This window comes from Cydia pomonella, chromosome 15, assembly GCF_033807575.1.
Source record: "Cydia pomonella isolate Wapato2018A chromosome 15, ilCydPomo1, whole genome shotgun sequence".
In the NCBI taxonomy this organism is placed as follows: Eukaryota; Metazoa; Arthropoda; class Insecta; order Lepidoptera; family Tortricidae; genus Cydia; species Cydia pomonella.
The window spans coordinates 2,258,235-2,402,413 of NC_084717.1; the positions used below are offsets into that span (position 1 = coordinate 2,258,235).

Here is a 144,179-nt window from a genome sequence, read left to right on the forward strand (position 1 = left end):
CAACCTTTTATGTTAGTGTGCCCTGTATGTTAGTGTGGGTCAAAACTTGGAATCAAAATTTAACCCACTTCCCGATGGAGCTGAAATTTTGCATGCATCATTCGATGCGAGATGCAGATGTATATAATGCCGATGCCTAGAGCGTATAATTTATGATCAACTTTATGTATGTTACATCCACTTAGGTATGTCGTCTGTAACCTTAACTAAACTTTTCCAAGTATCTCACAGGGATCAAAGGAATCCCAAAAAAATACCTACCTTTTTCAGTACACGTGCTATTTCAGTGAAGAAATAAACCCCGAATTCTTTTTTCCAAGCATTCCTATGCTACAAACATACACATTTGCGTTATGGGGCGTTTCTCTTCTTAAAATATTTTGTACTGGGGAAAGCTTATCATATTTTTAAAAGACTGCATACCTACTTTGCTATCCGGTTTTTCCTGTAACATTTTGTTACGAAAACTTAAAACCTTGCAAGGAAATATACTGTTTATTTAAATTGTTATTAACTATACACTCTATACAGTGAGTAAATTGAAACGGTGGTTACTAACCAGTAACTTAAGAAGTAAATAGAATAAACTGTCGACCGGGATATATTTCATGCTAAAAGGGGGGAGGATTGCGCCAGGGGAAGGGGAGGGGACGCTAGTGTGCGTAAAGCGCCATACCTAAATGTATCACTCTGGATTTGTTTCAATTTGGATATTACCGAATCATAGTTTTCATTTCAAAAAATCTGCAGTTTGATAACGTTTTGCCACGGTATTGTAGCGCATCAGGGATGTTTGCGGCGTGTTTTAAAGCTACCATGCGCCTGCGAGCCGCGTCCCTAGTGACACGCGTGCGCGCCAGCTCCAACAGCACTGCGTCCTGGCAATGATTGCGGACAAGTTTTGCCCGTATATTATTACATTTTGCTGCGGACTTCATACGCCCACTACAGCACTGTGGTTAACAAATTGAGCAATAGATGACGTTTGTCAATGTGTTAACCACGGTTGCATGTATGTTTTAATGTTATTTGTTTAATGTTTGTGTGTCTTTAAAGCAAATACTAGATTATGTAATTATGAGTCATAATGGTACTTGAAATAGACTTTTTTTAAATAACTTAACGAAATAACCCTCATCTCTTGACTTTTCATTGGATTCTCAATAAACGTATTACATAATACTAAGCCGTACTCGTGCACAAAACCCGTGGTTTGTGGTCCGAAGACCCGCAAGACAAATATTTGTCTTATTTATCCTGGGCTCACTCGTGTCGTGTGCGTGTTGTTTACGATGTCGTAAGTTTTAGAACGTTAGTGAAGATCTGATTGGAACTAAAGAAAGATTAAGACGGAATAAGTAAATAGTATAAAACTGAGGATTTTTGTGTTGTTTATTTTATCATTACTACAAAGATTAAATCTACCTCTCGTGATATCCCAATGCTTCGTTTTAAGGATAGCGCAAAGCGTGATATATTGTCCTTCCGGATCAATCCCACCGACTGGGAAAGGGAGGCTGAAGACCGCGAGCACTGTAGGAAGGCACTGGGAGATGGAGTAGTTGCACACGATGAAGCATGGCTTAAACTCCTTCACACTAGGCGAGAACTGAGACACCAGCGCGCTGTTTTCCCACCTTCGTCACCGGGCATGACATTCTCCTGCCCGCCATGCGGTCGCGGCTGCCGCTCTCGAATTGGACTTACTAGTCATTTACGTAAGTGCCGCAATGTTATGGGCGCTGTTTAAGCCATTAAACAATTGATGTTAAAGGCCAATGATGATGATGATGATATCCCAGAATTCCCAGAAACCAGAGAATGAATCAAAGTATTCTATTAAGTATATCGATTCGTGTCGAGTACTTTAAAATATAAATTTTAAACTGACCAAAATGGTGTTGTTGTTGGTCCTAGGGCACCCTGGAGGTGCATAGAGCCTCCACAAGATCCTTCTACGCCTTTCTATTTTGAGCAACCGTCTTGGCCTCGTTCCAGCTCAGTCCTACGGCTCGCAGCTCGTTTTCTACGCTCCGCCTCTTGGTGTGTACGGGTGACAAAAATGACATATAAAAATAATTTTGTGTCAAGCAGAAACGTCTGCAAATTATGTTTATCACAATCCTTAAAAAAAAACAGAAAAGTGAAATAATCTCACTGTCGCGGGTGAGATTCGAACTCCCAGAGTAGCAATTTCGAATCTCGTTACTCGAGATTTTTTTCATATTTTTTGGACCCATGGTTCAAAAATTAAGCCCCCCCCCCACCCCTTAATTTTTGAACCATGGGTCCATATTTTTGTCTTTCGGAGCGATTATAATCCGAAAATAATCACTTTATGAGAAAATTTTTTTTGGAGACCTGTATTCGTTTTGAAATAGCTTTCCAACGATACCCCACTCTATTTTGTATGAGAGGTACCCTTAAAAATTTGTTTTTGTAGTTTTTATTTTACCGTTCTGTTGCCATGCATGATTTATGTATCCATGCTAAATTGCAACTGTCTAGCACTAAATATCACGGAGCAAAGCCGCGGACGGACGGACAGACGGACATGGCGAACCTATAAGGGTTTCTAGGTGACTACGAAACCCTAATAAAAAAGATGCCAAAAACCCCCCAGTGCCCGAGACCTAATTTGTGCCGAAATTTTCAGCTTTCTCGACTAACATAACAAGAAATAATTCATTATTTACAATCACTATCCCACGGTGTTTCACAACATCTCACGGGCCGGCCAAAAGCATCTCAATTTCTAATTTATATAAAAAAAAATTAAGGAAACATGTCTCTGTCTATAATCTGCTTCCACAATTGATTATTCGTGAGAATATCATGTAATTTTCGATTACTGTTTTACCAATACCGACTACGTTTAATAATCAAAAACCTGCTCTTTGTAAAATGTATTTTCAAATTTATGATGCCTAATTGTAGCAGACGATACTAAACTATGTTAGAAAAACAAATGTTTCATTATTTATGACAGTGGACACATGCAAACGCTTTATTTGTTGTTGGGGTTCCGCAAAACCGATATTGGAATAGCTGACGCGAACATACACAACAACGCATCACGATGTCGCACGATTGATTCTTATATTTGTTTTTTGTAAATAATGCGAAAATGTTTATTAGACGACCGGTCTGGCCTCGTGGGTAGTGACCCTGCCTATGAAGCAGATGGTCCCGGGTTCAAATCCTGGTAAGGGCATTTATTCGTGTGATGAGCATGGATATTTGTTCATGAGTCATGGGTGTTTTCTATGTATTTAAGTATTTATAAAATATTTATATATTATATATATATCGTTGTCTAAGTACCCTCAACACAAGCCTTATTGAGCTTACTGTGGGACTTAGTCAATTTGTGTAATAATGTCCTATTTTTTTTACAATAACAATATACATAATGGATATACAGAGGATTACTACAACTAGCTTAAATCTAAAATAGGCCCTTGAGGCATTGTACCAAGGATGTTGGCGGCATTTTCCTCGTTGTATCGCAATACTGGTACGTTGTGCGAGGAAGCCGCCAGCTCTTCGGTCACCAAGATCAACCAGACGCTTCACGATTTTTGCGCGCGGGGTCCCACCATGGACCTAGAGTTTCAGCGCCAAATGGTACAAAATGGTACTCTCTCTCTCTCTCTCTCTCTTATATTGTGTCTCACAGATCACAAATATATATCTTGAGTCACAGATTTCGCAATACCACATTACGAGTATAAAGAGAAGTATTTTCAGACAAGTAAGCATAAGTTTTTTTAATATACGTTCGAGACTCATACCTTCGTACATTTTATAATTGCTTGCGCAACGAGAGCCAAGTCGCTCCTTTAAAATCACGGCTTTTGGCAACTCCCTCCCTCTTAATATGACGTCATATATTTGGCTATTAGATTTTAATATTAGAAATTTTATAACACAAAACCGTTTGCATGGTAATTACAAGCTTTCTTATTTCTTCCCTTTGACTCCATCCAACGGCGGGTAGTTCGAATGGTCGGCGATCTCGATCTTACTGACAGCTTAGAACCTCTTAGCCTTCGGAGAGACGTTGGCTCTCTTTGCATGTTCTACCGTCTGTACAATGGTGAAACTCCGAACTTTTTGAATTGGTGCCATCGTCACGTTTTTATCACCGCACCTCCCGCCAAAGGACCTCTTCCTCACTTTTTAGATACATGGCACACCAAGAATAAGCGGGCATCTAGCTAGTTTCTTTCTAGAACGAGGTGAATGTGGAATGAGTTGCCTCCCGAGGCCTCCTTTGCGCCACGACATGGGATTCTTCAAGAAGCGGGTATTTAGGGTTCTCAAGGGTCGGCAACGCTTTATTGGCTCCTATGATGTTGCTTATGTCCATGGGAGACAATGACCGCTTCCCATCAGGCGGCTCGTCTGCTCGTTTGCTGACTAACCTATAACAATAAACAAAAATTGCGCGCGTGCACGCGCAGTATAACAACCGACGTAGCAGACAAGTATTATAATGTAAAATTATTCATTCGTTCTATTTGGTCTACATCGCGAGAACGATACAATTCCGCTAGAACCCTGTGAAGTGAACAAGTTTCGTTCGCCGCATATTTACAGGTTATTGCCGCTCGTAAATATATATTTACGACCACTAATACTGGTGTAGTCAGTGTACTATAGATACCATCTCTCAATTCTGTATACTGTATGCATTGTGCTTAGTGTATTGCTTAGGTGCCGTAGTAAAGTTTTATTAAGACGAAAGTCTGCCCGATTCAAAGAATGAGATGCGATAACGATAAGTTCAGGTTTAGATAAGTTCTCATTTAGATATCGTTTGTATGTCGTATGATTGGCAGCAGCTCGATTCGGGCAACCAATACTTTGACGTTAGAAATACCGCAGATAGATCTTATTGGTATCACAGAGGAATCGAAATAAACGCCATTTTTGACATGTCGTTTAGTTATCGATCTTTTAAAGATCTTTCCAAGATCTTAAACGTGTCTTAATCATTCTCCGAATCGGGCCGAGTGTAGGGGTACCGTAGGGGTATACCCGCGCGAAATTGCCTTTTCATACAAACTTAGTCCTCATTTTGCTCTCTGGATATTAACATTATTACAAATATTTTGACACGATTTGTTGTATATCAACCACCACAGCTACGTAGGTACGTTTAAAATTTTATGGAATCGTTAATTATTATGAGAGTACGGAGCAATTAAAAAATTGTATTAAATCTGTTTTTCTTTCCTTATTTTTACAATAATCAAAAATCGAAAAAAGTCTAACGTAGGGGCGTATCTATGGTTAATATACATCAAATTATGTAAAAATATTTTCCTTAATGCCAATATCCACAGAGGAAAATGGGGACTACGTTTGTATGGAGAACCGGCCGTCCCCTTTCTTCTTAAGGATTATTTAATTATTAATTATGAGGGCGTAAAGCTAAGAAATTAGACCGAAACAAAAGATATGGAGCACCGCACGAAACTTCGAATTATTATATTTATAACCACAGATCAGACTTTATGGCGCAATTAAAAACAAATTGTCTTTCTATTAAAAACAAAAATATTTACATATTTCGACACTTCTGAGTAGAACAAAAAGAAAATTTACAAGGTATACTCGAATGAAATCATTTTTAGTAACGTTCGTTGTTTCTGATATTACAAAATGTTATATTTATATAGTTTTAAAAGATCGGTAACTTAACGACATGTCAAAAATTCTAAATGAGAACTTATCTAAACCAGAACTTATCGTTATCGTATTTTATTCTTCGAATCGGGGCGTAATTTTTCTTTATACTTATCGGCATGTTAAAATATTCATTTCTCAAAATTTGTATGTAGAAAGTCTTAGAAAACGGATCCCTTTGTTTGACATAATTATTGAAAGTCATAATGTAATGATTGTCAGATTATTATTAGTCATAATTCTGAAACCGTTATCTTTTCAGGAGATTCGTAAGGTTATCCTGTAGATAGGTTAGGTTAGGTTTGTTTTATGGCAATCCTGAAAAGTTACGCGTTTCGGAGAAAAACCAAATTATGACTTAAAACTTTATGAGAAACAATAGAGACCCCTTAGAAATATGTACCCAAATAATAATAATAATCTCTCTGCTTAGCCTTAAGGTTGACTGGTAGAGAATGCCTCGTGGCATTAAATCCGCCTTTTGTACTATAAGATTGTTTTTATTTTGTGCAATAAAGATTAAATAAATAATGCTAACAAATTGTCAGTTTATATACCAATAACCTAACAATGTTATTTATATGTATTGGATTTTAAAATAAATATTACGGGTATTTTATTAAAATCCCGTAGGCGAGATACTCGATATGGACATGGAGTGCACTAAAACGAATTCCGTGAAACGAAGCGTGCGTATTTTTATTGGAGTTCTAAAAAAATACTTTGTCAGATCCGTGTTCGACGTTTACTTCCATTGTTCCATTTTTTCAGAAATGGATAGACTTTTGAGAACATGCAAATAACTTGCTACCCTAAACAACTGTGGATTTCGCCACCACCCTTCCTCGCACAGCTAAATTGTGGAATGAACTGTCACCTGCGGTATTTCTGGCCTCTTACGACCTTCGATTCTTCAAGCAAAGAGCGTACTCCGATCTTAGAGGCATGGCATGGACAGACAAAGGCAAGGCAAAGGCAGGACATCGATGGTCGCTGGTGTTGCAGGTCTCCATGGGCGACGGTAATTGGTTATCATCAGGCAATTCATCAACTCGTTGCCTCCTTTTGATATCATAAAAAAATACTAACTAAACCCGGGACAATATCGGTACCGCAGGTTTACAGACAATGAGAAAATACACTTTAATCCACTTTTTCTCAAAAAGTAAGCATGAAGGCTGCGGTAATAGGTATGGCAAAGCTTGTTCGCTTTCCATATGGCTTTCAACGTAAGTACGTGCTTATAACATTTATATTAAAAAACAAACGATATTGCAAATTAAATTATCATTTTCTGTAGAAAACTATTGTTTAACAAGGCACGTAAGGACATAATTTCGTACCTGCCTACATTTTACTATAATGCCGCTGTGTAGAACTAAATAATAGAGCTGCGAATCGGAACAATGTATTTATTGACCAAGTTTTAGTGCAGCGACTGAGAGTATGGCAGCCTCAGTCACACGTCACACCGTATCGATATGTTTAAACATATATATTTAATTTATAACAAAATAACAAAGTAATTTTTTTTTCTCATATTAGTCGAACCGTGCGCTCGGCGGGAGCAGCAGCTGAGCTGGCGTCGGTTCAAAAGCGGGAGAAGTAGGCGGCCTGGCGAACTACATATTTGTCCTTCTTGCCGTGAAAACCACTGGCTGTTGGTGTGATGAGGCCAAGACATTTATTGGGGAAGTTGGCAGACGCATGCGGGAGTGTGGTCATGACCCTCGCTCCAGGTCGTTTTTGATGCAGAGGTTGACAATTGCCGTTCAACGTGCATGGCAACGCGGGGAGCGTGATGGGCTCCTTTGCATCTGGAGGGGCGCGGGGCGAGTTGTGTGGATAGTTTTTGTGTGTTGGTTAGATTTAAAATAAAATAAATAGTTTAGGTTAAGATTTTTGTGTTTGTATAATTTTATATCTATAATAATTATATGATTATTTGTTTTAGTTAAATAATTATAGTATTAAGTTTTTATGACACCTTGTAATAATTTAATTGATTTAAGTATACATTTTTTGAGAAATATAAGTTTCTGTAAGAGTTCAAAACTCGAAGTTAATACTTGTACACCGTTGTACAGGGGCCCATTTCTCGAATGGTATTAGACTAATATTATTAGTCCACGAACTGTCAAGTCGTACGGGTTACCATGGCAACCACGCTAATAATATTAGACTATTAGACGTTCGAGAAATGGGCCACAGGTACGCGGGCACTTACGGTGTTAAATCAATGTTTTATAGTCATAATGCACATTGGAAACCAAATAGGGATTGTATGCCGATTTTACTAGCCATCTCCCCTCTGCAACCCTTATCGATAAATATGCGGTCTTATAGAGGTAAACCCATTTGAAAGGTTGCCCATAAGATGAGATCATAACGACAATGGATTTGAGAATCTGGTTAAAATATTCCATAACGAAGAAAAATGAATGTAAATGGAAGGGGAAAATTTGAGACTTAAGGCCCAATTCGGACAATGCTTATACGAGTAAGTTGTCATACCGATACGATACTGATCCGTTAATATCAAAACTAGCATTTCTTAAACCAAAAACGTCACTTTTGACACTGTCAGATTGGATATCGGTGTGATATCTTATAAGCATTGTTCGAATTGTACCGTGTGTTTGAAATACGTGAAATAAATGGGGTCCATATTGGGTTGCATACAAGTTTAAGTCATATTTTTGATACGCATAACAACTTGTGTCATAATCATCATTGCGCATACACATGAAAAGTCATATAATATTATGTCATACATTAAAAGTCATATAATATTATGTCATACATTTTTAGCCATAATATTTGACATAACAACTTTTGTCATATTTTTAATTGTCATAACACTTTAAGCGTAAAATTGTGAGTCATAAAAATCTTTCGTCAGAATTATTCCTGAGCATAACTGGGTTTTTGTCATAAACAAGCTATGTCATAGTTTTTATAGTCATCAATTTCATTCGCATAAAATTATAGGTCAGGTTCGTTAGGTATGCACAAAAAATATATGACAACTGCCATGTATGTCATCAAATATTATGGCTAAAAATGTATGACACAATACAATATGACTTTTCATTTGTAAGTGCAATGATGATTATGACACAAGTTGTTATGCGTATCAAAGATATGACTTAAACTTTTATGCAATCCAATATGGACCCAAATAATAGTGTTCTAACCACCCAACTACTCGTACAGTTCAGTACTATGATTCACAAGTTCAATATGAAATTAAGTACCTATCAGTACTTATTAGGTAATTTATATTAAGAATTAAAGAATAAATAAATATAAATAAAATAAATAAATATTATAGGATATTATTACACAAATTGACTAAGTCCCACAGTAAGCTCAATAAGGCTTGTGTTGAGGGTACTTAGACAACGATATATATAATATATAAATAATAAATAAATAAAAATAAAAATAAATAAAATAAAAAAATAGTTATTTGTTGTTTTTTAATATTATCTATATAAATATGTTACCTTAGAACTATGAAATTTTAATAATAATCTTTTGGATCTTTTAAACCATAGTAGGGTATGACGGTACATATCCTGTGGTTACTTTAGGGTGCAAGTACACAAAACAAGGTTTTGTTATTATTCATAACGAAGTACATGATTGCTCATTGAGCTGATTTACTCTCAAGGGCTAAAATAAACGGTTTTATGTATTGCATTGTCTTCGATACGGTGTGACTGTTACCCCGAAGTCTTAGGGAAGATACAGGTGCACCAACTAATGGCATATTTATGAGTTTATTTATTACATGACACTGCAACACTCGCTCTTATTTGCGGTAGAGGTGGCGTTTTATAGCCTGTGTTCTAGTATATACACAGTGGGCCAATTAAACCCGACAGATTTTAACCACGCATTCCTGAGCTCATAAGGAGCAAAAAAATGTTATAAGTGTTTTGGCCCAATTCGCCTGAAAAAAAATTTTTTTTTGCCGAAAAAAAAATTCCTTTTGCGTTTTCTGCACACGAATAAGTAAAGTTTTTTTATTTAATTTACAGACGATAATTGCGAGTTTACTTTAAAACTTTAATATCTGTCAGTAGGTATGTCTAAACCAAGTCACATAGTGGCAGCGTCACAGCTAAAAAGGCGTTTTTGACTAAGTTATAAAAGAAACAAATTTTCACAGAAATTGTCATTATCTCTAAAACAAGACCGATTTCAGAAAACATTGTATGACATTTTAGTCTCTAAATGCGGTCAAGAATACACCTTTGAAATCTGTCGGGTTTAATTGGCCCACGGTGTATAGAACAATGGCGCACGGTGGGTACCAGAATATCTGACGAGATGATCATACACGCTATCATGGTAATTCGAACGTACACAGACATTACAATAATATCTTAATGATGTCATATTTCATCATTCATCATTTTTAGCCTCCATTCGCCCACTGCTGAGTATAGGCCTCTCTTCATGTACGCCACTTATCCCGGTCCTGGGCAAGTCGCATCCAGAAGTGTCCCGCAATTTTTCGAATGTCATCCACCCAACGAGCCAACGGACGCCAGGCGCTTCTTTCATCCGAAAGCGGCCACCAATCTGTCAAGATTTTGGTCCATCTGCCATCACTCTGCCTGGCAACATGTCCTGCCCAATTCCATTTTAGCTTGGTAATGACGTCACCCACGTCTCGCACCTTGGTGCGGCGTCGGATCTCGACATTCCTCCAAACTTCCAAACGGTGTATGCAGTTGCATTACTTGCAGTTTTTTTTTATATATAATAAATACATGCCTCGTAGAGAGGCGAAACACGTGTCTAGTTTTGTACTTTTGGGGGTGGGTATTATATTTATTTGCGTATTTATTTTTGCGATGGGAGGGTGGGAACATTAATTAGACGACCGGTTTGGCCTAGTGGGCAGTGAACCTGCCTACGAAGCTGATGGTCCCGGGTTCAAATCCTGGTAAGGGCATTTATTCGTGTGATGAGCATGGATATTTGTTCCTGAGTCATGGGTGTTTTCTATGTATTTAAGTATTTATAAATATTTATATATTATATATATCGTTGTCTAAGTACCCTCAACACAAGCCTTATTGAGCTTACTGTGGGACTTAGTCAATTTGTGTAATAATGTCCTATAATATAAAAAAAAAAATTGTATGAAAAAATACGCAAGTGAGTATAACGGGTTGGCACTGATTGACTAGCACGTTATATTTTTGTGGATTGGCAAAGTAATATTTTTGTTTTAATTTTTGATTTAATCATTAGACATTAAAGTACTCGTGTGATGGTTTTATGAAACTCTCTTTCATCTCGTTTTGTAATGCCTTTCATTATGCAGCAGTTACATAAACTACTATTCACTTCAACCATTTTTTAATTAATTCTGAACAAAAAAAAACATCTATAATAGTTACATTTTACAGTTCGTCGATAACTTGGTCGTATTTTACTTAAATTCGTAACATAGATGTCATGAACCATACAAGTCGAATACCTGCAGTTCACAGTTTCCTCGTAACTGGCCACTAACATGCAAATAAAGAATGCCCCGTCGCTGTTATTATTAAGGTCTTAGTGTGAAAAGGTTACAGTTATTTTGGAGAACAATAGAATGTACACCCTTTTTGTCATTAGTGTATTTTTATTTTTTACTAGCTCTATTAGTTCCGTGTTCTTTGATATAAAACTAGGTAGTTAAATAAATAGGAGTGGATTTATAGATATTGTGTAAAACTTTTCTTTTTTTCTTTTACCAGCCTATTATGGTGTCCCATTGGTGGGCAAAGGTCGTTCCCCTAGTCTTCCAGAACCCCCGATTTAGTGCCTCTTCCGGACAGTTGTTGAGAAAGATGTCAAGGTCGTCGCGCCATCTCCGTATTTGAGAAAGATGTCTAGATTGTTCCGCCTTTGCTGTCTTTGAGAAAGATGTCTACGTCGTCCCGTCATTTCTGTCTTTGAGAAAGATGTCTAGGTCGTCCCGCCATTTCTCTCTTTGAGAAAGATGTCTAGGTCGTCCCGCCATTTCTCTCTTTGAGAAAGATGTCTAGGTCGTCCCGCCATTTCTGTCTTTGAGAAAGATGTCTAGGTCGTCCCGCCATTTCTCTCTTTGAGAAAGATGTCTACGTCGTCCCGCCATTTCTGTCTTTGAGATAGATGTCTAGGTCGTCCCGCCATTTCTGTCTTTGAGAAAGATGTCTACGTCGTCCCGTCATTTCTGTCTTTGAGAAAGATGTCTACATTGTTCCGCCATTCCTGTCTTTGAGAAAGATGTCTAGACCGTCGCGCCATTTTTGTCTTTGAGAAAGATGTCTAGGTTAATCCGCCATCTCCGGGCCCTGCAGGCCCAGACGGAGATGGCGGCGGTATAAAACTATTTAAAGAATATTTTATGATAATATGCTTTGCGATGAAACATTTTTTTTTTTACAACAGACACAACATAAAGTTGCTTTTAATAAGAAATAATATGTCGAAAAATAATTTTCGTCGATAAAAAGGATCTGTTGTTGCTGAGTTGAGTCTACACTAAGTCGCTCATTAAGAGGCTACACAAAGGGTAGTGACCCTGCCTATGAAGCCAATGGTCCTGGGTTCGAATCCCGGTAAGGGCATGTATTTGTGTGATGAGACTAATGAGCAACAGGTTGTTCCTGAGTCATGAATGTTTTCTATGTATTTAAGTATTTGTATAATATTATTTTGGTATACCCATAACATAAACCTCCTTGAGCTTGGTAAGTTTGTGTAAGAATGTCCCTATAATATTTATTTATTTTAAAGGTGCAGAAGGTACAGCCAGCAGAGTTTTTGATAAACCGTAGTGCTTTTTCTTGAGATATTCAGCGCTTCGGTCAGGAGCGAGGCCGAATATTCGGTATTCGGCCAAAACCACTATTCGGGGCATCTCAACTTTTTAGCCTCAGATAACCGGGGCGGCGTCTAGACGAGTTTTGATCCTAAAATTTCAATTTCATATCCGTTCCTCAATATTAAAAAGCGTTAATTTTATTCGCTGACTGTCGGGCTGTCGCGGATATTGCGATCTCAGAACCTCTGCATTATATATCGTCTGGATGAAATTACCTTACGATTTATAAAATGTCATGCCGAGTTTGAGTAAGAGAATAATAAATAAATAATTAATTAAATTATAGGTCATTCTTACACAAATTGCCTAATTTAATTTATTTTTTTATTTCAGGCCAATTTACCCATAGATTGTTAGTTATATACAGACTTACAATACTAGTGTTAGTACATCTTAACCTAGGTCCCACGGCTTCATTTGGGGTCTTGGTACACTGGACGATGAGCTGACGCCCAGTGACAAAAAAATGGACAGTCCCATCTTTCCGCTATATCTACCAGCAAGCTGGTAAACCTAAGCCCTATGCTTATAAGTAAGCTCAATGTTGTGGGTACTTAGACAACGTTATATATAAAACATAAATATTTATAAATACTTAAATACATGTATATGAAACACGCACGAATGAAGAACAAATATTCGTGCTTATCAAACAAATAAATGCCTTTACCAGAATTTGAACCGAAACCATAGGCTTCATAAACACTACCCACAAAGCCAGACAGGTTGTCTATAGGTTGTGTAAGTTATGTATGTGTAATATGATAAAAATATCGGTTTGATGTCAGGTACAGGTACAGGTACAGGTTTTGGACATGTACGACAAAACTAAAGCGTTTCCGAAATTTACGACACTCAAACGACCTACTTAGCTAAACTAACATAAACCTTGGCCAAAACACGTAATGTTTAAACAAGAATTTTATGTATTTATTACGAGAACCGTTTCCCCTTTCAGAACGGCCTTGTAAAGCTGGTAACATGTTGGTACGTGGTTTTATGGCTTAAATCACGCACTATAGCCACGCGTACTATAAACAAATTAAAAAAGTCAAATTCTCATCTAACTTTGTAGTACATACGACGTTTCTTAATCAGCTCGCGACGCTTAAAAGGAAAGTGGAAGACCGCTTCGAAACCGCCTTTTCATATAAACGTAGTCTCCATTTTCCCTCTGGATATTAACATTATTGAAATTGAAATTGAAAATATTTATTTCAGATTTATGACTACGGAACCCTAAAAATCACGGCGAATGGAAAATATTAAGAAGTAGAAAAACGTTTTCTCTTTTTGTATCAAAGATCACGTGGGTGCGTCCCATGAGATATAACTACATAATATATAATTTCATTTTAATAACTTTCACAAGATATAATGAACGTTTCCTATAATAACAAAATCGATATTTTTATTAGGAATAACGTTCAATTAACATAATACTCATTTTGTATAATGATATCATGTATAACACTCAAATACTCTAGGTATATAACGTATATCGATCATAGTATATACTATCTTTTAGTATAATGATTGTAAAATATAATAGCGTATGATATACTAAATAGGTTATAACTGCTACCCCTATACTAAACAAGCTGTTGCCAGAAAAGTAGGTTAGGTTAGGCTAGAATTGCGACTTCTACAGAAAACCAACTGCTGGCAGAAAAGTGGGTTAGGTTAGAACTGCGACCCCTACAGAAAACCAACTGCTGCCAGAAAAGTAGGTTAGGTTAGGTTAGAACTGCGACCTCTACAGAAAAAAACTGCTACCAGAAAAGTAGGTTAGGTTAGGTTAGAACCGCGACCTCTACAGAAAACCAACTGCTGGCAGGAAAGTGGGTTAGGTTAGGTTAGAACCGCGATCTCTACAGAAAACCAACTGCTGGCAGGAAAGTGAGTTAGGTTAGGTTAGAACTGCGACCTCTACAGAAAACAAACTGCTGCCAGAAAAGTAGGTTAGGTTAGGTTAGAACTGCGACACTGGTTAAAACAATTTCAGGCGCTATTATTCTATATAAGCATTATGCATTTTGGTGTTAGATGCATTGAGTAATATACATTATAAATCTTAGATATTATGGACGTTATACATAATGATATTATACTTAAATAACGTTATACTTAACAAAAATAGATATTTTGATGTTATACCAAACGTTCGTTATACAACTTGAACGGTATACAAATCAAGTTTATACCATGTGAGCGTATACGACATGAATATTATCGTATATGTTCATATATCTTGTATTACTTACCCAGATCACGTGGTATACTTCCCTCTTAAAGAGTTAGAAGCATTTAATAATATATAAGTACCCATGGAAATTAATTTTTGTACCTAACGTTTATAATAATCAAAAAATGGAAAAATGTCAAACGATGGGGCATAGCTATAGTCAACATACATCAAATTATGTTAACATACATTTTATAATGTTTATATCCTGGGAGGAAAATAGGGATTACGTTTGTATGGAGGCACCTTTACTTACTTAAGGTCGTCACCTTTTACACCGCGAAAAACAGCACAAATCCTTTACAAACCGTACAGTGTTAAAGCCGTTTTTCGCGTCGCTAACTCGTTTCCTATTCACGTTGAAACTAAATAGCGATTTATTATTATTGAGGACTTGAAAAATGTCCTGTGAAGAAGTTTTTCCAAGTAACATGGCTCAGTATCACGATCGTTGACGTGATGGGGTTGCTAGATTACCGTTTTATGTTTTTTAGGGTTTTAGGATTCCGTAGTCAAAATGGCAAATAGGTTTTTTTTTTTTGTCATATTCAGATATTGTGTCTATACGTATATGTTCTTCCAGTTTATTGAAAATTTAGAGAAAAATTTAGTGCTCATCTAGATATATAGATAGATAGATAATACCAAAGTAAGTAAGTAAGTAGAAGCGCTGGTGGCCTAGCGGTAAGAGCGTGCGACTTGCAATCCGGAGGTCGCGGGTTCAAACCCCGGCTCGTACCAATAAGTTTTTCAGAACTTATGTACGAAATATCATTTGATATTTACCAGTCGCTTTTCGGTGAAGGAAAACATCGTGAGGAAACCGGACTAATCCCAACAAGGCCTAGTTTATCCTCTGGGTTGGAAGGTCAGATGGCAGTCGCTTTAGTAAAAACTAGTGCCTACGCCAAATCTTGGGATTAGTTGCCAAGCGGACCCCAGGCTCCCATGCCGGGACAACGCGACGAAGAAGAAGATAGATAATACAAAAGTGTTTTAACCATAATGCTTTTATTATTAGAAGTATTAGAACAAATTAAATTATTTTCAGAAAATATTTAGGGGGCGCCGTTAGCCTTCAGTAAGAAATGCATATACTTGAAAAATTCGATCAATGCTGCCGTGACCCCGGTGGCCGAGTGGCTCAGGCACCTGCCGCGATAGCAGAGGCCGCTGGTTCGATTCCAGCCTGGGGCACTGGAGGCCTTGGTCACTTTTTCTTAATATATGACATTTATTTCAGTTCAGAATGCTTTTGTTGGGCAGACATGACCTGCCATATAAAAAAAAACATGCACTAAATAAATGATTTTATAACGCATACATTTATATAAGATAACAAACTTAATTTTTTGTACCAGTCAGTGCCATACGTAACTTTATAGATCATCTGACAGGTAGAAAGTCCTGTACCCCTAGTGTAAATTTATTCGATGACGTGACGTACGCGTTTGCGTTAAGTCTCAATTTTTATGGGATTTTGAGTTTCCAAGACGTACCGCTTGGCGCGCTATTTCTAAATCCCATACAAAACTTGAGACTTAACGCAAACGCGTACGTAACGACTTGCTATTCAATAAATGTACACTAGGGGTTTTGACCAAAGGTTTAATAATCTTGTATGCTAGTCCAGGCCAATGAAAGCATGTTATACAATACACTCTATAGTTAGAACTTACTCGTGTTTATAAGCTTGTAAATGAATTCACAAAGTCGTCAGATATACAAAGATTTGAAGTCGAAAGTCACATAATATCTATATACTACATGACTTGTACCTGTAATGTCACCATACCTTTTTTACAAATAATAATAGTATTTTATGCAACAGTTGTATAAGAAGGGTCAAAAAAGGCGAGTGGCGTGAGTTACAATGTGAGCCGGAGCCGAAGGCGTAGGCGAACATTGTAAAGGAATACGCCACGAGAATTTTTTGACCTACTTATACAACGTTGCATACAATATTTTTCCTACGAGTCAACAAAAATAAATCTTAATTTAGGTAAACAATTTACAGCAAAAGTATATAGCCAAGACGCGCGAGCATACCTTGTTACGCGCCCGGCCCGCCCCGGGCCGCGGCCGGCCGGTCGGCGACACCTCCTCGTAACTCATGAGGCCCTGGTACTTGCTACTTGCTAAATTAATTTTTTGGACAGTTTTTTCTCAATTTTGGCCACCGTAGCCTACGGAGACTAACAAGCAACGCTAAGCGGTCTTCGTAGTCTATGGGTGTTGCTATATTACGGGTGTCATATGCGTGTTTCTGACTTATGAAGTAATTATTTTTACTATGCAACCAAATGAATATTTTGTAAGTTGGCATCAATGCACTTAGTTTAAAACTGTATTCGTTTTGGTTTTGTTAGGTTGGTAGCCATTAATCGCAGTAACGTTATAGCGTATAAAAGCACAAGAGCTTTTATGAGGAATAGACAATATAGACTTTTCTTGAAATCTTTTATGTATGTTCTTATATTCGTGTTAATGAATGCATAAATGACAGATAACAGTAGAGGAGTAGGAAAAATATTAAAAACACACCTGTAAGTCACCCATTATAGGCTAGCATTATTAATACGCCCTAATGCCCTAAACACCACACTGCCCTGACTTTGTCACTCAGCAATACATCAGGAGCAATTATTGATGGTGACGACCCTTATCTTTTTAACTAATGATTCTGAACACGCGATGGGTATTTTTCACTTTTGCTTTCGGTAGCTTGCATTAGTATGCTAATGTGTGTGGGTTTTCATTACGTTAATATAATTTGAATTAAGGTACTATAATTTGTAAATGCCGAGGTTTTCTCCAGAGAATAAGTGCGTGCTTCCGTATTCATAAAACTTAAAAAATCTTTGTTATATTATGGCTCCTCTACACGATGGCCCAGCGTAGGCCAGTCCAAAGGACGCATTTATGCGTTAGAGGGAGCAAGTGAAATTGAAATTGAAATTGAAATCTTTATTGTCAAATTGTGAGTTACAATGATCTTAAAATTATGTTAGGGTAGAATCATCACAATCAACCGCGATGCGGCGTACAATGTTAATACTAAAACTAATCTTACAGCTAAATAATTATACAAATATTACATGTGATGCGAATAAAATTATTGGTAACAAATAATACATATGTCATACTAACTCGACGGCATAAAGTGGTCACTTATCTTATAGTAAGCTTTGTCTAAGCACCATTTATAAAGTTTACGTCCGAATTCAGGTATCTAGTTCAAGTATTTTAATTTCATTAGGCAAGTGGTTAAATGTGTGAATAGACATATAAAATACACTCTTTCTAAAGTAAGCTGTTTTGTGATCAATGGGATAGCACAAATTAAAACCATGGAGTTTGGACGTTATTCTCGGATTGCTTTTTTGTATTTTAAACTTGTGTAGATTTTTTTTCACATAAAGACAGATTTCATATACATATAAAGAAGGGACCGTTAGTATTTGTAATATATCGCTATCTCATTCCACCGCATAGCTGCGTCCCTTAGACTGGCCTACCCTGGGCCATCGTGTAGAGGAGCCCTTATGCGTATGTCCCTTTCTAACAAACATCAATGTTAAAATGATGGATAAGAAAAAAATATTATGGAGGGCTTGTTACAATTGGGTACTGTACACATGTTGAATATTATAACAAAATTTAGCTAAATGGATGGAAATTATATAAAAGTGGAATTTAGAAATACATATTGAGATTATAAAAGAATACAAGGGTCTAAACTGTCAAAAAAAGGTACCATTCGATTCCTTACATTCTATTGAAAAATTAATTCTATGACAACTACATACATGAACGCAATATTTCAGGGTCAAAAAGCAATTTTCTTGTTCTTCCATTTATTTTGGACAGACTAATATAATGTCACGTCACATAAAGTTAAGGTGCGACCACACCGCAGCTTAAAAAACGGTCACGATACGGAATCGCAGTGACGCGTCGTATGCGTACCGTTTTTGACGCATGCTCCCCACAGTTAGCTGCTGCTGAGCACAGGAGTTAACACCACACAGGTTTTTAAGGGTTGATAACGCACATTACATATGCCACCTCCGAAGTTGCAAGCATCCATAATCTAAGGTAGTCGCTTACCATCAAACGAGCTGTATGTATGCTTATTTTTATTACTGTGTTAACAGGTGTATACTGCTCATTAAATAAATAAATATTTGGGGACAATCTTACACAGGTCGACCTGACCCCAAACTAAGCAAAGCTTGTACTATGGGTACTACGACGATATAGGTACATAGATAAATACAAACTTATTCACATAGAAAACACCCATGACTCAGGAACAAATATAAGTGTTCATCACACGAATAAATGCCCTTACCGGGATTCGAACCTGGGACCATTGGCTTCATAGGCAGGGTCACTACCCACTAGGCTAATTGCAGCCATAAATGACGTGTATAATGATATTTTTTGTAGTGTATAATACCAGAGAGAAATAAATTGATAATTAATCTTATCTTTTGTTAAGACACAGCCGCCATTTAATATTAATAATAGTGCATATGAAACCTATAATCGTGGTCTTCCCGGCATTTTGCCACGGCTCATGGGAGCCTGGGGTCCGCTTAACAACTAATCCCGAGATTTGGCGTAGGCACTAGTTTTTACGAAAGCGACTGCCATCTGACCTTCCAACCCAGAGGGTAAACTAGGCCTTGTTGGGATTAGTCCGGTTTCCTCACGATGTTTTCCTTCACCGAAAAGTAACTGGTAACTATCAAATGATATTACGTACATAAGTTCCGAAAATCTCATTGGTACGAGCCGGGGTGTGAACCCGCGACCTCCGGATTGCAAGTTGCACGCTCTTACCGCTAGGCCACCAGCGCTTGTCTCTATCATCGTAGTGCCATTAAAAATGTTACTGTGTAACGGCCCGATTCTAAGAATGATTAAGACACGTTTAAGATCTTGGAAAGATCTTTAAAAAATCGATAGCTAAAGTACATGTCAAAATTGATGTTTATTTCGATTCCGCTGTGATCCCAATAAGATCTATCTACAATATTTCTAACGTGCAAGTCCATTGCCCGAATCGAGATGCTTCTGTCAATTATATGACATACAAACGATTTTTTTTAATATTACGTCGGTGGCAAACAAGTATACGGCCCGCCTGATGGTGCAGCAGCAGCCGTAGCCTATGTACGCTTGCAACTCCAGAGTTACATGCGCGTTGCCGACCCCCCCCCCCTCGTTGAGCTCTGGCAACCTTACTCACCGGCAGGAACACAACACTAAACGATATCGAAATGAGAACTTTTCTACACTTGAACTTATTGTTATCGTATTTCATTCTTCGAATAGTAAGTTTGTGCTGTTTATGTGTTTTTTTTTCCAGTGTGCGTTTTAGTTAGTTTTTGTTTAAATTAACGCACACTCCCGTCACACGACTGGTGATCGACAACAAGGTCATGCTCATCAATTTTACCTATGCTCTAGAGTAACAGTAGTATCGTCACGAGAAAATTTAAATTATTTCGTATAACACGTGTGTTACTAGGTCGTTCGAGGGGTTAAAAGCCTCATGCACCGTACAAAATACTCAACAAACATATTTATCTGATGTAAAAACAAGCCAAACTTTATTCATTAAGTAGCTATTCGAGCCACTAAATTATAGCGGGTAACGAAAACAAATGGTAAATTAAGTTTTGTATGTTTCTGTAGTCAATCAAATATTCATCGAGATTTGTGAGGATTGTTTTTGTTTCCCTTAAACTTAGAAGCGTATTCATAAACAACAATTAGATAAGCTAATAAAATGGTTTAACTAACATATTTTAGTGACCAGCGCATGTTTCGGAGAGCCTAGGCGGGAGTGACTAAAAATTTAAACCGTTAAACCGTAGTGTAAGTTCGTACCTACGACAGTTAAAATTCGAACAAATAATTACATCGAGAATTGCAGGCGTATCATACTAGACAGAACATATTAGATCCATCAACCATCAATCGAAGATGACGAGGGCATTCAATAATATAGGTACGATATCCAATCTCAGTGTTTGCTGGACAAGACTGATTCCAAATCATATCACACATTTTATTTAAACTGAGCAAACCAGTAGATTAGATCCAGGAACTGCCACCGACGTCACCATCTCCCATTTCTAATTTACATAGCTAATTTTACACAGCATAGCAAATTTTTCTCGGTTTCATCTTTTTTCTGTCTTAACAGCGCACTCTGTGATGCCTTGGCGGCATTGCTTACCAACGCTACTCGGGTGTTACAGAATAGGTAACACCTTAGCTTCCTCTATTTATGAAAGATGGTGACTAACGGATCATTTGACGTTATTAGTAGTCCTTAAATGCGATAGATGGCATGACACAGCCGTTCTCAGATAAATATAAAAATACGACGGCTGCTGGATCAAGCTCCTTATGTACTCGTATACTACTGGCTGTGGATGCCGCCTTTCAATATTCTACTTTTCCTAGTCAGTAGTGACTCTGCTTGCGAAGCAGTAGGTCACGGCCTCACGGGTTTCTGGTAAGAGCATTTATTTGTATGTATATCACAAATATTTAAATATTTAAATAATCAAACACTTGTGACATAGGGAACAAATATTTGTGATTTTAAAAACAAAACATCCATGAGACGCAGGGTCACTCACGTATTTTAAGTCGAAAACGCTCGATATGTTTCACTCCGTACCGAGAAACGTGTCGAGCATATTTCGACTTAAAATACGTGAGTGACCCTGCGTCTCATGGATGTTTTGTTTTTAAAATCACAAATATTTGTTCCCTATGTCACAAGTGTTTGATTATTTGTGTGTTTATTGTATATTATTGTATATCGTCTTCTACTCACAGTACCCATAACACAATTCTTATTGAGCTGACTGTGGGACACGGTCGATCTATGTAAAAATGTCCTATGATATTTATTGTTTATTTATGAATTTAATGGATTCCAGGAGTTTTGATAAGATCTGTTCTAGATACCTGGTTGTAGACATGAAAAGGAGTGACGCCGCAACAGTAATTCTGCTGCAGGTTGCAGTCGTCTTTAGAATGTCACCTGTTTTTTTGTAGGCTAACTTTAGTGCCTATTTTCGTCAAACTTAATAATACCTATATGATACACACGTCAATCTTCTGACGTTTGAACACCATCATTTAACGTCAGAAGATAAACAATATTTTAACACAATTGACCAACTTCAATCTTACTCAGTTATACAGGTCAATTCGAACGTACACCTGACATAAAACTGATATTTGAATCGTATCAGTTAGCTGTCTTTCGCGCGTTTATTTCGCTATGTATTATTTGCCTTATTAGTTCGAGCAAGACGCCCGCGTGTCAGGTATGACGCTACGGCATACTACGTCAGACCTCCGTGCTACGTCAGCCCTTCACGTCGGGCTACGTCACACCACGTTACCGCCAGCATACGTAGTTGGCCGATGCACCGTTGCATTTAGTGATTGTGAAATCGATATATCGAATATTTGTGGTCAATAAAAGCGGAGCGCCGCCTTGACTCGTGGCCAATCATTACTCCTAAATCGTTTAGGTTGGACACCTAATTAAGGTTTTATTGTAATTTTGCACCCAATATATTCTATTCTGTAGTACAGACCTCTTATCATTTACCTCCTCCGCTGCTCTCTCTACATAGGTATATAATTGGCGCAGTCATTGAGTTGATTCGGTCTAGTCGCGAACTGATATGATTCTAATATCAATTTGATGTCAGATGCATATTCGAATTGGCCTGTTAGTCTTGTTAAAACTCGATTAAATTAATAAACGTTTAATATCATGAACCAATTAAGAAATACATTTATTACCCCTCACATTATTCTATACAATTTATTTACATAGAAACGGGTTCTATAGAATCATTGTAATGTTATGACAGATTTAATCTATCGTCTGAGCCCATCAATCATTATAAAGGTTCTCGTTTAATATCCTGTCATTATGGACTTTGGAATAGAGCCTTATACACGTCAGTTAATAGATTGTAAGTAAGCGAAATGGGGCGGAATTCATTAAAGTGAATCTCTACTTCAATAGACTAGTTGGTAGTAAAAATGATTGCTTGTAAATAGCAGTATTATTATTAAACCGTTTCTTGGTAAGTTGTTATTACAGCAGATTATTTACGTAAGGTGGTGGTAAAATCTATTGCGGGATAATTTTGAAAAATCGTTAGTATGTAATTAAGTAGAAGCACTTTCTACTGTATCAAAAGTAAGCATGAAGTGCTTCTGGTTTACAATAAAATACAATGCGATGCGATGCTATACAATACAATACAATAAAATACGATACAATACTACAATACAATACAATACAATACAACACAACAAAACACAACACAACACAACACAATACAATACAATACAAATCCACTTCATTGCACGACCTCAAAATAAATATACAAGGAAGGAGTTAGTATATATTAACGATTTTATAAATTATCCCGTTGACAAAAATCCCAATCAATACGTCTTATTACTTAGCCCGTGTTTTCATTCCCATAACAAACATAATGTATTTAACTTATCTATAATCTCTTCAGTAATAATTATATTCCTCAATTCCCCCTCTAAAGAAATTATATCCGAGATGAAATTGATGATTAAAATTTAATAAAATTCGTCAAAGTTGCTTATGGGTGATTAAGGAAAAACGTTTAATTACATATTTATATAAAATGATAACACGCGTAGGAATATTATTTAATAACTGCGTTGGGCCGTATATATAAAGGTTGATACATTGCGAACATACACATTATAATACATTCACAAAAAACACTTGGTATATAGATAGCTAGACTAGTGTATATTCTTTAAATTAGTCTTGTCTGTAGACCAACAACCTTTCAAATTGACAGAACCATTTATAACACCTGAAATTCTTAACTAGAAATACCCCGTGACACTAACCGATGGAAAAAGGGTACAAGAGTCTATGAAATCCATAAATTCTTGAGGTTCTACGGTTTCGAGAAGCAGCATTGATTGCCAGGCGTGAACTTGTGGTGGAAAACGTCCAACTTGCCCGTTTAGGTAGGGTTACCATATTGGTGTATAGAATACCGTCTTTGCCATAAGGGCATATGGGGCCCCATCTTCAAGGGGCCTCGAAGGACAGACAGGAACAGTATATTTGATTACTCATAATAAATAGAAGATCATAGTGGATTTTTTTAGTTTAATTTGCTTTCTTTACTTTCCAAAATGGCCCCAAAGACTTATGTGTCCAAGAGCTCCAGCATAGTTTAAGACGACCATGTGTGAATTTTGAATACTTTGATGCTAGGTACGATCCGTAATGGTTATTTTATTGAACTTAGATTATTGATTCAAAATAAGATACTTTAAATCATCTCAACGCTTAGTCTATAAATATCATTCAAGTACAATTAAATAAATGTGTGTACAGCAATATAATAACAGTATATACTAAGCAACGATTTACAGGCCCTAACCATACAATAGCGTCTCCCTAGAGGGTTGGCGTCTAGTTAACTCTATGGGCCCGATTCGAAGAATGATTAAGAGATGCTTAAGATCTTGGAAAGAGATTGAAAAGATCGATAGCTAAACGATATGTCAAATATTAATATTTTATTGATTTGATATTAAAATTAATTTATTGATTTGATATTAAAATTAATTTATTGATTTGATATTAAAATTAATTTATTGATTTGATATTAAAATTAATTTATTGATTTAGAAATGTAACATTTTTTTATGTCAAAATTGACGTTTATTTCGATTCTGCTGTGATCTCAATACGATCTATTTACGATATTTCTAACGTCAAAGTGACATTGGTTGCCCGAATCGTGCTGCTTCTGTCTATTATACGACATACAAACGATATCTAATTAAGAACTTATCTAAACCAGAACTTATCGTTATCTTATCTTTTCTGTATTTCATTCTTCGAATGGCGGCTCCATAGCTGCTGCTCGACGTAACGCTGGCAAAACTGCGTAGCGACACCATTTTCCATAGCGCTGAAAAACACTGGCGCTAAGAACCATTCCACACTAGCGTCTCCGGAGCATCGGCGTCAAGTCAACTCTATGGCTGCTGCTCGACGCAACTGCGCAGCGACGTTATTTTCCATAGCGCTGCGCTGACTAGACGCCGATGCTCAGAAGACGCTAGTATGGGGTGACTTTAAAACGATGGATCTGACTAGGACTCCCTGCCGAGGTTTTCCCGAAGGGTCTACAGTATGGTGTTCTTCAAAAAGTACCCCCCGTGTTGTACCACAAGTGACTCAACTGTGTATCGTCTATTTTGACAACGTCAAATATTGCTATGCCACGCAAGAGGATCGACTATAAAATTTTATACTATTAGTCAATCAAAACTTTTATTGACATACGTTTTATGGATACGATAAGTAAAGGACTTCGTTTCGCAGTGAGGTACTAAGTAGGCTAAAAAAATCAACAAGACTTACCAATTTTGAAAAAAAACTAAAATTCGAATATTTCTAACGCATGGTGACCCTATCGTTAGAAGTCTAGGCAGAAGTTTGAAGGTACTTCAACACGCTAAGAACGAAATTAACAAAAATACTTTGTAGTTAGTACCACTGTAGTGATAGCGTGAGCTTTCACCATCATTTTGAGACGAGATTAGACTCATCGTAGTAGTTCATTGAAATACTTGTTTGTAATAAAACTGCAATAGCACTACATAATATGATTTTCAACTATTATGAAAATACTAGCGTTTGCCCGCGTGTATCTGCGTGGAATTAGTAATTTGGGTAGCTTATTATTCAGTCTACTTTTTGGGGTTTCGTGTAAAACGGGACCCTATTACTAATACTCCGCTCTCTGTCCGTCCGTCTGTCTGTCTGTCTGTCTGTCTGTCTGTCTGTCTGTCTGGTTGTCTGTCTGTCGTCTGTCCGTCTGTCACCAGACTGTATATCATAAACCATGATAGCTAGACAGTTTAAATTTTCACAGATGATGTATTTCTGTTGCCGCTATAACAAAAAATACTAAAAACGATAAAATATTTAAGGGGGCTTCCATACAACAAACGTGTTTTTTTGCCGTTTTTATAGATACCGAAGCTCGAGTCCGACTCGCACTTAACTGGTTTTTTTATTCATTCCCCATTCAGCGTCAAATTGCTATTATTCAATTTGAGCATATGCTTACATTACTTATTAATCAATTATCTTCAGACGATTCTTGACCAATCAGCGTGACGAACTCACTCTGACAGAAGCAGCGGCGTATATTGTGCCGGTAGTGTCAAAATAACATAAAAACATATTAAATGTTTACAACAGAATAGGCCTCAAGCCATCTTCGTAGAATTAGTTCTGACCAGCTGTCAAATTTCATTCAGAGGAAACCGTCGCCGTGAGTGACATCTACAATTAGCGTTTACCCTCCCAAGGCATAAGGAGATTAAAGAGCCATGCAAATTGACTTTGATGTAGCCCGGTTCAATCTTCTTGTGCCATTTCTTGGCCAGACGTCAAATAATCAACGGAAGGAAACGGCCTTTGTAGAGGTACATAAAATTGTAGAAATTTATTGAGGGCGCAATTGAGCTTCAACAGGCAACACATCCATCATGATGCGAACATCCATACATTCACCTCCTTTTGCCGAATGCGTCCTTGCTATATATATATATATATAATGATGGATATTTTTATCTAACTTCAAAAAAATTGCCCAGATTACTACGTATTTCATCAATAATTGTACAAGTATGAGAATACCACACAAACCTCGGCGAGAAACGTGGTTGCCATCCACGTATCATTTTGCCTGTCTAAGTGTCTATATCTACTTGCCCTGCAACCCTTCATTTTCCGGTTTCTATAACAATGTACTAATTAATCAATATAAAGTTATATTTTAAGAAATTACCCCTCAAATATAACAAAGATACATATTTACATTATGCAGTAACTGTATTCGTACTGTTGCCGTTGCCGCACTGAGAGATATGTCAGAGCGGACACTTCACGAATATCTGAACAGATCCTCTATTATCAAAACTTTTAAGTTCATGTTCAGATATTTTTTAGCACCTTGGCCACTTCGTTATATCTAGTGGTGAGTGTAATAACTAAAATTCAAGCCGTTATCAATGTTGCAATTCATTGTAAATTCTGGTTTACAATGAATTGAACTCTGGTTTACAATGAATTGAACTCTGGTTCACAAAAATATTTACCCAAATTTTCCCGTAGGTGCCCGAATTCGCCCAGGTATTTTTTCCTCTGCCACTCATCACGGTTTGGTGCATGGTACCAGTCGCCGCAAAGAGCGTCGAGGTCATCCCACCATCTCTTTTTTGGTTAACCTCTGCCCCAGCTAGTCTGCGGTGCACCGATCCGGGTGCATAAGGTAGACGCTTCCCGCCCAATTAACTTAAGCTTAGCGGCCTTAACACCCACATCTACGATACCAGTTCAGGGGCGCAGTTCGGTGTTCCTAACCCGATCGGTTCTGCCAGTTCTGCGAACTCCCAGTATGCTGTGCTCCATTGCTCGCTGGCAAATTTTGAACCAAGACTTCTGTGCCCATTAATGACCATAATGACCGTAAAATATTAAAATAACAATTTTGCCAAGTAATATATCTAGTATATCAAATTCACATAAAAATGAGCTGCTTAAAAATGGAATAAAAGTAAAAAAAATACAAATTCTAAATTTACCTATTTTTGCCACTCGTCGCCTACTTTGCACTAAAATTTTGGGTAACTACGTAATTTTGAAAACCCTTACTTTTGGGGTTTGGTGTTAATCAGATCTTGGATAAACCTATAGGTCTAATATGGTCGGCTCTTTATCATTTGTCACGTTCTAACAAGTATGTAAGTGCGAAAGTGACGGGCATTGTGATAATCAATAATAACCGGCCAAGAGCATGTCGGGCCACGCTCAGTGTAGGGTTCCGTAGTTACTCGTCCGTCACAATAAGCTAAACTGGAGCTTAAAATATAGTAAATTGTTAACCAAGGGATGAAACGGTACCTTTCACCTGAGTTAAACAAATAGGCAAATTTGCATAATTAGTACCTAATTAAAATAAGTCCCCTTTTTTGCGATAATTCAAAAACAGCTAAACTGATCATGTCCGCTATAGTTTTCTTTAATGTCTTTCTTAAGCTCTACTTCCACGATTTTTTTCATATTTTTTGGACCTATGGTTCAAAAGTTAGAGGGGGGGGACACATTTTTTTTTTCTTTCGGAGCGATTATCTCCAAATATATTCACTTAATCAAAAAATGTTTCTTGAAAACCCCTATTAGTTTTGAAAGACCTTTCCAACGATACCCCACACTCTAGGGTTGAAGCGAAAAAAAAATTTCACCCCCACTTTACGTGTAGGGGAGGTACCCTAAAAAAAATTACATTTTTAGATTTTATTGTACGACTTTGTCGGCTTTATTGATTTATATATCCATGCCAAATTTCAGCTTTCTAGCACTAACGACCACGGAGCAAAGCCTCGGACAGACAGACAGACAGACAGACAGACAGACAGACAGACAGACAGACAGACAGACGGACATGGCGAAACTATAAGGGTTCCGTTTTATGCCATTTGGCTACGGAACCCTAAAAATGGAAACAATGCTGCCTCTGCTATACACGTTAAATATATATAATTTTGCGCATCCACAACTGTCTGTGGCAGAGGCCATTGAAAATTGAATTAATTGTTGATCAAAGGAACCGCCGCCGGTGCAAAAATAGTGCTGCTGCAACTGACGTGACCTGTTGCCAGCCTCTGGGTTTGGAAGTTATTAATTTTTCATCATACTTGTCCAGTAAGCGTGCTATTTCACGCAAGTGCATTGGGAGTTAAAGTCAATTTTATTTCCACGGGAAAATATATATATTTTTGAAATTATATCACTAGAACTTAAAATAACTGTACTTAATAGTTATTTTAGTTCATTGCTTACTCGTACATAATAAAGGACAAAGCAGAATCTTTACCTTTTCTTTCGACCTAACAATTCTTAATGATAACCTAGTCTAATAAATTAATTAAAAGAATGTAATCTAGGGTAAAAAAAAAAACAAATTACTATTCTAATGAAGTTTTGTCATCAAAACGAACAGGCCAATTCGAACGTGCACCTGATATTATCAAACCAATATCTAAATGATGTCAGTTTGTTAGTCTTGCTCGCACTAATACAAATCCGAAGTAAACGAAAGAGATGAACAGGGATCGCCAGTAATATTTGAAAAGAATATTCATGGGGAAATTATCAACCAACGTTGACACGTTGGCTATTTCGTGAAAACGTATGTGGACGCGATTTAACGCTTTGAATTTAGGCATTTGGTCTAGCAAAGCGGAAAATGGTTCAGTTCAGTTTAATTGGAATTGCTATAACTCATATATCCGTTTTGGGTATTGCACGCTACACTTAATTGAAGTTTTTTAGAATAACAGATATTCGAATTTAATAATAAAAATAAAAATGGAAAAAAAACACGACGTAGAACTAAATTTTAATTTATAGAGATAATTATGCAGGTATTGATTCGGACAAGTTGTGAATGGGGAAGACAAACAAATAATATTCAGCTTGAAACCAATGTAATATGATACGCACACTAGTGTCCCCTCCCCGCCCCCTGACACAACCCCCCCCCCCCCCCCTTATAGCATGAAATATGTCCATGTTGACGGTTTATTTTTGATAAAAGTATTACAGTTAGGAAAAAAGTGTCAATGTAAGAAATCATCCATAATAAATTAAAAAAAATAAGGTTATATCCAACGTAACTATACAATATGTTTGACTTACAATTGACATGATTTAGATATAATTTTGATGTCACAATATGAGGTGGATTTGTTCTCGTACTTAGCGTACTTGACTGGGTAGGGCCACATAAAATGGATCATTCCGTCATAACTTCCCCATAATTATAACGTTACCCAATTTTTATGTCAGCGACATTTTTCCACGGCAAAGGGTTGCGTGCAGCATTTAGGTTTTTAAAACACTCATTAATCATAGGCACAAAGCGAAAGGACCATTGTCCATTACGAGCGCAATACATTTATCATAAGCGATTTTGTTGAAAACAAACAATGGTTACGGAAACGATTTGTTTCTGCACATGTCATTTGTTCAAGAATGTATGAAGGTAAATATTTTTTGCATTGGATTAGAAAGTTTTGGATTTAAATAAAAAATACCTAGAATGTACAATCATACTGGACAAAATATTTATTTACATTTGACGACCGGTCTGGCCTAGTGGGTAGTGACCCTGCCTACGAAGCTGATGGTCCCGGGTTCAAATCCTGGTAAGGGCATGTATTCGTGTGATGAGCATGGATATTTGTTCCTGAGTCATGGGTGTTTTCTATGTATTTAAGTATTTATAAATATTTATATATTATATATATCGTTGTCTAAGTACCCTCAACACAAGCCTTATTGAGCTTACTGTGGGACTTAGTCAATTTGTGTAATGATGTCCTATAATATAATAATATCATAGATATAAACAGAGGTATTACTGTAACTGTACAAATACTAAACTAAATTAATAACTAGCTTAAATCTAAAGTAGTCCCTTGAGGCCGAGGATGCTGGCAGCATTTTCTCGTTGTATCACGATGCTCATACGTTGTGCGAGGAAGTTACGACAGCCAGACGCTTCGTGATCTCTGCAAAAAACTTGTGCGGGCTGGGACCTCATATACTCGTACCCTAGAACTTCAACGCCAAATGGTATAAGATGGTTCTCTCTACCGAGGCTCTTAGATTTATTACGTTACAAAATTTCTGCGCTTTGGCCTAAATATAGAAAATTCATATCCATTCACGTCCATGATATTTTTCAGTGACTTCTATTATTATAATAAAATAAGGGTGACAGCTAATAGTAACTACAGTTATCAAAAGCACGTGAGTGGTTTTTAATATTTTATTTTGAAGTTCCAAACTCAAAAACAAAATCGTTTATTTCTGTAACTCCTATGGATAATATTTCTTGTAACTTTATTGTAACTTAAATACCTGCAGGCCAATTCAAATGTCGACGGATGGCAAGAGTCCGGACGGGTTGACGTTGGTTCCTTGGCGGAAGGCTTTTCTCTTGTGGGATGCAATGCAACATGTTTAAACTAAGTACATTTATGCTGCATCTTATTTGAGGCAGACTCTTGACTCGGTGGGATCTGCGGCAGAAACGCCTGCAAGGCACAAACACGCCAAGTACTACACCTTGGAACTGACGTACGATTTCGTATCCGTCGCTGTGGAGACTGCTGGACCCTGGCGTAATGATGTTCTGGAGCTTTTTAGGGAGTTGGGAAGGTGCTAACGGGAAAAGGGTAATGATTCCCGCTCTGCGTCTGACAGGTTTCCATCGCTATACTGGATACTACCAGCATAATGAGAACTTTCGGGCCGGGCTTGGTGTAGGATAGGAATGGGCGTTAGTTTAGGTGTAGGATAGGGATGGGCGTTAGTTTAGGTATAAGTGTTTTTGACGGAGCTTATTGCAGAAATGATGGTTTGTTTTAGTATTAATTTAGAATAATTTTGTGACGATGCTTGTGCGAATTATATTTGTGTTTTGACGAAGCATGTGGCGGATTGCCTTTGTATTTGATTACGAATATTAAAATATTATACATCTTGCGTCTCGCTCGCGCTAATACTCGTACATGTATGGACAAGTCGGAGCAAAATGCACGATAACTAATTGACATCATTTATTATCCATCATTCTGATGTCCCCCTAAAATTAACCCCAAAAACTAAAATTATAATTATTTTATATTTATACTTCGATTCCCAGTTAAATATACTATTTGTACTAGGTACGTACTGACTACCGACCTCATTAGCATGTATTCTACTTAGTTATTGCGTGCTGTTGATACAAACCTAATTAAATTCTAATTAACTTGGCCTAGCACGTGCATAACATATCCTGTTCAATTTAACATATACGATTCTGTTTCGGCGTGGGATACGTTCGGGTAAGATTAATGATGGCTAATAATAATTATGGCGGCGATATCCCTCTTTTATATCAGTTCTGTAAAAATCATCGATGTCACCGGGTTATGCAAAAACTTTCGAGGAAAATACCTCCACAGTTAATTAGCTGGAGAAAATGGTTTTAAATGCATTTCCTCTGTTTGACAAAGGTAAATACAATGTAGAGGAAATATAAATGCTTATCCACATATTATACCTAACATTAAACATACTCGTAGGTTATATCCGATAACTCATTCAATAGCTAACAAGTATTATTGGGCAACGAAACTGTATCACTTATACGTAGCTTATAATAGGGAGGGTAAAGTGCCAACTTTGGTAAGATTTATTAAAAACTTCATTTTATTCATAGCTGTAATATCGCGACTTTTTACATAATTACATATGTTGAATTAATCCGTTAAGGATCACACACGCTACAACGGTCCGGGCCCGGACAGTTCTGGCGTGAGTAGTCCTATACTCTAAGGTTGTACTCCATTAATTATTTATTTTATTGAAGGTTAGCACCTAGAACTGCAATCAGTTGTAGAATATTTAAATCTTTTCATCACACTTGCTCGAGAAAGATCTTATTACATGCAGGTGTACTGTACTGTACTGTAGGACAAAGACCTATTTTATTCCCACGGGAGTTTTGGATTGTGAAAAAAAAGCTATAACTCCGTAGGGAGTTATAGCTTTTTTTCACTTATTCAAATTTTGTCACTTATTCACACAAACCAAGTAGCATAAATGAGTTTTACTCTTAAAATATTGCCGCTTATAATTTGATTAATTTAACAGCCGTTTAAAATATTTTTACATAATTTTCAATCGTGGCTGAATGCTGAATAGGTCTGTGCCTAAGATGCCTAACCTGTCAAGAAATTACAAAATGGCGGACGAATGTTTGATATGTCACTGTATATAAGAATTATTTCGCTTAAAATTTAGTTTTTTCTTCGCGAGTGTGATGAAAAACATTGTGTGTAACTCCGGGGGTAAGAATATTGCAAACTCGGGTCTTTAATTACCACCCTCGTATCCAAAATTTCACTTACCCCCCTCGTTGCACAATGTACAAAATCAACTGAGAAATACGAGTAAGTTGGGTATATCGTCAATTACTGACCACTGTTATTAAACAGTTATTAAACTGGCCACGTTAGTAAACAGTGGCAAAAATTGGCGATTTACTCAATGTGGCTAATGAAGTCTTTGTTTAGTTATGTCGAACTTTACAAAACTTGTTCGACCTTGACCCAGCAACAACTGTTCTCAGCAATAATTGGAAACTAATTATTAAAATAATTCGAGTCAAATTTGTAGTATGTAGTAGTACAGTCAGGATCAATAATAGCGGAAGAAACAACGCTGTGGACCAAAAGTATCCGCCACCCTTGATTCCTTTCCAAATAGACATATATCTCGACTATCGAAAGTATCGGCAACTATCTTCTCTTCTCTCTTCTTTTTCGGTCCCTCATTACAAGGGATCTTAACCACTCGGTTTTGCAGTTCCTGTGATGTGTCTCGATTTCTCGATTTCGATCTCCCGTACCGCTCACCACTTGATGAAATTTGCGCACTTTGGAATTTGGTGCCTGAGATGGTCTTTTTAGATGGTCGGACCATCTAGATGGTAGAGGGCTCTGCGGTCTTTCGCCTTCCACTTTTCCCAGCACGACCACTATCTCCAAACTTTCATCCCAGGACCGAGTCGCGAAACGCAAAATGGTAAGCGAAAGCGAGCCGGGCAGTTTCTGCGGTTCAAAGATGTGTAGAAGCGGCATATGAAGAGAGCTCATATAGAGCCAACAACATGGGAGACTCTAGCTGGTGACCGTCCACAGTGGAGGCATATTGTGCAGACGCAGGTGCGTGAATTCGAAGCCAGGCGACGCACAGAACTCGACGATAAGCGTGACGAGCTAAAGGCCAGACTACCTATGGACATAACATATAATTACGTCGGAGGGGTGCTGACCTGCAGCGAGTGTGGCCGCTCATTCGCTGCTAAGATTGGCTACGTCACTCACCTGAGAGCCGTACCAGCGACACTCTCAGCGGTAGAAAGCAGTTGCTATGGCCGAAAACGGCTAGGAGACGATGATGATGATGATTGGCAACAATTTAATAGTTCTATATACAGAGATATACGTCTTTTTGTTAAGCTATCAAAGAATGGCGTTTATTCTGATACGCTACTATGGATGCTGACTGTACTACTTATCACTTTATTGTACACAACACAGAAAAACAACAACAACAACATGAAAAAACTATAAAAATCGAGCTACAAACTTATCTACAAGGGATCTCTTCCAACTGACTTTCAAGTTAAGTAAGTGGAAACTCTAATTAGATGGACTACTTACGGAATTTACAATTTCATTAAAAAAATATACTAACATACGGTCCCCAATTAATTAAAATTAAAATTAATTAAAATACGTAAATAATATTCTAGAATAGAATACTTAAAATACTAGGAAGCGTTTGTGGCCCAGCGGCACGAGCGTGTGACTTTCAATCAGGAGGTCGCGTGTTGAAACCTCCGCTCGAACCAATGAGATTTTCGTCATTTATGTACGAAATATCATTTGATATTTACCAGTCACTTTTCGGTAAAGGAAAACATCATGAGGAAACCGGAATAATCGTAATAAGGTCTGGTTACCCTCTGGGTTGGAAGGTCAGATGGCAGTCGCTTTCGTAAAAATCAGTGCCTACGCCAATTCTTCGGATTAGTTCCCAAGAGGATCCCAGGCTCTAATGATCCATGGCAAGAAGCCGGGATAACGTGAGAAAGATGATGAATAAAATACTTAAAATAAGGAGATGGCGGGACGACTTGAACGCATTCTACCCGGAATGGTGGGAACGTACCGAAGACAGGATTGAGTGGAAGAAACGAGGGGAGGCATTTTCCCAGCAGTGGGGCTAAAGTAGGATAATAAAAAACACTAGCGTACATAAATAAAATACTAAATTAAAAGAATAAAAATAGATTAAAATAAAAGCCCAGAAAAAACTGTAAATAATAAAGTTGTTCCGGTACTACGCCGAGGGGAATGAAAAATGCTGTGTTACCCGACTTTATCGCACTTACAATTTGTAGGCTTTGCATAATTTTAATGCCGCAATTACAGATTGTATAAAAACTTTGTAACACTTTACAGGAAACAAGTTCAGGAGGCATATTCAACCTTTAAGATTATTTTCTTAATCTTTAGTATGCTTAGGTGCTGATCAGTGCTCTTCTATATTGAACTTGCACGGTGTGTTTTTAAATTCCGTTACCTTCGAGGTATATTATTTTATTTTTAGTAAGTTTTTAGCAAAAAATACTTTTTTGGTACAAGTTTTATCGCTGACTATACTTTTCTTTCCACAGGCAACTAATACTCATCGAGACAATTCTAAAAACCCGAAACACAATTAGGTTGGTTTGTTTTATCACAGAGTCCCTATGTCCACCTCTTGTCTCCAGCGTTAGATCAGCTCGATGGTACCATATTATTGCATTTTCACCCGACTTACATATGTATGCAAATTTTCAGCTCAATCGGAAATCGGGAAGTAGATCAAATTCAACTTGCAAGATTTGATTACAGACCGACCGATTACATATAATTTTAATATCGATTCAATTTCAATATAGTATATGTATACCTATACCTAAGTATATGAGACAATAAAGTTGTATGTCATAATTATTTTTATTTTTTAACATCCTACATTTAATTAGTAACATCCAGTCTCGAGCGTTAAGTTTATTATGTACACGAGGGGTTCAACTATATAATGTATACATGCTTTAACAATTTGTGCTGGTATTTCATCGTACCCTGAACTTTCTTATTTTTTAAGCTGTTTACAATCTTTTTAATTTCAAGAGAATCAACAGGAGTCAAGAATATACTGTTGCAGATCCGTTTGGACACAGATTTGCAGTTATTTAGTTGTAAGGTATCGGTCTTATTTAGATTGATGTAGTATTTATTAAAAACATCTACTATTTCGTTCGAAATTTCGACCAAGCAGTGATCTATTACGGTTCTTTAAAGTTCATTACTAATGCCCGTTGAATCAAAGAAATTCCATATTCTATGGGCCGTAATGTTCTGTACCTCATTAGGTTGCAATAGGTGCCGCTATAAGGAGGACTTTTTTGACATTAGTGGTCCGCAGGAACAGAGAACGTGTATCTTGCAGTAAGTTAAATGGATAATTTGCAACCTTGAATGAATTGCAACCGATGCTTACATCCAAACTCCCTTGGAAACTATTTCCTAATCTCGCTTTCATAAGCGTCCGGCAGTTTGTGTTCAACAAAGGGTAATCACCGCCCGGGCCAGTCCGACAAACATACCGACGAATGTTCCGGCAAATACAATCAAGCGTGGTTTGGCTTCTGTCATTTACACTGGGAAACAGGAATAATTACCCCCTGAAAAAAAGGAATAATTGAAGACAATATTGATCATTTAAAAGAAAATTACTAATTATTCTTTATTTCGAGCTTATTGTGTCCTACTGATGCTGGGTAAAGGCCTCCCCCTCTTCTTCCACTCGTCCCGGTTTTGAGCTACAACTGGCCAGTCTCTCAAAAAGGAGACCAAGTTATCCCACCATCGCCGTCTGTCGGATCCCCGATGACTCGTGGGCACCGACTCTGAGCACTGTGGTTATTTTGGCCCACAAGTCTTTCGGCATGCGGCACACATGACCAGCCCAGACCCTCTTTTACTTGGCCGCTTTTTGAGTTACATCTATTATATGGGCTTTAGATCGCAGCGTGGTGTTTCGGATGCGATTCCTTAGTTTCACACCTAATATGCTGCGCTCCATCCAGCTCTTCAAATGACCATTTTGTCGGCATGATTGTCGATATATAACGATCATAGAGCAAATCCACGGACAGGTAGACGGACATAGCGAAACTATATTTAAGGGTTTCGAGTTGATTAAGGAACCCTAAAAGCAGACTATAGTAACACATACAAAGGTAAATACCAATACATAGAAAGTTATACATAATTTAATACTGTAATAAAAACCAAAATCCCTTTCCAGCACAATAGTTGCTTTTATTTTTACAATTCACATTTCCCGCATGCATTATTCTTTCGAACGCAAAGCTGATGTTTTTACTCGTCAAAACTGCAGCGAACATTAACATCGCTAAAATGTTTTTAACTTTCTAGTTGGATTTATAGGCAGCATCGAGCTTTAATTCCACTTCACTAGTGTTGCAATAAAACAACGGATTTTTCGTTGATTTTATGGTAGTTTTCGGTATTGTATGCAATCACAACTATTGTTATAAAATGGTAAATTTTTGGCCAACTTTTTAGGGTTCACGCTCATATGATTCTTCAATACTTACGCTACTAAATGTCAAATGCAATTAAAACCATATTATGCAATGCAATTAAACCTTATATTGCTCAGCAACTAGGCAGCATTATTGTTTGTAGCAGTTAAAGTGACTGTCAGTAATGGTTTTTTTTTAATACCACGACAGTGGCAAACAAGCATACAACCCGCTTAATAGTAAGCAGTCACCGTAGCCAATGGACGCCTGCAATACCAGAGGTATTATATGAGCGTTGCCGACACTCAAAAAGGGTCAAAAAGGTTTGCGAAAACTGGCGCCTTTTTTGTGGACATTAACAAAGTTACCGATTTGGATACATTTACTGGGGCTTGAATCATAAAGCCTGACCAGTATTATATGATCACGCGCCATATTGCAGAATTTCATTGGAACTACATTTTTCATACTAAACTGAACTGTCACTGAACTGTACATGAGAATAACAGCGCCCTCTTGACAATGATCATATATTTCTGGTCGGCCTTTACTTGTTTGACAACGTGTCATGCCCATGAAGCCGATGGTCCTGGTTTCGAATCCCGGTATGGGCAAGTATTTGTGTAATGAGCACAGATATTTGTTTCTGAGTCACATGGGTTCTATATATTTAGTATTTATTATATATATTGTTGTCTGAGTACCCACAACACAAGCTATCTTGAGCTTACCGTGGGACTTGGTCAAACTGTGTAAGAATATCATGTAATATTTTTTTGTTATTATTATTTATTTATTATCATCCTCATTCATGTAATTAACGCAATAGTATGCCAATCCCAATATAGAGAGACGGTCATATGGCGGAATTATGAGACCTTGTGGCAGGCAGTTCTCCGATATTTTCGCCGGACAATAATTGTCCGGGTTTAGCGACGATTTCTTGTTTTCTGTGGTGTAGCTGTCGGTAGCCACATACAAAACCGGACGTAGTCGCGTTTCACTTTCACTTTCACTCTTTTGTCTGTGGCTACCGCGCAGTTAAGCACAATTCTGCCAAAAACGAGTATCGAGCTTCACACGGCTGACATGGGGGAAGATCATAAGAAGTCCAACATAAGGATATCGGTAATTTGTGTAATACCTGGAACAAATTACAACGAACACAATTTAACATAAACCACCACCAATTTTGAACCATTTGATCGAAAAATGAGACATTTAAAGCACATGGAGCATTAATGATAATAAACATAAAGTGTGCATATGTATTTATAGTTTTATGTTGTTATTAGTCATGAATTTGCTTACGGCGGACATAATTTTTTTGCTATCAGTTAGATATAAAAGTGAGGCCATATTAGCGGGTAACGGTACGTTAAGTCTTGGCAGACATGAATACAGGTCAGGGGGTTTGTTCGTTAACACGATCCGATCGGCGAAAACACTGGATATCTACTACCGGTGTCAAATGTGGCGTTTCTTCAAACAGAAACGTCAATTTTGACAGTGACATATCTAATCCATATCGTATCTTTAGCAAATTTACCTTTACCACCAGACCAGAGTGCCTAGCCAACATGCCAATCGTTTACGGTCCGTAGCGTAGCGTAGTCATCTCTACTCATTACTACTAGTCATTACTACTCTTTCATATTAGTGCGGCAGAGACAGTTCCGTTTCACTGCAGAGCGTTAACGATTGGCACGTTGGCTAGGCACCCAAACCAGATTAAAATTAAAAATAATTACACGATTTAAGCCTCATCGACTCTTTAAGAGGGAAGAATAGCTTTGTGATCCTAACGAAGTAACGGTACTATTTGAAATTTACATTTCGGGGGAAAACGGGTTCCACTAACTATATTGTATAGGTATATATCGTTGTCTGCGTACCCATAACACAAGCCTTCTTGAGCTTACTGTGGGTTTGAGTCATTTTCTGTAAGAATGTCTTATAATATTTATTTATTTATAGGTTGGTCATTTTTACCGTGTAATATCTAATTGGGATTTACTCGTACTGGTCACAAACTCTCTCGAACGCCAGATTGTGGCTGATGGTCAGTCAGAAACCCATCGGCCAGGAAATCCTTGTAAGGATATGGCGATGGATCGGACACACACTCCGCAGACCGGACAACCGCCTGTCCAGGCAGGGTCTCCGCTGGCAATCGACGGCCGCGGCGGCCTCGTACCACATGGAGGCGATCAGTTGATAATGAGGCTGGCTCAACTGGACTCGGCTGGAAAGAGCTGGAAGTAGCGGCTCAGGACCGCGACAAATGGAAAATTCTTCTGCAATTCCTATATCCCAGAAAGAACAGGATTACATCATCTGTCGACCGGTTTGGCCTAGTGGGTAGTGACCCTGCCTACGAAGCTGATGGTCCCGGGTTCAAATCCTGGTAAGGGTATTTATTCGTGTGATGAGCATGGATATTTGTTCCTCAGTCATGGGTGTTTTCTATGTATTTAAGTATTTATAAATATTTATATATTATACATATCGTTGTCTAAGTACCCTCAACACAAGCCTTATTGAGCTTACTGTGGGACTTAGTCATTTTGTGTAATAATGTCTTATAATATTAATTATTATTATTATCTGTATCTAAGTGTGCCTTATAAAGAGTTAACCAAATGTTAGTTTTTCTACTCGTCGACCGTAATTGTTGAATTACGATTTAGAATACCAAACTATAATTGCGTACTTTTCATGTATCCCAACTCAACTATAAGATTTATTTCGATACGCTGTAGTCAACTATAAAAAAAATTACCAATCACGTGCTGCCGCGCTCCCATAGAACAGACTAAACGGGCGCGATGTCGCGCGGAGTCACCCGTTTATGACTTTTGTACTACATTTTCTTACTACGTATTATTTTAGATGACTCGTAGAAAAAGTATTGTATACAATCGTGGTATAATCAAGCTTTTCAATTTCGTACCTTACTTAGGCAACTCAGCAAGCTTCGTGGCCTTAACACGGTACTCGACTGAAGAGCTCTCTAATATATCACTATAGTATACAATACTATATTATGAAATACGGACTAATAGTAACACCAGATCAATATTAAATCAAGTTAAAATATATTATAAAGTTCAAATCCCACTACATAATTCTCGTACGAGTCGTACGGTTGCAGAAAAAGGAAGGATATTTTGCGTTTGTACGGCACAATTTGTGTTCAGTACTCGTGAAATGCACAGCCTCCCGACAGATTTATTTACACAATTTCGCGTATTTCAGGAAAATTCTGGGGCTGAAACAAACTCCAAATGGAAAAGTATCAATTTATTGTATCCACACCTTAAATAGAGTAATAACAGCGAATTTTGTTATTATAAATATTTACAAAGTGCGCTCACATGAAAACATCGAATCAGATTTCTAAATATCTGATAAGTACTAAACAGTAATTATAATTATATTTTACAAAATAATCTTTGGTATACAAGTGAATAAAGTAAATTAGGGACCAGGAGGCCTATTAAACCCCCCCCCCCCCCCCCCCCCCTCATTGCATCTCGATTGAACAATTAACACTTTCAATGCCAAACGCCCCATTTCCAATACAAAATAAACAGTAAACAAACCTAACGTTTTTTTGACAGTAAAAGAGCGAGATGCATTGCTGATGATTTAAAAAGTGTATCAATTTGTTAAATGTGAATTGGGTTCCATTAAATAAATTGTAATTCGTATGAGAAAAAAAAAGTTAAGGTAAGGTGGGGTAAGACGAACATATATTGCACATATTTTGCACGGGGCAAGATAAACATGTATGAGGATTCCATACAAGTGTTTGTCTTTCCCCGGTCTTATCCCACCTTATCATAGCTATTTAATAAAATTAATACTCGTAACACAATATTCTAACGTTTTTATATTTCATAACTATCATAAGTAAGAAAATAGGTAAGCGCATAAAATAAATTCTAAGCGTTCAAGTAGGTTTCACTGTGTAATAGAATACACCATCAGTGTTTTGTGATAATATTCCTTTTAAAAGGATGTTTCTGAAAGTTAGTGCTCTTTATTCTAGCTTATGAAAATACTTGGAATGAATCATTGAAGCAACAACACCAACAAATTATTTACAGCATTCTAGGTAACAGAAATAGAGTCTAATTTTATTCATGAATTCAGATAATGGTATGGCTTTGTAGAACAGTGGAATAATGAGAGCCGAATTGATTAAATAAATTGCTTCTAACTAGGTGGTCTAACTATCTGAGATTTTGAAATACTAAGTAGTCGTAATAATACGAAAATGCTATTTTATTCTCCTCAATATTGAGAGTTATTTTGTTAATCCTTAGATTTAAACATTTTGCGGTAGCGAGCTGGACTTCAGCAAAAATGGAAGCAACAAACATTCAAGTTTTAACAACCTCGACTTAATTTGTTATTAATATGATATGATATGATTTTACTTTTTAAAGCCTCCAGCGGCTGTAGCTTGGTCGCATTTTTATCACTTGTCACTATGCCTGTCACGTTCTAACAAGTATGTAAGTGCGAAAGTGACAGGCATAGTGACAGGTGATAAAAATGCGACCATGCTACAGCCGCAGTAGGCCTAAGATAGTCGGTTTTTTATCATCTGTCATCGTGCCTGTCCTGTTCTAACAAGTATGTAAGTGCGAAAGTAACACATGACGTAACAAGTGAAAAGGCGACCATGATACCGACGCAGATAAACTTGTTTTAACTAGCCAATGGAAAACTATGAAAGATCAATAGGGTTAAGTGTGGCTGCGAGGTAAATGTAGCTGGCCTTCACATTGAGTCTTGTTTACATATTGATAGGTGTTTATTGCGAGTTCATACATTTGCTACTAGTGTTCAATGGCAAATTTATAAACTCGCACTAATCTCAAATAAGGCTAACCCGGTAAGGCTAGTTAAGGACGATCGCACCCTAAACCTAAACCACGTGGTGCTTTCTAGAGTAAACGAAGCGCCGCGCCGGAAGCTCCGGCCCGGTCTAGCGTGAGTCATCCTTAACTAACCTTACCGGGACATGTTAATACATTGATTTGAGATTAGTGCGAGTTTATAAATAACACTTATCCCGCAGTCACACTTAACCATATTAACCTTGCGTACTTATAATGTTGGGCGCAAATATTACAAAACCCTGAAAAACATGCATGTAGGTCACCAGAACAAAATAGCATTTAGGTCTATTTCTGTACAAAATGCATTTTTGTTGTTGTTTTAAGTTCAAAAGGAAACAATAATCAGCTCAAAGTATTTACAGTCCAATGTAATTTAACTTTGTCATCAGTTAGATAAATGTAAAGTAAACCTTAGGCCGTGGACTTAACGCACGCGACCAGTGTATCGGTGAGCAACATAATTAAGAAGTCCATTCATGCATTGCTCCCACCAAATATAATTTATTTAATGCTTTTAAATTCTATTCATATTGCCTCAAACCCATAACTATTTCTGGCATGTAGACTTTTATTTATCTGACGTATGACATAAAAAGGATTAAAAACAGTAGCTGTGTATAAAATATTGATACTAACATAATTTAATTTGAAATTCACATTGAATTTTTCAGCTTATCTTTAAATATTCTAAAGTAATTTGTAAACTTAAAGTTACTATTATTAATTCAAACAGACTTAAGGAAGCTTAGTACCATATATTTAGTAAATCACTACCTAATTAGCAGCTGGATGATGTTATTTACAATTTTTTATTAATAAGCATAATTATTATATACAAACAGCATAATAACTGAATCTAGAAATAAAATGAAACTAAAATTAAATTTAAAAATAACAGTCTTATATAGTACTTTATAAAGCTGAAATGCATTAGTTGTCATAAAAAAAAAAACAACCAACTGCCTGTCTTTCTATAATAAATCACATAAATTATTTACAAATTATCTACCTATATTTACAAAACTAAACTAACAAAGACTGATATATGTACCGTCATTGCCACGACAACATTACTCGACGCTGAATAGTAATATTTCACTTCGTCTTGCGTTGGAGGCGAATAAGACGCTTCATAACTTAATTTATTATGACAGGGCAACATATCTGTTGATATTTCTAGCAACCGTTTTCTATATTCAACTTTATTACCTACAGTATCATCTTGCATGGTGTCATCGTATTTATCATCTTCGAATTCATCATTGTCGTAGTCATGTGTTGATGTAGGGTATTTCAGTATGTCGTTTTTCTTTTTGCCGAGGTCAGTTTTGAGTTTGAGATCCATGATGCAGCTGAGGCGTTCGAGGGAGGCCTTTACGCGTTTGCTCCGGGTTTCGTTCTTCAGCTTGTGCAGCCAGAGGAGACGGCAGTCGCAGGTGAGTTTGTTGCCTGTGGAAAAGAAGGCTTTTAATAATGATTCATTTATAACAAGCAGAAACGTCTGCGAACGATGCTAATAAGCTTAGAATAAATTTAAAAGTGGAATAATTACTGTCTTGGGTGAGAATTGAACTCACGGCCTCTGAATCGATACTCCAGCGCTCTTCCATATGAGCCACCAAGACCTCATCTATAGGCAGCAAATCTTCCACCATATGGGTCTAGGGGACACTAGCGACATCTACCGTAAGAACGTTACACTTCTTAGACGGCTACCGGAGTTGTGAGACACCCAAGACAGTTGTTGTTATAAATGAAGTTAATATGGGTAGCAAATCGTTACTGGTGAATTTCCAATATGACTTGGAACTCCGGTAGCTGCCTAAGAAGTGTAACGTTCTTACGTTAGATGTCGGTAGGGTCCCCTAGACCCATATGGTCGAAGATTTGCTGCGTATGGATGAGGTCTTGGTGGCTCAGACGGCAGAGCGCTGGAGTATCGATCCAGAGGCCGTGAGTTCAAGTCTCACCCAAGACAGTAATTTTTCCACTTTTAAATTTAATAATGATGTTTTGGAAATACATACATTCAATGACACCATTGGAAAGTAGCCTCAAGTTGAGTATTCACTTGAGAATCAAGGTAGTGGAGTGGTTCGAAAGGGTAAATTCACCAATAAGAATGCTAATAGCGAGGCAAGCATCATTGATAAGGTATCTTAGAGCTGCTTCGTCACTTCACACATCTCTCGTGGGCTCTTCTTCTGACTTAGCGTTTGATCCGAGGGCCTATCGCAAATCGCAAACATAGAGAATCGAACTTTCCCTATCTGTCTCTCTATCACACTTGCTGATTTGAGCGATAGAATGGCAGGTAACGAAATAATGCCTTGATAACCTGACATGTAATCATTGTAATATTATTAATAAATGATTATGAATATGACTAACAATTTTAAAATGCTGCGGAAGGTAGGTATCTGTATTCAGTACGAATTTGGTGTGGAGGCCAGTTGGGCCCCGCTGAAGTCGATGTCAAAGGAAGAAATTATGCTGCACACCTACTGCCAAGCACGGTCAAGTCGTAATGTTACCTACTTAAGAGCAATTCCTAGCTGAGCAACTTTTCAAATCTCGATTTTTTGAGGCTATGTTTCTGACGCACTGCGGTGGGCGAGAGTGCGTGCGTGCGATAAGGACAACTGCAACTCGGACTAAAATTCCCACGCAAAAAACTCGAAAATCGAGGCTTCGATATCGACTGTTTCCTCCTCGAAAACGCAACCATTCATTATGAAATTTTGGAAACTGCGAGAGAAAAAAAATAATCTATGCTGCTATGTTTTGATTTTTTGGATATTTGTTGTCATATTTGTATACTGTGCCTTTTTTTGCAGCCAATTAAAATGAGCCGTTTTTGCGATTTTCGAGACGCTGTAAGTTTCTTCAAAATATAGTAATCCTAAAAAGATATTGATGATATTGATCTTATTTGAAAAAATAATTGCTCTAGCTTTAAAATACAGGGAGGAAACAGTCGAAAGCGTTTGTATGGAAAAATCGGAACATTATTTTTATTTTTTATAACATATAATTCAATTTAAAATACTAATACTATTATTAACGTATGGCTGAAATATTTATACTGTACGCATAGATGCATAGGTACTTTAGGCCAATTAATATTGTGAATAATTAAAATATTTGTACTAGCAATGGTTTCATTTATTCGCGCAATATTACTTTGTACTTACGTAATATATTTATTACAGTTTTGACTTCGCCTGATTATTTTAAAGAAGTATTTGATTTTGTAGTACTCTTATATACTAATATAAGGTAAGGTAAAGTAAGTATGGTAGGTATATTATTTTGAGAATTTTATTGTTAATTAAATTACTATTAACTAAATGAGTAGCGTTACATGTTATCTATAAAAAAACGTTCAACGTGAAATTGTTTAACCAACACTAATTGTAATTACCAACAACGAGCATAAACTATCCTAATACTAAATTAATTTGCTGAGCATTTGTTGAATTTCCGTTGGTTTAATTTGTTCAATTTCAAATTAGCTACATGGTAATCCTCTTACATAAAATCCGAGGTGCATACAAACCCGGGAGAATAGCTTGAATATAATATATAAAGCAGCTTTATAATAGTGCATGTTATTTTGAGAAGCAATATTATAATTATTTTTGTTACTTGCTGCACCAACGATTCCACCAGTGAGCCTTTCGACCTGCATGATTTTATTTCTTCTCTTCAAGGAGTGTAATAAAATACTTCAATGTCTTAGAGGCTAAATGTATAGAACATTTTGATGTCGAAATAATGTCATTTTGCAATCATTCGTTCGTTCGCCGTCTCGCTCGCGCCAATACATGTACGAAGAAGTACGAGCTAAATGCACGCGCGAGTGGTATCAAAATAAAAGATCGCATGGGCCTTCCAATTTCATACAAAAAATGGTTTAGTAATATATCGCTTTTATTACGTAGTGTGGAAACATTATAAAAGTAAGTACGAGGTAGATTTAAATGATAATTAAATATAATAAAAATTTTAATTAAATTATCGATAAGTATCATCTTTCCATTGTTCACGCCTTCTCTTCTCAAACTATTCAAATCGATAATTCTGATTTTGTGTGAAGGTGAAGTCCCCAATCCGCATTGGGCTAGCGTGGGGACTATAGCCCGAGCCCTCTCGCGCATGAGAGGAGGCCTGTGCCCAGCAGTGGGACGTATATAGGCTGAATTATTATTAAAGAAGGTAACTTTGTATCAATATCTCCATTTTACTTTTATTTCCTAATGTAACTTCAGTCTGTTTCACTGCTTTCCTGCCGCGTTGTAGAATAAATTGTAGGGGTAACCTAAAGTACGTTTTAAGAGAAGACCGCTGCATTATTAAGCTAAATTAAACTGTACACATTTAAGTGTATCTACTACTGAATACATTGGTACCATACACTGGCTGAGGTTTCTACAAACGTATGTGTCCTAATTACAATAACAGTTGACCATTAATCTTACTGAAAAAATACCAAATTTGATCTTTGAGAAAACCAAGCAATGATCATTGATTCAAGTAGTAGAAGTATAATATTACGTATACAATATCAGCTATTGTTTGTGACAACATTTTCAACTACCCGTATTATATATGTTTATATATATTTACTATTGGACTATTACTATTGTTTATTATACTGTTAGGATAATTACCTAAAAGTGTTGTGTGTGTGTGTGTGTGTGTGTGTGTGTGTTTTTGTGTGATGAACTTTTCATTACATATTTTTATATATACCTACTGCTGGTTGTTGGTCAACAATAGCCCTTACGTGTATAAGACTATGAGTAGTTGCAATATTTTGATTAGATCGCTTTTTATTGATAAGGCCAACTGTTACAAGAAAATTTTACTTTTAGTACGAAAAAGAAGAATAACTTATTTAAATGCTTACCTTACAGAATCAATCTAGCCAATCACCTTACAATTTCAAGGAGTTTTTCAGTTTTAGCGTAGTTTAGGGTCAGAGTCCAATTACGGATATTTTTTATCAAGCAGTGGATATGTACTTAACTTGTTTCAATATAAATCATCATATCTAACTAAATATTTTAAAATTCTGAATATCTACACAACCCATTTGTTCTAATTTTATTTTAATAGCTTTATTGATTAAAACTAAAAAATGCATGATTATTAAATCTTAAAATAAACGTAAGTCTACACTAAGACTAAAATTTATTTCAATAAATAAATCTAAAATAATTCGAAATATACGGCTGGATTTTTCAATTCTATCAGCAATTAGGGTAGCTACCAGATCCCATGCTTCTTCGTGAAAATTGTGTTAAAAGAGCTTCTCTAACTTTTTAATGAGTGATAATTGGAATTACAGTTAGCACGAAGCGTCGTTCGTGATTTTTATGCCAATTGATTCCATTCACGATCAAAAAGTTCTCAGTACAAACCTAAATTATTGCACTAGAAAAGACACGGCATTTTTTTTTTCATATAAGTACACGGTGCCTGTGAGCATTGCGAGAGATTTTAACAGTATATTCGTGATCATATTTAAAGATTAAAATGTCCTATAAACTTTTATGGAATTCGCCTAATTTCAAAGTTAAAGCCACTTATTATAAAAAAAAATCTTTTTATTGTTACTGAGTGCAAAACGCCTTTTTGATGGCGATGTTCCCACTATGGGACCTAGTCCAAATATCCTTATTGGTAGATGTCAAGAAGTGACAAGTAACAACATGTAACACACACATACCCTCATTTTATACATCTGCTGTGACCTGGGTTCCGGCAGAAAACCAGTGCTTTACTCGAAAGAGTGAAGAGTATCACTGAGCCGTGACCCTTTTGTCCTGCTGCAACGCACACTGTATGTAGGTAGGTACTTTTATTTTATTTTATTGTTTATTAATTATGCCTATTTTGTTGTCTCAATTTTCTTTTGTGCTATTTTTATTTTGTTCCTGTAATAATTTGTGTTCTTTATGATGATTTAAACTATATATTGTGTGTTTTTGCAGCTGCCAAATAAATGATTTATCTATCTATCTATCTATCTAACACTTATCTTTGCAAACAATAAGTTTTACAAAAAAAGTTCAAATTCTTTTTGAGTTATAGTTTCGAAAATAACGTTTACATTTGATGTACAAACACAAACAAGAAATCGAAAAAAAAACTTTCTTGTTTTGTGAAATTGACCTATGCTCATATAACATTTTTTCCTTCTTTTGGCCTCAGAAATGCGTGGTTAAAATCTTTCGGGTTCCTCGTGGGTACCTTATATTGACGAGAGAAACTAATTATTTACATGTTCCTTTTTTTCAAATGCAATTTCTGTTACCTAACAGACATTGTCGTTTATTGACACAAAAATCTAGTTATATTTTTTCCTTACTTTACCGGAAAAGGAACTTCTATTTTGTTCATATTTTATAACGTTACTAAATCATTCGTAGCACTTTGGAGAAAAACAAAGCAAAATACGAGGACGATATACACGTTAGGTAGCGCCACCCTGGCCTGGGTTCTCCACAGATCCGCAGACAGGGAAGATGGGTGTCAGTGTAGATGCGGTAAACTACGCTTTTGTGTTTATATGTCTCTTTGTTTATTCCTAAATAATGTATGAAACTTCTGGAAACAACTGAGAAATTTTATCCTAGAAAAAAGCGATACCTTGTCTAATTACTTGTGAATTAAGATGTCCTTATAATTTCAGTTGAGTATTAAGTTAAAAAAAAAACAAGTCTTACAAATTGTAATGTATATTTATACATTAAATATTCTAAGATCAAATTAAATTACTCTCTATGAAAATATTTTACAAGTATACACACTATTATTTATTTATTTAGTCTACATTAGATATTTAGTAGATAAAATTTTACCTATTATACAGTACGTAGCAGGAAATATTTCATACCTATCGATTTATAATAGGACTGTTAAATTAACTTTTCATCTGTCTTGCTAAAATTTGGTGTTTAAACAATAAACTTATAGTTATTATTTAAAAATCTTCTTCGTACTTGGATTGAGAAATAAAAGTACCTCCAAAGAATTTTCACCACACCAACTGGTAAAGGCCCTTTTGATTGTTAAAAACTAATGAGAAAGTTGCATTTTAGCCACACGTGGGGCAAAGTAATTAGATGCAAATGTTGAGTTGTTTCCTTATTTTAGCTGGTAGAATTTTAAATGATGATTTTGAATGATACATTTTCTATTAAATTAATTAGGATTCAATTTGATTTGATTTTTTTGGTATTTCATAGTTAGTATTTTCCTCGCGTTGGTGTGATGAATAATTTTGTGTTTCACTTGGAGGAAAAAAAAAAATTAATGTGCCTGGAAACCCTCGCAAACTCAAGATTCCACATGTCAAACCACTCGCTACGCTAATATTAGCACGAGCGGTTAAACAACAACTTTGCACCGTTGTAAAACAAATAACTATTTTCCACATAAATAATGCGTTCCTATCTAACTTCAAGGTATGTGTTATTTTAAAAGACGCTTCTATTTCTTTCCTCAACGGGTGTCATGTGATAAACCCACAGTTAAGTATGCATTCTACTTTAAATATATACGGAAAATATTTCAGCCATACCGTTGCATGAAATTGTGCTATAAACCAAGTTGACTCCAAAATTCATGGTATTTTTATTCCTTGTCTTGCTAAAACATAGTTAAGTTTATTTTTTAGATTAAAAATACACATAAAACGATTATTCGAGCAATGTCATTATAAAGGAGGTAAGTATTTAATAACTTTTGTTGAGCATTCGAATGAGATTTTACTTTAAGGCGAAGGGTAGGGCAAGCTCTTTCCATACAAACTTTGTACGCGTTTTCCTTCGTTTGTGTTTGCGCTAGTTATTATTTTTGGTAAATATGCTTATTTTTCTGTTAGCTAGGGCTTCATGTATATTTTTTTTGTATTTTTGTATGATATTTTTTTTTAAATATAGAAAAATTTCTACATCAATTTCTGCGTATATCCAATATATACAAGCAAAAAATGAAATTAAATGCTATAGTGCCAAAACTAACGAATAAAACTTGCACAAGGTTTGTATGGAGAACGCCTTGCCCTACCCTGCGCCTTAACCATCTTTTCAAATTAAGAAAACTTAATTGATAAAGCAACTAACGATAGCTTCACCATTTTACGATAAAATAAAACATTTCAACTTAATTTACTGTCATCTTTTAAGCCCAAGGATAACAAACTTACGTTCCAATTATTACGAGATAAAACTAATTTATTCAGCGGGTTATCATTAACAACTTACCGTCGAGAGAGATTAAGGCATAATTCGACTTCATGTTTTCCAGGACACTTTGCATAGTCTCCTGTTTTAGAGTTTCCAAATTGTTATTCCTCAAATCCAACACAGTCAACTTTTGAAAATCGTCCAAAACGCCGGTGTCTAATGTTCCCAACTTATTATCGGCCAAATAAAGTTTCTTCAGTTGCGCCAATCCACCAAAACCCCTCTCCGATATAAATTCTATTTCGTTCCCGTCCAGGTAAAGTTCCTGAAGGGCCCAAAGTTCGGAAAATGCCAAGTCGCCTATCATCGTCAATTTGTTGTTCCTCATGTCAAGAGTAATCAAGTTGGATAGACCTTGGAAGTTCTCCCTGATTACTACAGTCAGCAAATTACTGTCGAGCTCCAATTTCACCAAATTGTGGAGATGCTTGAAGCAGCCATCATGAAGTACGCTTATAGTGTTCTTTGATAAGTACAGCCGCTGCAAGTTAGGTAGCATGTAGAAAACGTCCCGTTCCAACTCTGTAATCTGATTCTCCATCAAACTTACATTCGCCAACAGTATCAAATGTGCGAAAGACATTCTCTCGAGTTTCGTTATTTTGTTTTTCGGCAGCGATATCTCTCTTAATGTCGACGAGTTAGTAAACGCGAAAGGTGGTACAGATGATATGTTCGCATAATGGATGTTGAAATACTGCAGCTTTTCTAGTCGAATTATGACTTTTGCAGGTATATAAGTGAGCCCGCCGTCAGCTCTGACATTAAATGTGAGTCTTTCTATTTTTGGTTGAGAATAAAAGTTCGACCAAAATGGGTCATCTTCGGCAATTCCGCCATTAAACACCCAGCAATCCGCTTTCGTAGCCGTCTTTAACTTCGTGCTCTCACAATAGCAATGTACCTTGGAGCCCCGGTCCTGAATATCGCAAATATTGACGTATTGTGAATAAATGGTTTTATCTGATTTCCATCGCCGCTTGTCATTTTGCCGGCTTTCTGTAACGTTGATTTCAATTGTCGCGAAGGCAATCATTAGGATTAGATATTTAAGGTCCATCTTCTTTCACATCGGGCAATCTTTATCTGAAACAAAGAGAAGGCGTTTAGTGAGAGTTTCCTTTGTTCTTTTCTTATCTTTCGCTTTGTGTCGCGCATTAGCAAAGTTGCTGATAAGGTTGTATTGGAGTCGGACGTTAAGGTACCATTAGTGCGACACCATTGACACTTTTGCGAAAAAGACGCGGAGTTGAATTTTGCTCGCGGAACAAAGAAATAGTAAAGCGAGTCCCATTACGTGGTAGTTAAGTTAGGAGTCCGTATTCGGGCGTAGAATTTTAAAATGACGCCTCCAAGTTTGTACCTTGGAACGACTTAAAGCCGACTGAAGTGTAAACTCCGACAGTGCTTTTCTGCGAAACTTTTGAATCACCGATTGAGGACTTGTGCGATAAGTATTTTAACTCTTGTTCAGCAAACAATGGCAGTTGTTGTTTGGTATCGCAGAACAAGAACAATAATTCCGTCTCGAAATAAAATAATTCAAATTAGCAGGAAAAGGTAAGGTTTTTAAAGTAAGCAGTATTTAAATATATGTTTATGGATTTATTTGTATCAAGTACATCACATACAATAAGTAGTTCACTGTTTTTCATTTATAAAATACATACATAAATCTAAGTAGACATTAAGAATTCACGTAGTTAATTCTGTTTTAGTCTATCTTTTTTAAATGAATTCATACATATTTAAGTAGACAATAACAATTCGCTTAGTAGAAAACCTACTTGAATACATAAAATCCAACAATACTTTTATGTTGGTTTGTCTTGTCAAAATATATAATTAGTTTAATGACTCTTTTAGGTAAAGGTTAACCAGAAGAGATCCCTCTTAGGGATACGTTCGCATTTGCGTCTGGTATAATCAATATTTATTTTTCTCGTAAAATAAAGTGTTTGCTTACTTACTTACTTTATATTTCCTTTTTTTTATTTTACGTAATTTTTTATCCCGCCATTAAGTCATCCTAATATAAGCAGGAGCGTAGTGTCCAAGTATAACAATTTTAATTAGCTCCGTCATTTACCAAACTCCACCACAGCCTATAAAGTTGTTAACCCGAAACTGACAATAAAGCTTAAAAGTGCATTAATTAACGCTTTTGTCACGCCAGCATCCTGTCGCTTGTCCAATTAAGCTCAATAAGCGCTTCATTAAGCTCCAACTAGACAACTGTCATTTCACAATTGGTAAAAATTTGTTGCTATTTTTAATATTTTTTCCAGTGAAGACAATGTGCAGATGATATTTTGATGTTATGTATTCTGCTGTTTTATATGGCTGTAACCACAATTCCGCCTACCATTAACACAGGATAAAAAAAACGTCTCTTTACAAAAACTTCACCTGCAGACTCGATAATATAAAAAAAACCGACAAGTGCGAGTTGGACTCGCCCACCGAGGTTACATACAAACTTAACCTTCTTTTTTAATTTGTTATATTTTGTAGACATTTATGGTTTTGAGAGTTTTGCATGTTTTTGTACTGGAAAAAGACATTACTTGGCAATTTCATAGTTTTAGGTCAACGGCAAAGTACCCTATGAATTTTGTTTCCCTCGAGAGTGTCAAAATATAGGTACGTGTTTTGAGGCATAAACGGCCGTATCTTTTTTTACATTAACTAAGAAATTTGATATCTTGTCGACGATAATTTGTCGACGACCAGTTTGGTCTAGTGGGTAGTGACCCTGCCTACAAAGCCGATGGTCCCAGGTTCAAATCCTGGTAAGGTCATTTATTCATGTGATGAGCTTGGATATTTGTTCCTGAGTCATGGGTGTTTTCTATGTATTCAAGTATTTATAAATATTTATATTATATTATATATATCGTTGTCTAAGTACCCTCAACACAAGCCTTATTGAGCTTACTGTGGGACTTACTCAATTTGTGTACTAATGTCCTATAATATTTATTTATTTTTATTTATTTATTTATCTTCACAGCTTCAAGGGACTACAAACTCTGCGGACTCCTTAGTATATTTTTAATTTCAATTCGATACCTTCACGCGTTTCCGAGATAAAGGGTCTTGACAGACAAACGGACGGACGAACAACAAAGTAATCTTATAAGGGTTCCGTTTTTTCCTTTTAAGGTACGGAACCCTAAAAATGGATCACTTTCTACATTAAATACTTATGATTTACATATAACTTATTTGGACTTGAACCTTTTTGCCGGATCTACCATCTGCTTTCTTTTTACTGCCAAAATAGATCAGCTCATTCTTGTATAATTTGAAGAGATCCAATAATTCAACAAAATCGAGTTTAGTTATTATTAATGGATCCCTTAGCGACTTAAAGTGTTTGAAACATGGACGCGACTGTCAGAGTCAGAGACAAAACTGCAAAATGTGGTTCTTGACCTAACATCAATTGCGAGATCAAACTACTAGCCGAAGATCCAATTCAAAAGTTTCACATTGTCAATTTCGCCGTGTACACTGCACTGGAAAAACTGCATATTTTTTTCTCGAACTCCAGACGAATCTAAAAATCAATACAGTTTGATGGGAATCCTCTTTTTGTCTGGAACGACCAAACGCTTTGAATTTTCCATTTGGACTGTATTGACGTCTTTCCATTTATAAAAGAAGAGATATATTTATATATCGTGAATCAAAATACTTATACGCTCTGAAAACACTAAAAGTACTTAGGTATTAATTATATACCTACGAGTACCTTGCTTAGATATTAAGTGCTCATAGCTAAAAAAAAATACTTGTATTGAGTACCCTCAACACAAGCCTTATTGAGCTTACTGTGGGACTTAGTCAATTTGTGTAATAATGTCGTATAATATTTATTTATTTTTTATATTCGCTACTGTCTTAGAAAAAGTATTGTGTGCAACGGTACGGTCTTATAATTCTCGGGCCTGTCTTTATAAAACTTGACTGCATGTCTTAACTTGGGTTCTTGAATTTTAACAGCCCTTATTAAATGTATATATATTGTGGCGACTGGCGGGAGCATGCACAACGCTGTGACGAGTGGCGAAAGACAGGGGAGGCCATTGCCCAACAGTGGGACACAATCTAATGCACAAAATACTATTGTACTCGTATCATATTTCACATTTCTGGATAAGCACACAATTAATGTAGTTCAGACTAATTTCATAATTTGCAATATTGAATGCCAAATAATAACTCATATTTAAATAATAAATAATAAATTAATAAATATTATAGGACATTATTACACAAATTGACTAAGTCCCACAGTAAGCTCAATAAGGCTTGTGTTGAGAGTACTTAGACAACGACATATGTAATATATAAATATTTATAAATACTTAAATACATAGAAAACACCCATGACTCAGGAACAAATATCCATGCTCATCACACGAATACATGCCCTTACCAGGATTTGAACCCGGGACCATCAGCTTCGTAGGCAGGGTCACTGCCCACTAGGCCAAACCGGTCGTCAATATTTGTGTATTTGCAGTTAAAAATAATCAGAGCATATTGTTACAATGAACATAATACATTTATTGCCATAACATTGCCATTGCCACAAAACATCAAATTTGCACATAAACCCTTAAACAAAGGAAATTACTCGCATTTACCATTTGCATACATAATAATAAAACTTAGGTGAATGACCCTTATTTATAACGTACAAATATTTCAAAACGATGTAAGTAACACTATCTCGCTTTAAAGTTAAGTCCTTCTGTGTAACATTGTAAAGCTACACAAAATTCAAAAGAGCGTAAGTAGCGTCAATTTGTATTCTATATAAGTCTTTGTGTGTGTTCACACGGGTTTATGAGTAACGGGACACACGGAGGGCGGAATTTATGGGCGCTTTGATAATTAACACGGAATAAAAGTAACGACAATTTCTCACTGGATACGCTACGGAAATAAAATGTGTATGTTCGCTTTGGACTGTGAAATCTTTTGCATTCACACGCTATCTCGAAAATAAGAGCAAAAATGTTTTTGACGCTAATGAAGATGGAAAAAATAAAATGTTCTTTGATGCTAAATATTTCGTTTTCGTTTTACAGAATCAGTAAAAACAGTGTTATTTAATTTTATACTTTGCGCCTATCCTGGTTTTATCCCCTGCAATATAGTTGCCCGGATTCCGCTAGTGATTTCATAATTAACTTTTGAACTCTTGTCTGAACTTTTTCAAACAAAAGTTTCACACAACATCACCAACAGATGATCACTTTACTTTGGAAATGGCCTATATTAAAATACTATGAGGTTCGAACTTACGTCTCGCTCGCGCCAATACATGTAAGTACGGAGAAGTACGAGTGTCAGTAGAAAAAAAGCGCGAAATTCAAGTTTTCTATGGGAAGTCAACTCTTCGCGCCTACATTTTTTAAATTTCCCTCCTTGTTCTACTGACAAAATCGCAGCGCTATGCCAGAGTATACAGGGTGATAAATCCAAAACGGTCAGTATGGTGAAGTCAGAAACTATTATTTTATACCACGACGGTGGCAAACAAGCATACGGCCCGCCTGATGGTAAGCAGTCACCGCAGCCTATGGACGCCTGCAACTCCAGAGGCGTTACATGCGCGTTGCCGACCCTTTAATGAAGTCTAGCACGAATGAACAACTAAAAAACTGGTTGATAGAAAACTGTCGCATCTAGTGCTTCTAACTTGGTGTAGATAATTAACCCGCTGGATTGTGCATCCTTTAACTAGCATCATGCGGACGCAAATGATGCAATTGCTCTCTGTCGGTTTATTCCAAGCAACCAGTTGAGATAAGCTACCTGTATCGTTAACTTATTGAACATGGAAGTAAAACTCTTACGGCCCGATTCGAAGAATGAGATACGATAACGATAAGTTCTGGTTTAGATAAGTTCTCATTTAGATATCATTTGTATGTCGTAAAATTGACAGAAGCAGCTCGATTCAGGCAACCAATGTCACTTTGACGTTAGAAATATCGTAGATAGATCTTATTGGCATCACAGCGGAATCGAAATAAAAGTCAATTTTGACATGTCGTTTAGTTTTCGATCTTTTAAAGATCTTCCAAGATCTTAAACGTGTCTTAATCATTCTTCGAATCGGGCCGTTAGACTAAGTTTGTCACTTTATCACTAAAAGCTATGGCAAAAATCTGAGTAATTCTAGCTTTGATATGAAATGAGTTTCGGACAAGAAAGACAATTTTATAATTATTTTATTAATGCTTGATTTTGATTATATAAAGAATGAATTGACATTTCATTTTATAGTCAGTGTACCTACAACATCCAAATAAAGAAAACTTACAATTTTATATGTGCGACACAACAACATCTTTTACGACCCTTATTGACCTAGCAATAAAGACCAAAACCTGCCATACAAACTACCACTGCTGCAGCTGGCAGCCAGTTTACTCTTCTCCCACGCGGCCGTGCGTGGGCCCGAGTACTTACTTCTTTAGTTTTGAATAAATACGGTAAAATTACCTTTAGTGATTGATATTTCTGTATATTTTCCTCGAAATCGAAATTATAATCAGAATATATATAACTCGCCCATTTTATCCTCGACCTATATCGGCCCGAGCGTACGGATAAAATGGGTTGCTTTATGCCCTTGTTGTATGTGTAATCTACTATTGAATTCACCGCGAAAGTAGGTGTTTAAGGGTTTCTGATAACGTTATATAGCAACAAGGCTGAATAGCTGCGAAGTTGGTCTGCCTATGTAACTAGGGCGCCGTATTTTGTATTCGTTCTAGTTCTATTTAGTCCGAGATCCGGAGGCAATTTTTTTTTGTGTGGGATCTGGTTTATTTTCTATTTTATCATAATCTCGTTTTGACAATACTTGCAGTGAGTCTGTTTCGAAAAATCTTATTTAATTATATTGGCGCAAGTAAGATGCGATAAACTTGAAATGAAATCAAAATCAAATCCTTTCAAAACTTTATTTTAGGGTATTTTAGAAAAAAATGAATAGGCCTGCTTTAAACACCTTAAGATAAAATAACTTACTCAGAAATGGGACTAATAAAATAAGTATTATTAATAAATACGATGTAATATGATAATGGGGGTTTATCTATCTATTACTAAATATTTATTTGTTATTATACAAATTATATGTTACATAATACGATGTTATATAACTAAATTATAACACTTAAAACGTAAATCTAAAAATAAATAATACTAAACTTAAAATAAAATACAAAAAAATATCCCCCTGTGGCAGTAATAGACATTTTTTTTACGACTTATCACGCTGTATTAAATTAGATATTTTATTTTTGGCAATGCAGAGTGAACCTTAAATACTTAGCCAACTTTATTTTTCATTATATTTTTGACATTAATGTTATTTTTAGAATTCTACCGCAATTTCATAAATCTTTTGACTGGACTGTATCTAATAACAAAATAGGTAATTCAATACACATTTCAATACTGAATCTCATTATAATTATAATATTTATAATAAGGTTTGATTATAGAGCATAGTATTATCAGTTATTCATTATAAACTCCGTAATAAGCTACTATATTGGATGTAATTAAAATGGTTTCACTGTAATAGTATTATGTAGGTCACGATACCTAAAATAACTTTTTTTTTTGAATACTACGTCGGTGGCAAACAAGCATACGGCCCGCCTGATGGTAAGCAGTATCCGTAGCCTATGTACGCCTGTAACTCCAGACGAGTTACATGCGCGTTGCCGACCCTAACCCCCTCCCACCCTCGTTGAATTTTTAGGAGAGCAATCAAAATGTAACGAGAGAAATTAAAACTGTAAAAACAGGTATATTTTTAAACTTTCACGATTTTTAGATAATTATTAACAATACTTAATCCTCAACGTCGGAAATAAATTTAAAACATATTTTTTGGACAATTATTAATGATACTTAATCGTCAACGTCGGAAGTAAATTTAAAACATAATTATACCCGATTAAGTCCCGTTTTGTAATGACATAATAATGTAGTAGGTTTATTTTTATTCTAAGAACTAAATCGACAATTGGAGATATCTACATTCTACATGATGACTCACAAGAGAAAAATTTTCTAGTTATACCAGATTTTAAATTAAGGGAAAAAATGGAAAAAAGTTACGCTTCCGGCAGGACTTGAACCCGAAACCTCCGCAATCCTTCCTTCCTTGCCTTGCCTTTGGGGTGGGAGAGCAAACGCACGGATTGCGGATGTTGCGGGTTCAAGTCCTGCCGGAAGCGTAACTTTTTCCATTTTTATTTTAATATAAAATTTGGAGTATCGCTCGCAGACGTATCTGCTTGTTAAAAACTAATTTAAGTTATACCAGATATTATTATCTATGGAAATATTGATCGACTATTTTGTAACCTCCTAACATTTAGGTATTCATTTCCAGGAGATTATATTGCCAGCTGAATTTAAGGGTTTTTTCTCTAAAATCAAGATTGTGGGTCTTTAGAACAAAATGTTTCCTTTAAGCTCAGTTCAGTTTTTTTTAAATATAATGGCATCCGCCCAGCGGGAAAATTTTGCCTGAATCAAGGTTGGAAGCTACAACAGTTAGATTGTAAATGTCAATCCAAACCGTGTAAGAGCGTAATCGGTTAATATATCTATATATAAAATACAATACAAATACTCTTTATTGCACACCTCAATACAGAAACAGTACAAATAATACAACACATAAAGGAGAGGTAAACAACAGGCGGTCTTATCGCTAAAAAGCGATCTCTTCCAGACAACCTTAAATATGTGAACATAATAGGAATATCTTATGATGGTTTCGCCAGTGTCCAAAGTGTGCTCGTTGTCCGATAGTTGTTTATAGTAAAGTGATAGCTGGACTTTATAAATAGCCCCGATGGATTTTCGGGTGTTTGCTAGAAAATCGTTAAACGCGTTCAAGACTAATTATTCATTAGCTGCACACTCCCACGTTAATTCACTGCTAAATAAACACTATAAATACACTTTCAATGAGCAAAAAACAATAAAAATATTCACAAGGCGACTTCGCTATTTTAAAATTCAACCGTAAATAAACATTTTTAAGATTCTATGTTAAAATAAAGAAACAGTCGTCTCTCGGTCTATGCTGTACTCGTTCCAGTTCCCCGATTTAAACGACCATTTCCGACGTATGATGCTGTCACAATAGCATCTCTTTACCCGTTTTTTCGTATTTCCTACTGTCTCTTTTTGTATAGACTCGTTTTCGGTCTTGAACACAATTGGTAGAGTAACTTTGCCATAGTGGTATTTCTGGTATCTTTTATTTGTTAGCTTATTCGCTTGCTATTTTGCTTATTCGCTACTTCGTCTACTACATACTTTCTCTAATGGCTAACAGATTTTTTTTTTTTTTTTTTATAAAATATCTTACATTGAACTAAACAGAAAAGTGCCGTGAATCCCTGTCGGGTTTGTATCGACACTCCATTCGTGGATACTTTTTACATTACAAATTGTTGTGATACATAGGATAAATAAATATACATTATATAAGATAGCGAAGGATAAGTTTCTTATGATATAGCAGTATAACTAGCACACGAGTCGCCTGATGGCAAGCGATGGACACCCATATACGGTCCGATTTGAACTTTAAGGTACGTAAAATATAAGATCTAGATACGACATAAATCGGATATTTCAGTGTCAAAATAGACGTTTCTTTAAAAAAAAACGTAACTTTTGACACTGACATATCCGATCCGTATCATATTAAGACCTAATATTTGACGTATCTCAAAGTTTGAATCAGGCCGGGAGACTCGCAACATCGGAGGTGTTGTTGTAAGTGCGTTGCAGGCTATTCAGATTGGAGTACGCTCTGTTCATGAAGATGGTTTCGGTCCGGTTCGGTTCACGAGCTGCCTTGATACAGCTTGATAGGTTCTAAGAACTCGGATCAAAATTACTAGGGTCTTTAAAAACCCATAAAGTTTTAAGTCATAATATATTGCTTGTCCGCATTTTCGTTAGTCATAATTTGCTGTTTCTCAGAAACACGTAACTTTTCAGGATCACCATAAAACAAACCTAACCTAACCTAACCTATCTAAAGGATAACCTTACAAAAATCCTGAGAAGTTAATGGTTTACAAATTATGACTAATGATAATCTGACAATCATACATTATGACTTTCAATAATTATGTCAAACAAAGGGATTCGAAATTACTAATGTCTCATACATCAGTAATTTTGATTCGGAGAGAATTTTGCTCTTACTTTTATATCGAGTCGTCGAAAAGACAAGTAGATAACTATGAACAGGACTGGTAAGAAGCTTTTTAATATTAGAACACACACAGACACACACACACACACACACACACACACACACACACACACATATAGAGGCGTACATAGGCTACGGATACTGCTTACCATCAGGCAGGCCGTATGCTTGTTTGCCACCGACGTAGTATTAAAAAAAAAGCCAAATTTATAATACAAAATGCAAATTTACACAACCAAATAGTTGTATAAGTAAGTTTTGATACCTACAAGTAAGCATTGTAAATTAATGTTTTAACTCAGTACTCAATTACTAAAATAAGTTTGTTTAATGTATGAGTAGGTATGACACAACATTGTTAGCTTTACTTTAGAGCGCACTATTCGCCAACAAACTGTCCTTAGTTTGGTGAAAAAATATGTATACCTACCACTTAAGTTATCTCTTTAAAATAATGCAAATACGACACTGTCCCAATTTTATTGTTAGGTGACGACAGCCTAGCAGTGTTAGGTAAGGAAACAGGTTAGGTATTAAAGTGAAATGTCTAAGCATAGGCATTTTAAGAAAAAACTGCATCATTGACTTTTTTTTAAATACCCTCAATTTTCAGGTTATTTTTACTTATAATCACATGGAAAAAAATGAAAAATTTCCGAGAAGCATTTTTCCGTCACAATACATTAGTCAAAACTGACACCCGAATTTTGTATGAAAACTGGGGACACATTTTTTTCTTTTCTTTTTATCAATAGCTCTCTTACTCGTAATTCTGTTTTTAGTGTGTCTATAAAAATGGGACATACAAAATTACAAAATCGAAAACCCCCAAAACAGAGCAATTTTTAAAAATATCTGAAAATTTCCCGTGATTATGATTCTAGTTATTTTTATCAGGTAACTTTACAAACTTTAACTAGAAATAGCTGAATATAAGTTAAAATTTTCCTTTTTCACGTAGAATGGATTCATGATCTAATTTTAAAACGCTTGTTTTGCTCCAGGCAGCTTTTAGACGGAATATTTTTAGACTAAAAACAGGCGGTACTGTAATTTTACTTGCCTAATTTTGAACAGAAAATGCTTTACAGTTTTACATCTAAAATTCATGAAAATCTCTAGTCTGTTGTGACTACATTTTACTTGTATTCTTCTGAAAAGAAGTTATTAAGTTTTTCTGCAGGATTTTTCTATTACTATACGTATGTTAGGTGTTAGGCGAAAAGCTCCGAGAGTATGAGTGCTTCGCGAAAGCCGAACTTACTGCTTGGGACTCTATTACACCTATAGACGTCGAGTGAGAAAACGCCAAAAAACTATTGACTGAGAGCGCAACTATGGTATTCGGTCATCAAAATACTCTCAGGACTGGTTTGCAGACAACGTCGAGCATCTGCAACTCCTACTGGACTCAAAGCGCACTGCCGCCCTGAGACACCGCATGGACCCCGGTCCGGAGACCGACAAAGCTCTTCGTGCAGCTTTTACAACGAAGCGCACGGTACTTTGGCAACTCGTACTGATCGGACCTCGGCGTGGGAACATAGGCGACGTCTATGAAGCTCTGAAAAGTGTCATTAGCCCTGTAGCAAGGAAGACAGCCCCTCTTAAGGACGCTAAGGAGTTAGGCGTATAAGACCCATTGTATTTATTAATAAAAATCAATAATTTGTCGCGTTTCACGGAAAAAGGTACCCTATGATGGTTGGTGGTTTCGCTCTTATGCTACGCGACGTAAGCGCTAACCGCCATAATAGTATTTTATATGACTGCTACATAATGAAAGGCATTAAAACACAAGTGTGGGTTTAAGAAACGAACGAAGTGAGTTTCATAAGGACCACACGAGTATTTTAATGCCTAATTATGTAGCGTTACATACACTATTTTATCTACACACATATTATACTTTCTATGATATATTCACTAACCCAAATTACAGCCAACATTGCTCTTTTGGCGGAACTCGCGGATATATGTGGCGACGTCGCCGAAATATTTTTATCGCTCATTTAATACGGAACTTTTGCTATAGTTACTTTAAAAACAACAAAACAAACTCATTTTATACTTAAATTAATTAAAAGATAAACTAACTGTACGTAAAATGGCGGTAAATGAAATTTTTTTCACGCAAACTATGGTCGGGGGCCTATTTCAGTATCGTTCGATACAAACTAACATGCGGGATTGGTCAAAATTGTATCCAATTTATATTTCATGTCGAACAAAAAGGCATCTCGACTGATATTAGAATAGAGGTCGAATCGAATTGCTCTGATGTTCGAAATTTGAATGTCATTACCAAATCGATTTTGATGTAGTAATGAAGCAATTACAACGGTTCACTAATGTTTAACCAAAACAATGTTGGCAAATTTTCATTTTACAAAAAACGTTTCACCAAAGTATTATTTGGCAAATATGTTATTCCGCAAATGTATCATTTTACAAAAAGTCACTTGACAAATAATCATTTAGTAAATAATACATTATTACAATATGTCAAAATACAAAGTATCAATTTTATATTTTTCATGTCACCTAGTAATATGTTTAGCAAATTTATACATTCACCAAATTTCATGTAACACATTGTTATTTGATAAAAACGTCAGTGTTGAAGGTACTATTCTGCATGGTTGCAATTTTCATTTGGGCCAGATTATTTTGAGGTAAGTTACTTAGTTGCAAGACAAGCAAGCAATCGTTGCTTACATTTTTCGCGTTGTTAAAAAAAAAATAACCTCGAAGCCTAAGGCGGGAGCTTTGCTCCCGCCTTAGGCTTCTAACCTAACCTATCCGAGTCGGATTGCCCCGACAGGTCTGGCTCGCTCGCTTACAACATTTCAAGTGGAGCAACTTAAATATCTTTACTTTTTAATTATTCCATGCAATAGTTATCAACTAATTTTCTTTTTTTTTTCAGGATAGTCAAAAGTAGCGGCATGGCTAAAAAGTATGCACAAAATGCACATTTTAACAAGGATGAAGATAGCAAAACTATTGCATATTGGTTTGAAGAAAACGATTATTCAGAGGTAAAATTATTAAAATCGCTGTCAGTTCATTTAAAATTACAATAATGATGATTGAAGTGTGTAAAATGTATAATTAAAATATATGATTTGTTTCAAAATTAAATGTTTCAATTCGACCCATAATATAAATGATTAGTACAGAAACACATGTCAAATAATACATTATAGCAAACATTTTTTGACCAATGATAGATTTATTTGTTAACTTTGTTGTTAAATAATCATTTGTCAAAAAGATCTGTTATGAAATGAAATTTTATTAGTTAATTATTTGGTAATAAGAATAATTTGTCAAAAATATTGTTGTACAAAAAATGATTTGCTAAAATATAATTTTGCCAGTAGTTGGTTGCCAAGTGTCAATTTGCTAAACATCTTTTGGCCAAACGACAGGACACCAATTACAACATTTTCATAGATAAGAAATTTGGTATGACAAAACAGTTTATCTTAATATTGGCCATTATTTACGGACTTTTAACGCATCATAGAAGCTTTATGATATGTGTGTAGATAAAATAAAAAAGCCTTTTATTTCTTGCATAGTACAATGTCAAACGTTTATTTACTTTCAATACAATTATGTTATTACTATTTACTTTTTTTTAATTATTATTATATTTTAAAGCAAGAACCCCCTCTCAGGTAAAGGCCATCCGCCATAAGGTACCTTTACTCGTGAAACGCCACATTTCGTATTACAATGTTAATCAACTATTATAATTTTCTTAACATGACTTGTTAAAACGAACTAACAGGCCAATTCGAACGTACACTGATATCAGAATGATATCTAACCAATGTCATTTCGCTATCGTGCATTTCATAATATATTGACGCAGGCGAGACGCTCGATATATATAAATATATATACACCGTGTTTTTTATTGAATTCCGTTAACTCCGGGGTATGGGTAAGTACGTTTAAGAAAAGTAAATGGCATAGTTAATTTAAAAAAAAACTTTTTTGGTAATATTTTTAGTTTTTTCATATTTATAAAAAGTAATTAAATGTTGCATATAGCATTGTTGTAACACGGGCATTACATTTAATTAAACGAATCAATTGAGAACTGTGACAAATCAATGTCATTTCGAACAACAATCGTCCGAGATAGTATTTAAGTTTAGTAGCAAATGTACACACTCGTACTAAACACTAATTAATATGTAAACAGGCCCTAAGGCAAGTGTATATGGTCGTAAGTGCCTTATAAGATAAAAATAAATTATGAATAATCTTCGAAATGGAGTTAATTAGAATACCGGTGTCTTTGAGAAAATTACTTAATTTAAGCTCTGGAATGCACCCTTGAAATTAACGGAATAAAAAAAAAACATGGTCTATATATATATATATATATATTTATCTAATTATGTTTTTGTTCAAGAACCCCTAGGTTCCCCTTTACCCGCGTAAAGGCCTCGTCCAGTGCTAATCACGGTTTATATCCCGGTCGATTTAAGTCTTGTGAAACTAACCGTGAATCCTTCAAAACTGGTACACAGCGAGACTAACAGATTAAAGATGGACACTTAAAATCACAAAATGGAAAGGCCCTCTTGGCAAAAAGAGGCCATGAGAGCTCAAAAACAAAATAAAAGGTATTCACGGTTTATATCCCGGTCGATTTAAGTCTTGTGAAACTAACCGTGAATCCTTCAAAACTGGTACACAGCGAGACTAACAGATTAAAGATGGATACTTAAAATCACAAAATGGAAAGGCCCTCTTGGCAAAAAGAGGCCATGAGAGCTCAAAAACAAAATAAAAGGTATTCACGGTTTATATCCCGGTCGATTTAAGTCTTGTGAAACTAACCGTGAATCCTTCAAAACTGTTACACAGCGAGACTAACAGATTAAAGATGGACACTTAAAGTCACTAAATGGAAAGGCCCACTTGGCAAAAGAGGCCATGAGAGCTCAAAAACAAAATAAAAGGTAATCGCGGTTTATATCCCGGTTGATTTAAGTCTTGTGAAACTAACCGTGAATCATTCAAAACTGTTACACAGCGAGACTAACAGATTAAAGATGGACACTTAAAGTTACAGAATAGAAAGGCCCACTTGGCAAAAGAGGCCGTGAGAGCTCAAAAACAATATAAAGGGTAATCACGGTTTATATCCCGGATGATTTAAGTCTTGTGAAACTAACCGTGAATCATTCAAAACTGTTACACAGCGAGACTAACAGATTAAAGATGGACACTTAAAGTCACAAAATGGAAAGGCCCACTTGGCAAAAGAGGCCATGAGAGCTCAAAAACAAAATAAAAGGTAATCACGGTTTATATCCCGGTTGATTTAAGTCTTGTGAAACTAACCGTGAATCCTTCAAAACTGTTACACAGCGAGACTAACAGATTAAAGATGGACACTTAAAGTCACAGAATAGAAAGGCCCACTTGGCAAAAGAGGCCATGAGAGCTCAAAAACAAAATAAAAGGTATTCACGGTTAAAACCCGGGATATAAATCCCGGTCGATTTAAGTCTTGTGAAACTAACCGTGAATCCTTCAAAACTGTTACACAGCGAGACTAACAGATTAAAGATGGACACTTAAAGTCACTAAATGGAAAGGCCCACTTGGCAAAAGAGGCCATGAGAGCTCAAAAACAAAATAAAGGGTAATCACGGTTTATATCCCGGTTGATTTAAGTCTTGTGAAACTAACCGTGAATCCTTCAAAACTGTTACACAGCGAGACTAACAGATTAAAGATGGACACTTAAATTCACAGAATGGAAAGGCCCACTTGGCAAAAGAGGCCATGAGAGCTCAAAAATAATATAAAAGGTAATCACGGTTTATATCCCGGTCGATTTAAGTCGTGTGAAACTAACCGAGAATCCTTCAAAACTTACACAGCGAGACTAACAGATTAAAGATGGACACTTAAAGTCACTAAATGGAAAGGCCCACTTGGCAAAAGAGGCCATGAGAGCTCAAAAACAAAATAAAAGGTAATCACGGTTTATATCCCGGTTGATTTAAGTCTTGTGAAACTAACCGTGAATCATTCAAAACTGTTACACAGCGAGACTAACAGATTAAAGATGGACACTTAAAGTCACAGAATAGAAAGGCCCACTTGGCAAAAGAGGCCATGAAAGCTCAAAAATAATATAAAGAGTAATCACGGTTTATATCCCGGTCGATTTAAGTATTGTGAAACTAACCGAGAATCCTTCAAAACTTACACAGCGAGACTAACAGATTAAAGATGGACACTTAAAGTCACTAAATGGAAAGGCCCACTTGGCAAAAGAGGCCATGAGAGCTCAAAAACAAAATAAAAGGTAATCACGGTTTATATCCCGGTTGATTTAAGTCTTGTGAAACTAACCGTGAATCCTTCAAAACTGTTACACAGCGAGACTAACAGATTAAAGATGGACACTTAAAGTCACAAAATGGAAAGGCCCACTTGGCAAAAGAGGCCATGAGAGCTCAAAAACAATATAAAAGGTAATCACGGTTTGTATTCCGGTCGATTTAAGTCTTGTGAAACTAACCGTGAATCAGTCAAAACTGTTACACAGCGAGACTAACAGATTAAAGATGGACACTTAAAGTCACAAAATGGAAAGGCCCACTTGGCAAAAGAGGCCATGAGAGCTCAAAAACAATATAAAAGGTAATCACGGTTTGTATTCCGGTCGATTTAAGTCTCGCTGCATATCCGGACGCTTCCACTTGAGTTTTTTTGCATAGCTCAGGGCGTCTGTAGCCCCTGTTTTTTCTCGATAACTAAATAAAATGATTCAAATATCATTATCATGTCAATCAATATCAGTGTACGTTCGAATTGGTCTGAATATAAGCCAACTTTTAAAATTGTTAAATGTGTTAACTTATTAAGTATGCGTTCGAATTGGTCTGAAACTAGAAAAAAGTTTGCTATTGTCTCTAACTTTATGGTACTTATAGGTTATTATCGCAGACAACTGCGCCATACGTTAAATGCCACAACCATACTCCTAATAGCTGGCAATTTGAGCCCAGCAATTATGTTATATGACATTCGCGGTGACCCGATGCATAATGGTTGCAGCACACTTACTCGCCTGACGTCAACTACACCTCTCGCGTCGAATGATGTTCCCTATTACAGTTCCTTTTTATATGGAGTAGCTGTCACGTAAGCTGTTTGTAGATATTTTTTGGAAATATAGCACAATAATTCATTTAGAAATGTGACGTAAAAAGACGGCAAAAACATATTTCTTTCATTATATGTTTAATAAAGCCCAACCTTAAGAGACTTGAAGAAACTGTCACATTCGACGCGAGAGATATAGGAGTTAACGAGAATGTCGGTAACATGACTTCTGGTGGATGATCTGGTGGATCTAAAACGTTATAACTTTACAGTATAGCTTAGTGTAATTTAATTTCATTTAAATTTAAATAATTAATACTAAGAATTGTAATTTCCAATGTATTGGGTTAATAGGTACCTTAATAAATAACATGTTTATTTCTTTATTTATTAAATCGCACAGGAGGGTATGTTTTATCCTTCACTTCTGTCTCTGAGTCTTTTACATGACTGAAGACGCACGTTAAGATCCGAAAGGATATCACCAGCATAACACCAACTTACTGTTGTTAGGTTGACTGGTAGAGAATGCCTCATGGCATTAAGTTCGCCTTTTGTACATTAAGTTTTTCTTTTGTGCAATAAAGTATTAAATAAATAAATAAACTTATTGTCAAAAGCAACATATAAAAGAGTGAGCGTATGTTACTTTAAATACGATTTAAAACTAACATGGTACATTTTTCCCAATGGTGCTTTAAAAGCAATTAGAAAATTTATTAAACACAAAAATAACAAAAAAAAAACTTAAATTGGGCAATTTAAGTTTTTCACGTGCGAATGACAAAAAAGTTACATGATTTTCATGTCAAAATGTAAGCTTAATGAAGCCTTCTTGATGCGTCCGCGCCTTCCTCACGTGGTCAAATTGAAGAAATATAGGCTGAAGCAAGTAAATTGGGTAAACAAACCGATATTATAATACCCCTGGGGAGTTGCAAGTATAACCCATGTTTACCTCTACGCTTACCACCAGCTGCGCTGCATGTTTATTTTTCGGCCACACATCACGGAATTGAGACGTAGATTTTCTTACATTATTGAACGGCTTGGGTTAAGGTAGCCAAGTTAATAAGTATGCGCGAACCTTTAGGACGTCTTGCGATAAATATTGGTTATTAAGTTGACTCAATCGATATCGCGTTGCGGTTGGTTTGCCATGTAGCCAATATTATGACATACAGGTATCCGTACCAGGGGCCCATTTTTCTAACGGTATTAGACTAATATTATTAGTGCTTCAACTGTCAAATCGTATGGGTTACCATGCCAACACACTAATAATATTAGACTAATATCGTTCGAGAAATGGGCCCCAGGTAGGAATAATATCTTTGTACCGTGGCCGAATTCCGATTTCAAATTTAAGTAATTTTCGAACGTTGTGCGGTTTAGTTTCGTGAGTGTTTCGGATTGATTAGTAACAAAGAATCGCTGGACAGCATGCATGTGTTATTTCGGCGTATCTAACCAACGGCTTTTCACTTATTACCTCAAGAGCCCGATTCTGTTTTTTTTTTTATATATATATAATTTGACAGCCCAATGGGTAAATAACCTAGATATGAATCCGTAAAAAAAACTGGACAAGTGCGAGTCGGACTCGCCCACCGATAGTTTCGTACTTTTAAGTATTTATTGTTATAGCGGTTCATCATTATTACGGTTCATTAGATACAGCCTGGTGACAGACGTACAGACAGACAGACAGATTTCCGGACTTGCTGAAAATTGCCTTAATAAAACCGGTCCATAAGAAGGACAAAAAAACGGATCCCAAAAATTATCGCCCCATCGCGCTTCTACCTGTGTTTTCTAAGGTGTACGAAAAGGCCATGTACATCAGATTAAACTCATTTTGCGAAAAATATAATATATTTGATAACGCCCAATACGGTTTCCGCAAGAATCGCTCCACGACATTAGCCGCCTACACGTATACAAACGAAATTTTAAATATTCTAAATAATAAAGAATACGCTTTAGGCATTTTGCTTGACATGACGAAGGCGTATGAAAAAGTAAATTACGATATACTACTGCACAAACTTTATAGCGTGGGAGTCCGTGGCATTACGCATGAATGGTTTAAATCATATTTAAAAAACAGAACCCAGTATGTCGAGATCGAACACATACATAAAATTTCGCAAGAGATACGTACTATCAGGTCTGAAGTCCAACCAGTTACGGATTCCATCCCTCAGGGGAGTGTGATTGGATGCGTACTTTTTATTATATACATAAACGACCTCCCTAAAATATTTAAAGAACCGTGTGTCATGTTTGCTGACGACTGCTCTCTATTGGTTTCATGTGAAAATAATGAAAATCTTAATGAAAACCTATACGAGATTATGTCTAACGTTTTACTTTGGATGAAAGACCATAATCTTGAGATAAATTTTTCTAAAACAAAATTAATGCAATTTAGGCCTTGTCAGAAATCAGAATTAGACGTAGATTTTACTTTTGATAATACCAAGATTGATTGCGTTTCGACATTTTCTCTTCTTGGTATAACAATAGACTGTAATATGAACTGGAAAGCTCACATCCAGAAAATAAAAACAAAAATAAGCCAATTTATTTATGCATTAAGGGAACTTAAAAAGTCAACAAACATCCAGTCAGCTATGGTGGCATATTATTCGTTTGCACACGCATGGCTTTCTTACGGAGTTAATTTGTGGGGAAATAGTACTGACGTTCAGGAGCTATTCATTCTACAGAAGAAATGCGTTAGAATCATTGTAAATATTAAACAGTTAGATAGCTGTAAACCTTACTTCCAAAGCTTAAGAATTCTAACTTTGCCATGTATCTACATATTTGAGACCTGTAAATTCGTGAAAAATCATCCAGAATTATACTCCACATTCGGTGGTGTGCCACGTCGATACGAATCACGTTACAAAAACAACTTGCTCCAAACGTCGTCAAAATTACAACTTCATAGAAATGGACCATACTCTATGTCAATACGAATTTACAATAATTTGCCAGAAGAACTAAAATCGGAAGAAAATTATAACAAATTTATAAAAACTTTAAAAAATTACCTAATCGAAAATGCTTTTTACACCGTTAATCAATACTTGAACTCTTAAATTCATCTTGACATTAAAATATAAACAGTCCTAGTCATAATGATATAATATTATATTCACCTCTCATCCAAATTTGAATTGTTAATTTTCTTATTACTTTGACAATTTTACCAATGCTTTATACAGATGTTTTACTAATTTATTTTACAATGTTTTACCATTATTATTACCGTAATTGTAGTGAATTGTGCGTCATTCATTTTGATTTATATGAGTTTTAACGAATAATTTTAGTTTACCTAAAAATATAAACGAATTATGTATGTATGAAACCTAGATTAGGAATATTCTGTATTTTGCTAAGCCCTATCCGGGTCCTAGTAGATATGTATGTACCTAGCATTAAGTTGCATTTGTCTACTGTAATCTACTTTGGTTGCAAATAAATATTGAATTGAATTGAATTGAAGATAGACGAACGGACAGCGGAGTCTTAGTAATAGGGTCCCGTTTTACCCTTTGGGTACGGAACCCTAAAAACTGTTTTACGACTCATAATCATAATGCCATAAGAATAAATAAATAAATCAATTTTTTTATTCGAAAATATGCCACGGGACACTGAATGATTTAAGTATTTTACCTATACGCGACAAACTGTGAATTGTGACGTTCCATGGCAAGGTTACCTTCCGTTGGTTGGTAAGTATTGGAGCGTCGTTAATAACAGCGTAAGCGTGGACCTCCATAATAATGTACCTTTAACCGTGGGGCGTCACAATTATTAAGTGTTTTTAATTATCTGCGTTTTTTAGATCGATGGTATGAATAGCTACATAGAAGAGCTGCTAAAAAAAAATTAATTTTGGAGCCAACCAAAGTAGGTATTTCTCTGTTCTTTTGTAACTTCCAACGTGACATGACATGCGCAAACTTACCTGACATCAAGACGATATTTATGTAGATACGACAAGTTCCAACAATGGTATAAATACTTGCTGCAAAGAGAGGCCAACGCAAACTTACCTGACGTCAAGACGATATTTAAATAAGACAAGTTCCAACAATGGTACTTGCAACAAAGAGAGGGAACCGCAAATTTACCTGACATCATGACGATATCTAGATACGACAAATTCCAACAATGTTACTTGCAGCAAAGAGAGGGAACCGCAAATTTACCTGACATCAAGACGATATCTAGATATGACAAGTTCCAACAATGGTATAAGTACTTGCAACAAAGAGAGGCCACGCAAACTTACCTGACCCCATACGATATCTAGATACGACAAGTTCCAACAATATTATAAGTACTTACAGCAAAGAGAGGCCAACGCAAACTTACCTGACATCAAGACGATATCTAGATACGACAAGTTCCAACAATATTATAAGTACTTACAGCAAAGAGAGGCCAAAGCAAACTTACCTGACATCAAGATGATTTCTAAATAAGACAAGTTCCAACAATGGTACTTGCAGCAAAGAGAGGGAACCGCAAATTTACCTGACATCATGACGATATCTAGATACGACAAGTTCCAACAATGGTATAAGTACTTGCAGCAAAGAGAGGCCAACGCAAACTTACCTGACATCAAGACGATATCTAAATATGACAAGTTCCAACAATGGCACTTGCAGCAAAGAACCCGCGTGTTATCGGTCCGACCTATTATGAGCAATTACCTTTTGAAATAAGGACGGAAACATCCGATACTATTTTCAAGCGTCGATTGTAAAAATTTTGCTGGAGAACCCATTATATTCAACAAGTGGTTTTTTTTTTTATATAATGCGATAAAATTTAGAATTATACTAGTGCCGATAATATTCTATTTATTTATTTACTTTCTATTGTACCTTTGAACCGCTCTCCTACACATTTTGCACTTGCCTCATTATACTTAGGAGGTATCGAAATGTGGATATTTAGACGCATGTTGGTAATTAGCTAATAGGGACGAATATTGAAGGGCTACACGGTAAAACGCGAGCTCAAGAAAAGCCTGAAAACAAGAAATGTTGTAGGTAACATTTCTTGTTCGTGGCCTAGATAGGTCTGGGTCACGTTCTCAGGCACTGCAGATACGAACTTCTTAGCAGATAGTAACAGGCACAACGATTAAAAAAAGACGTTCTGGTCATAGAAAGACATCGTGGCTATGTGACATCCGAGAATGGACCGGAATTGGAAATGCCGATGAGCTTTTCAACTTTGCTAAAGATCGGGAGAAACTGCCAACCTTCCTTAGTTGATGAGGCATTCAAAGAAAGAGAAAGAAAATCAATTTAAAATTGACTTGTTTATAAGGTGGTCAAATAAAAACTGCAACTACAGACGTTTAGTTCGTTCCATGGCGCTGTTAAAATCCGAAAATGCCTTCGGCTACGACACGCTCGTAGCGCTACGCTGTAGCTTGTACTACAAGCCTTGTAGCAGTATTCCGTAGAGGCTTGATTCACTATAATGAGTTGAAGCAATCTTTCGGCTCGATTCGATACGTCAAATATTAGGTACATGTCAGTGTCAAAAGTGTCAGCGTCAAACAAATACTCAGCTGTCATTATCTTCACTTGACGCCAATTCAAATTCGCGAGAGAGAAGCATGGGCGACTGACATAATTTAGATACCATTTTGACGTCACTATGTAAATTTGAATGACATGTAGAAGCGAAACGCACGCGCTTACAAACTTTACAAAAACTCTTTCTTGATATCTAAAGGGGCCCACTAATTACCAGTTCGCTGGACGATATCGTCCTGTCAGCTTTTGCAAATAACTTATAGGCCGATTTCTATGTACGTATTTATCTATATATAAGTATGTAATATGTATGTATTTAGACGACCAGTTTGGCCTAGTGGATAGTGACCCTGCCTACGAAGCCGATGGTCCCGGGTTCAAATCCTGGTAAGGGCATTTATTCGTGTGATGAGCATGGATATTTGTTCCTGAGTCATGGAGTTTTTCTATGTATTTAAGTATTTATAAATATTTATATATTATATATATCGTTGTCTAAGTACCCTCAACACAAGCCTTATTGAGCTTACTGTGGGATTTAGTCAATTTGTGTAATAATGTCCTATAATATTTATTTATTTATTATGTATATCTTCGCCTAGAACTCATAGTACAAGCTTTGCTTGGTTTGGGTCTAGGTCGATCTGTGTAAGATTATCTCCAAATATTTATTTATTTCGTTCGAACCCACAACTTTCAGTTAGAAAGCTATGAGCGGCTTTACTCTCATCATCTTCACATATGACAATTATTATAAGACAATAGCAGTTCTCACATCTAAATTATTCCCGTAGCAAGAAACCCACTAAATACTCAGTTGCAACATTTCCCTTCGAGCCAGAATTAATTACCAGCTCCGAAACCTTAAAATCGACACTCATGTTCCTCTGACAGTGTACGCGGTAGTTTCCTACATTTAGAAATGTACGATACATATAAAATATAAATTACTTTGTGAGGTGAAGCCTAATTTATACAGTTTGAGTTACTGGTAGGAGTCGGGGAAGTACCGGTGTTCTGCACCATGTTTTTATTGAATTTCGTTAACTTCGGGGTATCGGTAAGTACGTTTACAGAAACTAAATGGCATAGTTAATTGAAAAAAAAAATGTTTTTTTTACTATTTTTATTTTTATAAAAAGTAACTAAATGTTGCATATAGCGTTGTTGTAACAAGGGTATTACATTTAACTCAACCAAACAATTGAAACCTGTGTCATATCAATGTCATTTCGAACGTCGATCGTCCGAGATAGTACTTACGTTTAGTAGCAAATGTATGAACTCGCACTAAACACTAATCAATAAGTAAACAGGCCCTAAGGCAAGTGTACACGCTCGTAAGGGCCTTATAAGATAAAAATTAATGATTGATTATCTCCGAAATGGAGTTAATTAGAATATCGGTGTCTTTGAGAAAGTTACTTAATTTAAGCTCAGGAATGCACCCTCGAAATTAACGCAAATCAAAAAAAACACGGTGTATAAACTACTACCTAACAACAGGATTATATACAGGCATCTTCATTGTGTAGTTTTGATACCTGCCTAATAGGGATTATTTAAGATATTAATTTACAGTTTTACAGAAAATTCTAATCTAGAGCAGAGGCCAACTGGGGAAGTACCTCCACCTTACAGAAAACCGCAGCCAAATAACACTAGACCCTACTCATAGTGTTGTGTTCCTGCCGGTGAGTAAGATTGCCAGAGCTCAACGAGAGGGGTTGTTAGGGTCGGCAACGCGCATGTAACTCCTGTGAAGTTGCAGGCGTACATAGGCTACGGAGACTGCTTACCATGAGGCAGGCCGTATGCTTGTTTGCCACCGACCTCGTTTATTAGTGTAGGTTTTAAGGTTCTGACGGAAGATCAGCGCTGTGGTCTCCGCAGCATTTATGCTGAGTCAGCGCCTATTCTTTACCACAACACATGACCCTCTACTAATCTAAAAATAAGACACGTAATACATTGTTATTGATATTAGTGTCAAATTGTATGTTACTTTTTCTTTGTCTCTTGTCAATTTTCTTTTTCTCTTGTTATTTGTTTGTGTCACAAAGCATGTAAGTTGTGGTTGAATAAAGATTTTATCTATCTATCTATCTATCTACCTAGTATTTAAAAAAAATCTGTACCAATGTAGGCACATTTTACGGAATCTATTATTTTTAATATTGACATTAGCAACGCCTCTCGCTTGCAAGGATATATAACTAGGAGCGCATGCACGGGCAAGTGATATCAAAATGAAATCTATTCGACTGTTCTTCAAATACTACAAGCTGAATATTTAAAGTCAATATGTCACCTGATCATCTCTCGTGTATAATTGCAATATCAATATCTGCCAATCGGTATGACAATTTTGATTATTCGTCACGAAAAAATAGCATTCATTCAAGTTATTTCCGATATGCGGTATTTGATCGATCGGTTGAATTGTATGTAACCTGAATAGTCCGCAGTTTCGCAATATAACTCAACTCGCATGCAAGTTCGCGCGCCCTGTAAATGAGCCCTTATATTTTCACCATGTCCATCTGTCAATCCGTTCATCCGCAGCTTTACTTAGATTTTAGTCAGAAATCAGAAATTATACAGTATGCACTCAGTAAAATTATAAAAAATAAATTTAAATGAATATAAAATGTCCAATCGAAATAATTGAAAAAGTTAACATAAAAGGCATATCACTAATTTGAATACTGTTGGTATTCGAGATACGACTTTACGCTGTAAAAACAACAACCTAAGAGCCAGAGGGCCTACCGCGAACCACGTTCGACGTGTTGCCTTTCTGTCGCACTTGTAAATTTGTACGTGTGACAGAGAGGCAACCCGTCGAACGTGGTTCGCGGTAGGCCCTCAGATTATAAGACCGCGCTTTAAGGCGTTTCCATCTATCAGGTTTCGTTTTTCCGGGAGATGATTATAAACAACGATGCACATATTAAAAACGTTTTTCTTGTATATCATCTTGCGACTTCGAGGATGATATAAACGGTTCATAATGTTTACCCTGGTTCGCCTTTCAGTAACTTCGCCACGTGTTTTAAATTACGAGTGATGTGATCTGACAAAATTACATATTTCTCTTAAGGGGCTCCCCGCGGTTTTCGTCGATTTTTGGCGAGTTTTGAGTCGTTACTCCTTCATTTGCACTACAGATAGAATAATAAGACAAACGGCTATCGGTTCTTTAATCTATTATCTCAATTTTTGTCTGCCGGATTTTTAAAGAAATTAATACTTATTTTTTTATGATTTTTATAAACATAGTCTAAAAAAACACTATTTTCGTAAATAGATTGCTATGAAGGATCTTACATATATTAGAGATCTACATATTTTGGGTTCGTCTTTGACGTCTCTAAAAATTTGTCAGAGAGTGGTGGTTTGTAGTGTGGTTTTAAATAAATTAACAAAAAAGTTATGGCCAGAAAACCAGTTTTTTTGGCCTAAAATTCTTCAACTTTGATGCCAAATATCTCGAAGATAATGAACTTTGAAGTAAATATGGGATACTATATTGCTTACAGCCGTTGCTGTTGATATGATTAGCTACTAAAAACATCAGAAAACTAAGGGATTCAGATCGAAGGTCATTGGCGTTAGGGACCCCCTTAAATATAGACACGGTAAAGGAAGGATTTTTAATTTAGTTCTAGAAAACTGTCATTTGAGATGGCTACACATATCATATTTTACCAATATGATATGTAGGGATCATTTTTAGGGTAAGCGTAATAAGCTAATAAGGCCTGAGAGGGCGCCCGAAGCGGAGCGTTCGGCGGGGCGTGCAGCGTGGCGTCGGGCTCACAAGTGATATGAGCAGCGTGCACTAAGACGTATAGGACGTTTGCATTTGTTTAACATGCACGCCGCACGCCCCACCACGCACGCCTAACTCGAGCGTCCACCTACACTAAGACTTACACTAAGGGTTTACTACGAAACCGCGAATGTACTGAGTTTCCATAAGTTGCATTTTATTTTTCTAAAAAAACAGCATATTATGTGGCGTGTGTCTGTCGCATAAATGAATACACAACCTCTTCAAACATTGTGTCCTGCCCACATAATCTACGGTGCCGAGATATGGATGCTCACTAAGGAGGCTGTGCATAAAATCCGTGTAGCACAGAGAGCCATAGAGCGCACCAAGCTCGGTATCAAGTTTCATATACGCTAACGATACATGTTTGTTTTACTTTAGCCGAAGTCTTCCAGATCTTGTAGAGAAAGCACAAGCAGACCTTTATCTATACATCATTTGGTGTCAAAGTAATATGTTGACAATAAACACAACAAAAACGCTGGTGGCCTAGCGGTAAGAGCACGCGACTTGCAATCCGGAGGTCGCGGGTTCAAACCCCGGCTCGTACCAATGAGTTTTTCGGAACTTATCTACGAAATATCATTTGATATTTACCAGTTGCTTTTCGGTGAAGGAAAACATCGTGAGGAAACCGGACTAATCCCAAAAAAGGCCTAGTTTACCCTCTGGGTTGGAAGGTCAAATGGCAGTCGCTTTCGTAAAAATTAGTGCCTACGCCAAATCTTGGGATTAGTTGTCAAGCGGACCCCAGGCTCCCATGAGCCGTGGCAAAATGCCGGGACAACGCGAAGAAGAAGAAACACAAAAAAAAAACGTCATACATGATATTTGCTGCCAAAAATAAAATACTCTTACACAATCCTACCTTAATTATTAATAATGACGTCATAAACCGTTCTACGTGTGAAAAATATCTAGGCTTACTACTGGACGACAAACTAAGCTGGAAATGTCACATACAAAAACTTAGATCGAAACTATCTGCCCTTACAGGAGCATTAAGAAATTGTACCGGCGGTATACCTCACAAAGCTCGACTAATGATATATAATTCATTAGTGAAGTCACATTTACAATATGATTGATATAATTGAGGTATGGGCGGGCTGCGCAGCTAAAACAAATCTTAAAAATCTACAATCATCACAAAATAAATTTATAAAATCTCTTTTCGAATATCCTCAGCTTACAAGAACGAAATTACTATACACAAAAACAAAACTGTTCAATTTAAAACTACTCTACACACTGCATTTGCATGCTTATCAACAGATTACTAACTCAGAATATACACTCGCAACTAATATTAACCAAAAGGAAATTTAGACACAACTTAAGAAACACAAACAAAATTAAATCATTTAGACATAGAACTGGGTATGGAAAAAGAACTGTTATATCCGAGGGCGCACAAATATATAACAATCTACCAAAACATTTAAAAGAACCTCAAACAGAAAGCATGTTTAAAACTAAGTTAAAAGAATATGTTGAAATGTAAATTACTTAATATTATGTATTAATATGATCTCATGTAAGTGAACTGCAAGTTCTTATGAGAAATAAATGTCTTTAAACCAAAGATCTTGTAACGAATGACGAGATCCGTCGCCGCACCAAGGTGCAAGACGTGGGTTGCGTTATTACCAAACTAAAATGGAGATGGGCAGATGAAAGAAGCCCCCAACGTCCGTTGGCATGTTGGGTGGACGACATTCGGAAGATTGCGGGTCACTCCTGGATGATATTAGCTAAGGACCAGGAGAAGTGGCCTACTAGAAGAGAGGCTTATGCTCAGCAGTGGGCGATAAAAGGCTGATATGATAATGATGAGTGGAATCCAACCGACCGTTTGAATCTTTATCTTAAAAGATGAACATTTAATGTCGAATATCATCAGATCATCTCAAGTCTATATTTGCAATATACCTATCTGCCAATCGGGTTGACACTCTATAGATCATTCATAACGAAAAAATGGCATAGCTTCATTCAAGTTATTTCCGATATACGGCCGATATACATTCCAATTTTATTACGTTCTACGAACCAGTACCGAAAAAAGGAATACAATTTATGAAATGAAATAGTACTTTTTAAATAGCTTTGGTACAGTCAGCGTCAAATAATTTGTAGCAACCAAAGTAGCCAAATAGTTCGGTACACCATGTATTTAGTACCAAATAGTTCGCTATTTGGCCACTTTGACTGCTAAAAAGTATTTGACGCTGACTGTACAGTGACAGCTGTCATTTCAATATAATTCTGCGTATTAAGGTTATAAATTGTATGGAGATGAGAGCTGTCACCGAACCAAGTCCATGTGAAAAATATTGAAGTGTGCCATAATATGCTTATAACTAAATCAAGTCTCCTGACAAGTCAAGAGAAATATTTTTCGGTTGAGGCCAGAGTAGTAGGCAAAAGGTTGTAAAATCAAAATTGTCCATAATACTTACCTCACACGAGTTAAATTGTTGTTGATGTGTCGACCATAGCGTCGATAATTTTACCAAGCAGTGTCGATCGATTTGACTTAGCTGGTCTACTTTGACCTCCACCAATAAATCAGCTGTCAGGCGCTCGAATCAATTAATGACGATAGAACGATAAAATAACTAATTTGATTTCGTTGCTCTATGAATTACCTTTTTTGGGAGACTAGCTCTCCGTTTATTAACTACGATATTTCCAACGATAAAAATAAAACAACCATACATGCTTTACAAAACTAATCCATATATAAACCTTATTTCTGCGCAATAGGGCACATATTTGAACTTGTTTTTAAATGTACATACTGCAGTAGCGAGAATAAACTGGATGAGAATAACCCGGAATAAAATTAGTTTCGGTACGCATTTAAAAATAGGTATGAAAATGAGCCCTTACAGCCTTCGGTTGGAAACAACGAACTACGAGTAGAACAACTTTATAGTTTGTGTCATCCACGATGACGCGCAGATTTATCAAATCTAACCTTTAATAACATGACATTACGAGTCAAGGCACGCGTCGTCGTGAATGACACGATCCATAGAAGCCTAACTAGGCTGTCAAATGTTATATTAGATAATATTAAAAGCTGCGGTCATGGTATATTTATGGAGAATAAATAATTTTCAGTGATATGTATCAGAAGGTTCCCAGGTATAGGGTATAGGGTTAATTTTTCGAAGTCAAAAAAGTAGGTACTGCCAAAAAAGCCATATAAGCGTATTATGGCTATGTGACATCTAGTCTACGGTATGGTATATCTTTATGGGGTAACAGGTCAAATATAAATGGATTGTTTATAGCTCAAAAGTAGTATATACGCGCCATGTGTGATGTTTCGGTATTAACTTCATGCAGACCATTATTTAAAAAACGAATTCTGCTCATTATAATACTTACTTTATACAGCCAGTCAGATCTATGCAATATCTTAATGACAATAACGGCATAACTTTGCAGCATCGAAACGCCAATCGCAACTTTGAGCAGCGTTCTGAATATCTTAACCTAATTCAAATTTAGTACCTCAGATTCAGTATTATAGCATAGATACGACAAGGTAATAATAAGAACTAGACGGTGAATTGTGGATGCAAACCTCTCATAGCTACGTCATTTTGAAATATTTTTAAAGTTTATTTTGCTCAAGCTAAAATTGAGACGCCTCACACTCGCTCAGTCAACGAAGACAGTTAAAGGCCTACCACTAAAAGATTCTAAGTGTGGCGTAGACTTGGACATATACTTATAATATGTATATTTGTGCTTTAAATTTCGTAACTTTAAGTAGAACCACATCATGATGTCTGATTCAGTTGAAATTTGGAGTTCTTTCGCAATTTCGATGACAATGTATGCTAAAATGGAGCTGATCTGATGATGCAGTTAACCAAAGTAACTCCTCGAGTTGTCCCGCTATTTCGCCACGGCTCATGGGAGCCTGGGGTCCTCTTGACAACAAACCCCCAGAATTAGCGTAGGCATTAGTTTTTACGAAAGCGACTGCCATCTGACCATCCCACCCAGTTACCCTCTGGGCCTTATTAGGATTAGTCCAGTTTCCTCACGATGTTTTCAGTCATCGAAAAGCGACTGGTAAATATCAAATGATATTTGGTACATAACTAAGTTCCGAAAAACTCATTGGTACGAGCCGGGATTTGAACCCGACCTCCGGATTGCAAATGGCATGCTCTTACCGCGTGGCCCACGAGCGCTTTTGAATTTGAATTTAAATTTATCCTTTTTGTTATATCATATGTACTGAATTGATTGAAGGTATGATGACGTTGGTTGAAAATAAATTCTTTATTTCGATGTCCAGATTGAATGATGCAATCTTTTACCGCTAGGCCACCAGCGCCTCAGGTAACTAAAGTAACTCCTTGATCACAAACACATCGAGTTGATGAGAGAGAGGCTGATTAGAAAGGTCTCGAGAAGTACTTGATAGACATGCAAATGAGAATGATACAGTCATCAGTAAACGTATGTCACAAAAAAAAGACAGAAACTTGTTAATTTTTATGTCATGTATGTTAGGCGTGAGATTTCTGAACTTTAATATTAATGACTTTATTTGTGATCTTTTTTTATTTATCTGACTAAACTGACCTAGAAGACTGTAATTTTTAATATTTTGTATATTTTAATTTAAGCTATGCATGTTATTGATAAATTGTGATTCATTTTAGTAGATTGTAAGTTAAATATCTCTTTCCGACGTGATTGTAAAATAGTTATAGAATAAAATTATTTTATTTTATCTAACATATTTTTTTTTTCATATGATTTTTATTTATTGGCATATAAATTCGTCGCCTAAAACTGTTTATCTCAATTTCTTGAGCAATTGGAAGGCACATCACGTTCTACGTACACGAGACTTATGGAATTACAGATGATAAAATTTGCAAAATAAGGTTATTCGTTGATACGTGCATATAGTCATCGTGTATCGATACAGGAGCATCCACGATTATCAGCCCGATTCGAACTTTAAGATACGTCAAATATTAGATAGAGATATGATATGGATCGGATATGTCAGTGTGAAAAGTGACGTTTTTGTTAGAAGATCAGATCCATATATTTGAGGTATCTTAAAGTTCGTGCCGTATAATCCGTATATCTATCAGCAACCGGTCGTAGGATCAGGCATATCGTGAATTTCCTACGCATATCATAAAACGTGAAAATCTTTGTATCATTCCCTGAGTCGACGGAGCCCGCAACGCAACTTATTTCTGGACAGTTTGCTCTTCGGCCATCTGAAGCAATGTAACGAACCTATCCTATCTATTGGTTTAATGTGACTACCGTCAAAACATTACACAGGAACATTACGATCTGCCTGATTTTACGATCGGCCGCCAATATTTCTACTGTTGTGCCGTACAAACGCGAATTTTCTGAAATTTTGCACTTGTAGGAGTTTTTATGCTGTCACAATGAATGTGAAAAAAGCTCAGTAAAAATGATACTAATACTAGTATTTATGATACAAATACTAGTAGCGCAGTAGATAAATTACGAAATAAAATGCGTTTGTACAGTCACTGACTTTAATAGTTGAGCTATTTAAGATTCACTTTTTGTTGGATATTCAATACCGTTAGTATTATTAATCAAATTAGCTTTAAACTTAAACGGCTCAACAATTAATGTCCAACGTTGAAAGAAAGATTTTTTTCCGCATAAATTAATTTCTCTGAATTTATATGTCAGAACGTTGCCAGGCCTAAGTGGCTATGGGACACACGGGATATATTACTCGTAGAACTGATAGCCCCAGAGGAGATGGTTGAGTTACGCCGAAAAATGAAGCGCGCGAAGGCTCACATATAAAGTAGATCGAAGATATTTGAGCCAATTATAGCGTATACTTTGATAATCTAAGCGATGTTGTTTTGTTAATTGGCGCCTGCATTTCGCTCATAGTTTTCCGTACACGTATTGGTGCGAGCGAGACGCACATTTTGTATAGATATGACAGTGTCAAAAGAGACTTTTTTGTTTGAAGAAACGTAATAAGTAGATTTAACATACTCGTTCGTAATGCGACCACAGACTTTTGATGATTGAATAGTATTATGTTCACTTTTTTCATTTGCCTTGAAAATACCTAGCATAAATAATAAAAGATTACCTACCGGAAACCTAGCTAAATTAATCAATGAGAAGGCACGGATTTAGATTTAAAAATCATTTAATTCAATTAATAGGGTATATGACTACTAGTCAAATCAGTTTCTTTTTCGAACGATTGCCAAACGATTTGCCACTATGGAATTTATAATTATGAACTCCTAGCAAATGACGCCAAATTCTGGCTGATTGTGATGTAACCAAATACTAACCCTACCACCATTTATAACCACTCACATTCAAACAATAAATAATTTGTATTTGTATTTGCATGACGGTCAAATAACGTACTTATTTTAATTGTATACGGTTCATAAAAATAAATTGTCTAAAAATAACTGCTGTCTACGTTTCTCTCTTTATGTTCTGGTGCTTTATTTCAGGTGTTGTGTGAAATTCAATTCAATTCAATTAATTTATATACAAAATAATAATTTAACACGTCACATCATTCAAATTACAATTATAATTTATATTACATATAAAACAATTATTTAATAATTAAATGATTTATTATAAATACAGTTCTATTTTAGCTTTGCCAGAATAGCGTCCTCGGCACCAAGTTTGTCTTCTATTACGAGTACAATATCAAACATGACATACTCATTTGTTTACCACATTGCATACGACCGGGAAACTATTGCATATCTATAGCTTTCACAACGTCATAAGTTCCACAGAAACAGTATGAAGGATATGACCTTTTTATCATCAATACTGTTGCATTTGCATTTTACGCAGACCGCATAGCGATACGGTTTAGGACATAAATAGAAATATGGCCGCTATTTGTATGCGGAGCGAATTTGGATGGGCATATTGACGTTTGAGCGGAATGATTAGAATGATATGCAAGTTAGATATGCGTGGCGTGCGGTAACATTTGTTTTGATTGAATATTTTGAATTACGCATATTGAAAGGATTTCGCTGTTTATACATTCCCGATATCGACCGCGAGCCAGAAACAGATTTCCATGACCATTCGCCTCCCGGGCGAATAGTGGTTAACGGAAGCATGATGAACCCTCGTGCACGTCAGCTGCCGCTCCGTTAGTGGATTGAGGAATGGCAGCCACCGAAATACGTAAAAATAAATTAGTCATCGCCTCCCGTTTGAAACTTTGTCAGATGATACGTCAGATGCTATTGTTAGTTAAAACTTTTACTTTTTTACACGCTTTACTTTTTTATGATAGTAATAAAAAAATATGAAGCTTTGCATGTAGAATTGTATCAGGCGTTACGGTTAAATAAACTGTTCCGCAATTTACACATTACGCATACTTTGCGGACATAAAGTGGTAAGGCGCGTATTTTTTGCATGTTCATGTCATCAACTAACGGTCTTTCCACCGCAATACAACCGGCTGACTGTTTTTTAATTCATGATAGCATCTAAACTATCATTTGTTGAAGTATCAGCCGGGAGGCGATGACTGACGATATTATGCTCCTGGCCCGCGGTCTAATATATGGAAATATGCGAAAGGTGTACTGACCACAGACAAAACAGTCACATTAAGAAACGTTTACAAAGAGGGGTGGTGACTTCTCTGTGTGGTGACACATAGGTGCAATATTACAAGCTTTTGTTTAAATTGCCCTGTTAGTATATAAGTATGTACCTATACAGGATATTTATTTAGTCACCTGAAATAACTCACGGGCTGAATATATAGGTCATTCTGAGCACCTTTTACTATGGGACCAACCCGGCATCTAGTCAACTCTATGGCTGCTACTCGAAATTTGACATTGATGATGGTTTGCCATCTTTGTGATTGCAAATCCCATGCAGAGTCAGCTTGGTCCGACCTTACCATCAGGCGGATGGCAAGGTCGTTTGCTCGCATCTTAAGTAAAATTCGGATGTCAAGTACAGCTGCATTACTGTTGTAGCGTCGATTTAGCCACTTCTCTGTGAATTTCTTTGATAAAATGAGTGACGTTCACCGCCGCATTACTGCCGCGATTATGACGTAGAATCTGGCACTCATTTTATCAAGGAAATTGATAGATACAGCGGTGGCAACAACGACGCCGCAACATGCAGTTGCAGCTGCCGACATTCTAACTTTATCTTATGTAATATAAATAAATTATTATTGGACATCATTGCACAAATTGACTAAGTCCCACAGTAAGCTCAATGAGGTACTTAGACAATGATATATTTTATATATACATATTTATAAATATTCATAGAAAACACCCATGACTCAAGAACAAATATCGGTGCCCATCACGCGAAAAAATGCCCTTACCAAGATTCGAACCCGGGACCATCAGCTTCATAGGCAGGATCACCTCACCTACCTTGTGGTCGTACCAGACAAGTCGTTGAAAAGGCATGCAACGTTATTTTTACAGTCAGAGCATCGTTTTGGACTTTTATCTTGGCATAAAAACAAATCGCCTCCAGCAATGGAAAACCACATTGGACCCAGGGGACATGTTAAGGCTTTTTGTGGCCTTACTTGCGATGAAATAATCCTACTTTCATATTTTACAGTCACCTTCAATAATATCTTGCACAGCGAAGCGCGCCATAATATAATTTATTTATTAAATTATTATAATTTATTTATAATTTATTTTTTAAATTTAGACCCATCCTTTTTGACACCCCTTTCTGACCCACCTAATTCTATCCCTTTCCATTTATACCTCAGCGAACTGAAAAATAATGTTCCCGTTGTTAAGAGTTCCGCGCGGCGCTAGGATCACAGTCGCTAACCACCTTTCAGGACTAATTACAAAATGTGTGGAAAATAATCAAATTTATGATTGGCATAAACTTTTCCTTTTTTCTTTCAATACCCTTCATGCCAAAAAGGATGGGGCAATTTCTTTAACACAAAAAATCAAAAACAATTGTGTTTCGAATACAACTCCACACATTTATCGACCTTCTAACGGGTGCGCCCCATCCACCTTCAATAGAACCAAATTAATTGAAAGTAAAATTAGCGACGGCGATCTTAAAGGTGCCGCTCGTATTCTTTTCACAAACGATGTGCTATCGCCAGATACTCCTGATACCCTCTCGGCCTTACGTTCTAAACATCCCCCGGCTCCTTCAACACCACACTCATTTGCCCCACCTACGGCTGACCAGGCCTGCCTCCAAATCGAAGGCAAGGACGTTATTGACGCTATAATGTCATTCAAAACCGGTTCGGCGGCTGGCCTGGATGGGATCTCGCCCCAACATTTGAAGGACCTAATTTCTCATTCGGTGGGCGACTCAGGTGAGCAGCTTATCTGTTCCCTTACTAAATTAATAAACTTTATGTTTTCAGGCAAAATTAACACCGAAATTGTTCCTATCCTATACGGTGCAAACCTGATTGCCCTAACCAAAAAGGACGAAGGGGTGAGACCCATTGCGGTGGGGTCTACTTTACGACGTCTGGCATCAAAAATTGCGGTTAGACACTTTAGACCAAAATTGCAGTCCCTTTTTGAACCAGTACAGCTAGGTTTTGGCACGAAAGGTGGGTGCGAGGCAGCCGTCCATGCCCTAAGGACCTACCTTTCATTCGATGATTGTGAAATTGTAGTCAAAATTGACGTTAAAAATGTTTTTAATTCGGTTAATAGGGACACTTTGCTGACAGAAGTTAAGGACAAAATTCCGGAACTGTACAATTACCTTTTCTTTTGTTATTCAGACTCGTCTAAATTAATGTACAAATCACATGAATTATCTTCTGAGGTTGGTTGTCAGCAGGGTGACCCTCTCGGGCCAGCAATTTTTAGTTTGGCTATAAATCCAATTATTAAAAATTTAAAATCAAAATTCAACGTCTGGTACTTAGACGACGGAACCCTAGGAGGCGACGTGAATACTGTGCTCTCTGATTTGTCTTTTGTTAGAAGCAGTTTCGAAAATATTGGTTTAGATTTGAATTTCAGCAAATGCGAACTCTTTATTCACAAATCTTCTTGTACTTTGACCGACTTAAAACCCAAATTTGACGATCTGGCTCCTAATATAAAATTGGTAGACAAGGATTCTCTTTGCCTCCTGGGTTCTCCTATATTTGAAGAATCTTTTCCTGATTATGTTTCTAACTCTATATCTAAATTCAAAAGTCACACGAATAGTTTACTCGAAATTAGCCCTCATTATGCTCTTGTGATTCTGAAATTCTGTCTTTTTGTCCCTAAATTTACATATGTGCTCCGCTGCTGTCCTTTTTGGAAACATCAAAATTTATTGTCGCCTATAGACGATTTGATCAAAATTAGTTTAGAGACGATTCTAAACATTCAACTGAGTGAGCCTTCCTGGTCTCAAGCGTCCCTCCCTATTCGGTTCGGAGGTTTAGGAATTCGCAAAATTTCCAGTGTGGCTTCCTCAGCCTTTTTGGCATCCATTAATAGCACGTCTGGTCTCATAGGAAATATCTTAAGGGCTTTGCCCACAAACTATGAGATTACGGGCTTTGAGGATGCTAAAAATGCTTTTAAAATTGCTTGCCCAGGCAAACAATTTCCAGACAACCCAAAATCACAAAGGAGCTGGGATAATATTTACTGTGATTTAACTTACAATACTCTTCTAAACAACTCTACAGGTCCAGATCACGCGAGACTTTTGGCGGTCGGAGCCCGGGAAGCCGGCTACTGGCTACATGCCCATCCTTCACCTAATACTGGTACTTTCTTGGATCCGACCTCCCTAAGACTGGCGACTGGTTTGCGACTCGGGGTTTCGGTATGTACACCACATATATGCTCTTGTGGCACGGACGTGGACCGACTGGGACACCACGGATTATCTTGTCAAAAAAGTGCAGGTCGTTTTTCAAGACATGCGTCGCTTAATGACATAATTCGTCGATCTCTTGCCACCATCAATGTGCCTGCTCTTCTTGAGCCAACTGGCATTATCAGGGATGATGGCAAGAGGCCTGATGGGGTGTCCTTGGTTCCTTGGAGCTTGGGACGGATGTTAGTGTGGGATGCTACCTGCGTAGACACACTGGCACCGTCCCACCTCCAACGGACTAATGTAAAAGCGGGCGCAGCGGCGGAAAGCGCCGAAATTTTGAAACGTAATAAATATAAGAGCCTCGGTAGAGAGTACCATTTTGTACCTTTTGGCGTTGAAACTCTAGGTCCATGGGGTCCCAGCGCGCACAAGTTTTTTGGAGAAATCGCGAAACGTCTGGTTGACGTAACTGGTGACCGAAGAGCTGGCGGCTTCCTCGCACAACGTATCAGTATTGCGATACAACGAGGAAATGCCGCCAGCATCCTTGGTACAATGCCTCAAGGGCCTATTTTAGATATAAGCTAGTTATAGTAATCATCTGTATATATCCATTATGTATATTGTTATTGTCAATAAATAGATTTTTCTTTATTTATTTATCGAATGACATAAAAAATCAAAAATAAATTAAACATTTATCAGCGGTGGCATCATGGTTCCACTTGTCACTATGCCCGTCACTTTCGAAAAAATATTTCCAGTACAGACGGACTTCTATTAATAATGATCCCAAGTGGCAATTTTCCATTGTCAATGGGTAGTATTGGGTAGCGATTCTGGCGACTGATTGGTGCAATGGTGTCATGGAGCACCTGGTTTTGTACCCTTGTGTACCCTTCAACGGCCAAGTCACACAAAATTAACTATACGAGTAATAATAAAGAAATCGCAGTAAGGAACCTTAGACTTGTCACGACTTTGTCTAGATTTCATTACTTTTTAGAAATAAACAAGCAGCTCTATCGAGACTTGGCTAGTTTTTTTACAGAATGTTTTTGGTGGGATTACTTATACTAGATTAAATTACACATTAACAATAATATTCAAAATTGAAGTAAATAAATATAAAATAATTCAGCCCGCAATATACAACAGCATGACACTAGTCAGGAGAAACGAGTTATTTAAAGTAACTGTCAACGCTTGTTGGCAGTTACTATAAAAAGCTCGTACATCTCGTAATGACATGTCATGTTATGTCTCGTATTGTTTGCAGTACATTGCTGCTCGGTAAATTAATGACCCCGTAGGTCATAATAAAGTGTACATTTAAAAACTTCTTACTCGATGATTACACGGATAAATTCTACTTGTATCTGGTCTTTTATCGCTCGTATTGGAGTTAGACTCTTTTTACTTTTATAAAATCTCAATAATATGTATTTCTCATTAGAACTGCGTTTATCTACTGCATTCAGTAGATAAACGCAGTCGTCGGGCTCGGCTGGTATTCGGAGGCTTTTTCAAAAGCACCAATACTAGCGCACTAAAAATTCTGTATCGCTGCTAATTAGAGGCGCCTCAAATTTAAAACCATTTTTGTAACCACCTCTTTCTGCACTAAGTGCAGTTAATCGTTAAAAACCCTTTATAAACCCTTAACCCTTTTTGGAAGATTACTTATATAATGAATGGAATTACTGAATACTTTATTAAACAAAATCTGCTTGTAGTAAAACGTGCAGGAATGTGTATGGTATATCTCATTGTTCCCCCATTACCTGCCACTCCTATTTACCTGGCTCTCCCCTAAATTCGAAATATTTTACTAGCAGCTACAGTTTCCTCACGCGTTTGACCCCCTAATTAGTTAAAACACCCTTTGTTGGGGTAAAAAAGGTTGATTAATATACTTAGGGGCTCGCATGGTTTGACAAAAGAACATTCTTCATACCCGAAACAAATAAAAATGTTCAAAAACAGCGGTCGGTTACGACGTTCTGGTTTGTGATAAAAACGGTAGAAAAGTGAATGCTTTCTCTATAATTAATTCATAGCATGCGTGAACACATGAGCGGTTGGAATAATCTTTTATTAATCCAGTGTTTACAAGTAGGCTGGTTTCAACAGACTTTTTAATCCTCGAATAAAAGTAGTGTTTCTTTGTGGCCTGCTCTATGGCTAATAAAAAAAATTGGTAAAACAGCGGTATCAATAGCAGGAGGCGAAACTATTCCTTTCGGGCATTCTCGGCTTCGTTCGGCTTAGCATCGCTCCGAGGAAGTATTAGAGTTTGCGCAACTTGACGTCTACTTGCGTGTACGACCACAGATAAGATAATGACTTGAATTTTGGCAACACTAAATGGCCGAAAGGGATAGTACCTTACATAAGAAAGGGATAGCAGCATGATTCGTCCCTGACAGTCAAACTTCGGTTTTGTAGGAAGTTTAATTTCCGTACGGTACTAATTATTCTGTTAATAGTTAGACTGAACTTGGATTTTAAATATCCTTGAAATCACATTATTAAAAAAATTTAGCTTTCATAAGTAAACAGACTCTAAAAAACATATTTTAAACTTGTACCTTTTTACTCTGATTTTGGTAACCATTATAATTGTCATATGGGGTTAACAGATTATTTTGTTTGGATCAAGATAAACAGTACGGAATTCCCTGTAAGAGTTTCTATTTCTCCACGTGACCTTTTAGAGGATAGGCCACAGCAGCCCCGAAACTGCTTTTTCATACAAACGTAGTCCTCATTTTCCTCTCTGGATATTAAAACTATCAAAGTTATTTTGACACAGTTTGTTGTATATCAACAGCTATGCCCCTAAGTTTGATTTTTCGAATCTTTAATTATACCTACTAAAAGTTAGGAGCATTTAAAAATCTGTTTTTCGCTCCTAATTTTTACACAAATAACAAATCTAAAATAGTCAATCATAGGAGCATAGCTATGGTTATTATACATCAAAATGTATAAAAACATTTTTCGTAATGTCAATATCCAGAGAGGAAAATGGGGACAACGTTTGTATGGGGAAGTGGCCGTGGCTATTAAGGCGATGATTTTGTAGTCAGTATCATGAAATCTCTACCGGCTTTCATATTGATTATCAGTGTGACAAAGACGCGACAAAAAAACACCGAAGGGCGAAATGGCACAAAAATCTAATTTCTTGACTGTACGGTCTTTTTCAGTATTTTTTTTGTTCTGTCCGCAACTACTTTTTAGGGTTCCGTAGCCAAATGGCAAAAAAACGGAACCCTTATAGATTCGTCATGTCCGTCTGTCTGTCCGATTCTGTCACAACCACTTTTTTTGTTATAATGTGAAAGTATTACAAATATTAAACTTTGACAACCGGCCTCGCCTAGTGGGTAGTGACCCTGCCTATGACGCTGATGGTCCCGGGTTCAAATCCTGGTAAGGGCATTTATTTGTGTGATGAGCATGAATATTTGTTCCTGAGTCATGAGTGTTTTTAGGGTTCCGTAGCCAAATGGCAAAAAACGGAACCCTTATAGATTCGTCATGTCCGTCTGTCTGTCCGCTTCTGTCACAGCCACTTTTTTCCGAAACTATAAGAGCTGTACTGTTCAAACTTAGTAAGTGGATGTATTCTATGAACCGCATTAAGATTTTCACACAAAAATAAAAAAAAAAACAATAAATTTTGGGGGTTCCCCATACTTAGAACTGAAACTCAAAAAATCTTTTTTCATCAAACCCATACGTGTGGGGTATCTATGGATAGGTCTTCAAAATGATATTGAGGTTTCTAATATCATTTTTTTCTAAACTGAATAGTTTGCGCGAGAGACACTTCCAAAGTGGTAAAAAGTGTGTCCCCCCCCCCCCCGTTACTTCTAAAATAATAGAATGAAAAATCTAAAAACAATATATATGATATACATTGCCATGTAAACTTCCACCGAAAATTGGTTTGAACGAGATCTAGTAAGTAGTTTTTTTTTAATACGTCATGAAATTAAAAAAAAAAATTTTTTTTTCGTCATACCCATACGTGTGGGGTATCTATGGATAGGTCTTCAAAAATGATATTAAGGTTTCTAATATCATTTTTTTCTAAACTGAATAGTTTGCGCGAGAGAAACCTTCCAAAGTGAAAAAAAGTGTGTCCCCCCCCCTGTAACTTCTAAAATAACAGAATGAAAAATCTAAAAAAAATATATGATATACATAACCATGCAAACTTCCACCGAAAATTGGTTTGAACGTGATCTAGTGAGTAGTTTTTTTTTAATACGTCATGAAATTAAAAAAAAAAAATTTTTTTCATCATACCCATACGTGTGGGGTATCTATGGATAGGTCTTCAAAAATGATATTAAGGTTTCTAATATCATTTTTTTCTAAACTGAATAGTTTGCGCGAGAGAACCTTCCAAAGTGAAAAAAAGTGTGTCCCCCCCCCCCCCCCCTGTAACTTCTAAAATAACAGAATGAAAAATCTAAAAAAAATATATGATATACATAACCATGCAAACTTCCACCGAAAATTGGTTTGAACGTGATCTAGTGAGTAGTTTTTTTTTAATACGTCATAAAATTTAAAAAAAAATTTTCATCAAACATATACGTGTGGGGTACATGGATAGGTCTTCAAAAATGATATTTAGGTTCCTAATATCATTTTTTTTCTAAACTGAATAGTTTGCGTTGCGCGAGAGACACTTCCAAAGTGGTAAAATGTGTGTCCAAAGTGGTAAAATGTTGAACAAGATCTAATAAGAAGATTTTTTTTTAATACGTCTTAAATTGTACGGAACCCTTCATGCGCGAGACCGACTCGCACTTGGCCGCTTTTTTATGTATTTAAGTATTTATATTATATATATATCGTTGTCTAAGTACCCACAACACAAGCCTTATTGAGCTTACTGTGGGACTCAGTCAATTTGTGTAATAATGTCCTATACTATTTATTTATTATTTATTTATAATCAATTTCATGTCGAATCGGTCGTAACATAAAATAATTGCGAAATACTTTTTTTTACTGCCGCATATTGTTAATAATTTTAACAAACATTTGCAAATGTGTATCAAAGCTAAGGAAGAATATTTTGAAGATTATACGTTTTGTATTATTAAAATAAAGTTTCAGTTTTTAATGACAGATCTTAATAAAGATGTAATACACATCAATGTTAATCCAAATTTTTGTCACCGCATTTTTTGCCATTCTGTATATACTACGTGGCTTAAATAGACCTAAATCGGCTTTAACACGATAGGTCCCGGGTTTGGACGGGTATGTCCTTAAACTACGTCCAAAAGAGAGGTATGGGCACTGTGAATGTCATCTCGCGTTGTGTGGTAGGGCACAGCACAGCGGATGTCATTCCAGATCTAGAGCAGAGCCCAACTGGGGAGGTACCACCACCTTAAAGAAAACAGCAGCCAAATAAAACTAGACCCTACTCATAGTGTTGTGTTCCTGCCGGTGAGTAAGGTTTCCAGAGCTCAACGAGGGTGCGGAGTGTTAGGGTCAGCAACGCGCATGTAATTCCTCTGGTCCATGGGCTACGGAGGCTGCTTACCATCAGGCGGGCTATATGTTTGTTTGCCACCGACGTAGTATTAAAAAAAAGTAAATATTATTATTACAAAGAAAATACCCTATATGAATAACATAGATAGATAGATAGAATACTCTTTATTGGCACACCTCAGTAAAAAGATAGAAGAAAAATAAACAATTGATTAAATGTAGAGGCTGACAAACAGGCGGTCTAAAAAGCGATCATACTTATTATGATTTTAGTATCACGCTGTATCAAAAATGTCATATACTAAATGTATGGAATTTTACGTGTAATATTTACCTACCCGCAACTGTTTTCCCTAGAGGGCAGACAGAGGCAGGGGACGCGGCCTTCTGACACCCCTCCAGTCACACTTACATGAAAAATGTATTAGTAGAAAAATACGAGTAGTTTAACACATTCGGTCTCATCAATTTAGACGTAAATTAACAAAAAGGATTCATCCTCAAAAATGATCATTCAAATGAATGACTTTTCCATTTGAGCTTATAAAAAAAATGAAAAGTGAAAATTCACTGTCTCGGGCGAGGCTTGAACTTGCGACTCTGGAATCTCTGGATTACTAGCCCATCGCTATCTAAAGCAGCTTCTGGTTCTGCTGTTAGTCGCTCATGTGGGATGCTCATCTCTGTTGTATTGTAGTAATTATTTATTTTAAGATTATTATAATGTAATGTTTACCCAGGTATTGGCTGTTGTATTTATAAATGTTGTTATGTATTTTTCATGTCACTATATGATGTTAGTATAAATGTTGTATTGACTTGTAAAAGAGCCTTTGAGGCCTACTTGCAGAATAAATTTTTGAATTTTGATGGACTAGTGATTCGAAGTCACGAGTTTGAGTCTTACCCGAGACAGTGAATTTTTCCACTTTTCATTTATTTTTAAGCTTTGTGCTATCGTTTGCAGACGTTTCTGTCTTACACAAGATTAATTTTGAGTTTCTTTTTGACCGAAAGTTACAATTATATTGTCACACGTTTGTGGGTTGGACTTTCCCTATATAACGTCTAGACGTTCGGTCTTAGACACACATACAGTCAGCATCAAAGTAGCGGATGAAACAACGCACCAAAAGTATCTGATATTCCGGATAACTTTTCCAAATATAGAGAAATTTCGAAAATTCCCGTTCAAAAGTATATCTTTTACAGTCTTAATTGTTCTATATTAAAGACATCACTTTTTGTTAAGCTGTTACAGAATGGTAGTTACTTATGAAACATTATTTGATCCGCTACTTTTGATGCTGACTGTACATATGTGATATAGACAAATTATCTCATATCATGCGTTTTTAGGTTTAAAATGAAAGCTTTAAAGATGATAACTACGAATTAAAACCCACGAAAAATAATGTTAACATACATATATCTAAAATAACATAACTTTTCCAAACGGTCGCTAAATGTCACTGTCAGTCTGTAAGTAATTTAACTTGGGTAATTTTATTCAGCTCCTTAAATAAAAAGCACGCAAGTAAAGTCGGGGTTGGCTGCAATTAACTAGAAATATTATAATAAGCTCAATACAAATGGACGGCGGTCACGCTTGTCCGTCGTCCTAACTGAGTGACTAGCAACGCTATGCAACGCGACATTCAAGGCTGCACCCGACGCCAGCGACCTCGCGTGAGTGGGCGGAGCTTATATCCCTCACCGCACCACCCGCTGCAGAAGATCCAGCTGGCAGTGCTCTGTGTTTCGGCTAGATTTGAAGAATGAGATAAGTTCTGGTTTAGATAAGTTAATTGACAGAAGCAATTCGATTCGAGCCACCAATGTCACTTTGACGTTAGAATTATCGTAGATAGATCTTACTGGGATCACAGCGGAATCGAAATAAAGGTCAAAGTTGGCATGTCGTTTAGTTATCGATATTTTAAAGATCTTAAACGTGTCTTAATCATTCTTTGAATCGGGCAGTTTGAAACAGAATTTCGCTTGCTCGCGCCCACAACGCAGCGCAGGTCCGTCTAGCAACATGACTTGCCCGCACTGACTATACGGACGAGAGCGAAGTAATGGTAGGAACCTAGGCGAGGTTTAGACTTATTTTTTTCAGGAATTGAGGCAGTTTTATGAATTTGCTTAGGAATAAAAAGTTTTCGATAAAAGTTGCAGTAGTAATCTGGACACGAAAAACCTTATCATTTCTCTCTTGTTGATTTGTTTTTTTTGCTCAGAAATTGTCACATTAAATGTAAAAAATGGATCTGAGTAACTCCGTTTTACGTTATTTTGCCGGAGGAGGAACCTTAAGGTACCGTTCGGATTCAGAGTACACTAGCATTTCTGCAGCAGTATTGCAGCTCAACATTACTGCCCACCGCATTTCTTTGCCGCGAATGTTAAAATTCCGGTTAGCCATATCGATTTTGACTTGCGGCAGCAATATAGTCGGTGGTAATATCGCACTTCAATATTGCTGCAGTACCTAATACAGCAGTACCTAATTCGGTGCAATGAAAGAAGATGATATAAGTACACCGTGTTTTTAGGGTTCCGTAGCCAAATGGCAAAAAAACGAACCCTTATAGATTCGTCATGTCCGTCAGTCTGTCCGATTATGTCACAGCCACTTTTCTCCGAAACTATAAGAGCTATACTGTTCAAACTTGGTAAGTAGATGTATTCTATGAACCGCATTAAGATTTTTACACAAAAATAGAAAAACTATAAATTTTGGGGGTTCCCCATATTTAGAACTTAAACTCAAAAAATCTTTTTCTATCTATCTAAGTAGTTTTTTTTTTAATACGTCATAATGGTACGGAACCCTTCATGGGCGAGTCCGACTCGCACTTGGCCGCTTTTTTTTATTTCCGTTAATTACAAGGGTGCATTCCTGGGGTGAAATTAAATAACTTTCTCAAAGAAGAAGAGATTCTCAAAGGGAGTCGATAATTTATTTTATCTTATAAGGTCCCTACGAACGTATACACTTTCCTTAGGGCTGTTACATATTGATTAGTGTTTAGTACGTGTTAATACATTTTCTACCAAACGTAAGTACTATCTTGGACGATCGATGTTTGAAATGTCATAGTGTTCAATTGTTTGGTTGAGTTAAATGAATGCCCGTATTAAAATAACGCTATTTGCAACATTTAATTACTTTTTATACAAAAAAAAATCTAAATTACATGGGTAATTAGTTTCCTCAATCGTACTTACTCATGCCCCGCAGTTAACGGAATTCATTAAAACACGTGTATGTATAAATGAATTTCATAGGTACAGCTTTACGATACAGCTTTAACGAGTTCCTAAAAAAAACAACGTAACTAGTTATTAAAAAAACCTACGCAACATTTTTTATTACAACTTCTGGTTACTTAAATAAGACTATTATTAGACTTTTATTCTCCTACACTTAAAACTACCAGAAAACAAAAGAATAAACGTTTTTACATCAAAATGGTTAAAACAAAACCGGTATTTAAACATACGCTACCAAATTATACGGTTTTCCCTTTTCTACAATTGCCATTATTTTAAACACGGACCAAAGGTGCAGACATTGCAGTTCAGGTTTCATTGTCCCATTAGCTGCCAACGACTCCATTTTGTTTTTTTATCTCAACTCCTTTAGTCTCCATTATCGCTATTTTAAAACTCGATTCCGATGTATTCCTAATTGAGAGTACCGTTTGTTAATATTTAGTATGATCATATTTAAACTGAGTCATACAAACTTTAAACTTTAAACTCGCGTATTTTTTTTACTCCCTTATTCATAAACGTGTACTAAAGTTACGATGCCGCTAATAATCGTTTGTCCCTTCCCAACGTATTGGTATGATGGAAAGGGACAAACGATTATTAGCGGCATCGTAACTTTAGTACACTTTATGAATAAGGGGGTTAGTGCCCCGCTAAACATGTTTTCGAGAGTCTAGGTCTCCATTTTCAAGCACTAATGCAGCGGCTTACGTGAGCGAATAACTCGCGAACGCGAATCGGCGCGGCGCGACGCGACGGCCCACGGCATTCCCGTGCGCAACAATATCGCCCAAGTAGGACACTTCCATAGGTAGTAAAGGATTGATTCACTCACGCCGCATCGCTTCGCGTTTGCGTGTTATTCGCTCACGAAAGCCGCTGCATAACACTGCATGAGTAGCGTTCACGATAGCTGCGCGCCGCGTACTGTCGCTTGCTGCGTAGCGCGCTGGTAACCGGTTATGATCGGTTGAGGGTGATCTTTGCACGGTGGCGGGTTTGGGTCACCCAACATTTGCATCGATAAACAGCACAAACGCAGCTATTGTATGTTGTTCTTTCCTTTATCGTAGATGTGTCGTAAATTGTAGAATTTTTCCAGAAATACTTTATTGAATTTATTCTAATAATTTATTTTTTTCTTTCAAACTTTTAGGTAAGGGATTTTAGGTGTGCAACACCTAACACCTGTAATATTTAAAAATAAAATAAATAAAATGTGGGTAAGAATCGATTTAAAAATAATAATAACAGGCGGGTATTCTGGAGAGGCGATATGATCGAGGAGTAATGGCTGGTTCCTTGTTACAAAATATAAGTGTCTAATAATTGAAAAAGCATGATTTATTTTTTTACAAATCATTTTGCGTTTATATTTTTGTAAGCCGACGACCTTTAATATAGGTAAGTATGCTTCAGGCGTAATATGGATTGTTTTATTCATGTGATAGAATAACTGTCTAAACTATAAGAGCTATACTGTTCAAACTTGGTAAGTAGATGTATTCTATGAACCGCATTAGGATTTTTACACAAAACTAGAAAAAAAACAATAAATTTTGGGGGTTCCCCATACTTAGAACTGAAACTCAAAAAATCTTTTTTCATCAAACCCATACGTGTGGCGTATCTATGGATAGGTCTTTAAAAATGATATTGAAGTTTCCAATATCATTTTTTTTCTAAACTGAATATTTTGCGCGAGAGACACTTCCAAAGTGGAAAAATGTGTGTCCCCCCCCCCCCTCCGTAACTTCTAAAATAACAGAATGAAAAATCAAAAAAAAAAAAATGATATACATTGCCATGCAAACTATGTGATAGAATAACTGTCACTTTTTAACACCAAGTGATTGAAAAAGACATCTGTCATCATCGCGCTATCACTTAGCCAAATACAACCATTACATCCGTACTGACACACTTTGCATCGTAATGAAACGAAATCAGTAGCTAACATAATTTTGATGTCGACACGGAAGCCAATACAAAGTTACCTTTTGATATCTAAATGATGTCACTTTGTTATCATTCGCCCGTGCGTCTCGCTCACGCCAATAGGTGTACAAACAAATACGAGCAAATCCACGCGTGAATGACATCAAAATGTAAGTTCGAATTGGCCTCACGGCTTAAAGCGAACTCGTAAGTCCTTTGGTTACACTGTACTGCGAACGTACAAATGAATCGGTGTTAACTCGTTCAACGTGAATTGATTTGTATTTACGTTGCAGTGGTGCGGATGAGAGCAAATTGCGTCGACAAAGCGTTTGATGTCTACAATGTAAACCTAATTTTCTCTATAATATTAGGCTAGGTTAGGTAGGTTATGTCGTGCAGGGTAGCAAGAGCGAGAGGTAAATAGCTTAGTATTTGGTCGTGTGAGATGGTAATGGTAACCTCTTTTACTTTTGTTACTACAAGGTTTAACAATAGAATAAATAATTGTACTACCGTACAGAAATGATATTTCCTACAAAACCAAAGCATGACAGCGATTCAGGGATACTATCCCTTTCGGCCATTTACGGTTGGCAAAATTCAAGTCATTATCTTATCTGTGGTCGTGTACGTATAGGGACGTCAAGTTGTACCAACCCTAATAATTGCTCGGAGCAATGCTGAGCCGAACAGAGCCGGGAAAAGCCGAAAGGAGGAGTGTCATCCCACTGATTTAACTCTTATTAAAGAAATTTCAGTGTTCCAGCTTCTATTTTATGAACCTCTCGCCAAAAAGCGGCACCCATACAATGGAAGTTACGGTCTCATTTTGAAATGACAAGTTGAAATAACATGAAACTTGTGATTCAAATAAAATAGATCGTGTAGAAGTTTTGCATGTGAAATTTCTGCTCGTTTTATTTTTGGTATGGACTAGGCGAAAAAAGTGTAAGATGTTTCCGTCACGCTCACGACCCTTTCTTAAATTCATTCCAACGATTGAGAATGAAAATGAGAATGAGATTAACGATGAGGATGAGGATAAGGACGAGGATGAGGATAAAGATGAGGATGTTGTAAACGAAGTTCCTTATCGCACGTTACGGACTTAGCCGAAGGGGGTTAGGCGAAAAAAATTGTAAGACTCTTCCGTCACGAGTTTCCATCACGACCCTTTCTTAACTTCATTCCAATCGAGTGATCCACGACACTCACGCATTTTTTGATTATTATTATGATTTCTAGCAAAAAACAACTAGTACAAGAATATTCAGCATCAAAAGTATCTGATCAGACTACGCATTAAAGGTATATCATATCAATCATTTAGGTATCTGTGTCCATTTATTTTGGCTGGATATCATTTTTATCATGGCTACATGAGCCATGAGGCCAGAGGAAACGAGATCGTGCGGCAGGTCACCTATGTGCTGGACTGACCAAATAAAATCCACAGTTGGCTGTCTACCAACAGGGAGAGATAGCCGGAGAGCGTGCAAAGAGCTGTGTCTGCTTCTACTACCAATGCAGGCGTGCAAGCAACATAAAATCAGTTATTATGCTCTAGAACATAAAGTACAATTATCTATTAAAGACCCTTATTCACTTAGCAAAAAAAGTTCAAAATCTGCCATACGAACTGCTCCCAACCGACGCGCTCACGCCCCCGACCGGCCCGAGTACGATTTTCTGTAGTCTTAAACAAATACGGTAAAAGAAATGTTGGATTTTTTTTTGTAAATTTTCCTAGGAATCGAAGTCAAAAGCAGTGTTACACACTCAGGCATATATGTCCTTTTTCATCCTCAACTATGGTCCTCGTTGCGCTTGGACCAATAAATGCCTCAGTTATGAATGGATCGCTTTATGCCCTTGTTGTACAATTTACTATTTGATATTGATGTGACCCAGTCGCTTAACATATGAAACCAATTTAGTTATTTCATATAGTTATAAAGAACTCGGGGTTTTTATTCATTGTCAAAGCAATCCCAAGGCTAAAATGACATGGGTTTATCGATTTTAAGCCTCATTTCTTTTTTCATAATTAAGCTTCCGTATGACTGAATACAGGAAATTACACATGATTAGTCTGTCTATGATTAGCGTTAAATTCACATACAATTAATGACTATTATTATTATATATGCAAATAGTAATTAGTAGGCAGACTATTCAGTGTAGACTGGATAATTAAATATTATCTACTAGTGATCCGCCCCGGCTTCGTTTGGCCTACACAAAACCTTAACAAATTATATACTTAAACCTTTCTCAAAAATCATTCTATTGATAGGTGAAAACCGCATGAAAATCTGTTTAGTAGTTTTTTCGTTTATCGCGAACATGCGGACACACACACAGACGCGGCGAGAGACTTTGTTATATAAGGTGATGCTGATGAGATAATTATCTTTAAAAAAGTATATGATTACTGCTTTACAATTGTTTTTCTTCCACGGCTCATGGGAGCCTGGGGGGGCTTGACAACTAATCCCTAACTGCTCTAACTTATGTATTATTAACCAGGTTATTTACCAGAACCTTTAGTGTAAATTTATTCGATAGCGTGACGTGACTTACGCGTTTGCGTTAAGTCTCATTTTGTATGAGATTTGGAGTTTGAAAACGTCCCGCTTGGCGCGCTATTTCTAAATCCCATACACAATGAGACTTTACGCAAACGCGTACGTCACGTCACGCTATCGAATAAATGTACGCTAGGAGTTCTGAACACCTATGGATTCAATGTGTCTCATCATGTGTTTTAATGACAATGGGAAAACGTAACCTGATGGAAGAGAGACTTGAAAATTTCTGGAGAAGCTTACGTTTTACAGTGTTTCAACAATAATGACATATGTAAGTAATAAAAAATGATTGCCAAATATTCGGTATTTTAACCGAGTCATTCCGCGCCAATGTTTGTGACATTGGAAAACTTGCCGAATATGCCGAATACCGAATACCTAGGTACCTAATCGCACATTTTAATTACAAAAAGTTACATTTCTAAATAAATACAACATGTCACATTCAAATTAAATAGAAATAAAATAAAAACTAAATCTAAAATAATCCCCCCTGGACCGTACCTGCCTCAAAAGTCCACTTTATTCCCGCTGCGTTTCCTCGCTGAACCGCAATGGAGACCTGCTGAACCAAACCTGATATTCGTAACGAATCATTATCCAAGAGCGTCCCAAGCTGAGGTGAAGGTAAGGCACCCCCCACGCCCCAGACTCAACCCGTTCAAGGGCTTTAAGGCGTGCAGGGTCAACACCCGATGCACCACTCAACAGCGAATCATAAACATGCTTGCTCAAAATGTCATCCCATTGTTTTTGGATAGCTGGGTTGTCAGGCCGCTTATCGCCGGGGATATTGTCCGACCACTTCGCAAGAGCATCAGAAACGTGCACGACCGGAAAATTGCCACCATATTCGGGGAAAATGCGAGCAGCAATATCCGCAGCCCCGTGAGCTGACGCAAGAAATGCGACTAGTCCTAACCCCTCAACCGCGCGTATCCCTAAACCACCATACCTTACGGGAAGAGCAGCCTGAACCCACTGTGTATTGCTCAGCTCCACATTCAACACCATCTCCAAAGTCACCCTAAGCTCACGATCAATATCCTTTGCCTCGTTAACAAATTTCCACGTTGGGGACACGTTGGGGGTATCTAATTACTCAATATTCGTTCCATCTGTGCTTTGTACTATGGGTACTATAAATAAATAAAGATCGAAACAAATAAGAAATAATCTACTTTAAAATACTGTAAAGGACATCCAAAGTGGCTAAAAATATAATAATGGTAATATATCAACTATAATGTACTTATCGGATGTCATGCCTTGAAATAATTTACGTTGTTAAAATTTCATTCACAGTGGAATGTAAAGACGTACTCATTTGTACGTTAAATTATTCAGACTCTAGAAAATTGTCGCCGACTGTCACCTGGTGTTGAATTATATATTTGGACAAGACGTTTCGTTGCGTGCTCAGACAATAACTTGATATACTCATAATACTTGTCAGTATAGATATTCGGCCCGATTCGAAGAATGATTAAGACACTTTAAGATCTTGGAAAGATCTTTAAAAGATCGATAGCTAAACGACATGTCAAAATTGATGTTTATTTCGATTCCGTTGTGATGGAATCACGTTATGATCGATTACGATCTATCTACGATATTTCTAACGTCAAGGTGACATTGGTTGCCCGAATCGATCTAATTCTGTCAACTAATTATACGACATACAAACGATATCTAAATGAGAACTTATCTAAACCAGAACTTATCGTTATCGTATCACATTCCTCGAATCGGGCCGATTAAGTAGTGAAACTACTACTTATATTTAATTCCACATAACATTAGACTCTAAAGGATCACAAAATAAGATACAATCAGAGCAAGCTAAGTTGGCAGCAATTTTGATAGCCCAGAATGTGCAAGTGTTAAGTAAACGTCATAATTTCATAGAAATTTGACGTTCATAATAACAGTTGGATTGTCTGGGCTGTCAACTGTATTCTTTTTAGGGTAGCCAAATGGAAAAAAACGGAACCCTTATAGTAAGTAAGTAAGTAAATATTCTTTATTGCACCAACAATTATCCATTTTACATACATGTAAAACTACAAATGAATTTTAAAGGAAATAGAACCAGGTAACAACAGGCGGTCTTATCGCTAAAAAGCGATCTCTTCCAGACAACCTTTAGGTAGCCGGAAATTTCGAACTCATACAAAAGTCAACAGGTAGGTAGGTAGACTATTAAATACAAACACACATACTACTTATATAAGTATTAAAACAATACCTAATATACTAATAAATATACAATATAATATAATACAATATATATATATATATATTTATACTTACACATATACAATATATACATGGCAACTTAAGGTAGAGAAAGAAAGTATAGTTTCAGCTGATTTTTGAAAATGGGAAGAGATTTAGCTAATCTTAATTCTACTGGCAGAGCATTCCATAACCGAACAGCCCGGAAGGTAAAAGAGCTATTATAAAATTTTGAAGTAGATAAGGGAGGAGCAAGAATATGAGTCTGAGAACATCTGATAGAACTACCATGAAACTGAGCAAATTATGAAACGGGTTGTCTAAATCCTACTCCCTACCCAACACAGGTCTACCCAACTTAAGGTCGCTCGTACTCACAAAATCAACACATCATATTCACTCACACACACACACACACACGTACACACACACACACACACACATCATGATTTTTATTTCTGATATGGTTAATTTTTACTCAAAACTGTAAATGTAATATAGGTAGTATTAGTTAGTTTTCTCTTTGCATGTATTTAATTCTGCACACCATTCTGCAGATTGTATTTTAGTTTAGAGGATACCCCAAAAATGTATGTAGTAATTCTGTAGAGCGGTCACCACGATACAGGCCTAGCCTAGTGTGGGACCACTGAGCTAGTTATGTAATTTTATCTTCTTTCTTTTAATAAACGATTGTTTTTTTTTTTTTTTTAAGAGAGATACTTGAAACGCTCTTTGAGATAAGGTGGTGTAGCGGGGTTAAAGAGAATGCCATATAGGAGGGCAAGAACATGAGAGTCACGGCGAAGACGAATAGGAAGCCACTTGAGCTGAGAACGAAACTGAGACACATGGTCATATAGATTCGTCATGTCCGTCTGTCTATCCTATTATGTCACCGCCACTTTTTCCGAAACTATAAGAGCTATACTGTTCAAACTTGGTAAGTAGATGTATTCTATGAATCGCATTAGGATTTTTACACAAAAATAGAAAAAAAAAAAACAATAAATTTTGGGGGTTCCCCATACTTAGAACTGAAACTCAAAAAATCTTTTTTCATCAAACCCATACTTGCGGGGTATCTATGGATAGGTCTTTAAAAATGATATTGAGGTTTCTAATATCATTTTTTCTAAACTGAATAGTTTGCGCGAGAGACACTTCCAAAGTGGTAAAATGTGCCCCCCCCCCCCGTAACTTCTAAAATAACAGAATGAAAAATCTAAAAAAAATATATGATATACATTACCATGCAAACTTCTACCGAAAATTGGTTTGAACGAGATCTAGTTAGTAGTTTTTTTTTAATACGTCATAAATGGTACGGAACCCTTCATGGGCGAGTCCGCCTCGCACTTGGCCGCTTTTTTTTGTGAAGATGAAAAGCAATTTACTTCGATTTCGAGACAACATGAACGAATACAAAAGAAAATTGTAGGCAGTGACATTATCAGGTATCATACCTTACATCGAGCGTTGTTAACCTCTGGTTCTTTAAGTGTTTCATACGGAAACCTTATTTCATTACTGTAAATTACAATTAGAACATTGTATTATTTACAATTTACGATGTCACCGCTAAAATAATTGGTAGATAAATTGTGTGGAAATGTTTTCTTCTTTGATATAATTTAGGACTGGGTTTAGAGGGTATTATAATTGAGAAATGTTACTGATTTAACGACGTCTTAAAATTGTACAGGTTGGGCTAAAAAGAGTGATCACCTTGTTTTTAAATTTTAATTTTATTAAGTGCAAAATATAGTGAATATTTGTTTATAAATATATTATTCAGGGCTGGCAATTGTATATGGAAGTTAATTTCTGCCAAATGTCTACCTCTACCAGCAAGCATTTTTTTTTACTAAAATGTTTGTGTTGTGTAAAACACGTTTCTTGCTCGATTTATTTTAATGAACAGTGGCAGTGTTTGGCACATAAATTCACCAAATTGCAGCTCCCGACTTATTTTTGTGAGGCTATCTGAAATAACGTGTCTATGATAACAAGCTAATGAAATTTAAATAGCTAAAACCGACAAATTTACTAAGATAACGCCGAAAATGTGCGAAAATATGCTGAAAATTGCGATGAAAAGGGCTCACTTTTGTCTGCTGTAAGTGTTGGACATATGTCAGACATTATGTTCCGCATGTATTTGCCAACCCTGAATTATATATTTTTAAAACAATACTTTATAATCTTTGATTGAACTTAATATATTTAAAAAAAAATTATACTTCTACTTTGCCCACCCTGTATTATACAGAAACATTTTTACTTTTGTCTGATCCTGTATTATGGAATGAAATATAGGCGCAGTCGAGCTCAGAAAAGTCACAAACGTCTTGACAAGCCAAGGTTCAAAAAATATATCAACACGCATTTAAAAATGTAGGTAAGTAAATATTTACCCCCTTATTCATAAACGTGTACTAAAGTTACGATGCCGCTAATAATCGTTTGTCCCTTTCCATCATACCAATATGTCGGAAAGGGACAAAAGATTATTAGCGGCATCGTAACTATAGTACACGTTTATGAATAAGGGAGTAAAAATTACGCGAGTTTAACCGTATAATTAGCTTAACGTTAGTATGACTCAGTTTAAATACGATCATAATAAATAGTAACAAACGGTACTCTCAATTAGGAATACAACGGAATCGAGTTTTCAAACTTTTAAAATAGCGATAATTGAGTTGAGATAAAAAACAAAATGGAGTCGTTGGCAGCTAACGGGACAATGAAACTGAACTGTGAGGAGGCTTTCACCCACAAGGGATCCACATAAGATAACCAAAAACAAAATGTATAACTTAAATCTACTTAAAATATTGTAACCTTTAAAAAAAAGTGGAAATAAAAAGCTATTTATTATTATTTATTAATAATCGTTTGTCCCTTTCCGACGTAAGACGATGACACGACGTAAGACTCAAGTCCAAAATCGGGGTTTGCCAGAGAGCTATGGAGCGCAGTATATTAGGTGTTAAACTAAGGGATCGCATCCGGAACACTGCCACTCTAAAAACCATGTTGCTTATTATTTTAATATATTAATAAAATACTCATTACATTTAGTATTTACCATCATTATTTTATTAATTAATTATTTATTTATTTATTTATTTCATAAACGAACTTGACATTTTATATCTTATATTGCATAAACGTCGATAAAATATAACGTTATAAATATAGATCTCGTTGCCATAAGTATTAAATACCTAGATATAAGAAATATTGAGTGCCCTTACCTGTAAGGGCACTCAATATTTCTTATATCTAGGTATTTAATAAGGGTAGGCTAGGTATTTACCTGTAAGGGTGTCATGTACCTACCATCTTCAAACTGTAACACCTAATGTATAATGAGCATGACTGCAATACAATAAAGAATAAAGAATAAAACTCAGATTATAGATGTAGCTCGAAAAGCGGCCACGTGGGACTGGGCTGATCATGTCTGCCGCATGCCGAATGACTTGTGGGCCAAGATAACCACGAAGTGGGAGCCCCGGGAGTCATCCCGGGGATCCGGCAGACCTCGTCGGCGATGGCGGGATAACTTGGACTCCTTTTTGAGACTGGCCAGTTTAGTTCAAAACCGGGACGAGTGGAAGAAGAGGGGGGAGGCATTTGCCCAGCAGTGGGACTCAATGTGCTCGTAATAAAAATAATGTTTTTACCGTATTTTAATTACTTAAATCGACGACAACAACGTATAGGATTCTAATTGAGAAATGACAACTTTACAGGAGAGCAAAACAGAAGTAGAATCCTTATACTTTTTTTCGTTTTATAGATAATAACCTGAAATTTGGCACACTTGATTATTATTTAATTTTATTGCTTATTTTATTTTCATATAACTCAATTTAATTGTAGTTTTTGAGAAAATGCAGATAGTCCACTGGATTAAGTTATAACTATTTGCTCACCGTTGTGTATACTGTTCTATTTACCACTTAGAATATTATACTTGGTTACAATTTTCTTAAAAAACTACGTAAGCAGGTCTATCTGGTACTTAGAACATTATACTTGGTTACAATTTTCTATAAAATCTACGTATGTAGGTCTATCTGGGACTTAGAATATTATACTTCGTAAAGAAAGTGTCCGACTCACTATAAAAGGTTCTATGTGTGAATTAGGTTATCAAATTTAAGTCATTTATTCTGATTATTTTTCTAAATTATATAACATAGTTTTGACGCGCCGTTTTTTATTTAATTTTTGGTTACATAATTATTGTTTATAAATCTGCATAATTATAATTTTGACACATTTTGCAGATAGAATCATATTCGACATTAGTTTTATAGCTTAATAATTATGAAGAAAGTACTAAATGAAAGTAAAAGTATATTGGATGTGTTATTTATTCAATAAAATGTAATAAAAAAGTAAACTTGTTACTAAGATCTTTCATATCAGTCTTAATCACGGAATTAGTCAGGAAAAAAGGAGCACCTTTTAACATTGTTCATACTTATTTACCTTAATTTTTACTATCACATTGATCAATCTTCTTTTACATCACATAAGTTATCAGTCTTTCTGACAAAATTACGTATTCAAACAAGTCTTTTCGCATGCATAACATAAAAATAAACAATGTCTCACAATATAAAAAAAAAAACAAAGATAATATTCTTCACCTTGGAAAATAAGTGAAATAATAAGAGACATGTTCTCAGCATAAATATAATTATTTTATTTTTTATAAAAACACAAATAATAGAAATAACAATCTAATAGTCAAAAGTTAACCAAAGCTCTGACTTAGGAACTTCAATAATTAATATTTGTACTATCACATCCTAAAGGATAAATACTAGAATTGAATTGTAAGTCTTTCTGAAAATATTATAATATATGTACTCATACAAATCTTTTTCAAAACATAAAAAATGCCTCACAGCTGAAAAAAAACAAAAATATGAATTTGCTAATCCGCAGAAAGATAACGTGTGCTATTCAATCAGTGCTAACCCGTTATACTTACTTGCGTATTATCCCCGACAACTGAATAGGGGTTCAGTTGTCGGGCGTCAGCATCTCTCATCTCCAGCATCTCCTGAGGAAGCCTCGTAGAGAGGCGAAACACTTTTAGTGGTGCGTTGTTATATTTATTTGCGTATTTATTTTTGCAGTGGGAGGGTGTAAACATTAATTGCATCTAAAAATACGCAAGTTATACTAACGAGTTAGAACTGACACTAGCACGTTATCTTTTTGCGGATTAACAAAGTAATATTTTTTATTTTAATTAGTATGGATTTCCGCAAAGTAACACCTGATTCTATTAATTATTTAAAAACCTAAAAAACAAAATGTGTATAATTTTACAAAACAAAAAAACATAATATTCTTCTTAGAAAAAAATGTTAACATCTTATATTTCGAACGTTGTCTATCCAACTTTTTCCATTTTTGCTTCTTTTTTCCAGGGTTAGGATTACTTTAACACCCTTGTGTGACCTTTTTTTGTGCACTTGGGTTGATTCATCACTCGACTCAATCTCATTTAAAGAATCCATAGATGATGAATCCAAACGGAGTCGCTTGGGTTTGCGATGGCCTAACGTTTTTGTCTTTTCTTTTAATTATTTTTTTTTGTTTAATATTTGCTTTCTAATATAATAATTTTCAGTGTCACTTGAGTCGGAAATTATTGGCGTCTTATTAAAATTAACACAACTTTCGGGCATGCTCATAGGTTTTATAATTATAGAATTCATAAGACTGTTAAGATCAGAAAAATTATGGGGCAACGGACTGTTACTATATGTTAGTGCATTCGTTGACTGGGGCGAGTATGTGATTTCACCGAATAAAACGGATGATGATGGTGCTAATACAGCATTCGATATGTTCTCTGCTCTCCAACTCGTTAATACTTTTAAACATACTTTCACCTGCACTATAATCAGAGTCATTAACAAAACATGGTATGGAGATTTGATTCTCAAATTGACTTGATATGCTTGTATTAGTGGAATGCGTATCTTTTGGCTCCTCAAACGCAGTTGGCAGTGCTCTTTATAATTCCTCGCATGATGCTTCGTCCATCCTTAGTGGTGACACTGAAAGTCAAATACCATGCATATTAAAAGCAACATAAGCTTTAACATTATGTGCATATATTTATACGTAAAGCTCTATTCGTGGTGCAAAGTAAATAGTGATCAAAATAAGGATTAGCTATACAACAAAACTGCCCGTATAAAACCTTAATCTGCGATAGTTATTATATTACACATAGCATAGCATTATAACATAATATTACGCTTACGCTTTTTTATGTTTCAATTAGAACTTGCAATGACAGATATAAATAGCAATAGTCATACTATTATGAGTGTGTACAAAAATGAATTCTAAAAGGTAAATAGTTCTAAGTGACTGATTAAATGGCGTAAACAATTCTAAGTCGCACATAGATTTACGTGCTTTGTTAACTACAGCTATTATAGTAACGTATATAGTTCTCAGTGGCAGATATTCCTGTGTACGTAGTCCTCTTAAATAATACTTTACACGTATGTAGGTATATGTGTCACATAGAACACTTTATACATTTTTAGGCATATAAACGCAAAAATATAAAAAAAACCTAAATAAATATTACATACCTCCATTTATTGTGGTCGATTTATTTAGTTCTGTTTTGATGCAATCCGTACCCGATCTTTTTGCTGCTGATTTTAATGATTCCAACCGTCTCGCATGTTTCTCCTTCATGATTAACAAACTTATATTTGTAGTTAATTGATCGATCGAATGAATTCATCAAAATTCTTAACAGAAACTCAAAATTAAGAAAAAAGTAACGTAATAACATGTTAATATTCTCTAAAAAACGATCAAATCTTTCACAACCCATGACTAGCCGGTCGGCCGCGAACTGAGTGCGATGTGGTAAATAGCGCTCCGTGCGCGCGAGTGACTAAGATGGCATTCATCGTGTACGATTCGATGTGGCACTTGGAATGGTGTTCGTGTTAGTATACAAATTTTTGACTCAGATGGCACTGTATGCGTCATTTAAAAATCTATACTAAGTGACATTTTAAGAATTTTTTTATACCAGGCGATAGGTTTCGGCTTCTAGATTATTATGCTGCAGCTTACGTAGTTCGAACCTTTTAGCACTTTGCACCTTGTACGTTGTTGTCGTCGAAATGTTAAATTTCTAAATAAATTAATGTGTTATACTTCCAAAAACATTGTACAGACATTCTACGTCAAAGCTGTTCCATATAACCACTGATCACGTGAGGTATATGTATCTGTTGATATCGATAATGTCGTTAATTTGAAATTCAAAATATTTGTGAATACCATTTCTAAAGTAAACTAACCTGTCCATGCAAAGATCAACATTTGGTTAACAAAACTTTAACGGGGCCTCTGTAAATAAACATTTAGAACTAATATTTTCTTAAAGCTATGACCAAAAACATTATGAAAAGATACACAAACAGTCCAAAGAAAATAAAGAATCTTAATCTTTATTATTAGAAAATTGTTTATTCTTTTACGTGGCAGTCAGGTAAAAATATCGCTAACTTGTTGACAATGAAATCTCTTTTCTTAGTTTTCTCGTCAAATAAATCTATAAAACAGGAAAAGTGTGCAAAGAATTATTTTCTTTGACAACGTAAAAATATTGACAAAGAAAAGACTGATGTCACCCTTGGGCCTTGAGGGCTATAAGCAATTCTTTTTTGGGCTAAAGGGCAATGTTAAAATTATAAACAATACTTACCTACAAACATTTTTATGCATGTTGATTTTCAAAATGTATGCAAAATTATTTTCGTTGTCTTTGAGTAATTGTGACGTTAATATATAACCCATTCAGCGCTAATTACGACACGTAGTCGTTTTGCCTCTATGAAGCATTTTCGCTACATATCGAGAAACCTATGTTATCGGCTACAACGTAGCGCTACGATCATAGCTCAGTGGTGAATGTGTTAATACATTGTGTCGAGTCAACGATGATACCGTGTCGTGATAAACGGCACGATTCAAAGAATGAGATACGATAACGATAAGTTCTGGTTTAGATAAGTTCTCATTTAGATATCGTTTGCTTGTCGTATAGTTGACAGAACCAACTCGATTCGGGCAACCAATGTCACTTTGACATTAGAAATATCATAGATAGATCTTATTGGGATCACAGCGGAATCGAAATAAACGTCAATTTTGACATGTCGTTCACTTATAGATCTCTTAAAGATCATTCCAAGATCGTAAACGTGTCCTAATCATTCTTCGAATCGGGCCGTAACGCTGAATGGGGAACGCTAAAAGCCTAGAAGAACGGCATGCAGATTGATTTTATTTGGTTTTTAATAGTCAAGTTGTCATTAATATAAATTAGTTCTAATTAATTAATTTGACCATCGTTCTGGCCTATTGGGTACCCTGCCTATGACGCCGATGGTTCCGGGTTCAAATACCGGTAAGGGCATTTATCTGTGTAATGAGCATGGATATTTGTTCCTGAGTCTTAAGTGTTTTCCATGTATTTAAATATGTATATTATTATATATATATCGTTATTTATGTACCCACAACACATGTCTTCTTGATCTTACTGTGGCTTACTTAGTCAATTTGTGTAATAGTGCCCTATAATATTTATTTATTTAGTTAATATAATTATGGCAATAATAATTGGAGGAGTGCGTACAAATCGTAGGTCAACATATTTTATATACTTTAATCCGCATTCATCTTCTTTTCATAAATATATAGCAGTGTCAAAAATGAAGTTTTTATTTGAAGAAATGTCACTTTTGAACCAGACATATCTGATCAATATCATATCTATACCTAATATTTGACGTATATTAAAGTTCGAATCAGGACGTACTAGACAATTTTTTTTTTGTATTTTCGTTTGTTTTCCAGTTTCTTGGTAATAATAATACTGTAATGCTGTGTAATTAGGTAACTAAATTGAATAATAAAATAAAAAAAATGAAAACTCATTCAATTGTTTATCGTATTTTCCCGAAATAAACTCCACGTAAAACAGATTTTTCAATGTCAACTACAGTACCCCTAGTGTAAATTTATTCGATAGCGTGACGTGACGTACGCATTTGCATTAAGTCTCATTTAATATGGGATTTTGAGTATCCAAAACATCCCGCTTGGCGCGCTGTTTCTAAATCTCATAAAAATGAGACTTCACGCAAACGCATACGTCAAATCACGCTAGATTAAGATACGCTAGGCTAAGTAGATTAAGGGCCAGTTTCACAAAGTCCAAGTAAAGTATTAGATAGCTAATTAACAAAATATAAATTAACTACCAGATAAAACTATCTCAAATTGAAAAGGTATTTATCTACCAGTTAAGCTTATTTGAAGATTGTGAAACGCTAATGATGACTTTATTCGTCATATAATAGTAGCTTATTCAAGACTTTACTTGTACATTTTTTTTTTTTTATATTTACACGGCAAATAACATGTGACATTGTGAAACAGGCCATAATATTTGATTGCGTGCATGAAAGAATTATTCAAAAAAAACTTTTTCAATACACGTTGGCCTGCCTCTTCCAATATTTGAGGGACTGAACTAGTTAAAAGTTAAAACGAATCTGTCAAACAAGTGAAAATAAATGTTTATAAAAAGATACCCTCACTTTTTTGGTGCCTCGCGTAATACAGCGTGTAATATTATATAATACAATCACAAATTGAAACGAGTCGTAGGATTCAGTGGTATAAAATGTTATAAACATATTTATTAATTTGTCTCTAACAAAGTGAACTTTTTTCGTGCGACAATGTACTATTTCCATTTTTTTTTTATACCACGACGGTGGCAAACAAGCATACGGCCCGCCTGATAGTAAGCAGTTACCGTAGCCTATGGGCGCCTGCAACACCAGAGGTCATTTTGTGACAGTTGTGATAATCGCGTCAGTAAGTACGTTTTGAATAAGAACAAAGTTTTTGGTGCATTTTCTTAAAACGCATTATCCCTCAGAGTAAGAAAATGCGTACAAATAATTGTCAACGTGGTTCTAACTAACCAAATCCTCAACGTATTTATATTTAACGATTTTTTTTAACAGCTTACCAACTTTCTACCAACCAACGGACCGACATATATAACGTGTTAGATCAGCCACTGAGAGTGAGGTGGGTACACGTTGTATATATAGGTCATACTCAGCAACTTTTACTATGATACTAACCCTGAAATCGCGATAAAAAAAATACTTTGCCATACAAGATATCAACATCAGTCAAGCAAAATGTATAAGAGGGTTACATTACACGGTTAAATTACATAGGTAAAAGTCAAAACGATGAGGGACAGATTTATGCACTTTTGTATTTGGTTGGTTAATGAATAAAATGTTAAAAGTACCCGATAATGTAATAGTACATTACGATACAAGTGCGAAAAATAGGAAATTCGAAACGAGTGGCGATAAATTAAAACACGACCGAAGGGAGTGTTTTAAATCGACACGAGTTGCGAATTACCTATTCGCACATGTATCGTACAACGTTTTACAGTACATATGGCCCTTTAAATGTTCGACACAGTAACGTAATATGCTACTTCTCGCACTAGTGCTATAAAGTAGCCCCATATTTACTGTAAAAAAAATATTGCTTACATTTATTTATCTACCTAAAGAACACGCTATAAATGCAAGCGCAAAAAAAATCTGCAGACTTATTTTTTCTTTTAATAAAAATAATCCTTAATGGTGTAAATTATTGGTGCTGGTATAAGCAACTTTACTGTGCGCAACTTTATTAAGTAGTACGTAAATAAAAACTGTGAAACTATTAAATTGTTAATTATTTATTATTTTAAATACATGAGCAGATGTAAAATGTCAATACATACTTATACCAAAATTAACAAACGTACATTTTCTAGTTGGTAATATTAAGACGATACTGGCAGAGTCTCTTCTCCGTACAAAAGTAGCCATTGTTACATTGAGAGAGCAAGTACCTGGGCGACCGAGCTTTGCTCGGTAATAACTATAAAAATTAAAAAATAAACTTGAACATATAAAAAAAAAAAAAGCAAAGTTAGTCACCGGGCGAGATTCCAATTCGTAACACTCGTTTAGCAGTCCGCGTCTTAACCCGCTGGACCAGATGGACAGTGACCGGCAACACGAAATTAGCGACCATATTCTGCGTCGAAAGAAAAACGCATGAAAACTCTAAAACACGCGTTTTCCCAAACATAAGACTAATCTAGATAGATTGTATACACCCAAAAACCCCCATATACCAAATTTCAGCGAAATCGTTAGAGCCGTTTCCGAGATCACAGAAATATATTTATATATAAATATATATACAAGAATTGCTCGTTTAAAGGTATAAGATATAATTACGTAATAACTGAGATAAACCCGATAAACTCCGTTTGGAAGAACTGGTACCTCCTAACATAAGTATTGCTATACTTACCGGGAGGTATCCATTACCAATATTGTTTAAATCCCACTAGTTACTCTACATAAACTATTTTGATTTTGATTTTGAATAAGTTAAAATCGAGTTAAAATAATTAGCTACAATATTTTTGCCCAACAAAAAACCGTTTTGTGGTTTGGTCTAAATAAATACACTATGATTACAACCTTTCTACATGCATTTTATATGGAATCGCGCTAATTAGACCTCAGACATTTACTGAGCAGAGACTAATTGCGAAAAATATCTCAACTGTGTCCATATAAAATTAATGTCACATTCTACGAGAACTCAATAAAAGCTTTAGGTAATTCAAATTCCACCGTTTCGATATTTAAAGTGAGATAAACAAGTTAACAAAATTTAGGTCGGTAATTAGCAGATTTCTACAAGATTCAAATTTTTACGAGCGAACGCGCTGGTCTGTTTTTCCCCGACCTCTTCTTTAGTACGCCAGGCACGTTTCTGTCTTCTTCACAAGTTTTCGCGACAAACTAAACCTTTTTAAGCATGTAATTTGCTTTTGAAAATTTAGACAACTCAATTTTGAAAGAATAGGCTCAAGGCTTGCTTGTTTCTGTTATTATAGATACTTAAGAGGGAAGACTAGCTTCGCGATCCTAACGAAATAACGGTACTTTTTCTATGAAATTCCATTTCGGGAGAAAACGGTTTCCACTAAATTAATATTAACAAATCACTTTGATTTTGATGTCGATCGCTTCAGCATAATATATTCTAGGTTTATAATGATATTAGATTTTGAGAAATAAAGGAAATCATATAAACCTAGTTCTTCATTGTGTCAATAACATAAAAAAAAAAACATGGAGAATGGAATATATTTAGAAGTGGAAAAACATTTTCTCGTTTTATGTGGACGAGAACGTGGTACTTCCCTCTTAAATAAAACTTTTTATGATTGACGTTAATGTAATTTTTATGTCAAAAAACTAACAGAAAAGATTCAAAGAATCTGAAATAATACGTTTTTTGTCAAAATATCCTGTTTTGATACAAGCTTTTATTGCTGACTGCACTTTTCTTTCAACAGGCAACAAGTACTCATCAAAACAATTCTAAATAAGTTTTTGGCAAAAATTTCATTTTTTGTACAAGCTTTTATCGCTGACTGTACTTTTCTTTCCACAGGCAACTAAAACTTTTCGAGCAAATTCTAAAAACCCCAAAGTCAATTAGGTTGCGTTGTTTTATCACAGAGTTCCTATGTCCACCTCTTGTCTCCATCATCAGATCAACTCGATGGTACCATAATATTGTATTGTCACCCAACTTACATATGTATGCAAATTTTCAGCTCAATCGGAAACCGGGAAGTGGATCAAATTTAACTTGCAAGATTTGATTACAAACAGACAACGGTCAGGTGAAAGTAAATAAAAGCTTGTTAAGTTGCGTTGTTTTATCAGAGTTCCTACCTTTATGGCCACCAGTCTCCATCATCAGATCAGCTCGATGGTACCATAATATTTCATTGTCATCCAATTCACATAACTTACGCAAATCTTCAGTTTTATCAGAAATAACTTGCAAGATTTGGTTACAGACAGACAAAACTAAGTAAAAGCTTGTAAAAACTGACTTAGATTATAAACTTTATCAATATAACCTGAAAGTATTAACATACCCAGGCAGCCGCAATTTTTTATTATTATTGCTTTGTTACCAAAGTTAATTTATGTGACAAATTCTCCATCAACCTTTTTTCAACGTCACACATCGCACACATTTCAAGCAAACCTTTTTTTTTTTTTTCTTTGTATGGTCTTGAGGGCAGTGTCAAGCAAACCTTAACTAGCACAAAACACAAAGATGAACCTACCGTACATCAGTTTAACAATCACGTGGATACACGAGCGCGGGAACGAGAGACGTGGACACGACCGAACGCCGTGGCGACCGCGGAGCAACTGAGCGTCGCGACTCGCGGTAAAGGAGTTCTTATGAAGACTTCGTGAAGTTCAGGTTGCCCTAATGTTCACGTAAACGTTTATCCCGAGCTCGATTCTGATTTAATAACGTGTTACACTTGTGGAAGCAAATTCGAATACGCTTTGACACAAAAATGATGTCAACAGTTACAAATCGTGCGTGAATTTCATTCGTACATGACCGAGTGGAAATTACGTCCGAGTTTCAATCCGGAGGACGCGGGTTCAAATCCTATATACCAATAAGTTTTTCGAAACATATTTACGAAATATAATTTGATATTTACCACTAGCTTTTCGGTGAAGGAAAACATCGTGAGGAAACCTGCATACATCTGCGAAGAAATTCAAAGGTGTATGTGAAGTCCCCAATCCGCATTGGGCTAGCGTGGAGATTATAGCCCAAGCCCTCTCGTGCATGAGAAGAGGCCTATGCCCAGTAGTGAGACGTATATAGGCTGAATTATTATATTATTAAGTACTTATTACATTTCTAAATAAAATGGTCCCATCATTGGACACGAAAGCTCTATCTCAGAACTTTAACTAGGTAGTCGTGTAGATCTGATTGCTTAAGAAAATAAATAAAAACCGGCCAAGAGCATGTCGGGCCATGCTCAGAGTAGGGTTCCGTAGTTACTCTTCCGTCACAATAAGCTAAACTGGAGCTTAAAGTATGGTAGATTGTTAACCAAGGGATGAACTGTGGGTGTACGTCTTTTTGCTATGAAGGGGAAACTTTTTGCGATAACTCAAAAACAGCTAAACTGATCATATCCGCTATAGTTTTCATTTAATGTCTTTCTTAAGCTCTACTTCCAAGATTTTTTTCATATTTTTTGGACCTATGGTTCAAAAGTTAGAGGGGGGGGGACACATTTTTTTTATTTCGGAGCAATTATCTCCGAATATATTCACTTTATCAAGAAATGTTTGTTGAAGACTCCTATTAGTTTTAAAAGACCTTTCCAAAGATATCCCACACTGTAGGGTTATAAAAATTTCACCCCCACTTTACGTGTAGGGGAGGTACCCTAAAAAAAATATTTAGATTTTATTGTACGACTTTGTCGGCTTTATTGATTTATATATCCATGCCAAACTTCAGCCTTCTAGCACTAACGACCACGGAGCAAAGCCTCGGACAGACAGACAGACAGACAGACAGACGGACATAGCGAAACTATAAGGGTTCCTAGTTGACTACGGAACCCTAAAAAGGGAATGGCCGCCTCTACATACAAACGTAGATCCCAGTATTCTCTTAGGATATTTACATTATTGATTTTTATTTAGATACTTTTATGTACATCAACAGCTAGCATCTAACAGCGATTGCCCCGTTTGACTTTTTTCGATTTTTTGATTATTGTAAAACATAATTTAAACGCTCCTAACTCTAAAAATTAAATTAATTATAACAAACTAACTGTATATCAAAAGCCCTATGTCCCGTTCCGACTGTCACCTGATCCAAACGTACCAAAAATGCACAGATAGCGATATTTGCTGAACCAGGAAAGAGCCGGCACGGGGTTCGCTGCCCCTATTCCTCAAACGCCGCCCCAAAGTACTAATAAGTTTCTCCTAACTCTTGTAATAATAAAAAAATCAAAAATTAAACTTTAGGGCATAGCTCTGGTTAAAATACAACTATTTGTGTCAAAATATTTTCAATATTAATATTAATAATAATAATTAATTTAAATATTTTTTAATATTTTTTTATTATGTACGTTTTTTATAATGTATTTTTTTATTTTAAGTATGTTAAGTACTCTACATTGTACTTCAAATTCATTTGTATATGTGACTGTTTGTGTTCTAAATAAATTAAAAAAAAATATTATGGGAAATTCAAGACTACATTTGTAAGGAAATTGTTTCGTTCTGCTCCTCTACTTTCAAGGCAAAACGCAACATTGGCGTCTGTTTTTTGTTACGGTGGCTGTCACTATCAGTTCTTGTCCCTTTATACCAGAAGCAGATGTTCCCGTGTCAATTGTCTTGAATTTCCTACTATCCCTAATAATATAATACTTAATGTAAACTATCGCGCTTTGTACACGTATTTATAATAATAATAAACACGTATTTAGTGATATAACGCGATATAAATTCATTAGTACCTGGGCGACCGAGCTTTGCTCGGTTATAACTATTTATTGTAATATGGTGGTGTATAGGTGATAATCTTAACTACATTTTTTTACTAAATTAAACTTGTCTAAAACAATAAAAATTTAAAAATTATATATAAACTTGAACATATAAAAAAAAAACAAAAGTTAGTCACCGGGCGAGATTCGAACCCGTAACACTCTTATAGCAGTCCGCGTCTTAACCCGCTGGACCAGACGGACAGTGGCCGGTAACACGAAATTAGCGACCATATTCTGCGTCGAAAGAAAAACGCATGAAAGCTCGAAAACACGCGTTTTCCCAAACATAAGACTAATCTAGATCAATTGTATACCCCCAAAAACCCCCATATACCAAATTTCAGCGAAATCGTTACAGCCGTTTCCTTTCCTCCATTCTTGTATATATATATACAAAAATTGCTCGTTTAAAGGTATAAGATTATCATCTTATCCGACTTTTCGGCTAGCAAATCTGCAAGTTTTTTTATACCACGTCAGTGGCAAGCAAGCATACGTCCCGCCTGATGGTAAACAGACACCGTAGCCTATGGACACCAGAGATATCACATGCGCGTAGCCGACCCTTTAAAAACCTGTACACTCCTTTTTTGAAGAACCCCACACTGTACTCTCTGGAAAACTTTGGCGGGGAGCTCATTTCACAGCCGGAGCGTCCGCGGGAGGAAGTTCCTGTTAAACCGCACAGTACGCGACCATCTAGGGTCAACACAGGTTCTAGGGCGTGAGGATGAACAAACACACTGCCGACGTTGCAGAAGCAGAAGCAATTATCTAAATTTCCGCAACTTCAGTCGATTTGCCTTTTCGTTTGACTTTTATCGATTTTTTTATTAATATCTGAAATAGGAGCGAAAAACTAATTCCATACCTACAATTTTATAAAAAGTTACTTACTGGTAATAATTATAGTATCGAAAAAAAAATAGACAAAGCTGGGGTTACATTTCCTTTTTTTTTTCAATATTTAAAGACGAAAGTGAGTACAGTCAGCATCCAAAGTAGCGGATGAAACAACGATATTCCGGATCACTTTTCCAAAATTAGATAAATTCCTAAAATTCGCGTTCATAAAGATATCTTTAGCAGTCCTAGTTGTTCTATATTAAATACATCACTTTTTGTGAAGCTGTTACAGAATGAATAATATGAAGCGTTATTTGATCCGCTACTTTTGATGCTGACTGTACAGTCGCCATCAGATATTTCTATGCATCCAAGGTGCCCAAATATATCTGAGCAATACTAAATTTCAATAAATTCTGCACACTGCAAATGCCATATTCATCTGAACTGTTGGAATGGCAAAAAAATTTGAGCATGTATTTTTTCAATAAATTCTTAGCATACTTCCAGTCAAAAATATCTGATCATGTAAAATGTCAATTGTATCTAAGCAATAACTCAATAAGAACGTTCACAAAGATCTGCGCATTAAAGCAAAACATGCCTTTAGCCTTTGTGTTAAGGTTAAATATTAGAACAATAAATAAATACAAAATTTGTTCAGAGTTCGGAAATCGAAATTATGCGTTTTCACTTCGTTATCGAGTGGACATAAGGGTGTTATGAGCGTGGCAAAGTAGTTTTGATTGATACTTGATAAATATGCGTGATTCCGCCAATCGTTGTCAAACTTGTCATAATCGAAATGTATTGAACGGTTTAGATAAACTACGAGTATTATTTAATGAATAATAAATAATTAATAAATGATTTACGAATAAATGGGTTCAATATTAAATACTACGAAGTTATCATCATCATCATGAGCCAAATAACGTGAACTCATGGATACAGGCCTCCTCCATGCAGTTTTATGGAGGGAAATGGCATAATCGCCGCGTTTGGCAGGCGGGTTGGCAATCGCAGTCAGATGGCTTTTGTTCCACGAAGTGTGCTGCTGCCTGCCCTCCGGTCTACAGTCCCTTAAGCCACTATTTCGCATTTCCGATTTAGGAAGCCAATTTAGAAAATTAGGATGTGAAATAGCTGATTGGGGTGAAGGAGAGGTCGAGGGAGGCAAGTTAAACCAAACCAAGGTAAAATAATAAAGAAAAAGTGGCGTGATTTTACTGAGGGCCGGGACATTAAATTACTTTACATAAAGTTAGAAAAATGTGTTTTTAATCACTGATCACAGTGATCACAGATCATAATATTTGTCTGTGTATACTTAGACTACGGTGACTGCCTAGCTGGGCCGTGTGCTTGTTTTCCACCGTCATAGTATAGAAATCGCCAAGTTATTTTGAACGTATTTAAATCTATTTTTAGGTTCCATTTTGCAATTTATGCTACGGTACCCAAAAAACAGGAAAAGTTTGTTTCAGAAAATATGATGCTCTGGCGGGAAAGACCGAATCTGCGGTTTGCTTTTGAAAAAGCTGTTGGTATAATTTAGTTACTCAAACTCAACACGCCAAGCAGTTCTTAACAAAGACGCTAGTATTGGGAGTAGTTATTACGTTGAATGGTATGGTATATATGTGGTCAGGCAACATTGATTGGGGCAGTTTCCTGCAATTTAGACTTGTCAAAACTATGAATGTACGAAGTAGGTATTAGTTTATTTCATCCTATCTGAAAAGGCACTTGAAAATCGTGTCTAATCAACACATTTCTGCGACTATGCTCTACTATAAGTGCTACTTTAATGACACCTAAGTTTCAGCGGCCAGCATTTGACTTATACATATAGGTATTATTTTATTATTATTTATTTATTAGCTTGAAAAAGATACAGCTTACACAAATAAAGGGTCCCACAAAACAGTTTTCACGGTTTGACTGTGGGATTAAGTTGACTTAACCAATTAGAGAAGACTGTTAGTAATTTGTCTTTGATTTGAAAACTCCTTTGCATACTCTTAATAGTCTAATCGTTTTTCCATATTTAATATTGACAATTTTATTCAATTGTCTTCTTTCATTTCTGTCAGATTTCAATAATCTGCAGCTTTTGTGAAATACATTTGCGATTTTAAATTGAATAATGGCATATCCGTATCGTATTGACAACGATGTTAAAAAGAAAATAATAGATTTGAAAAATGATGGCTTACCCGTTACTGATATTGCCAACGAACTCGGAATAGCAGTAAGTACTTTGAAATCGTTTTCTATTTTATCTACCGCTATAAAGAAGACTGGTATTAAAAATATGTGTTTTTTTTACAGAGAAACACCGTCTATTTATGGTTAGAAAGGTTCCAGCAGGAAGCTGGACTAAGCAACCACGTGTCATTTGGGCGTCCAAGGTCGACAACGCGTCTCCAAGACGTAAATATATTAGAAAAGGCCCGGAACGAACGTTTCATTAATACCACCCAGTTTTCTGGTGAATTCAATGTCTCAAGTAGTACAATACGAAGACGGCTCAAAGAAGGAGGTTTACAAAACCGAGTGCCTGCGCGGAAGCCAGCTCTTACCCAAAGACATATGGATGAAAGGCTGCAGTTTGCAGTCTCCAATCGCAATAAAAACTTCGATGATGTCCTTTTTATGGACGAAAAGGTGTTTTGTTCGTCTGACAATGGCAGGTTAACACTATGGAGGCCAGATAATACTCGATACCATGCACGACATGTAGTACCTGATAGACGTAGCGGACGGATAACTATTGGCTTCTGGGGTTGGATGTCGAAGGAAGGACCCGGAGAGCTTGTCGAAATAACTGGGCGGATGAATGCCAAGGATTATGTGGAAATACTCGAAGATTCATTCCTGCCCAGTGTAGACATATGTTATCCGAACCGTCGTGTGACATTTATGCAAGACAATAGCTCTGTTCACAACTCTCGGCTAGTGCAAGCATGGCTTCATGAACACAGAGAGACAATTACACGAATCAAAATGCCCGCGAAAAGTCCAGATCTCAACCCAATAGAGAATTTGTGGGGGAAAATGGTCCAGGAGTGGGATACTGACCAGTGTAGGACGAAAGAACAATTAAGACGACATGCACTCGCTGTGTGGGAGTCTTTCAGGGGCCGCGATTACTGTGCGAAACTTGTGGGCTCCATGCAACACCGGCTGAGGGCGGTGAGGAATGCTGATGGTGGTTACACTAAATACTGAAGACAATTTTAATAAAATACGAGTATGTATACATTAAGTTTTAGTACTCGGTACTTAGAAATTATAATAAATAAAATTAATACAATAAAATTAATTGATAGTTTTATTCCAATGTTAGTTGGTCTTGACCAACCCTTAACCCTTGGCTTAGGAGTTTCAAAATGTAGAGCGGTATCGAATTTAGTGCGAAACCACTCTTACTTAAATACTAACTACCTTATAAAGATGCCTGTCCACTGCATTCGAGTGATAAAAAAATAACCAATCGAATACATACAATGCAAATATTATTTACGAGCAGCCCGTCCCGCTTCGCAGGGTTCACGGCAATTTTTAGTACGGATCCCTAATATTTCTCTAATTAGTTTCAATTTTAGGTGCACACAACTTAATTGTCAAATAAAAGTTAAATCGGTGGTCAGGTGTGTGACGACAATTAAGCATGAAATATTTATGAGTCTGATCTAAATCTTCATGTTCAGATATTTATGAGCACCCTGATAGCTCAGATGTATCTGATGGCGACTGTACTAGCGGCCCGTCCCGGCGTCGCACGGATCGTAGCTTTCCAATGGTGAAAGAGTTTTTGAAATCGGCACAGCAGTTTTTAAGTTTATTCATTACTAAACGTATAAAAATCTAAAAACATAAATCTAACAATTATACGACGTAAGGCATATAATATACAGTATATTCTTCTCAAATGAACAGATATTTGTGAACGCCTTTGTTGCTTAGATACGTTTGGTATTTTTTTCGATCAGATATTTTTGACTGGACGTATGCAAAGAAATTATTGAAAAACAGCATGCTCAGATGTTTATGGCATTGCAGTAGTTGCGATATAAATGGCATTTGGAGAGTGCAGAATTTATAGAAATTTAGTCTTGCTCAGAAATATTTGGACACCTTGGCCGCTCCGATATATCTGATGGCGACTGTACAACGTGCGTATCGAAAAGCGGTTACATAACTTCGTCCTCTTTTCTCTTAAGACAGTGGAAAGGGAGGTGGAACTTAATATTATATGTATCTGTTGTTTTGATATTAGTGTTTCTAAGAACGAAACAAATTTTAAGCCAAACGAATAAACTCCACACATCCTAAATGGATACTAAACTTCAGAAACTTAAGTTGTTAAACCAAGTTGGTACCCATCCGCAACAACGTGAAAACTTCTACTGACATAAAACTAAAGTTTTAAAATAAAATCGGCAGAATCTACAGCTAGTGCCAAGTTGTTCGACCTACTACTGTTAAAACAAAAATGTTGAATGACTGATTCATATTGTTATTCAAAAAAGGCCCATATCTCCATTAATAGGTATTAAGAGTATCAATTTAATATGACTGCCCTTTGCAATGGACGAGTGCTCATATTAAGGCCGCGGACTGGACGAACACGGCGCGCGGCCCGGCAAGCGTCCGCCGCTGTCGTCCAAAACAGATTTATTCAAGTCTACATTTTGTTCGTGCCGCTCAAAACCGGGCGGCGCGAGCGGTGGTTCTACACCTACATTTGTGTGTATGGCTAAGCGTATGCTGAGATGAACAAAATCATACCCGTTTAACCGGGGTATGATAATTAGGCTAAGCGTATGCTGAGACGCAGGCGACGCAGCTCCACGCGGGGTACAGAGCAGATTTTAAAAGTATAGAACGTCCTTGCGCCGCACCGTGCGTATAGCTAAAGGACGTTTCATACTTTACAAAATATCTGCCCTACGCTGCGTAGAGCTGCGTCGCATGCGCCTCAGCAAACGCTTAGCTTATTGTTATACCTTAGCTTAGTTAGCTTATTGAACAGGTACAATTTGGTTTTACGTTTAAAAAATACGAGGACCAGTGAAACCTATAAGTCTAGATCGACATTTTTTTTACTAGCCTTTTATGGTGTTCCACTGCTGGGCAGAGGCCTCTCCCGTAGTCTTCCACAACCCCAGATTTAGTGCCTCTTCCGGCCAGTCGTTGAGAAAGATATCCGCCCTTCTTGTGGCATCCACTTGGTAGCTACACTTAGCCCATCTGTCTGGATGCATGCAGACGTGTCCGCCGACGTCAGCAATGCGGGTTCTTGCGCCCAGAGTGGTGTTCCGGATACGATTGGTCCTCTTCACCTAAAATGATCTAAAAAGGTCGCGTAAATATTTACCCGCCAGAATCACAGATAATTAAAAACTAGGTAAAATATAAATATAAATAATTATTAAAAAAAATTACTTAATTTATACAACATTTTTTCTTTTTTTGGCCTTAAAAGTAAGTACGTGGTTAAAAAATCTTTCGAGTTCCTCGTGTTACACCGTGTATACTTACTGATAAAAAATCCTGCAAAACTTAGCACTTTATCTACCAACTAATCTTATATGTGAAACGCCTATGATGACTTTATTCGTCAGATAAGTGGCAAGTAGCTTATTCAGAACTTAACTTGGATATTTTGAAACATGCCCTTATAGGAACCATTCTTTCATTTGGTTTTCTTTTTGAAGACCCTTGCTCTTTAAAGGGCTATAGTGAATAATTTTGATTATAGGAATTACTATAACTTAACTACATTACTCGAATAGAGCGATTGAATAAGCTAACATTAAATGAATCAATTACGCAATCTATATTTGGTATCAAAACATGACAAACTTCAACTTGGTTTCAATAGTTTGGTTTAAAATATTAGTTTAAGAGTTAGTGAGGTTTTATCCAATTGTTAGTATTATTCAAACATTTAAATTGTACCCAGGGCTTAAAATCATGCTTATGTCCTAATAGCATTAGAATAAGGTATCTTTATATTAATTTTTCTACTCGGCGACTGTAACGCAGCGGCTTACGTGAGCGAATAACTCGCGAACGCGAAGCGGCGCGGTGCGGGTGAATTCAATCTTTGATACCTATGGAAGTGTCCTACGTGGGCGATCTCGTTGTGAACGCGAATGCCGTTGGGCTGCCGCGCCGCGTCGCATTCGCGAGTTATTCGCTCACGTAAGCCGCTGCGTTAGGGTTGAATCAAGATTTCGTATACTAAAATATACTTGCATACTTTTCATGTATGGGCTCCTAACTTGACTGTAAGATTCCTTTCGATACGCTGTAGTCAACTATAAAAAAAATTGCGCCGTTGCACTTCCATAGGAAATACTAAACAGACGCGGGGCGCGGGACGCGAGGCGCTCAGTATGACCTATATATTCTCCCGGTAAATTATTGCAGGTGACTAAATAAACCTGTATGATGAATGAGAACATGACCAATTTCCTACATTGACTCTTCGATAAATATTTTGCCCGTTTGCAATCTTAATATACATATGATCAGGTTAGGTTAGATTTTTTCATTTGAAATTATTGCCTCGTCATGAAATGATCAATTCTAAGATCTGGCCACGACACATAAATTATCTGCAAAAAAACTATAATCCCAAAAAGGGAAAAATCTATTTACTGCGTCATTCGAATAGCAATTTACTGGCTACCCTACGGAGGCCACAATAAAATAAAATATCACCAAATATTTCATTTCACAGTACGCAATCCTATTTATTTTCGACAAGGTTCCAGCCGAAATCACTCCACGCTAGGGCCTAAGCACGTGAGCCAATATGCGTGTTGTGTCGCCGTTGCGAGCATTACGCGGACGTGCCTTATTACCCTTATTGGGTATCCTTGAGCGGGATGCGTTAACAACTATATCTGGATATTGAATTGGTGTAGATAAATATATAAGGAAACGCACTTAAGAAAGTTAAGCTAGAGTAAGATCCAGGGAATTTGAAAGGCACTAATAATGAAGAAACGTCGGCAATGGCCTTTGAATCCAGGTGCCAGGTGTGGCTTTTTCATGACATTTAATTGGTCTTGATTAGAACGTGTAATAAGAATGAAGATGAGAGGGTAGCTGCTAACGATAGTACCTAGGCAACGGAGGTTGTGTGCAAACAAATCTACGGGAGGGGGTATTTGCTTTAGGATCAAGTCAAGGACGTTCTTATGGGGTTGTTACAATAATGATGTGTCTCTTGTAGATTAACTAACAGTACTCAGAGTGGATGCAGGCATAAAGTAAATTCTGTGATGTAGGTAATAAATTAGGACACCAGCAATGAGTTATCATCATCTCACTAAAGTCCAGGCCTCGTATAGGTATGTAGTATGTTATGGGCATCAACCCATTCTATAATTAATAAGTATGGTGAGCTTGACAACAGGAGTGAACTGCGCATAAATATGTGCTCGCTATGTATTATGTCGCCTCATGTTTAAGGTTTTTTGATGGACACTTTTCATACACATAGATTGTTCTCCTTACCTCTACCCTCCATATTTACTGATGCAGCGTTGACATGAGAAGTCACTGTCAATTTCCTTGATAAAATGACTGACGGATTGAATGAGGTAATCGCGATTGCAGCAACGACATTATGGTGACACATTGTTCAACAATAAAATAAAAATAACGGCGCTTGCTTCCCGAAAGCCGCGCTCATCCTACAGAATAAAGTGTGTATTTAGACTAATCTACATGGAAAATTTAGAAACTTGAATCGGTCCATTTGCTTGTACAATGAAAAAGCTTGTTTGAAAAGAGACATGACTGATACAATTTTCCCTGCTAATAGATGCCACAAATAAACAGTTCACGAAACAATAATTTCGTGAGTTTTGTAATTGCTGAGATAAATCAAGACATTTGACGCCAAAATTTACAATGCGTCGTCTTAATGCAATGTTTGAAAGATATCGCCCAAATTAAGCTAATTTGGTTGCCTACTCGTATAACGCTATGGCATCTCCAATGTAAAGTGAACCCTAAATGGCTGACTGACTGTACTTTGATGATAAAAAGGTAGGTGACAAAGGTCTACATAAAGTATTAAATTATTGATTCTGATTAAGCAAACATAATTTCTCCAATTAACCTTGAACCCACCCTTTCGGGTTTTGTGCCCAATTTCAATGTTCAATGTAAACTGATTTGATAACTTACTTCATCCTAAGTTGATTTGTCAAAAAAATATTCAAATATCATATGTAGACAGCAATTTTATCATCATAAATAAGTAGGTACTCATATTTACGCCCGTTGTCAAAAAAACTCATAAAGTATCTAACACAAAATAACTTCATCATCTAACTTGTTTACCACAGATCGATCCCATTATTTCCTTACGGTTTGAAACCAACGAGATTACATGCTTACCTTCCAAATCCGAAACACATTAAATTTTCCAATCAAACTAGGGGATATCCAATACTTTTGGAAAGGGTTCGTTAGCGCCGCCCGTGCCCAGGTTTTTAAGATAAGCGGTTTTACGCTGGATGGGTATTCTCATTTCTCGCAAAGCGCGGGTAGATCGAGATCTTGCGCTAGCCAGTGATTCTTGACCTCGAGATCCCTTTTAATACCCCTGCCACACTTGTCGAGTGGCATGGGAAGTCACGAGGAAAGTAGGCAGAGACGTAGTGTGGGAACGTTACTCGTCAAACCCACCGCTCCCTATTTTATCGGTTTTTTGTCACGAGGATCGGAAATACCTAGTGCAGAGCATCGCAATTTAATGCGTGAGTATAGCAGTGTGTGGCCAGAGAAGGCAACATCGCGGCAGCGCGAGGAGCAGCGTGAGAAGCATAGTGTGGCGGGGGTTGTCGGTTTTTTGACACGAGTCAAAGGACCGGCAATCCCTAGTGCAGCATCACTATTAAAAGCGCGATTAGAACAGTGTGTGGCCAAACAGAGCAACATCGCGTGACAGCGCGCGGAGCAGAGCGAGGATCAGCGTGAGGAGCATAGTGTGGCGGGGATATAACTATGCATAATAGTAGAGAGCCCTGACACTGGTGACTGGTGGTGGTGGTATGTGTGGTCAATTCACCAGTGCTTGGCAAGCGATTGTAACGGCTGCCCTGAGCTGATTCAAGCCCGATGGAATACGGCCTGTTTATAGCATTTTATTTTGGCTTCGATTAAAAAACGGAATATGAGTTTTTCAAATTGATGAGGCAATATAGTCTTCATATTTTATAGTCGCCTATGTTTCTCGTAGTATTTTCAACAAGTTTTACTAAAAATATGTTTTGAAAAATCTTTTTATTTAGTCCTATTGGAGTAAAATTATAAAACTTGTATTGTGGATTGTATTAGGTAGGTATTAGGCAATTGGACAGGTACCCAAAAATGATTCATAATAAATGTTAATTTCATATCGTACACTACTGGAATTTGAAATAGGTATTATTAAATCACACAGGCTTCTGGCCTCGTTAAAAAGTTTCTAGGCAATGTCACGTTCATAACTGTCAATGTCAAAGAACGTCTCTATGCTTGAATGAACATGTCATCTAAAACGGTAAAGTCATATAAAAGATCGTGTTTGATTGAAGCTTTGCAATAACTTAGTAAGTTAGCGAAAATATTAGAATTGCAAAGCGAATGAGCCAGAGATTTATCACGTGTAATGGAACTTCATTACAATCCGTCTTATTGTCGCGCCGTTGCTTAGGCGAGCAGAATCGTGGACACACGGCTTGCTTGATATAGAAAACTTAAAATTACGTTATTGTAAAACCGGTTTTTTTCCTGATTTCCTGAAATTCCTGATTTTTTTTAAAGCTAGATACTCATTGTTAAGCTGTAACTAATTGTATAACGAGCAAAAACAGAAACTTAACGTGTATTTGTAGTTCAAAGGTTGGTCACAGATATGTTCGTAGCAAGATCAGCATTATGCAGACATTAGAACTTATTACATTCATCATCATTAGTCATTTAACATCTTGACAGATGATTTATGCAGCATATGTATGTGAGTAACAACGTCTGTCGTGGCTGTATAAGCCAATGGGGGAACGACATTTGCGGCCGCATTTGTAGCAAGTGAAGTAGGGAACCATGTCGGCAGTAACATCAGGTGAATTGTGCCTCTTTCCGCGTTTTCGGGCAAGGTCTTAGATTAAAACCATGCGTTGTCGTAAATTTCGCGACTTTTCGTGATAGTACCCCTCCATCCATCGCGATCTGAAGCGAGGTCCTCCCAAGTGTCCCTATCGATGTCAAAAGCGACGCTTCTGAAATGATATCTGGCTCAACATGATCTGCCTAGGCAAATGAATGCTATCCATACGTTGAACATGCCGAAGCCACCGCAAGTGCCTCTGTTTCATTATAACATTAGATTATAGCCACGATATATGTCAAGAGAGAAATCTTACATATTTATGCCACAGTATGAAAGGGAGATGTGAGAAAATTGTATCGTAGTTGGGAATACTGAAGGCAAGGTTCCTACCAGATGAACAGATCAGTTGATCAATCAGTTGTAAGAAATTCCATGCACAGAAACCGATGAAGACATGAGAGAACGACCAAAGAAAGAGATAGATATTGGCAATAATGGTTATGAAATTTTGATCTGGACTGAACTCGTTGTGGATAATGATCTGTTAGTGTCAAAAAGATGTTTTATCAACCAGAAACATCACTTTTCACACTGATAGATCATATGCATGACAAATCCAGATCAATTTCATAACAGAAATGCGCACTGTGCGGTTTAAGAGGAATTTCCTCCCGCGGACGTTCCGGCTATGGAATAAGCTTCCTGTCGAGGTTTTCCCGAGGGGCTACAGTATGGGGTTCTTCAAAAGAGGAGTGTACAGGTTTTCAAAGGGTCGGCAACGCGCATGTCATACCTCTGGAGTTGCAGGCGTCCATAGACTACGGTGACTGCTTACCATCAGGCGGGCCGTATACTTGCTTGCCACCGACGTGGTATAAAAAAAAAAAACAGAATATGACTTCATGCCTACGATTTTAGAATTGTTTAGTTTAACTTAATGCGAATTTAGAGGTGAAGATTAATTTTATATTTTATGTATATATAAATGAACCCATGGTGTATTGAGAATATATTTGATCAAAGTGTTAATTTAATGATCGTGATGAATAATGCTTCTTAACTCACGGTTGAAATTTTTTAAGATCCATCCACATAAACAATATTCTGCCATTTTCTTGGCTGTGTGTCAGGACAATGATTCTTTGATAGGCTGTCTCTAGTCCGGGAAAATACTGCGTACGTGCCACCGCTGCGGGGCCCGATTAACGCAATGTACAGAATACGCTGCCAATTCTACACCAAAACCGCATTAAACTCCCCGCAGACGTATACCACTTACGTCGTTTTTTAATTACTGCTTAAATGTAAAAAGGTATTATGTCTCCTAGACTTGTACGTCGTTTAAGCGCTTCTTGAAAGACGATTAATTTGTGTTTCGGGTTAAAGACGTAATTTCGGGTCTTGTCTATTTATAGCTTCGTTTAAATTTTGTCGTTTGTTGAACATACAATGCTAATTTATTACAAACATGCTGTTTTAAAACAGGGTTTTAAGTATGTAATTTTAACATAGCGTCTTCAATTTTCCAAGTCAAAAAATGTTTCGTCTACTTTTTCACAACACCGAATACACCCTTAAACGGATTCCCAGTATTTTTGTCACATCATGTATAATAAACATATTTATATAGATAAAAAACTTTAATACCTACATATAAAACATATAATATATAAACTCAGGAACAAATATTTGTGATGAACCCAAATAAATGCCATTACCAGGAATTGAACCCGGGACCTCCTGCTTCGTAGTAGGGTCACTAGGCTAGGAGGCCGTAAAAAGTTAAGAGGTCGTCATGGGGCCACCAACTTCCAAGTGTACCAAATTTAATCCCAATCTGTAGTAGTTATAGGGAAAATTGTCTGTGATGGATGAACAGACCCAAAGATACAGGAGAGATTTTTTAAAGAAAAAATGAAAGTGAAAGTGTGTGAATGATTTTTTTCCGTTATGATGGACATCTGTAACAGATGTCAACCACAATAAATTCTGTATATATAATTTATAAATTGAAAAATAAAAAGTTTCCTGAGCCTGTGTCCTGAGCTAGGAAACCCTGCGTTACAGACCCCTGTTTCGTTATACCTACCAATTTTTTAATCTACATAAATATCTATAAAAATTGTACAGAGATTTAAATTGAAACTTTTTTTTTTCTAGGATCACAAGAAATAAGTGTTGTAAGTACGGTCTGTTTGTAACGTATGCGCATTCTATGTTGTCATCTCCTTCTAAATCGTACGTTGTAAGCGGACATACATATTACATATACGAAGTGCGGACGAGTTGGGCACCCCGTTCCGACAGACGTAATGATCTCGCCGTCACCCAGACAGCAGCCTATGTGCAGCTGGCAATTAGTTTTAGAATTATTATAGCGGATCTTGAGCTCCGAATTTAATAGCTCAAGAGCTCGATTCTCAAATATTGCTGGCTGTTTCACCAAGTATTTACTGAGCTACACGTGTTTTTAGCCGAAAATTGGCAATAAGACGCTCTTTGCATAATATTGCATATTAGAAGTCGTCCTTATTGTCCAACGATAATGCAATTGTACCTTTTTTCTGATAAAGTTACAAATTTCTGGCACACTCCGTTTGTCATTGGAAAGGCGGCAAATTAAAATAATTTAGACGCGATGGATTGACCTCCCATAAAAATTACTGGTATACTGGGTGTGTCTGAGTATGTTAACAAATTCTTGCCCGCTTCAATTTTTCGACTACTATGTGACCCATGGTTGGTACAAGTTTGCCGAAGAATCTTAACGTACAAAAAGTTAAAAACAATTGTCAGATGTGTTATTCTTTTTTGACTTATGGCCAAGTAACAATATTAACCAAATGTAGACTATATACTAAATATATGGTGTACCGAACTATTTGGCCACTTTGGTTGCTACAAAGTATTTGACGCTGACTGTACATATTAGTGACCAATGATGAATCACAATAACACCCGTGACACTCAAATGGGTACCTATAAGAAAAATATTTCAAACTCCCTTCAAAAAATTACACACGTTGACTGCAGATGTATGTAGCTGTTGTTGACAATTCTCGAAACATGTCGAGCGATAATCGAGTTAAATTACGAGTACGTGAGTTACCTGTTTTAAAAGTATAAAGAGATATACTGATTAAAGTGAGGTTGGCCAAAGCCAATAATTATACCAATGTTTGTATCACATTTTTTCTACCTCTCATGAATAGAAAGCTTTATCCATTTAAGTTCCTCTTGCAAATAATGAAGGCGCATCCAGACAAACTATTTTGTAAATGAACGGACAGATATTGTTCTGGAAACTTGGTTTTTTCTTACAATCCCCGTTTGCCCTTATTCCTTTTTTTAATATTTTCTTCGCTATTCCTTTGAATTTATTCTAAACCTCTAACAGAAATGAGGTTTTGTTGTTTGTTATGTCTGTTAAGTTTATTTTGTAAATACGAAGAAATAGTATTTAGGTTACTTGAAATACGGTGAATTTGATTAAATATAGTGCTTTGATGTTATTGAGTCTTAAATGTGGTTAACAAAGTAATTCTAGAAATAAAGAATTAGATATTTTGTGCACAGTAACACTGTAATTTTCTAAAGAAAATAGCGTTAAAATAAACGAAATGATTTTCGGAATGTCACATTAGTACTTTGGCTATACGAGTATTCAGTATGCCTTTTTATCTGACATAAAATGTTAGTGTAATCTTATTTTATTTATTTAAATTTGATTGCACAAAATATATACAACAATGTACAAATGACGAACTTAATGCCAAATGGCATTCTCTACCAGTCAACCATAGGGCCAAATAGTGATACCCAGAATTGGCTACTTGACAGTTTTTTAGGGTTCCGTGGTCAACTAGGAACCCTTATAGTTTCGCCATGTCCGTCTGTCTGTCTGTCTGTCTGTCCGAGGCTTTGCTCCGTGGTCGTTAGTGCTAGAAAGCTGAAATTTGGAATGGATATATAAATCAATAAAGCCGACAAAGTCGTACAATAAAATCTAAATTTTTTTTTTTTTTAGCCCCTACACGTAATGTGGGGGTGAATTTTTTTTTCTTTAGACCTACAGTGTGGGATATCGTTGGAAAGGTCTTTCAAAACTAATAGGGGTCTTCAACAAACATTTCTTGATAAAGTGAACATATTCGGAGATAATTACTCCGAAAGAAAAAAAAATGTGCCCCCCCCTCTAACTTTTGAACCATAGGTCCAAAAAATATGAGAAAAATCTTGGAAGTAGAGCTTAAGAAAGACATTAAATGAAAACTATAGCGGATATGATCAGTTTAGCTGTTTTTGAGTTATCGCAAAAAGTGTCCCCTTCATAGTAAAAAGACTTACACCCACAGTTCATCCCTTGGTTAACAATCTACCATACTTTAAGCTCCAGTTTAGCTTATTGTGACGGAAGAGTAATTACGGAACCCTACTCTGAGCATGGCCCGACATGCTCTGGCCGGTTTTTGTAAATAATGTCAAACGATCTTGATTTTCCTGAGGATCAAATGTCTATATAGGACTCATGGCATTTAAGCAACACAAAGGTCAGAAATTAGAGTTAAAGTCTGACGCTCGCACTCGACGATTGAAACGCCTCTAACAAAATGATAACATGATGTGACGTCACATCATATAAGTCTGTCCTAAATGTACGGAAGATCAAGGAAATTGCCATTTTGACCCTGAAATATTGCGTTTATGTGTATAGTTTTCATACAATTTATTTTTCAATAAAATGTATGGAATCGAATGGTACTTACCATTTTTTTTCTATTTTTGAAGGACAAAACAAAATATTTTTTTTGAGACTTTGGAGCCTTGTATTTTTTTATAATCTCAGTATAATTTTCTAAATTCCACTTTTTTATAATGGATGGCTCATTTTCTATCCATTTAACTAAATTTTGTTATAATATTCAACATGTGTCAAGTACCCAATTGGTGAGAGGAAGAAATATATTAAATGAATAAAAAAAGCAAATCATAAATAATAACAATATATAAACTACCACATTATAATAAAATAATACTATAAATATAAAAATTATGGATATTATTAGAACTCTTGTTTTAGCAAATGCTGACGTAACATCCGCTTGAAAGAAAACTTACTTGGAGCTTGTCTGATATTTAGAGGGAGTGAATTCCAAAGACGACTAGCCTGGACGGCGAAAGGGTTAGTCATAAAACCAGTACGGTGTAAAGTAATTGTGGTTTCATAAAAAGCTGTAGTTAAGTTCGTTATCTACAACGTTGCAAAGTACGTAAAATGTGAATAATTATGTTGAATAATTGTCTTTCCGAGAACTGATTTAATACTACAAAATTCTAGACGTAATCAATTTATTTATCAGGTCAAAACATCCTGTTAGGTACTTGGAAAGTTTTATTATAGTCCAGCAGTGTTTCAAATGTATAAAATTAATGAATTATTGACAATTGATTTTATTCATTATTGACAATTATAATAAGTTTTAAAAAAACGTGTTTAAAATTTCCAAGCTTCCAGGCCAATTCTTGGCCTGTTCGTTTCTACAATAATAGATACAAAAAAACATTTTGTTGTTGCAGGTGTCCATGGGCGGCGGTGATCGCTTTCCATCAGGTGATCCGTCTGCTCGTTTGCCTCCTGTATCATAAAAAAACGCTTTGACGCTTTTCTGTTTTGCCCTATGGTTGGCTGGTAGAGAAAGCCTATAGTTTTAGTGGTAGTGTTAAGTCCGCCTGTAGTACTCTTTTTATATGCAATAAAGTTTAAATAAAAATAAAAATGTTTCACTGATAATTATTTACCTTTGTCATATCTAATTCTTCTTCTTCCTCGCGTTGTCCCGGCATTTTGCCACGGCTCATGGAAGCCTGGGGTCCGCTTGACAACTAATCCCAAGATTTGGCGTAGGCACTAGTTTTTACGAAAGCGACTGCCATCTGACCTTCCAACCCAGAGGGTAAACTAGGCCTTCTTGTCATATCTAATTAAATGTTATATACATATTTCCTTTAAAAAAAATTATAAAAAAACGTGAAGTCCACATACGTTACAATTTTAAACATATATTTATCTTGATTGGAAAATAATGAAATAGTTACTTACGATACAAATGCAGAAAATATGAAATTCGCAACGAGTGGTGATAAATTAAAACACACCGAAGGGAGTGTTTTAAATTAACCCGAGTTGGAATTACCTATTCGCACGTGTATCGTACAACGTTTTACAGTATACATAAGGCTCTTTAAAGTTTCGGCATATGCACCGAAAGTGCGCATTCCCGCACATCTGCGGGAAAGTAGTGGTAGTGTATGGAAACTAGACGAATAAGGGAATAATTTATTAAAAAATGAACAGTCTTCACAAACAGGCATGGTATTTAATTATGTACATAATTATATGTATTAGTCTATCTTTTATACATTATATAAGTAGTAGTATATAACTATTTTTATATTTTTAATATTATTTGACTTCACGTTAAATTTTTTCCTTATTATTTGTTATTATTTTTTCCTGCACCAACATACACAAATATCTCTGTTTGACCCAATGGTTGACTGGTAGAGAATACCTTTTGGCATTAAGTTCGCCATTTGTAAATTTTTCTTTATGTGTGCAATAAAGTTTAAATAATAAAAAAAAAATAGTATTGAGCGTCTGTGGATTCAAACAATTAAGTTACAACATATACAACTAGATAGCGTGGTTATCGGACAAGTTTTAAAGATTTAATAGCCAATAATGTAGTTTTTGCATCAAGTTGTAAGAAAACCCGTTTTCCAATATTCACACAAAGTTGAGACCTAGGACTTTGTTCAGATTGTCGGAGTATCATGATTTTTTCCCAATTCAATATGATTTTCGAAGACTAAGATAATTTTACGGTCACACACGTGTTTATTAGTCACTCAAGCGACATGTCTCAGAGAGCCTAGTGACCCGATTTGAACTTTAAGATACGTCCAAAAATTCCTAAAGATATAATACTAACGTTTTTCTTTGAAGAAACTTTTGACACTGACATATCTAATCCATATCGTATATTTAGCAAATGTTTAACGTATTTTATAGTTCGGATCGGACCGTTGATGTCAAATTTCAAACACCAAAAGTGCATGAGCGTATAGCGTTCACGATGGGCGCGAGTACGCGACTACACACTCGCTCATGCAATACCTACATAAAAACACGTGAATCTCACGACAATTTAAATTCGATAATTTTTGAAGTTCGTATCGTGAAATAAGTACTTAGCTGAGCAACACATTACTATAATAACCGACAAAAAATGTGATTTACCTGACAATTTCTTAAAAAATACTTACCCTTATTATATAATTCGGTTGAAAATAATAGTAGTTTTTGTCTAATAATAGTTGTTGTTGCGACGACCGGTCTGGCCTAGTGGGTAGTGACCCTGCCTATAAAGCCGATGGTCCCGGGTTCAAATCCTGGTAAGGGCATTTATTCGTGTGATGAGCATGGATATTTGTTCCTGAGTCATGGGTGTTTTCTATGTATTTAAGTATTTATAAATATTTATATATTATATGTATAGTTGGCTAAGTACCCTCAACACAAGCCTTATTAAGCTTACTGTGGGACTTAGTCAATTTGTGTAATAACGTCCTATTTTTTTTTTGTATTATACCAATTGTGTAGCTATTTTCTAAATAAATGTGAGGTAGATAACATTTTAAGGTTTGTCCTTATTGACCCCAGCTGTCCCTATTCACCGCGGCTGATGGTATCGTGTTCTGATTAGGCAAAATAAGAAAAATAATATTCGAAGAGTTTCACCTCAAATATGGTTTCTTCTTCTTCTTAGTCGTATACTCTTGTCAGAGTAGTCGTGGTCATTGCGGTCGTTGTACGGCTTTTTTCACTGGTTCCCGCCATGCTTCTCTATTTATTACCTGCGGCGCGCACAGATTCACGGTGAGAGCTTTCACTTGGTCGGTCCATCGCATTGAGGGCCGCAATCTGGGTCTTGTGCCATCCAATCTGCCCTGAACAACAAGCCTCTCTATCGCGTCGTCTTCCCTGCGCGATATGAAATATGGTTTGGCGTTAGTGAAAGCGAGTGAGAACTATTGAGTAGGCACGACTTTAAACACCAATATAATATCATACCCATACGGCAAATCCCAATTTGTGAACTAGCTCAGCTATTAAATGAAAGCTTTATTCAGTTGGAAAGGTAAGCAGATGAAAGAAACTTTAAAGAGTTTTAACGAAGTATAACTTTGGCTTAAGTGTATTTTATTTAATGCACTTAGTAGGTACTGTCAAATTGTCTTAGTTACAATGCTACTAAACTTAGCCAAGGCGCTATGATGGAGTAAAGGATGACTAATTCGTTTTCGAAAGCATTACATATGTACGTGACGATCGTCGAACGCCTTAGTCCGACCCCGGACCTTTCTAGCGTGAGTCCTCCTGAACCGTTTGTCGAATGTGTGGCGAAGAGGAAGAGACAGTAATACACCTAATGTGTGAATGTCACGCCCTCGCCAGACACAGAATGAAGGACTTTGGAGCAGGCTATCTAGAACCAAAGGACTTCAAAAGGCTATCCATGAGCGCCATCATCCTGAAGATGGTCAAAAAAGCTCTTGAGTAGCTGACGGATTTTTCCTGGGTTGAAGTGTATCCGCAAGGGCCCCCAAAAATCAAGATAAGAGTCCTCCTGAAGAGCCTTTTCGAAAATTTTATGACGTGATCCGAGTGGAAATACAAAATAATAATACGTAAAGAAACGCACTAAAAATTACATACACTAGTAATAACTACAAACACTCACGTGAGTCATGTGTATGTAGCTACCACTGAGTGTTCCCTGGTCCAGTGCACAAGAAGCTGACCATCAAGCCTGTCAGTTATGTATTAGAACATAATCTTTCGTTCAGATAATATACCAACTCGTAGATACTAATACCTAAAGACGAATAAACACTTCAAGGAAAAGTTATGTTTTTATGTCAACCTGACAGGTTCCTGAGAAAATCATAAAACATAGCAACTTATTGCATTAACTCCTAAACATTTATATGAAATCAAACTTTATATCAGTCATAAAAGCAACATTGCATATTCAACGTCGACCCAAATAAAACCTTACTGCCCCGCCGTAAATATCAAATCGGATTACCAAGGAAGCCACTCACAATGAAAATTATGAGATGACATGCAACTACTTTGTTCACGGGCATGGCGACTTAGATCGATACCTTTTATTTAGTATCAAATATAACTTGACCTCTCTTCTTTGTGCATCCAAAATCTTTAAAACAAAATAACGACACGTACCAGCCTCATAACTTTCAAGTTTAAACTTTACGCAGTCACACTAAGGTTGGGAGTCGATATCCAAAATATTTTCGTTAGGCACCTCAGTTTCAAGCGACTTATATGTGGGGGAAAGCAACTAGTAATGACAGAGTTCTAGTTACGCGGGTTTTGTGGGAGCCAGATTTTCTTTTCAAGGGGCCAGTAGATTGGGTACGAAATGTCGGGAACCAGATTTGACACTCAACTGATATAACACCCTTACTTTTAAAGCCTGGTTGGGACGAAAATGGCTTTCGGTTTTTTTACATAATTTGCATGAAACGCGCTTGAATATTTAAATTTAATAGACGAATTATTCTCAGTGAGGGCATATAATATGTGTGATGCGCATAAATGTTTTTCGTCCTGGTTTTAAGATGTTTTTTTCTATCCAACCAAGTATCTGTTTGCTTTATTTTCAAAGTATATATCCACTTTCCACTTTTAAATTTATTCTAAGCTTAACATTAATTCAAAAGCGGCCCCTGGGGCCATCACATTATTTTTTCACATCGTGACAGAACGCAACCCGTCACATGATTTGCGATAAAAAAATCGACTACCACGCCTGATGCGCACAGCGTATTGTGACGAATTTTAAACATTTTATCCGCTGAACCTAATTGAGCTTGATGGACAGACAGACGGGCAGACACCAGTACTGATTGTACATTTCAGTAGATTATTGAACTTAATTATGTATGAGCTTTGCTTTTGTTATTCTCTTTAGGACCACTCCTACAGAGAATCAAAATTATATAAGTAACTATACCCAGGTAAATATTATTGACGAAGATTTAATCGTGAAAATATTTTGCAAATATTTGTAAGAGTTGTTTCAACGCTATGTTATTTTTGTTTACAATACCGATATTCAGATGAGAGATGTAAATATGAATATTAACATTTGATCCAAAAAAGGTTATGGAGATGTATTTTTAGGTACCAATAATAATAATAATTCCGCCTATATACACGTCCCACTGCTAGGCACAGGCCTCCTCTTATGCGCGAGAGGGTTGGGCTATAGTCCTCACGCTAGCCCAACGCGGACTGGAGACTTCACATACACCTTTGAATTCCTTCCTGGATGTATGCAGATTTCCTCACAATGTTTTCTTTCACCGAAAAGCTAGTGGTAAATATTTAAAGATATTCCGTACAACAGCAAGTATAAAACAGCTAGTCACATAGCCTAGAGATTTGACGAGCAAAATGTTAAATAGATGTGCATTTTTATAGTTATTGAGCTAAAACGTTAAACCCGCGCGATTGCCATATTTTCAGTCGCAAGTTTAATGCGGCGCGACATATCTTTAGTTCCTTCAAATTTTCTGGCTTTACGCCCCCTCTAAAGTCGACTGAGCAATCATTAATAAAGCAATTATAGACAGGTGGCCAATGAAATTAGGTAAAACTTTCCACAAAACATTGTATTCCTTCGGAGAACTACTCCTTCTATAAACCCTCATGTTTGAAACGGCACCACCATTTCTAGACAAATCTCTGACATAACTAAAGTATAGGTAAGTAATCTCGATTTTTGATGGTTAATAATAAAATTACTACGCTTCATTATTGAAAATAATACCAGTCATTAGAAATGGCCTTTAAAAATACTAAAGCAATATCGAGTTGATGCTCAATTGGCTCGTTAAAAAGAGATCAGATCAGATCATTTGAGACATAGTAAAAGCGTTATTAGTCTGGAAATGGCATGGGTGCGATTAGAACTTAGGCTCTTCTGTCTTAATGAGTTAATAAACGAAATCAAACTACGTTGCTAATTGAGTTTTTCGTACAAAGAAAATTTAAAAAATGACTTGATAGTGTGGATACGAAAGTGGTGAACGAAATCTAATTTTTGATATTGTAATCGCACCGTTTTTCGTAATTTCGTAATGATGTTGATTAAATACATGCAAATTTTGGGCTTGATGAGTACGTTGTCAGAAAGAAAAGCAGTACAAGTACATGATTATTAGCTAGAAGAATATTAAGCATAAACAAAGCAATTTATTGGGAAACATGTCTAGTATTGCTCGTATTTGAAGCAGATAGCAACCATTTTTTTAGGGGAAATGCGTTTCACATACCACCCAGGCGCGAAGACGGGCCTGGAATGGTTATATAGGACTCCCATATAATATGCAGATGAGACACATGGTTTACCCACTAAAACCCCTCAGTTGCCGCCTCAGTAATATAGGGCGAGGTCCCATAAACGCCGAAGTACTCTTCCGCAACCAAGTTTTACTTTAATTAACCAATAAAAAGACAGCAAAGTTTTAAAAATTTAAGAAACTGTCCAATCTCACTTATAAACCAAAATCCATTCAGAACAATCCAAAGAATAAACAAACCAAAACGCCGGAGACAACCATGCAAGGTAACCCACAAAGCGTCCAATAAATGTCCTATTACAAGGAAACTCCATTGCAAAATACTACCGCAACAGTTTTCCAAGTGGTTAAAAACTCAGTTCGCAGAACAAAAAATAAAAGAAGCCACCTCCGCACTAACGAGACACGGTTCCCGATGAAAAACCGACAGGTGCACCTGATAGCCCATCGCCATTGGCTTTATTTATTAGTACCTTCCACGGCAAAAACGACAGCGCCGATATGGGAGCCAATTACCTTTTTAAGCGATCACGTTTCTAAATTCGAATGGAAACCGTTTTGAATTTAGGAGTATTTTGATGAAGGGTATTTTATGCTTTCGTATTTTAGATATTGGTATTGAGAAAGTAAAGATACTGTATCAATTGGTTATGGAATCAAGTTAACTTAAGGTTCTAAACTTTGTTTTGTCTTTGCGTTGCCAAAGCTACGAAGGTATGTCGGAAGCTGTAGTACACCAAATTGCTAAAACTTGGAACACAAAATGGATGTACCTTTTAATTGAATATAGGTACTTCTCAATTCGTCGTGTCGTAACAGGTGTCCCAAGATGTTTCCTCCTCCATCGAAAGTAGAAGAGGAAACATGTTGGGACACCTGTTACGACACGACGAATTCATCAAGACCATCATAGAAGGGAAAGTAGAAGGAAGGAGAAATAGAGGAAAGCCAAGAAGTTCACTTGATCCATGTAACATGAATCAAGTGAAGGAGAAAGTGAACGTCGTGTCGTATCAGGCCATTCAGGCCATCAAGGAAGAGGCCAATAAAAGGCATGCCTGGAGATTGCTTCACCGACAAGAGCGCAGCTCTTAAATTTATGATGATGACTTCTCAATAGTTGCAAAATTTCCCTCCGGAATATATTATGACTTATGCCAGATTCAGATGTCTCTCTAAACAAAAGTTGTGTGGCATCATACATCAATTTGACGTATGCAGCCGCGCCAGTTTCAGTAAGAACGATATTAGTTATTTTTTTACAAAGTGGCAAAGTCGCTGCTTAACCACTTGAGGTAATTTTGATACCCGAGCAAGGGAAAGATTCTAAAATTGAACCACAAGCATAGCAGTTGTCGAAATGTGGAATCTGAAGTGTTACGAGGGTTTCAAGGCAGGAGGGTTAAACAAACTTTTCTCCCCAGTTCAGCTAAACATAGGTGAGATTCTGTTATGCTGTCTAAATGGAAGCATAAAATCAAATAACGAATCCTTTTAGGAACGACCTACCTGCATAAAGTAATAAAAACGACAATAGTAAACTTAATTAACGCGCAAGGTTTTTACCCGTAGGTAGTTGCGGACTTAAACTACATAGATGTGTCTCAGTGACACTCAAACATTAAGATCCTGAAATGGCGATATCTGCCTCTCTGTTGCTCGTATCACGTATGTGAGTAATAAAGAGGTAGATAACGAAATCTTGATTTTTGATGTTCGTGGTATCCGAAGGCCCTCTGATACACTCGTCGCGAGACATTTACTCTCTAGGAGATTTCTCTCTCTTGCATATGGTTTTATACGTGATTGATGTTCAATATTTGAATTTGAATGTAGATAAATTATATTTAAATCAGTGCGCGATATAAGATTTAGACAAAATTTTCTACTTAAAGAATTATGACCTGGGGGCAAGGCAGTGCCCCCGCCAAGTCGGGAAAAAAAAGTGGCACGGCCGTATCCTTTTCTCGAAGCAGTTCAGGCCATTTTCGACCCCCCTATAAGTAGCTTCGGAAGAATACAATTTGACCTTCTGTCGTAAGTTATTAGGTTAGATTTTTAATATTGAAAAATCTTTTATATTTTAAATAAGCACAATGACTTGGTAATAATATAATTTGTGATGATATCAATGTATCTCACAAGTACTATAGAGGTATAATTCAATTAAACTTAAGTAAAGTTTAAACGCAAGCATGATACATTAGTAAAATTAAAAAATAAAGGTAGCTACATCCTGTTAATATAAAAAGAGAACGCATAGAAAAACTTGCACTTTCCTTTAATTCTATATCTATGGTTGCAACAGAATATAGCTCACTCTTTGACGGGATCATAGTTTTTCTTTTGTCATTGTTAATGTTTCCATTTGTCCGTTCTGCTATTTGACTTTTAATTCATTCGCAGTACTGTAATTAGAAAATTAAAAATACACCCAAGTGCCTACTTTACATGGACTTTTGTAAAATAAGATAAAGTT

At 36.4% G+C, this 144,179-nt stretch overlaps 1 protein-coding gene and 1 long non-coding RNA gene across 2 annotated transcripts; both read right to left on the reverse strand.

Annotated features, from left to right (window-relative positions):
- Positions 1 to 43,016: 43,016 nt before the first annotated feature.
- LOC133525570 (connectin-like) lies at positions 43,017 to 117,302 on the reverse strand. The gene is made up of 3 exons (XM_061861870.1): positions 117,004 to 117,302; positions 50,370 to 51,437; positions 43,017 to 43,542 (listed from the first exon to the last, which is right to left on the reverse strand). Exons 2-3 carry the CDS (start codon positions 51,409 to 51,411, stop codon positions 43,109 to 43,111), a joined length of 1,476 nt encoding a protein of 491 aa, XP_061717854.1. The 5' UTR covers positions 51,412 to 51,437; positions 117,004 to 117,302; the 3' UTR covers positions 43,017 to 43,108.
- On the reverse strand, positions 109,566 to 110,583 carry LOC133525700 (uncharacterized). Its single transcript, XR_009800612.1, has 2 exons — positions 110,309 to 110,583; positions 109,566 to 109,759 (listed from the first exon to the last, which is right to left on the reverse strand). It is a non-coding gene; the product is annotated as an uncharacterized LOC133525700 (long non-coding RNA).
- Positions 117,303 to 144,179: the final 26,877 nt, after the last annotated feature.

Coding starts and splice junctions, on each gene's coding strand:
- LOC133525570 (XM_061861870.1), bottom strand. CDS start 51,411: ATGGACCTTAAATATCTAATCCTAATGATTGCCTTCGCGACAATTGAA. Junction 43,543..50,369: donor TGCCTTAATCTCTCTCGACG/GTAAGTTGTTAA, acceptor TCTTTTCCACAG/GCAACAAACTCACCTGCGAC.